Source organism: Neoarius graeffei, chromosome 26 (genome assembly GCF_027579695.1).
Source record: "Neoarius graeffei isolate fNeoGra1 chromosome 26, fNeoGra1.pri, whole genome shotgun sequence".
In the NCBI taxonomy this organism is placed as follows: Eukaryota; Metazoa; Chordata; class Actinopteri; order Siluriformes; family Ariidae; genus Neoarius; species Neoarius graeffei.
In genome coordinates, this window is record NC_083594.1 from 54,249,978 (window position 1) to 54,353,621 (window position 103,644).

General features: G+C 43.7%; 5 protein-coding genes across 9 annotated transcripts in view; 2 read left to right on the forward strand and 3 right to left on the reverse strand.

Moving 5' to 3' along the window:
- Positions 1–8,222, reverse strand: part of cacna1da (calcium channel, voltage-dependent, L type, alpha 1D subunit, a) — a 137,723-nt gene extending 129,501 nt beyond the window's left edge. Inside the window, exons 1-2 of the mRNA XM_060910246.1 lie at positions 7,987–8,222; positions 3,920–4,025 (exon numbers count right to left, since the gene is read on the reverse strand). Coding sequence (XP_060766229.1) covers positions 3,920–4,025; positions 7,987–8,222 — 342 coding nt within the window. The remainder of the gene's footprint in view (positions 1–3,919; positions 4,026–7,986) is intronic.
- Positions 8,223–40,276: 32,054 nt separating this feature from the next.
- LOC132874683 (ninjurin-1-like) lies at positions 40,277–49,634 on the reverse strand. Its single transcript, XM_060911047.1, has 4 exons — positions 49,548–49,634; positions 49,100–49,304; positions 48,784–48,951; positions 40,277–40,665 (listed from the first exon to the last, which is right to left on the reverse strand). The coding sequence occupies exons 1-3, from the start codon at positions 49,611–49,613 to the stop codon at positions 48,809–48,811; spliced, it is 414 nt and encodes a 137-aa protein (XP_060767030.1). The 5' UTR covers positions 49,614–49,634; the 3' UTR covers positions 40,277–40,665; positions 48,784–48,808.
- An 8,657-nt stretch (positions 49,635–58,291) lies between these two features.
- bicd2 (bicaudal D homolog 2 (Drosophila)) lies at positions 58,292–70,367 on the forward strand. 2 transcript variants are annotated; one of them, XM_060910119.1, is made up of 9 exons: positions 58,292–58,765; positions 63,491–63,703; positions 64,257–64,409; positions 64,718–65,137; positions 65,218–65,508; positions 65,620–66,273; positions 66,495–66,646; positions 67,113–67,341; positions 68,922–70,367. In XM_060910119.1, exons 1-9 carry the CDS (start codon positions 58,556–58,558, stop codon positions 68,922–68,924), a joined length of 2,325 nt encoding a protein of 774 aa, XP_060766102.1. In that variant the 5' UTR covers positions 58,292–58,555; the 3' UTR covers positions 68,925–70,367. The 2 variants fall into 2 exon arrangements, with proteins under 2 accessions (XP_060766102.1, XP_060766103.1); XM_060910120.1 differs by lacking the exons at positions 64,718–65,137; positions 65,218–65,508; positions 65,620–66,273; ... (1 more) ...; positions 67,113–67,341; positions 68,922–70,367 and adding an exon at positions 64,487–64,555.
- A 1,535-nt stretch (positions 70,368–71,902) lies between these two features.
- card19 (caspase recruitment domain family, member 19) lies at positions 71,903–78,774 on the forward strand. 3 transcript variants are annotated; one of them, XM_060910123.1, is made up of 6 exons: positions 71,903–71,952; positions 73,446–73,585; positions 73,713–73,872; positions 76,210–76,275; positions 76,363–76,428; positions 76,560–78,774. In XM_060910123.1, exons 1-6 carry the CDS (start codon positions 71,946–71,948, stop codon positions 76,670–76,672), a joined length of 552 nt encoding a protein of 183 aa, XP_060766106.1. In that variant the 5' UTR covers positions 71,903–71,945; the 3' UTR covers positions 76,673–78,774. The 3 variants fall into 3 exon arrangements, with proteins under 3 accessions (XP_060766106.1, XP_060766107.1, XP_060766105.1); XM_060910124.1 differs by lacking the exon at positions 71,903–71,952 and having other exon boundaries at positions 73,439–73,585; XM_060910122.1 differs by lacking the exon at positions 71,903–71,952 and having other exon boundaries at positions 73,439–73,585; positions 76,210–76,428.
- ninj1 (ninjurin 1) lies at positions 78,773–103,267 on the reverse strand. 2 transcript variants are annotated; one of them, XM_060910127.1, is made up of 4 exons: positions 102,817–103,267; positions 83,418–83,658; positions 83,124–83,291; positions 78,773–79,056 (listed from the first exon to the last, which is right to left on the reverse strand). In XM_060910127.1, the coding sequence occupies exons 1-3, from the start codon at positions 102,874–102,876 to the stop codon at positions 83,149–83,151; spliced, it is 444 nt and encodes a 147-aa protein (XP_060766110.1). In that variant the 5' UTR covers positions 102,877–103,267; the 3' UTR covers positions 78,773–79,056; positions 83,124–83,148. The 2 variants fall into 2 exon arrangements, with proteins under 2 accessions (XP_060766110.1, XP_060766108.1); XM_060910125.1 differs by having other exon boundaries at positions 78,773–82,235.
- Positions 103,268–103,644: the final 377 nt, after the last annotated feature.

Here is a 103,644-nt window from a genome sequence, read left to right on the forward strand (position 1 = left end):
TTCATTCACTAGAAACATTACGAACATGGAGTAAGTTCTCATTGAAAACGGAGCAAAGAGCAGCCCTGGAGGTATTTATTGAAAGGAAGGACGTTTTCGCCTTGCTCCCGACCGGCTTCGGTAAGAGTTTAATCTACCAGTTAGCCCCGTCGCGTTGCATACGTCAGAGGAAAGAGTGATGTGATTGGTTTAAGCTTCGTCACAGCCTTTTCTGGCTTCGACCAGTAGCAAACTGAGGCATTTCAGGGAGGCGGGTCAACCACGGGCTCTGGGAAACGGTTTGGCTTAATAGCTTGGCCAGACCAAATGCTCGGAGAGCTTTGAAGTCGCGTTAGCCAGGCTAATTATCTTTCACATTTTTATCTGATTTATTATCTGCTCCAAATCTATCTTTATTTCATATATATATATATATATATATATATATATATTTTATTGGAAGTCTTGGAAGCGTATGCTGACTCGAGAGCTTTTCACTCTCCGAGCTCAGGCTCTGTCCTAATGGGAGACTGAACAGCTGCCTCGTCTCGCCTCGTATTCAGAGAGACACGCAACACGTCACCACTGACTCACAAATTACTCACACACACACACACACACGTGCGCGCGCGTGCGCCGCTTCCCTAAATACGCCACTGCGGAGCCACACAATCACAGTTATTCAACACAACAAGTGCAGGAGGTCGTAAAGAAGGAGATGAGATGTGCTCGTAAAGGGACAGACGTTCTCAGGAGCAACACAACATCTGACGTAGATCGGAACGCTACACACACCGCCATTCTGACACGACAAGGACAGAACATCTTCGAGCCAGAGCGCATCAATTACCGCCATATTTAACACCACACTTCAAGATACTTCCTGCCTTCAGTCTGGGACGTGGCCGTCTTCCCGAGCGACGTCTCTGAGCTTCAGAGATTAAATCCGTCCCATTCAGAAGGACGGCGTGAGGACAACTGTGCTCTGTGGTTCTACACACAAATCGGCATCTTGTGTCAAGTCTTTAAGAAGGAAATCTCAAGACTCTATTCATAGAGAGATGGAAGTTTAAAAAAAAAAGACAGAACTGAGAAATACTTTCAGAAATGTAAACAATATAATAAACATCACAGTCATTTTGTAAACAGTGATTAAAAGTGAGGCAGCGATCGTACGCATAAAATATTTAATATCAGTTCGTACCTGACGCTTGGCTAGTCTGAGTAACGCACAGAGCTGCTTCACACCATTGTGCCAATTATTAGTACGTTAGCATGCTAACAATTACTCCAATAACAAATAGCGCTGAGGTTATGAGAGGAAACGGAATGATCTGGCGAATACGAGTCCCAATTCAGAGCAACACTGACTTCATTATTTATCAAGACAGATCGAGATTTAAAGGTGCAGGCTCTAATGCTCTAAACAGCGTTTCAAGTCTGATAATTATCTCCAGCCGAACTGGACCAGAGCTCTTCAGCTCCGCCCCTTTCTCCTGAGAAGGAAATCCACAAGGAACATGTCGTTGCAACAAAAGGCTGGTTAGCGTGTTTACTGCAGTTATGATTCACTTCTCAGGCAGCAGAATCACTATAAAATACTGATTTAACATGAGAAACTGATGATTTAAATATTACAAACTTCTGCTTTAAACATTGCAAATGCCAGCTTTAAACATGACAAACTGCAGCTTTCAACACTACAAACCCTAGCTTGAAACACTGCAAACCACTGCTCTAAAAAAATGACAAACTTCTGCTTTAAACATTGCAAATCCCAGCTTTAAACATTACAAACTGCTGCTCTAAAAATCATTACAAACTGTCGCTTTAAACATTACAAACCACCGCTTTAAACATGACAAACTGCTGCTTTAAACATGACAAACCGCCCCTTTAAACATTACAAACTGCCACTTTAAACATTACAAACCACTGCTTTAAACATTACAAACCACCGCTTGAAACATGACAAACTGCCGCTTTAAACATTACAAACTGCCACTTTAAACATTACAAACCACCGCTTTAAACATGACAAACTGCCACTTTAAACATTACAAACCGCCGCTTGAAACATGACAAACTGCCGCTTTAAACATTACAAATCCCAGCTTTAAACATTGCAAACCGCTGCTCGAAAAAACATTACAAACTGTCACTTTATTCATTTCCTAACCACTGCATTAAACATGACAAACCACTGCTTTAAAGATTGCAAATCCCAACTTTAAACATTACAAACTGCTGCTCTAAAAATCATTACAAACTGTCGCTTTAAACTTTACAAACTGCTGCTCTAAAAATCATTACAAACTGTCGCTTTAAACGTTATAAACTGCTGCACTAAACACTGCAAACCGCTGCTCTAAAAAAATTACAAACTGCCGCTTTAAACCTTACAAACTGCCGCTTTAAACATGACAAACTGCCGCTTTAAACATGACAAACCGCCGCTTTAAACATGACAAACTGCTGCTTTAAACATGACAAACTGCCCCTTTAAACATGACAAACTGCCCCTTTAAACATTACAAACCACTACTTTAAACATTACAAACTGCCACTTTAAACATTACAAACTGCTACTTTAAACATTACAAACCACTACTTTAAACATTACAAACTGCCCCTTTAAACATTACAAACTGCCCCTTTAAACATTACAAACCACTACTTTAAACATTACAAACTGCCCCTTTTAACATTACAAACTGCCCCTTTAAACATTACAAACTGCCACTTTAAACATTAAAAACCGCTACTTTAAACATTACAAACCACCGCTTGAAACATGACAAACTGCTGCTTTAAACATGACAAACTGCCACTTTAAACATTACAAACCACCGCTTGAAACATTACAAACCGCCGCTTGAAACATGACAAACTGCCCCTTTAAACATTACAAACTGCCACTTCAAACATTACAAACCACCGCTTGAAACATGACAAACTGCCGCTTTAAACATTACAAACTGCCCCTTTAAACATTACAAACTGCCACTTCAAACATTACAAACCACCGCTTGAAACATGACAAACCGCCGCTTTAAACATGACAAACTGCCACTTTAAACATTACAAACCACCGCTTGAAACATGACAAACTGCCCCTTTAAACATTACAAACTGCCACTTCAAACATTACAAACCACCGCTTGAAACATGACAAACCGCCGCTTTAAACATGACAAACTGCCACTTTAAACATTACAAACCGCTACTTTAAACATTACAAACCACCGCTTTAAACATTACAAACTGCCCCTTTAAACATTACAAACTGCCACTTCAAACATTACAAACCACCGCTTGAAACATGACAAACCGCCGCTTTAAACATGACAAACTGCCACTTTAAACATTACAAACCGCCGCTTGAAACATGACAAACTGCCCCTTTAAACATTACAAACTGCCACTTCAAACATTACAAACCACCGCTTGAAACATGACAAACTGCCGCTTTAAACATTACAAACTGCCACTTTAAACATTACAAACCGCTACTTTAAACATTACAAACCGCCGCTTTAAACATGACAAACTGCCACTTTAAACATTGCAGATCCCGGCTTTAAACATTACAACCTGCTGCTCTAAACAGTGCAAACCTCCGCTTTGGTGCAAATTTGCTTCTTTCACTGTGCAGCGTGTACTGATTCTGATATTAATTTATTCACACCTCGAACACACCACCAGAGTAAATCCAGACCGAGTCATTCTGTGTCCTTCACAATTCCCCAGCCAGTAAACTGCAGTGAAAATGACAGCGCTTCTCAGTCCTGCCCAAATGAAGACAAATTAAAATTAACCAACAATCCCCGGTCTCCTTGGTGAGGCCCTTTAACTTCTTAGCTTCATTAGGGGCGAGGTCATAAAATGCAAAGAGATCAAAAGGTCAGAAAAATGATCGTGCTTGTGATCGTTTACTCACCAGGTCGTGATTGGTCGAGTTGGAGTCGTCTTCAGGAAACGGGATGTAGACGGCTAAGGCCATGCAGTTGGCAAAAATAGCAATTAGTATAAAGATATCAAATGGCCTGCGAGCGCTACAGTTAAGGAAAGTAATATCTGTTTAATGCAAGAAGCCAAACGGGAACAACGTTGACTCTCAAAGATGAAAGCAAGATATTACACAAAACAGCATATTACTCAGAGAAACCTTTAACAGAGCCAGATCTAATAAAGCAAATTCATTTTGGGAATGCTTGAGCTGAATTTAATATCCACCGCTGTCCATTTCAGACACTTTCATTATTGCAGCATCAAAATCTGGAGTCCATAAACCACTTAACAACAGAGATTTGGCAGTTTCAGCTTAGCAGACAAATCTATTTCAACGCCTCTAAATTGGATATGTGTTTAAAAGCAGGTTATCGTCTACTTATCAATGTTGAAGCGGAATAACTGTGAAAATCGGACGGAACGTATTCGATCAACTCACAGACATCAAAACTTGCATCCTATTCTGGAGCGGCCTAATTGCCTGCTTGTGATCAGAATTTAGCGGGAGATAATGTCAAAAGATCTCTCCAGTAATCCACACACTGAGCTACAATCTGATTTGGGCGCTTCCCAAAACTCTAGTCCTTGCCTCATTGATTTCTCGATCCGTCCTCAGTCAGTCCGTGACCCAGAAATCGAACAGAAGTACCAAATCTTTAACAAAGTACCGATTCTTAACTTGCACTCAAGGACATTCCGTCTGGTTTTTCCTACATGGAGAAAGTGTTAGTTTCAGAACATGATGTATAGTAATGCACCCTTTAGTATAAATGCTCCTCCTCTTCCAAAAAAAACCTAATAATAATAATATAAATACACAATCATCAATACTAACCATCTAGAAATAAAATCCTTGCATGAAAGTGAGGCAAGGTGATGAGTAGAATCCTCACGGTCAGCATTTAAAGCTGTACTGCCTTTCAGATTTTTCAGGTTTAGGTCATAAAAAGAATTTTCCCGACACCCAATTATTTTTGTTTAATGACTGAAAGCTACTGAATTCGAATCACAGACTTCCAATTTTATCACATTTTTAAAAATAGAACAATGAATCAATTTATCGCCACGTGTCCCTAAATTCTCTGCTATTTTTTCCTGCTTCACCATGACCCAATTCAAGATACTACGTCATGCATCACGTGGTGGGCTTTCCCCATTCACGCAAGACATTGCGGAATACAAATTTGAAACAGGAGAGAAAAATGGAGGACGTGAGTGTGCGAATGAAACGTGAAAGAGCGACTACAGTAACGGAAAGAAAGCGAGAAGAAAAGACGTTATGTTCTATACGAAGGAAAGGAAACGCAGGACCAAACTAATAAATATGGGCGCTCAGCGAGCACCTCGGTGTGATCAGCTGTTCGTTTAGCGACAGAATGATGGAACTGTCAGTGCACGCTCAAAGGGAAACCTGTAGATGGCAGTAATGCAACACTGTGGATGCCAGCTGCCGTAAAACCCAAAAGAAGAAGAAGAAGAAGGTAAACCTGCGCATGCGCACACGGACTTCCTCTGTCTGCTTGACTGCACAAAGCGATTCATGCACATTATTTGCTTTAATCCCCTCAAATTAAATAACTTCCCAGCCACAGAATGGCCTGATATTTTGTGAGATATTACAGAAATAAACAGATATCACAATCACCACATTTCAGACGGAACTAAATTTCACTGATTTTCTGAAATCGAAAAGCCGTCTCGCTTTAAGTGTGTGATAGAGCCACACAGCAGAATGTTTTACTCATTTAATGTAGACGAAGATCAGTTATAGAGATAATAGAGCTGGATGACACGTAATCAATAAGTGAATTCATTAAAGTCGCTTCAGTGAGTGAGAACGTCTCGTGTGGTAAACACGCTTGCTCTCGATTCTCGCACCCTTTCGCTGCCTCCTCTGAAACAGGAGCGAGACCGAGAACCAACGAGACACGATTAAAGAGACAAAAAGCAAACAATCATCTGTAGCTGATCGTACTCTCGCGGTGTCATGTGACTGCAATGCATTCTGGGTGATACCTATTCAGTTAAACGCCACGTCTGTGTAAGAACTAAACATGAACCCGAGCAAATTAATTTCCACCAATTTAATTTCCAGCATCACCCACTCATTCTTCCCAGCATGTGGCTGAAACACGAGGGCTGATTTCTCTTACTGAGGCGCTGTACAGTTCCTGCACTCTCTCGCTGAGTCACAGCTCGCTGTCGCTCCTTTCACTGCAGTTCCTTTAGCCTTCTTGCTAAACCACAGAGAGCTGCACAGCCTAAAACTAGGCCAAACACACACACACACACACACACACACACACACACCTATCCCTGTGTGAGATTAATGTGCTCGCTGCTCAGGGCTGAAACGCTCACACAGATGGAATGTGCTCTCAGGCTCGACCTTCTCAGTGCAGCGTGCTGATCTGGGATCAGTTCTTACCTTTCACATGCTAATACTAGTGTATATTCACTAATTAGCTGATCGCTAATCACGCATCACAAATCACCACTGCGCTTACACCAGGAATGTTGCGCAATTTCATTTATTTCATTTCTCCATCTGGCTAGTTTTTTCTGATTAATTCTGATTCGGATTCTATGATGATCCATGAGAGGATAAATACTGGATACTCCCTATCAGACAGAACTGAAGATGCCTTTAGGATGAGAGGCGAAACGTTTTCAAGAATCTTCAAGCAAGTCCAGTTGCTCTCTTCAACCAACTACAGATTACTATGTACAGTACCTGGATGACTGAGATTCATCACAGATATGTTTCTACGCACTTTGGGATGAGATCCCTTGGACTGGTGCGGGAGTATGAGAGGACTTCCAGAAAACTGGCAGACATCTGAGCCAGAGAGGATCGTTCATTTTTGTCAACCTGGAACGACCATCATTGAACAGAGGTGGGTGTCTAAGACAGCTTTTATCAGCCACCTACAATGCAGCCATCAGCATTCTGATTCGGATTCTATGATGATCCATGAGAGGATAAATGCTGGATACTCCCTATTAGTCAGACAGAACTGAGGAAGCCTTTAAGATGAGAGGCGAAACGTTTTCGAGAATCTTCAAGCAAGTCCAGTTGCTCTCTTCAACCAACCACAGATTCCATCTGGCTAGCAGACTCGACTCCTCCTCTTCTTTGCTTGTTCGCTGTACGAGATCCACAGCAGTGCAAAGCGATAAGGATTACTTTGGCTGATGTACTAATTTAATTTACTTAAATCAAAGAGTCACATCATCTCACATCTGGATTAGTCTTTGTAATCATGGTTATACACACAGTTTACTTTCCCTTCGAATCAGATATCGGCATCACGTCGGATTTGACGCTTGTTCGCCTCAGCAGCTCGTTATCGACTCCGTCAGGTGTGTTAGAAGGAAGAAGACACGAAATAGGTGCAGTCTGTTTCCTGCAGAGTTAAACACTTTTTATCTTCTTTTTCGTATGTAAAAGTACAGAATCTGTGATCATTTTTGTTCCAGCAGCTCCCACGTGGTAATTTAGTCGCACTCACTACAATTCTAACCCTTAAAGTCCTGTCGTCTTCCGAGTGGAAATGATCGTAATGCGTTATGAGGTATTGTGACAGAGGAGTTTACGCATCTTTGCGGTTTCTTAGTCACATGACAAGCTGACAAGTGATTTTTTTTTTTGGTCTCATTAACCTCATCGAAAGAACAAAAAAGAGGCCGATGAAGGAGTGACTGTTTGTGCAAGTGAGAACAGGAACTGTTATTTCATGGATGTTCCAAAACAGGAAAAGTAGCTATAAATGGATAAAATGTACCATTCTTCTGTCAATAAAACTGTAATGGCTGGATAATCACTGTGGTATAAGAGGAATAAAGCACTTCAGGACATGTTGTTATCAGAAAACAACCAACTTTGGTGTGGTAACAGTGACTCCGCTTCATCACACCATTAATCTGTTGCTGATTATTTTCCTATAACAGCACAACACAGCAATAACTCTCTCTCTCTCTCACACACACGCACACAGTAAAGGATATTTCCACTCCACGATGCTGATGCAGGCCCGGCGCAACGGGTTGTTCAGGTTCAGGCAGAACAGCGCTCTCTGTGGCCGTGTGTTGGCCGAGGTGCTCTTACTCTTGGCGTACTGCAGCCTCTTCTTCGCCGCCAGTGAGCCCACCGGTGCCACCGCCGTCGTGGGCAGAGCCTCTGCGGTGGCGGCGAGTGGGTCAGGTGGCGGAACCGGGCCGTTGACACTCATGGTGCAGGCTTGGGCCGGACCGGGGCATCCACCAGCACGAACCTCCCAGGGGAGAGGGAAGAGGGGCGTGGGAGAGGGCGGAGACTGGGGTGCAGGGGCGGGGCTTTCTCACCAACACGCCGGCACGTCACCAGGAACAGGGACACTGGTGCTGCTGGCATAATTTGCCTCTGGAGGAAAAGAAGGGAAGGGATTAGTGTGTGTGTGTGTGTGTGTGTGTGTGTGTGTGTGTGTGTGTGTGTGTGTGTGTGTGTGTGTGTTGCCCCTTTTCCACCAAAGCAGTTCCAGGGCTGGTTCGGGGCCAGTGCTTAGTTTGGAACCGGGTTTTCTGTTTCCACTGACAAAGAACTGGCTCTGGGGCCAGAAAAACCGGTTCCAGGCTAGCACCAACTCTGCTGGGCCAGAGGAAAGAACCGCTTACGTCAGCGGGGGGCGGAGTTGTTAAGACCAACAACAATAACAAGACCGCGAAAGATCACCATTTTTAAGCGACAAGAAGCAGCAGCAAACGCGAAGTCAGCCATTATTATTATTGTTGTTGTTGCCGCTGCTGCTTCTTCCATGTTGTTTTTGCTTTGATATTCGCGCCAAGGTTTATGCAAACGTAGCGACCTAACTGACGTATACAGCGACGTAATGACGTATACAGCGACATAATGACGTGACTCTGCTCAACACCGCGAGCTATGGAAAAGCAAACTGGTTCTCAGCTGGCTCGCAAGTTGAACGAGTTGTGAACCAGCAGCAGCACCGGCCCCGAACCAGCCCTGGAACTGATTTGGTGGAAAAGGGGTAAGTGTGAAGAAAAGTCGAAACCAAGATTGAAACAGATATATGGAAGGAGAAAGAGATTGAAAGTGTGTGTGTGTGTGTGTGTGTGTGTAGTTTGTGGGAGGCTGTGTGATGATTTCCTTATCTATCCCACTGCATTATGCAATATCGTGGGTGTTAAGTCAAAAAAACTGACACGCTGAGTGTTGGGGTCTAAAGGCTCCCGGGACCAGCATGTATTACACCACACACACACACACACACACACACACACACACACACACACTCTCCAAACTAAACATGCACATGAAGCGTATGACTACAACACTGAGAGCTGAGATGTCAAAATCTCTCTCTATATCGATATCAGTTTTATTGATTTGTGGTGCATCAAATCAGTCGTCTCTGTGTATTTCTATTTCACGTTTAAAAGATCCACTCCATCAGTGCCACTAAGAAGTGTCATCTTCATCATTTCAACGTACAAGATGAAAAAATATGCTCCTGTCTGTCATTTTAAAATAGTAAATATCGCTAAATTGTTATTAAAGCAGCTTAAACACTGTTCAATCAACCTAATTTCAACATTAACATAACAAATGTTCAAAATAGAAATCAGCTCCTGAATAATGTCAAGCATCACCCCTTCCCAAGCATTCCGAAACATCACTGTTAGGCAGCGTTTGTACTCCGGGGATAAAGTCAGCAGAATGAGAGGTCAGGCGGGGAAAAAAAGCCATTCATAGAAATTAAACGTAAGTTTTAAAAATGCAGTTATGACACAATGTTACTTTTTACACTACTATAAAGACTAACATTCATTTATAAACACTAATCATTATTTTTATTTCAATTATGAGAAATGATATGATGTATCTAGTCTTTATAATTGTACAATGATATGAGAATAACTCTGTAAACAGTGGTATAATTATAATCTCTTCATGATTGGGTCAAAATAATTTGTGTGAATTTCATTTGCTCGTCCAGTACGCCATAACACACACTGATGTACATTTCCATGTATTAAAGCCGCACACACACACACACACACTACACTTTACAACTGACACCACTGGAACAGATATGGAACAGGACGAACATCTCACTTCTAACATAACGGGCGTGGACAAAGCCTCATCCGGTGCAAATATATAAAGAGGCACAATGCAAAGCAGCGTACTCTCCGTGTCTGTGGGGTTGTGTTCATTTTTTTATCCACATACTATATATCAAGGGTACTTGCGTTAGCACCAGGTCCAACAGTTTTCAGCTCTGTGACTGGCTGTTGCGTGGATCAGAGACTAAAGAACATGTCCAGGATTCACTGGTCCACTGATGAGACAAAGCAGGCCATAAAATCGGAAAAACTTCACGGTTCGAAACTGCAGCGACGATAGTGGAAGACTGAACGCTTGGCTTGAACCTCAAGAATGGACAACCTTTAATTCATCACCTTATTTCCACTTGGAAAACCTCATAAACTTTAGCCTTTGTTTAAGTGTCTGTGAAAAGGAATGAAAACAAACTCCTGTGAGATCTATAATCGTAATTTTGGGTTCCAAAACATGTCCTCCTGTCACTTTTCCATCCAGTGTGGAAAGCATATGCATGGAGTCCACCATGGGCTGAGCAGCATGAGAGCAAGTAGGCATGCAGGGGTGAGGAAATGGAGACGGAGACGTCCAGTGACATCCTTACTGCCGAAGTGAAGATGACGGTAATGATAGATAATTCGCAAAAACAGTTCACGAACAACTTCACTGTCTTCAATGTGGTTCTTCCAGTTTTCATCCATTTAATATGAGTATTTTTACTCCAAAGCTCTTTAAAGCCCATTACTGTGACCTCACTGCATTGTTTTTTTTTCTTTAACCACCGTAAATTAAGACACTTTGGGTTACGATCATTCAAAATGCACAAAAACGAAGCAGTCGAATGTCATTCTTAGAGAACTTCATTGACGAGTTATCAAATGATCGTTCTGGCATTCCGCATGCTCACTACCACAGTGAATAGTGTGCAGTATGCAGTGTGGAATTTTGCACACTTTTGCTGCGACAGTAGTTAACAGTGTTACCCAGCATTCACACTCACAAACAACAGCTACAGATGATTGATTTTCTACGTACGGGCGCAACACAGATTTCAGTGACTGCCTCAAGTGACAAAGCGTCAGTGTTTCTTCAGTTCTTCAGCAGAGAACTTCATAAGAAACAAACTTGAGGAATGCGAGTGCTTCCCTGGTATCGGATTGCTGCTCTGTTTATTATGTATGTCATCACTAAACACATCCCGGATCAGCTTTCCTCCTCCGAGATCGTATGCGAGTGCCGGTCTGCAGCTCAATTAACCTTTAATGAAAAATATAGCAGCCTGTGGCTTGTATAGCAAATAGCCTTTATACGTCGAAATGCCACACAAAGCGTCTGTTACAGGTGGCTCACTGTCACACCGTTACACTGATCTGGAAACAGTCTGAGATGGCTGTTCCTGCATCAGTGTAAAAGAGTAAAATAAATATGATCACGCCGGCATTCGGTGGGAAAGACGGATTGGGATGTGCCATGGAGTTCAGAAAATAGGACGGCGTCATGGCGAGGAAAGATGAAGAACTAAGGCGGTGGTTTCACTTGGCTCAGCTTATAATAAGCTTTTTATTTAATGCTTAAATGGTTACCTGGATCACATTTTATCACATATTTATTTCAAATTTGCTCACAAATACATCAAAATTGAATATTTTTTTAAAGAAATTCTCATTTCTGTTTCACTAAAATTTGTCTCAATGTTGTATTATGATGTATACGATCTCAGCAATTATATATATATATATATATATATATATATATATATATATATATATATATATATATATATATATATATATTTATATATATATACACACACACACACACACACACACACACATACAACAGTGGATTTCCCTCTAAATTTGTTCAAAATCAGAAACCTCAGACACAAACGGTGCACAAATGTGACCACAAAAAGAAATTCTGCCCCTAAGAGCACCAGGAGATGGAGAATATCTTGACGTGCTCAATATTACACATGTTGAGCATGACTGATTACCGGGACATACCGAGTGTCAGAAAAGTTTAATTTTAGAGCGAGTTTGAAAATGAGAATCAGTCAGACAAAATGAGTCCGTATTTGATCCGTCTGTGTCTCTTGAGACGATAGCGAATAAATGATCTGATTAAAATCCCACCGCGGGTGACCCACTGAAGGACGACGTTAAACCGAAAGCCCTACCCAGAAAATGGCTGCTGTTTCCACACAGCGTGAGCAAAACTGTTCAAAACAACATACAGTACAGGATAACGAATAGAAAACACAAGTAGAACAGTGTTAAGTCCTTGACCTGTTAGGCTTCATGGGAACAGTGTGTGTGTGTGGGGTTGAGGGTCATGTCCCCACTCTTATCCTGGACTGTCTTAGCGACGGTGTTCAATCGGCTTTGATTACAGTGACTCGAGAAAACAGTGAGATTATGGCTGAAAGCCTCGGCTTATTATCTGTATTGTTTGGCTGAATCCCAAATGCTCCCAAAAAGGACGTAAATTAGGGTTTGTCATTAGACCTCAATAATTCCCTCAGTAGGAAGTCGGGAGTAGTTTGGAATTCAGCCCTTGTTTTCTGATGGACTCATGATATATCAGTTCTAAAATGTTTATTAACATATTTACAATAACATTTAAGCATGAACAGGATATTTTGCCAACACGAGGCTACGTGTGTATTGTTTTTGCGTCTCTTTTCTTTCATACTGAACAATTTACTCCCCATTTCCTACTGAGAACATGAAACAATAACAAACAAACAAAATGAGTCGTTGTAGATGTTCGACTCGTTCAATATCATGCTTGCTGAATGGAATATATCTATCATGAAAAAAATCCCAGCCAATATTATTATTATACATTCCTTTTGGGTGTTCAATGCATCTTTCTCGTTCAAAATTCTCTCAAAATATTCCGTATTTAACGAAGCAAACCTGGCGGTCATGTTTGTTTACAAACTGTCACAGTCGCTCGCTCGCTAGCATGGAAGTTTTACGTCTCCGCTGTGTAACGTCATGTTGTCTTGACAACCATGCAATATCATAAGCCATATTCAACGCTCATTTTCCATTGAGTAGAGTGACATAATACACGTACGATAAGCGATATGCGAACAATATTGCATGCTATTGAACCAAACGAATGAAACCTGCTAGAAGGGAACAGAACACATGCTTTTATTCCATCGAAAAAGCGTGCTGTTTGTATAATAATACGCTTTATATTATTTTTAAGTTGTGCTCGATGTGACCCTGAAATCCTCTCAGAGACTAAGGGTCGAGTCCTAGTGAGTTAGTGAGTTCGGCTTGGTCATCCCTGGCAGTAGGGAATGAAGGAGGGCTGAGTAGTTCGGGACTCAGCCCTTGGGTTCGGGGTTATAGAGCCGCTATAACGAGCTGTTAGAAGTTTTAAGTGTTTCATAACAACATGTTTAACATTGTGATTAAGCCAGTATCTCACTGGGCTGCGACAGCCTGCGACTAGTTGGAGACACAACAATTGCGATAAAATTATGTGAATTAGCGACAATTTTCACTTGGAATCACACTGAATTGATATTCGCATATTTTACTGCAGCTGTTGTGTCTCTAACTAGTCGCAGGCAGGGAAGTAGAGGAAGCCTCACGGAAACTGACTTGAGAAGGGTTCGCGATGGCTTTGCGACACCAGCGATGCATTTGCGGCTATTCTGAGAGAAATTTTGTCGCACGAAGTTTTTGAACATGTTCAAAATTTCAGCGACGAAGGAGCGACACTTTGCGACTCATGCGAGGAAGCATAACGAGAAGCCCTGCGAATGTTTCAAGACACTTCTGAAACTCTGTGGCAGCCCAGTGAGACCCTGGCCGAAGGGTCGAGTCCGAGTGAGTCTGGCAGTAGGAATGAAGGAGGGCTGAGTGGTTCGGGACTCAGCCCTTGGGTTCAGGGTTACAGAGCCGCTGTTAGAAGTTTTAAGTGTTTCATAACAACATCGTGTTTCTTTAAACGCGGTGTGAATGGACGGGAAGAGAATATTTCATTTCCCGCAGGACACTTCGATCACACACACCGTTTAAAATGTAGGTTATGTCATGAAACTGGAATAGAAGCGTCTCTGTGGACCCGGAAGCGGTGTGAGACTGCGTGCTGGGTTTGAGCTCCATGGCGATCAGGTGATGCTCGCGCGAGCTCGCACTAACAGCTGCTTGGTTACCACAGCGCGAGACGTTACCATAGGTTACCACACCGCTGGTTACCGGGATGCGATCCAACTCAGCCGCCGACATTTTGTTTCCTTTTCTTTTTTAATGATTATTTTTATTGATTTCATTTAAAATGCCCCCAGCCAGGAGACATCAGAATCGGATATGACGAACAGTGACGGCGTCACCGGGCTCACGGGACCCAAACACCAATCAAGGACAAAGGGTATTTGTTTATTTGTTTTAACACCAGTGTCGTTTAGATCCCGTCCCCCAAGCTATGATTAGATAGGTTTAACACACACACACACACATATATATATATATACACACCCAGGCTGTAAACAAACAGACCCGCTCGTGACCGCGAGCTGCTGAAAGTCGTCGGTGAATGTCGTTACCTTGTCGGAGGGCTGATCGCAGGTCCGGCGCGCCGCTCAGATCCGACCAAACCCGCTCAGCTCCGGCCTGCGACTGCGTCTTAAAGTCATGAGCTCGAGACGCGGGAGACACACGGGCGCACGCGCGCGCTCTGAGAACCGTTATTATAGCGCTCCATGTTTTTGGCTGGAAGCGCGAGCCGCGTCGGACACCAGCGCGCGCGAGAGCATCCTCGTCAGAGCCGTGTGCGCGGACCTATGCGCGCGCGCGCGTGCGTGCGTGCGTGGAAACGCTCTCTCACGCGCACACGCTCTCTCACGCGCACACGCTCGCTGCGGGCCCGGTGTGTTTTTTTTTTTTTTTTTTTTTTATAGCGTCGCTGAAAACGAATGAGCGCGCGAGCCCTGGTCAAATCCTGCTCGTGCGTGCGCGCGAGGCGCTTTTATTTAATACTCGAGCAACACGGGCGCACGTGAAGCACCTTCATTACTCATCATTAAATAAACACACACACACACACACACACACACACACACACACACACACACACGCATTATTGTATGTATGTATGTATGTATGTATGTATCGTCCACATCCGGGTCTTTCTGAAACATAATCCGGCGTTCATACGGGCATTATAACTGACAGTCCGTACAGAAGAGAATGATGTGTTGCTATAGTAACGGCGCCAAACAGCCCACGTATAATGACAGGCGAACTCCGAGGCAGGAAAGGTAAAGGGTTGTTTTACAATCAGGGTACGCAAGCTAAAAATCACATTTAACACTTATTATCTTCAATATCAAAAGGCTTGACTAAATAAACTCGGTTGTTTATTGTAGCCCTGTGATCGCTCTATTTACCATGCAAAAAAAAAAATTGTTGATAACGTTATTTTTGGTGAATGTATGGCAATATGTGTCATATTTAGCAAAATTACTCGTGTCATTTAGAAAAAGTGCTTTTTTGACCACAGGTAGCTCCAAAAGGGATGCACTTACATCATTCTTTATACCATAAAACACATATTTGGCTCCATATCATTGGAAACATAGTTAAGTTTTAATGTTGAATGCCAGTAAGTTTTCAGACTATTTTGATCAAATTAGTCTGTAATTGTGTCAAAAAAATGTCCTCTCCGAGACAGCTAATTTTTCAATATAAAATAACATATATCTAAAATGATTATTTTCATCCTAAAATGTGGTCAAGATATTGGGACATAAATATTAGAGACAACTAACACAAAGCTTACAGCCTTGTATTTAAAAGCACTATGGAAGTAGTGGATTCTGAATTGTCAAAAAAAAAAAGTCGTCTCCGAGAATCACTTCATTTGTTTCTCCCAGCCCTGCTTAAAGCTGCACTTAATCTTGTTATAATACAAACTATTACACACGCCTATGTTCATATGTGTATTAATTTCCAAAAGTGCAGGTTTGATAGTTTTGTTTTTTTTAAACCAGTTTGAATCAATTTGAATTTTGGACCCCTGTGACACAAACTTTGTACCCTGATTGTAAAACAACCCTAAACAAAACCTTTCATCTCTCTCTCTCTCTCTCTCTCTCTCTCTCTCTCTCTCTCTCAAAATTTATAGACATGACCATATAAGGGCATAGCATAATGGAAACCCAGACCCCCTGAAAGTCCAACCCTGCACTCTTTCCTTCAGTATTGTGTCTTTTCTGTACATTAAACAGCTTGAGATCCCGGTGACATTTTCATCACGCCTCCTCCCTGCACCCGTCACCACATCCTCAATTCTGATTGGTCACGAGGTGTTGATTAATTTTCCAGAACAGCAACACTGACTATAAATCACAGGTTTATATTAAAGCGCTCGTTCTAACAGGTTGCTCACAGGGTCTTGTACAGCGGACACGTCACCAGAACAGACTGAAAACCTTTATTAACGTTTATTTAACATTTCTGGAAGGAGTCTCCAGTGTCAGCGCTTTGCAACAGTCAGAGGTAAAGCTGGAACTTGCTGCGGTTCCTCGGTGGCATGACAATTTTGTAGGGGTTTTTCTTCTTATTCAGTTAAAAAAATGAGGGAATGACTTTATAGTTGCGACAGACAGTTCACAACCTTAAATGTAACTGTAAACGGATAAAAATACAGATAAAGCATTGTAATTGTTGGCAAATTGCTGTAGTATAAGTGGAATAAAACACTCAGGGATGTGCTGTTAGTGGAAAATGATCAACTTTGTGGTGGTAACAGGAACTCATTTTCATCACACCACCCCCGCTGTTGATTATTTTATTTTAACAGAACAACACCAAGTGCTTTATTCTTCATTTCATCCAGTCAGCTTGAATACAAATGTTTTTTGTTTGAGAGAGAAAGAGAGATGAAGAGAGAGATTGACAGAAAGCCCACTCTGATCAGGCTGAAGAGGAAATAAATGTGACATAAAAAGCAAAGCAGGCGAATTGTAAATAATCTGCACCGAGATGAGGATGGACAACCGCAGGCAATAGAGGGGGCGGGTGGCTCTGTGTGTGTGTGTGTGTGTGTGTGTGTGTGTGTGTGTGTGTGTGTGTGTGTGTGTGTGTGTGTGTGTGTGTGTGTGTGAGAACAGAAATCAGCACTTCTGCAACATGCAACACTAGAACTGGGCTTGGGTTGGTCAAGCAGAAAGAAACAATTCCACACTCGCAAAGTAAAAATCGCTCACGGTCTGAGGGGAGCTCCAGAGTCGAGGTACGAGCACAGAAAGGCCTCAGTCACCAAGTCTCCAGATATTCAATGGAGGGAAAGTGAGAAAGATGGAGGAGGAACATCTAAGCTTCAAAAAGCCTGGAAGAAGTAAGGTGATGAGAAATAATTTTGATTTTGGTGTTCCAGTGTAATATCGAGTTTAAGGCCTGACTTGTGAGCCATCGTGAAGCTTGTGGACGGATTCAGCAGGAGAATACGAGAGAGGTTAGAGTCACACGTCATGACCAGAAAGTCATAACCTGAGCACCAAGAAAAGACTTGGGGGGGGGCAGAAATAACCTCACAGGAATGATTTCAGTCTCAAGAGCTTAAGAGTGTTGAGCTTGAAAAAAATAATAATCATCATCATCATCACGCCTCAATTCTCAGAAAGGATTAAAAGTGGATTATGAGTAGAGGTCATGCTGTAATTGATCATTATCATGAATCAAATCAGTTTGCGTATTCTCCACGGATCCCGATTGTGCTCAATTCCCTCAGCTTTGTTCTCGCCAAATTAACAATTCGATAAAAAAAACAACAACAACAACAAGATGTTCACTGACAGTGAATCAAAATCATGTTTTTAATTGCTTTGTCCCGCAGGAGAAACAACCCAGTTAATTGTCCTGAATTTGCCTTGCTGTTGGGGGCGGAGGGTGGAGTTTTCATCAAATTATCAACCAGCTCACCACTTTAACCTTTTTAATGACCTTTTCATTCGCTTCACTCAATTCTGTCAGAAAAAAAATCATAAATGACGACATGTTCAAGTGTTTGTTGTCTGGTGTCTTTCACATTAAAGTAGCCATAAGCAACCCACAGCTAGCGGCATTTGTTAACCTCAGCTTCCGAGTTAACTATCGGTCAACTGTGTAGTTATCATATAACAAGACATCAAACAAAGCTACTGCGAGATAAAAAGATATCAAACTAATATCAGAGCCCACAGCAGGACAGTTCTCGGAAACAGTATTGATGTATATCAGGAAGTCTGCTCACTAGCTAAGGAGATGCGCACTCACTTTACTGAGCTAAACATTATCTCCAGGGTTAGCTAGTTTAACATCAGGGCCGTTTCTTGCGGCAAGTGGTTTACATGGTCACTTAGGGCCCTTAGACCACCAGGAGGCATCATTCATTTATATTTAAAATAAATATGCAAAAATGCCCACTTTACGATCATTTGGCGAAAAGGTTTTCTGATCAGGCAGTCACAGGGCGCCCTCTTGTGGCATGAGAAGAACAGAAACATACAGTTACATGATCACAAAAAAACGCTCAACATGAAGTGCTCACATCTATCTGGGATGGAAAAAAAAGAAATGAATGCTATAAATGAAGCTAATTAATTGGATGAATCGTTTGTCTGCTTCTGCTTATCAGTGTAATCGAAATGGAAAAAGTTAGTGGCGAATGAACAAGCTAGCAAAATTATCTCCTAACAGCAGTAGGCCGTTGACTTTAAAGATGAACCCTACTCAGGTGGTCAAAACGTCAACCACCTGCAGGTCTTTTCAGAACTCAAGCAACTCCAGTGAAGAAATGATATTCCTGAGTTCGAAAATGTCCCCACGCTAAGCAGCCTAATAGTCGAATGGCCATTTTTCAGGTGCTCTAAGGAAACATTTTGGTGTTTCGTCAGTGTTAGAACTAACTGAAAGTGATGAAGGTCCATTTTTATCATAATATGCCTGGAGTGGTTGAGGAACCCCTGAGTAGTTTATCGATTCTGGCTCCAAAATGTTCAGAAATGGTCCCGATCAACGGTGATGGCTTTCTCAAACGTCCATTTGGCGTTTTCGCCTCAGTCACCACATCAGCACGTCCCTCTTAAGGCTCTCTGGAGGTGAGTCAACCTGCCGGCTAGCTTTAACGCTTGAATGGCTCCCAGTTTTGGGCCAGCTACTGTACGGAAAGCCAACACTCTCCACCTGATCCACTTTCACACTCGAGCCGTCTCTCAGCTTACAGCTGTCTCCAGAATATTCTCTCATCATCACCTCTGTGAGCTCGGCCCTCTCGAGAGAAACGTTATCGGTAAAGGTTTTGATAAAAGCCCAGGAAGGACCTGAAGAGATGGGATGTCCATCCTAATTATCTCAACATATTAAAAAAACAACAACAACATACATTTCTGCACATATGAATCATTTCATTTAAAATATCTTTGGTCAAAGAATCCTGGTCTGTGCCTTGGATATTTTTTCCGTTGTATGAGAAAGTATACTTTATAATATATACAGTATGTCCATTGTAGCCTATTATTATACTGTAGATAAGATAATTGTACTGTAAAATTATTTACTGTAATACATACTGTGAGAGAAATCAGGTGGGTTAGTAACAGGTGACTCGAAAGTTTCGTCCATAAATAAAAACACACGAGTTCATCAAGATTATCACGTGGAGAGATCTTACCCGACGTCAACTGATAAAGACTCGTCCATGTTTTTCCTCTTGCTTTAGGTCTCGCTATGACTGCCAGGTGAAGAAAGAAAGAGTTAGCACGATGGGCAGCGGGATACCTTTACAGCTGGTGTCCACTTACCTTTCTGGCCAGGTGTGGCAGCTCCTCCCAGAATGCACCTGAATTATTGAGCAGCTCCGAGCCAATCAGAGCGAGCGTGACTCCACGATGAGGGTGCAGATATTAAAATTTCATGTCATGATAATTGCTTAACCTTTTATCAAGGTTTAGGATATTATCATCATCATCATCATCCCTCGTCATAGTGATAGATTTTGTTTAATTCTGCCATGTTTTTCCACTGAATTTTCATCCTAGTCAACAGAATTTGAGGTTTCAAAGATAAAATGATCGAGAGCACAACCACCGTCAGATTATGTCGTAAAAACCTTCCCTTTTAAACCACTGGAAGTTAGAGTAAGTCTGTGAGATGGACGCTCTGTCCTCAGGTCTGTTTGAGACACGAACGTTCGCCCGACAACCTCGCCAACAACAACAACTCAGTTCAGTCTGAAAATTCCTTGTCTGCTGCGATCATGTCTGTCTCTCTTTCGTTCTCGTCTTTGTGACCCAAATTCCCTCCTTTAACTTTCCCGCCGTGTTAACTTTCCATCAAGACTTTAATCTCAGAACACTATATATATTTATAGTCAAACAGTGAACTGATGTGCAGTCGGTGTCGGCCATGAAAACCGTCGAATCACATCTTCTGCTCCTGACATTAACCCTCTACTACATTAATTATTTCCTGTACATTAAAAACAATTATTTGCACGTTGTTGCCATATGGGAACAATCACATTTTATTACCATGTTACAAATGACTCATTACACCTAAACTTGTTTTAATGATAACAATTAAATATTTACTAATCACAGATAGTATTTTTATTTTTTGTCTAAATGCTGAACTTCAATTTTTTACAGCCCTTTGGTCATGACCTTGATGACCTCAAGCATCTGCTGAAAAGGGAAGTGCTCCCAGCATTTTTTGGTCACGTAACCTCACAATTACGTTTCATAGCAAAGAAATGTCCCCCTTTTTCACAAATAAATAGTAAAACACAGGTTTTCTGGTGCTGACTATTAGAAAAATTAGATAAATTAATTGTTGCCATATGGCAACACCATGCAGTCGAGAGTCAACGTGTTTACGAATGACGCCAAGAATTCCCAAAAAGAGGCAGTTTGGATTACAAACTAATACAATAATGAGAAAACCGACACTCAGCACACAAACAGAGGAAACAGTCTTGTCCATGTAGATCTCAATACCTTCGTGCATTTGTGTTGCATTCACATCATGTCTCAGCTCAGCTCATCAGCGACCTCGGTTGGACAGCCATCACAAAATTTTCTCCATAATTCACGATCTTCCATCACTTTTGGTAGCTGATCTTTGTTCAGTCTCGTATCCTCTGTTAGCTGGTCGATGTACGTTCGGGCCGGGCATCCATGACTCCGTTTTCCATGAGGTGGATCTCATCGTATCACTTTGTGAATATCCTCCTGCTTGCAACACCAACAGTGACTGGAGAACTGCAACCTTCTTTCCACAATGGTGGCTGTTATTTTTGGCAGATCACCACAGAGGTTTGCATTGGTGAGGTGTTGCTGCCATTTGATGTTCTGTGGTACTCTGAGTATTTTTGTGTATTCACCATCTAACTTCTTACTGAGGGCAACAGTGAGAGTCCATGAACTTGATCCATACAGTAAAACTGACTCGACAGCGACTCAAAATAATTCAACTTTTATGTTCCTTTGCAGTGATGACTTCCACACACTGTCCATTTTTGCAATGTCTCTCTCACTCGAACTTATCGAGGCTCCAAGAGACAGAAAGTCATCAACCTTCTTCAGTTGTCCGCCAGCCAGTGTCCTTCAGACACCCTCTTCCTGGGTGATACAGTGGGGCAAAAAAGTATTTAGTCAGCCACCAATTGTGCAAGTTCTCCCACTTAAAAAGATGAGAGAAGCCTGTAATTTTCATCATAGGTACACTTCAACTATGAGAGACAGAATGGGGGGAAAGAATCCAGGAAATCACATTGTAGGATTTTTAATGAATTAATTGGTAAATTCCTCGGTAAAATAAGTATTTGGTCACCTACAAACAAGCAAGATTTCTGGCTCTCATAGACCTGTAACAACTTCTTTAAGAGGCTCCTCTGTCCTCCACTCGTTACCTGTATTAATGGCACCTGTTTGAACTCGTTATCAGTATAAAAGACACCTGTCCGCAACCTCAAACAGTCACACTCCAAACTCCACTATGGCCAAGACCAAAGAGCTGTCAAAGGACACCAGAAACAAAATTGTAAACCTGCACCAGGCTGGGAAGACTGAATCTGCAATAGGTAAGCAGCTTGGTGTGAAGAAATCAACTGTGGGAGCAATTATTAGAAAATGGAAGGCATACAAGACCACTGATAATCTCCCTCGATCTGGGGCTCCACGCAAGATCTCACCCCGTGGGGTCAAAATGATCACAAGAACGGTGAGCAAAAATCCCAGAACCACACAGGGGGACCTAGTGAATGACCTGCAGAGAGCTGGGACCAAAGTAACAAAGGCTACCATCAGTAACACACTACGCCGCCAGGGACTCAAATCCTGCAGTGCCAGACGTGTCCCCCTGCTTAAGCCAGTACATGTCCAGGCCCGTCTGAAGTTTGCTAGAGAGCATTTGGATGATCCAGAAGAGGATTGGGAGAATGTCATATGGTCGGATGAAACCAAAATAGAACTTTTTGGTAAAAACTCAACTTGTCATGTTTGGAGGAGAAAGAATGCTGAGTTGCATCCAAAGAACACCATACCTACTGTGAAGCATGGGGGTGGAAACATCATGCTTTGGGGCTGTTTTTCTGCAAAGGGACCAGGACGACTGATCCGTGTAAAGGAAAGAATGAATGGGGCCATGTATCGTGAGATTTTGAGTGAAAACCTCCTTCCATCAGCAAGGGCATTGAAGATGAAACGTGGCTGGGTCTTTCAGCATGACAATGATCCCAAACACACCGCCCGGGCAACGAAGGAGTGGCTTCGTAAGAAGCATTTCAAGGTCCTGGAATGGCCTAGCCAGTCTCCAGATCTCAACCCCATAGAAAATCTTTGGAGGGAGTTGAAAGTCCGTGTTGCCCAGAGACAGCCCCAAAACATCACTGCTCTAGAGGAGATCTGCATGGAGGAATGGGCCAAAATACCAGCAACAGTGTGTGAAAACCTTGTGAAGACTTACAGAAAATGTTTGACCTCTGTCATTGCCAACAAAGGGTATATAACAAAGTACTGAGATGAACTTTTGTTATTGACCAAATACTTATTTTCCACCATAATTTGCAAATAAATTCTTTAAAACTCAGACAATGTGATTTTCTGGATTTTTTTTTCTCATTTTGTCTCTCATAGTTGAGGTATACCTATGATGAAAATTACAGGCCTCTCTCATCTTTTTAAGTGGGAGAACTTGCACAATTGGTGACTGACTAAATACTTTTTTGCCCCACTGTATGTTGGGGGGGTTCCTTCCTCCTGACCAGAACATTCCATTCAAGGTGGAATTTTGGGAGCCGATTTCTCCAACCAAGTCTGAAACTGATGCAACTGCAGATATACACACAGTAAACAATCCATGTGTCAGATATGGAGAAATATGGAGCATGGGGCGGTCAGAAAACTCCGATTTATGCTTTATTTTCTGAATTTCCCCATTGGGAGGTATAGTAGCTGTGATGATTGACAGGTGCAGATGATTGACAGGAGGCCACTGTTCCATTGGGGTTAAGCTCCATGTCATGATAATGCAATGAATTCTGGGTAATGGAGTGAGGATCAGAGCTTCCTCGAGGAGCACGTGGATTAAGACGACCGGATTAAGAGACACAAACCCAAATCCCCAGCACTAGCTGCGTAACAGGCCGCTCTGTCAGGACGGAGACGTAGCTGTAGGAGCTAAAATAGAAATGCTTAGAGTGAACGTCGCTTCAGAGAAGTTAGCAAGGCACAAGCCACCCTGATTGGACGCGAGGCGCTATGCGAGAGTGTGCTCCAAGGCCGGGATTGGGTCGCACGTTTCAGAGCAGTTTGAAGAGAAGCATTTCTGACAGGGTGAGAAAGCCCAGGGGAGAGAGAACGAGAGAGCGAGATATAGATGACTGCACCACAGCACTAATGCTGACTCCAACATCGCAATAAAGCCTTTTTTTTAAGTTACACATCTTACAAATATCTTGCTCTCGCTGCATGCTGTGCTATGTTTAGCTCTTATTAAATATTGGAGCATTGTATATCGAGTCCTCTGAGATCCCACACCACCCTGAGAGCCGGGAGCCAAACCCAAGCTCAGATCCACTTTCCTGCTGTCCCAGATTGTGTGTATATACTTATGTACTTATAAACCGGACATATTTGACGATACAGAGCTATCTAGAGTCTCTGAGCACTCACTGAGAAATTCAAACATACAGCACATTGTCTGGGACTTTTTAGGATATTTAGTGTTAGTGATATTTTAAATCCTGGAGAAATGACACAGAAACAAACAAAACAAGACTAAAACTTGTCCCAGTTGCAGACGATGTAGTGTATAAATGACGAGCAGCTTGCACTAACCTGTCCCACAATGCACCACAGAATAAAAGGGGTGGAGCCTGTATCATAAACATGTTTAGCGATGATACCCCGACTGTTAAAAAAAAAACCCTCATACGTACTGTATATGTACAGATATGTCAAACACATACACACGCACGCCACTTCCCCTCCCCAGGTGATGAACTTTTATTCCTCTAATACAACAACAACTTGCCAACAATATTTTAAAATTTAATAAAGAATGACACGTCATACTTTTTATCCATTTATGGTTACATCTAATATTATGGAGCGTCCATGAAATACGTGAGCTCCTGTTGTCAGTGATGTTATCGCAGCTATAAACACTCGTTCTCTCCAGCCTTGTTTTTTCTCTCTTCCTGTCAGTAAGACACAGAGTTTGTTCTGCATGTTACCGAGAAACCGTAAAGAAGCGTAAACTCCTGAAGATGTCTGGAAACATAAAGTTCCAGCTTCACCTCTGATTATTCCAAAGCACTGACACTGGAGACTCCTTCCAAAGATGTTCAATAAAATACATATCAATAATTAACACCCAATTGATGATTAGACACGTTTTTAAAATGCGTTTCCACACAGCGTCTTTTGTAGGAGTCCCTGTGAATGAGCTGTTACTATAGAAACGATAATGCACGATCATTAGAACGGACACATTCATGTGAACATGTGATGTGCAGCTGCACTGCTGTCAGAGCTGCTGTGATGGAAAATTAATCAACACCTTCTGACCAATCAGAGTCCAGAACTCTGTGGCGCTGTGGTGTAATGAAGGATAACGGCAGTAAAGAACTGAGCCCCAACCCCAGTCAGGGTGTGTGTGTGTGTGTGTGTGTGTGTACTCTGGAGCCAGTGTGTACAGAACACCCAGGATGCACTTTGATGTGTGAAGGTGAACAGGTTGCGTGTGATGATACTGAAAACGATTGGTGATGGTGGACGGCGGCTCGGATCTCCTGATTCTCTGATTTAATGGGAAGGTGATTCAGGTGCAAACTAACTGCAATCATCTAACATTCTTCTGTCTCAGCATGAGTTCATTCTCCGATTCCTGCAGGAGCGTGGAGGAGATTTCAAGGTTCTTCAGCACTGCGCCGTTCTCTTGCCTGCCGCTAGCTCGGCTCCAAAGCTGCCTGTGTCCGTCATGACATCATCATCCTGTCCTTCTGCCAGAACGGGACGAGCATGACATCAGAGCAGCCTGAGAGACACGGACATGGACATGACTGAGAGAGAGAGAGAGAGAGAGAGACAGAGACAGACAGACAGAAACACAAATACAGACAGACAGACAGACAGAGACACAAATACAGAGAGAGAGAGAGAGAGAGTGACAGACAGACAGACAGAAACACAAATACAGACAGACAGAGACACAAATACAGAGAGAGAGAGAGAGAGTGACAGACAGACAGACAGACAGACAGAGACACAGAGAGAGACAGACAGACAGAGACACAAATACAGAGAGAGACAGACAGAGACACAAATACAGAGAGAGACAGACAGACAGAGACACAAATACAGAGAGAGAGAGTGACAGACAGACAGAGACACAGAGAGAGAGAGAGACAGACAGACAGACAGAGAGACACACAAATACAGAGAGAGAGAGAGACAGACAGACAGACACAAATACAAAAAGAGAGAGAGAGAGAGAGAGAGAGAGAATGAATTTAACTTCGGCCTTAAATGGTGGTGGAAGATAAATGAATGAATGAATCTCTCCATTTGAAAAAGAAGAATGAAAATGAATAGTATTTGACTCATCAGGTTGCCAGTGATTTGTAATAAAAGGTTTCTGGATTAAACAGCAATCATCAGTCTCATTCACCTGAAAGTGAAAAACACTGACCTTTGACTGCCTCAGTCTCTGGACCTGAGCCTCCGTCTGACAGAACTGTCCAGTCCCACCTTTTATCATCTTTTATCTGAATTCAGCCTGAACTCCAAGTGAACTGTATCGATTACACAAGTCATTTTACACGTTTCACATGAAATGCTGTGTTGATCATTTTTGCACAACCGTGTCCATTACCACTGCGTTACTCATTCTGCATCGTCCATTTGTCCAGTTTGACTTCCACTGGTTGATGTTTGTCATGTCCTTTATGTTGCACCACAGGTCTGAGAGAAACATTCTGTCAACTTTCCTGTAAACCTGTACATGGACAAGCTGTCAAACATCTCGTTAATCTTGAATCTCTTGATTTTTGATGAGAGACAGACTGGAAAACAATTCCTTATTACCGTTTAATTTTACTGATCAGACTAAATAAATAAATGAATGAATGAATGAATGAATGAATGAATAAATAAATAAATAAATAAATAAATAAATAAAAGCACAAATCAAATCAATCTGGCAACCCGGCGTTCTTCTCGGCACTCATTTTTATGTGCATTCCTGCCATCTGGTGGCGAGAGGATGGAATAGCAGTCCAAGGTCACACGCTTAATTTGTCTTTCCACCTTCTCGCTCTCTCTCACACACACACACACACACACGAGCAATAAGTGCAACTGAGCTCAAGGCACCGATGAGTGTGCTGACATAAAACATGTGCATAACAAGTGTGTGTGTGTGTGTGTTTGTGTGTGTGTGTGTGTGTTTTGAACAAATGTGTCAGGCCTTGCCTTTTGAGAATGCATGTGGAAGGATGTATGTTTCTCTTCCACTTCCCACCCACACATTATGGTTTCTAAAAATTCCCTTTCTCCCTCCCAAAGACGCAGAAGGACAAATCCCACCCCCTCCACCCCTCTGCAGCGGAAACACTGGATCAGTCCAGATCGTACCAACTTAGAAACAACTGTAATATGTGTGTGTGTGTGTGTGTGTGTGTGTGTGTCAGCCTTGAGCCTGACTCTCACTCACACACACACACACACTTACACAGACATTAGTGTACTGGTAATACAATCTGCAGTTGTTCCAGTGGCGCAGTGGCATCACAAAGACAAGCACTCAGTACTCAGTCGTCACATCATCCGAAATGGTGCATCATATTCCATTACATTCCCTTTTATTTGCTTATCACTTTTTTCAACAACACACATTGCCACCAGACTCAAAAGGAAATTCGCCCCCTTCTGCATGACACCTGGACAGTGGGATTATCACAGTTCTTTGTCTCTTAATCCCGGGTCTAATCTTATTAAATTCCTAATCCGGTGCACTAATTTAATATAATAATCTGCGTTCTAAATGACTGAGCCTTTATTTGTCACATCCCAGCTTGTTTGGAAGCTGTGGTCAGAGCACAGGGGCAGCTACGATACGGCTCCCTGGAGCAGCGAGGGTTCAGGGCCTTGCTCAAGGGTCCAAATTCCATGAACGCCATGTGTTCAGATTTTTAACTCACTGAGCCTGCCCCGTTTGCACCCATGGACACAAAGCTCCGCCTTGAAAACTTATGGTGATTCACCTTAGTGACACTGAGACGAGGCGTATTGAACACGGTGTTGTGTTCATAAGTGTCACAAACATGTCAGCTGAGAAGGCCATGCTGAGGGTTCCTTTTCAAATAATTTTCCGAGCCTGATGAAACAGGTTTAAATACATGCTTAAGAATTTAAAATACGCTCAATGTCACAGTCACTGGTCTTACCGTCCAGAAAAGCACAGATGATCCAAATGGAGTGAAGGGGGATGTGGTGGGTCGGATCCAGTCTGTGCACTACCTTTTTAATACACTGGGGTTTATACACACACACACACACACACACACACACACACACACACACACACACACACACACATCACTGGTGATTGGCTAACACATCTGACATGCCCACCAAACGAGAGAAAACATACCTAAAAGCGCATTGCACAATGTTTCACACCATTTTGAGGAAACACATCATTCAACCTGGAAACCGGAGCAAAACAGTGCACACTGGTTTCAGACTGAACGTACCCTTAGAGTTGCCATTAGCAAGGTTGTGACTGTAAATACGCTACTACAGTGACTGTCATGACTTCACTTTCACATGGGCAGAAATATTTCAGTGTTTGAAAGCAGAGTGACAACTCGACAAACCTCTATTCAAAATCATTTCAGAGGACGTGAAGGGGCGTTGGGGGCGTGTCTACAAAAATAGAATGCCTTTATTTTCATTGCACAATGAAATTTAGTTCATCATAGAAGAGCAAAGCCACTGCGTACGTGCACACTGCCACTCTGGGGCACTTCAGCCCAAGGCCATCCTATGTTAACCTAGCCTGCATGTCTCTGGACTGTGGAGGAAACCCACACAGACACGGGGAGAACATGCAAACTCCACACAGAAAGGACCCCATCAGCCACTGGGCTCAAACCCAGAACCTTCTTGCTGTGAAGCAACAGTGCTAACCACTACACCACCCTGGCAGGAGGCCAATCCAAAGCCACACAAAAACATTCCGGAAACAAAGGCAGGTTTTCAGCAGCTTTATCACATACTTATTCTGAGACAATGGTCGAAACGATTTATTTAATAATTTCTACATTGTCACATTATTTGTAGGAGTCAGAAATGGGGGGGGGGGGGAATTGCCTATCACGCCTTTAAAGGATGTCAAAGGAGCTCATCAAAACTGGAAAATCAGCGACTGCAGGTTGAAATAAAATGAGAAAATTTTATTACCTCGCCTGCGACGGAGTAAGCAGAGCGAGGTATTGTTTTCAGTCGGGTTTCTTTGTTAACGATATTACGGGAAAACGTCTGGATCAATCTTCATGAAACTTTCAGGATAGATGGGCATTGGTCTCAAATAGAACCTCCAACATTTTGAGAGTCATCGGGTCAAGGTCACCAAAAAGGTCAAAATCGTTTTTGTTGTGTCTACTGCCTTATATAGTAGAGACGCGAGCCACTACGTCATCGTGCTGTAAGACTCTAATGCCGCTTTTCCACTACCAACACGGCTGAGTCGGGCTGAGCCGTGCGGTGCTGAGTTGGGCTGAGTCGAGCCGAGCGGGGCTGTTGGAGTTGCATTTCGACTACAACCGCGCTGAACCGTGCTAGCTGGAAGTGGGTGGACACACTGGGTGGAGTTAGCGAAAGTGGGTGGACGTCACGTGATGTCGTTAGGCGGTGCAAACAGTGACATCAGTGACCTTTTAAGCGGTAGTCTCACGACCCGGATAGTAAACAATAAACATGGAGGACATGGAGTCGTTAGTGTTGCTGGTCTTGGTGCTGTGGCTTGTTGTCACCGACAACGCCAACAGATACTGGCAAGAGCGTATAGATGAGGCGAGGCGCATAAGGCTTCAGAAATTCTCGTAATTCGTAATTCTTCTTCTTCCGGGTTTACGGTGTTTACAGATCCCAGCGTGCTCGCGGGGCGTGTGTGGGCATGTGAGGACACTCCTCCTCACCAATCAGTGCACAGGGGAGTGTCTGCTCACGCCCCTAGCCCCACTTGGCTCGGTTTGGCTCGCTTCAGCCCCACTCCAAAACGGTGCGAGTTTTGGGTGCTGAGTAAGGCTGAAGCGAGCTGAGTCATGCTGCTCTGAGGCAGTCGAAACGCGAGCCGTGTCGGGCTGAAGTGAGCTGACGTGAGCTGAAGTGGGCTGAAAAAGGGTAGTGGAAAAGGGCCATAAGAGTGTAACAGTCACGCACTGCGCATACACGTACATGTGTTCTGATTAAAATGGCTGGTGAGTGTATACAATTCGGTTCACCGTTTGAAATAAATGGACTAAAGAAATGGCTTTCAGACATGTTTGTGCTTATTACAGAGGGAAAGTGCGTTCCACTGAGCTCTAGCGCCGGGCTGTTTCTGGGAAACAAGAGTTTGGGTCATGGTGACAGCGTGTGTATGTCAGCCTCGGCTCGGAGGTTTCAGTTTTGAAAACTGTAAGAAGTAGAATAATATAAAGTACAGACACTTGGTATATTTTACTTCTGTGATTTTTAAATTGTTCATTTTTGGATAACGCGTCATTTTTGTGGTGACTGTCTCATAGAGTAAATATGCTGTAGTTACTGTATGGACATGGGATCAGAAAACTATTTTATTTATAAGCAGGAGCCACATGGACCCGTAGGGGACTGATTTTTTCGCAATATCTTCCTTCATATTCATCCTAAGTACTAACTGGTGAGGTTTGTTTTGCCTGGCAACACTTGTTTATTTATTTTTGACAGAGACCAAAAGGGGGAAGTCCATGAAAGACTGACTTGAAAAGAAGAAAAAAAAGCAAATCAAATATAGACCCGGAAGTAATAGGAAGGCTTCAGAATCAAGTGAGAAGCAAAAACAAGGCTTAGAGAGAGAGAGAGAGAGAGAGAGAGGAAGAAAGGAAGGAAGGAGGATGTCAAGGTCCATGAGCAGATTGATAACACGTGTCGATGAGAACGACAGTGACCTTGACCTCATGATTCACACATGGGGGCGTTTAAAGTGGGCGTGGCTTATAATGGGGCGTTCTTACAGACTAACAAACTTTTTCTCAAATACAAGGAGAGTAAAAGTCTCATCTCATCTCATTATCTGTAGCCGCTTTATCCTGTTCTACAGGGTCGCAGGCAAGCTGGATCCTATCCCAGCTGACTACGGGTGAAAGGCGGGGTTCACCCTGGACAAGTCGCCAGGTCATCACAGGGCTGACACATAGACACAGACAACCATTCACACTCACATTCACACCTACGCTCAATTTAGTCTCACCAGTTAACCTAACCTGCATGTCTTTGGACTGTGGGGGAAACCGGAGCACCCGGAGGAAACCCACGCGGACACGGGGAGAACATGCAAACTCCGCACAGAAAGGCCCTCGCCGGCCACGGGGCTCGAACCCGGACCTTCTTGCTGTGAGGCGACAGCGCTAACCACTACACCACCGTGACGCCCAGAGTAAAAGTCATAAACATAATAATCTTTATTTGTGCAGCACTTTGGATTCTGGGTTCAGAGACGTGAAGAAAACATACAGAAAGAAAGAAAGAAAGTCCAGGGGCTGAAAAAGAGCATCCGGGGGGAAACATGGAGAAAGCAGGGTCTTCCTGGGAACATGTTCAGATCCCCCGACACGTGGCTGATGACAGCACGCGGACACGACACCGGATGCTCTGTGTGACCTTTACTTGACCTTTCCTCCATCAGCCCTCCTGTGCTGTGTCTGATGGATGCCCCACCCCTTACCTGCAGCATGTCGGGAGACTGACAGCTGTCCGTCACGTGCACGCACTCAGAGCCCGGATGGAAGTGAAGCTGCACGTGCTGTTGCTGATAAATACTGCAGTGAGGTCACACACAAGCGCGCGCCTACCTGTCCTCTCCATTGCGCATGTGTAAGCCACCATCTTGAACCTGTACACTGTCCCCACCAGGGGGCAGCACATACACGCACGAACACACCTTTCTTCCTCATCTCATCTCATCTCATCTCATTATCTGTAGCCGCTTTATCCTGTTCTACAGGGTCGCAGTTGAGCTGGAGCCTATCCCAGCTGACTACGGGCGAAAGGCGGGGTCATGGGCGCCGCCAGGGGGGGAAAGGTTAGAACAATTCTAGGGGCCCAGCACTGCCATGGGGCCCTTTAAGGGGCTGATAATATGCTTTTAATGATTTTAATAAGACTTTTGAAATAACAACAATGCCATGGGCGTCGCCACCATTGAATGTGAAGGGGACATGTCCCCCTCACATTTCATAATTCTTCGTTTGGACCCCCCCACATTTAACATAAAATATGAGTTCACCCAGCGCCGTTTCTATTGCTTCGTGAAAGAATCCATTCCACTTGATCGATAAGAGAAAACACAGAGCACTGAACAGCCACTCTGGGTTTCCGGGCGTTCCCTACAACAGCTCACCACGCGCGAGTGAAGTGAATCTCAGCGCGAGCACAGAAATGTTGGTGCAGCTGCTGGAAAGTGGAGGAGGTGACGTCAGCCCCATTGCAACCTCACAATGGCTAGCTTTTGCTAAAACCTTATTCTTTTGTTATCTGCCCTCAAAATTAACCCTAGGACACGTTAAATTAATATTCAACTAAACAGTGAAATAAGCTGAGCCTAATGGGGTATTCTTGGTTGATGATGAATTGTTTGCAGTATTTGCTCCTCCCCAGACACAATGGACATAAGGACATTCTTTACAAAGAAGCGGAAAGTCAGTCAGAATTTCCCCACAGGACAGGGTTTCTTTTGTCCCAATGGAAATGTTAGTGCAGTTAGCTGGCTAGTCAATGTTAGGAGATGTATCAGCTAGCTTAACGTTAGCTATCATTTAATTCAAACCCAGTAGGCCTGCCTTACTGTAATGCCAAGAATGAGGTCAAGTCTGCTCTGATGATATTTATTGATTCCTTGTTTTGTCTGGTCTTTGGCAGTTTTCTGGAAAGTAAGATGGGAAATCAGTGTATGGGGAAGGAATAGTAGAAAGGAAAGTGATGGAGAGAGATGGATGTTATTCCAGGTGGATTGTGAAGGAAAGGGGGATAAAAGTTATGAAGTGGTAGAAATTGTGGTGGCACCAATATAAGAAGGAGTTCTATCTATAAATCTATTTGTTATACTAATCTGTAAATGCTACTGTAGTACCACCATTGCATGTAGGTTGACAAAACTGCACTTGTTCATTGTGTGAAGTTCTCTTTTATGTGTCATTGCTTGACCCAGTGTAATTTTGTGTTATGAAGACTGCATGATGCCATGCCATTTTTGTTATGAGTATCGCTAAATCGGAAAAAAGTAAAATGCACCCACTAAAGTCACTGTTGGTGGTGAACAAAATTGCACCTGTTCATTGTGTGAAGTTATTTTTTATGTGTCACCGTTGCTTGACACAGTGTGATTTTGTGTTATGAAGTTTGCATGATGCCATGTCATGCCTGTTCATTGTGTGAGATTATGAATATTCTTATTTTTAAACATACAGTTGAGTGTCACTATTGCTTGGCCCAGTGGCATGTTGTGTTACATCTAAAACTAAATAGAAAACACAAAATAAAAAGTAAAATGCACCCATAAAGTCATTGTTGGTGATAAATTGTGTCACATTCATCTCATTATCTTAGGCGTAGCGGTGGGTTTAAAAACAGGCTGATGAATATATGGACTAGTTGAATGAGGACTTATTGTTGAGTCTCTAAAATAGTCATTGAATTAAGTGACTTTTGTAGGTAAAATTAGGTGTTTAACAACCTGTTAAAAAATACACCAGAATGCAGGAAATGGCATCTACTGTAATTAATTAAAAATTTTCTGGCGGAGGACCCCCCGCCAGTGTGTCCCCCCCACATTAAAAATGCTTCTGACGCCCCTGAACAATGCAATATTCCATCTGGTAAAATGAGCTAATTGAACAAGGTTGTCTATTTCTTGAGTTCTTCAACATATTGTCATTTAACCCTCCCCCTTTTGCGAAATGGTACGGTCCAGTTCTGGTAGAAGCGCGATGCGTTAAATCTGTGTGCTGATCAGTGCAACGCTACTTGCTGCTGTGTCGCGGTGCAGCAGCCAGCCAGCCAGCAGTGGAGTGCGTACAGTCTATGATCGCTAAATATGAAGAGTGGCTGTCAAAAACGTAGAGAAAGGCAGCTGAAAGCTGAGAGGGACCGGAGAGGCAGGCAACTGGTCACTCAGTTTTTCCCAAAGAAAGGTAGCTATCGCTCACATGTGTGTTCAAAATATTAGCGAATGTTAAATGAACAGTATGAACGTGGTTGGATTAGCCTATCAAGAGAACACTTTTACAGTTTGTACAGTGGCATTTTTTTCATTTTAATAACTGAACTGACTTGTGTGATAAACAAGATGAAATATTACGTTATGCTGGCGCTAATAACTAGTGCTAATAACCAGTTTCATAACTAATGGGGTGCCCTAAATATGCACAGATTCAGCCTCAGGGCGACCCCCGCCCTACCAAACCACTGAACCCCCCTTTGGAGAAGGAGGTAAGCAGCAATACAACCCATAAATGCTTTAGGATTGAAGTTTTTAATGAGCGAGTGCCATATACAGTTTGCTAGATTAAAGTGTTGCTAATAACGGTCCATGGAGGGGCAACCAATAGTCTAACTCTGCTTACGCTCAAATTTCTGTCTAGACACACTTTGCTTTGAACATATTCCCTTTTTGCAGAACAGTACACACAGCTTTCTACCTAACACACAACAATCCATGGGATTTCCATAGGTATTTTGATGCTGGGTAGAAAACTTTTTCTATGATTTATTAGCAGTCACATCACACATTTCACTACCAATTGTCCTAGCACAAGAAGGCATGTGGCAAAATCTTGAATTTTCATTTGTGATTGTAAATGCACCAGAATTAGTCACTGACCAGTTTTCATCTAGTCCCTGGTAGGTTAATACATAAAATGTAATAACAAAGTCACAAACTCAAGGTCCATGGGCTATCAAAAGTCAAATAATGACAATAGTGCAATTGTGACGAGGGTGGGAAAAGTTGGGGGGCCCAAAATTCTAATCTTTCATGGGGACCAAAATTTCTGGCGGCGCCCCTGGGCGGGGTACACCCTAGACAAGTCGCCAGGTCATCACAGGGCTGACACATAGACACAGACAACCATTCACACTCACACTCACACCTACGCTCAATTTAGAGTCACCAGTTAACCTAACCTGCATGTCTTTGGACTGTGGGGGAAACCGGAGCACCCGGAGGAAACCCACGCGGACACGGGGAGAACATGCAAACTCCACACAGAAAGGCCCTCGCCGGCCCCGGGGCTCGAACCCGGACCTTCTTGCTGTGAGGTGACAGCGCTAACCACTACACCACCATGCCGCCCTAAAATTGTTTTTATTGGTAAATCCGAAAAGGTTTTGATAATTATGGACACTCGATAATTGTAGCTGCTGCTCTAATTAATATTATTCCAAGATACTAATTTGTTTTTAAAAATCTCATTTTGAGCTGAATGAACGCTACTGGAGGCGTGAGATTTAAATTATTACATTCACTTATTTTTGTGAACAGACTTTCACAGACTTAAAAAATAAATTTCTTATATATATCAATGACATAAAAGTCATGAAACTTTGACTTGGTTTTGTGCAGAAAAGCATCATTATAATCCACAGAGACCAACCTGAGCTGTCAGCCGTCAATTTTTTATTTATTTATTTTTTAAATCAGATTTAAGATTACTAGAGATATTCACTCACATTTATTTATATTCCGGCCAACGGGATATAATTTGCATCATGGCCTAAACACTGATTCATTTTCACTCATGAACTAATAAATAAATAATTTCTCTTCATCTATTTTCACTCATCACGCGCCCTCTGGTGGCCTGACGCAGAACTGTCAAGTCAAGTCAAGTTTATTTGTATAGCGCTTTTAACAGTAAACATTGACGCAAAGCAGCTTTACAGAATTTGAACGACTTAAAACATGAGCTAATTTTATCCCTAATCTATCCCCAATGAGCAAGCCTGTGGCGACGGTGGCAAGGAAAAACTCCCTCAGACGACATGAGGAAGAAACCTCGAGAGGGACCAGACTCAAAAGGGAACCCATCCTCATTTGGGCAACAACAGACAGCATGACTATAACATTAACAGCTTTAACGAGAAGTCAGTTTTGTTGATGTTATAAACTCTTCATTGATGGAAACTTGAGTGAAAACTGTTCATGACAACTGCAGTCCTAAAGTTAGCAAGTCAACTGTAGTCGTCAGCCATAAAAGCATTACTGTAAGAGTCCAGAGCGTCTTCTAGGTGTGACTTTCAACTGTCCACATGGGGCCGTCCTCCACAGGAGCGATGTGATGAGACTCCAACCAGACACAGGGCATCAGGATGGATCAGGCAGGTCCGAGGAGCAGAAGAGGTTCAGCATCTCGATCCCAGGATTGACCTGTAACTCAGAGGGACAGATTTGGGGGGGGGGGGGGGGGGGGGGGGTTACATCTTTATCTCATAAACACTATTAACACAAGGCTTGACTAAACAGATATGTTTTCAGCCGAGACTGTATCTTGTTGGAGATTCTGACTTTCTCTGCATGAAGCTGACATTTCTATTTTCTGTTTATAGATTGATGTATTTCCTGTACCAGCATTCCCTGGAGTGTTTTATCCCTCTTATACTGCAGCAACCACAATTTTTTATTTACTAATGAATGACACATGATACTTTTTATCTGTTTATCGTTGCATTGAATGCATGATGAATTAGAACTCTATAAAGTAGTGAAACTGCACACAGCTGCTCGACTGTTTTTTGAGAATCAGACTGAAACAGTGTCACTGACTGGAAACGAGCAGATTTACCGTGAGGAGTGGATATAACACACTCTCACTGTCACATCTGCGAGTTGGCTCTTTAATCAGCACCAGGAATCTATCAGTTCTCAGAGAGCACTTCCTCTTGGTGACCCCACCTGTGATTACGACACCGAGCTGGTGGATAAGATCATTTGCGTCATCGCGTTGCAGTTGTGAACTGGAACTGTTTGGCCTGGTCATGATGACTGAGTGTTAGCCGTTAGGGGGTTATTTTTTCCTCTTAGTTGTACTTTGTCAGCTCATTTGTATGGTTGGCTTCTTCAAATCAGAAGAATGCTCAGGTATCCTCTCAGACATCCTGCACTGACACTCTGTTCAACAAAACACTTAAAGACCACATCAGGGTGATTTTTCTTCACGTTGCTTCAAGCACTACACTTCCCTCAGGACACAGAGAACAGTGTGAGAGTTTCTTTAAGACAAAGGCGCGAAGAAGCTCATGATGCTTGAGAATGAAGTGCTGCTCTGGACTGAGCATGAGCTGATAATCAGCTGTAAAAATATCACAGAGTTTTTATTGTGGACGCTTTAACTCATCGTCACTAACGCTAACACTCGCTGGCTGTTTCAGTCTGAGCTACACTACGAGATGGAACCCAGCTGCAGCTGGAACCCTGCATTTGTTTGTGGTCCAAGGACTCATTCGTTAGATTTTTTTTTTAAATAAGGGCCTGAGATGGCGGCACGGTGGTGTAGTAGTTAGTGCTGTCGCCTCACAGCAAGAAGGTCCGGGTTCGAGCCCCGTGGCCGGCGAGGGCCTTTCTGTGCGGAGTTTGCATGTTCTCCCCGTGTCCGCGTGGGTTTCCTCCGGGTGCTCCGGTTTCCCCCACAGTCCAAAGACATGCAGGTTAGGTTAACTGGTGACTCTAAATTGAGCGTAGGTGTGAATGTGAGTGTGAATGGTTGTCTGTGTCTATGTGTCAGCCCTGTGATGACCTGGCGACTTGTCCAGGGTGTACCCCGCCTTTCGCCCGTAGTCAGCTGGGATAGGCTCCAGCTTGCCTGCGACCCTGTAGAACAGGATAAAGCGGCTACAGATAATGAGATGAGATGAGAAGGGCCTGAGACTGAAAATAATTGCAAATTATGCAGTCGGCACACGTTTATCTCAGACAGCATGATTAAAGTATAAAGAGTGTGAAGTGGAAGTGTTGTTGAGGCTGAATTTATTATACCAGGACACAGAAGCCAGGAATTAACAAGTTCATGCTCATAACCTCCTGTTTATTCCTGTTCCTCATTAACAGGGTAAAAAACATGGCGACTGCTGTCATGGAAACTCTCTAACTCTCCAAGCAAAAAATGATTCAAAGTCCAAGGGGTTGCAGAAAGGTTTAGACTTTATTAAATCAAATAATAAAAGCCAGGTTCGGTCTGCAGAGTGAACCGACTCAAAATAACAAAGTTCTCGTTTTATACTGTCTCAAAAGAAAACACAGAGTATACAAATAATTGCATTGATTATCATGTCACGCCGTACCACTTCAGCTTTTTCTATTGGGCAGTACATCTCACGCTTCTCAGATTTTGTAACACCTGAGATGAATTTTCCAGTATGAATGGTCAATTCAGAAAGAGTCAAAGCATATGATAAGAAGGGTATGCTATAAACAACGCCATTCAGAGCGTACAATACAGGATTCAAAATGGCTGGGGTCAAATCAAGTTAAGGCTAATACAGGCTGCAGGTGCGAGTAAACAAACCACTCATGGCCTCAGCCAGACTGCTACTCCATATAATCTGAAAGAAAAAAAAAAGAAAATGCACACTGCAGCTTCTAACACGACCCAATCAGAATAGCTTGATAAAATGTACTACGTCGGCATGAAAAACACTCCAGGATGAACAGTTGGTTAATTCAACATGGTCTTGGCTCACTCATTACAACATATGATAACACTGCAGGTGCTGGAGTCAGAATAATTTACTCTTTGAAGAGGCCTGTGATTTAGCAGAAAACAACCTTCAGTATAAACAATGTCTCATCTCATCTCATCTCATCTCATCTCATTATCTGTAGCCGCTTTATCCTGTTCTACAGGGTCGCAGGCAAGCTGGAGCCTATCCCAGCTGACTACGGGCGAAAGGCGGGGTACACCCTGGACAAGTCGCCAGGTCATCACAGGGCTGACACATAGACACAGACAACCATTCACACTCACATTCACACCTACGCTCAATTTAGAGTCACCAGTTAACCTAACCTGCATGTCTTTGGACTGTGGGGGAAACCGGAGCACCCGGAGGAAACCCACGCGGACACGGGGAGAACATGCAAACTCCGCACAGAAAGGCCCTCACCGGCCACGGGGCTCGAACCCGGACCTTCTTGCTGTGAGGCGACAGCGCTAACCACTACACCACCGTGCCACCCCCTATAAACAATGTCTTTGCTGTATTTTACTGTAATTATGATCATTCATAAACCAATTTATTATTACTTTTAATAGAATTAACTTTATTTATTCTTTACTGAAAATCAACATGCTCGGCTTTGAATTAGCATATAATCGGCATAAAAAGAAATCAGTGTATGTGTGGTTATATGAATCAGAATACATTTTTGATTACTTAAAGGAGAACTGAAATCATTTTTAAACTTGCTTTATTTCTTAATTAACATGTTATTCAATTATGTTTTCAATTAACCTTATATCGTGACTCATATTGGCAACTAATTGCAATTAAATATTATACTTATTGGCCTATTTGGTGTTTAGCCGTGTTGAATTTAGTTCATTTGGTCCACGGCAGGCGTCGCTTATCTGCGTGATCTTCACGAGACTTGTGTGAGACTTCAAAACATGAAGTGTCAGCCAGGTGTCAGTGCCGCCATTTTGAAAACTGTTTTCCAAATGAAATATTGTACAAAAACGAGTTAAAATAATGATTACTGCCTACTTTTTTCAAACTTTCCTGATTGCTATCAAAACAAACAAAACTTCCGGCTTGATTACGTCAGCATTCGAAAGAGGGCGCGCGCATCTTCTGACGACGTTGGCAGATGTTGGTCACTTTGATTTCCGCTGTACGTTTTACTTCCGTCCTACGATGTCTCGCACAGGTCTCAACGAATCTCGTTTATGGCCATCGCTTTGACATATGGACTGATATATTACAGAGCATATTTCAAACACTCAGAACTTGCTATAGCAGTGACAAAATAGCGATCAAAAATGCATTCCGATATTTAATAAAATGAGATAATAGAATTTTGATAATAAAAAATTGCCTTCGGTTCTCTTTTAAGGTGTGTGTGTTTGTTCATGACTACATATGTGCAGATAAAATCACTACAGTGCGAGGCTATAACACGTACAGCAGGGTGATGAGACATTTATGAGATCTGAGGTTTTACAGAAACACTGATACTTTTTTTGAATGTTTGTTCAAACTCGAATGCATTTCAATTCACTGGCGTGCCTGAGCTTGTTTTTGTACCAACTAAAAAAAACCCAAACACTGGTGTTTTATCATCTTTATTGTTCTTCGATGTTTTTGTCTTTTAATAAGAGAACATACTTTAAAAGAAGATACAATGCTAAAACAATTATATTAAAGTTAGATAGTATCCTGATTTTCTTTCTTTATAATGATATTTCTCACACACACACACACACACACACACACACACACACACACACACACACACACACACACACACAGACGATACACACTCTGGCTTGAATAAACAGACAGGAATAATACAGCAGGAATAAAATTAATTATTACAAGAATAATCCAGACTGTTCCAGAGAGGCTGATTGAATTGGTGATGGCTCTGTATGAAGGCACCAAATCAAGAGTAAGAGTGGCAGGTTGGACATCAACAGACTTGGAGTTGGCGTTCATCAGGGTTCGGTTCTTGGTCCACTTTTATTCATTATAGTTATGGAGGAAGCAACAAAAGAGTGCAGAAAAGGAGATCCATGGGAATTGTTGTACGCAGATGATCTGGTTTTGACAGCTGAAAGAAAAGAAGAAATGAGAAACATGTTGAGAAACTGGAAGGTAAACATTGGGAAAACAAAGCTGATGATACTGTAACTGGGAAGAAAAATGATGCAATACAGTCTGGAAAGCTCCCATGTGGAGTGTGTGGAAGAGGTGTGAGGGGTTAATTCAGTTCTTTGTAATTCTTGTGGAAAGTGGTGTCATAAGAGGTGTTCTGGATTGAGAAATCTGCAAGGAGGAACCGGCTTCTGTTGTCCATCATGTATCAGAAGTAGAGATGATATAGTTGAAGAAATGGAGAGTCTAGAGGTGGATGTGAAGTAATAGAGGAAGTAAAGCAGTTTTGTTATCTCAGAGACATGATGGAAAGAGAAGGAGGAGCAGAAAGAGCAATGAGAACAAGAGTGTCAGCAACTTAGAAGAAATGGAGCGAGAGAGATAGCAGGATTGCTTATGAATAAGGGCATGCCACTGAAAATAAGAGGAATGAGTGCTGCTGGTGTCGGGGAGCTGCATTTCATTGATGGCATCATGAATTCACAGATGTATTGCTCTATACTGAAAGACAAGATGCCACTGTACTAGGACTCCGTGCCCTTGGTCGTTGTGCACTTTTCCAACATGACACATCTAAGGCCACTGTTGGATTTCTGAAGAAGAACAGGGTGAAAGTGATTCAGTGGCCAAGTATGTCTCCTGATCTGAACCCAATCGAACACCTATGGGGAATTCTGAAGAGACAAGTTGAGCATCACTCTCCATCCAGCATCCAGTCACTAAAAGAGGTCGTTGATGAAGAATGGAAAAAGATTGATGCTGCAAAATGTCTCCAACTTGTTCATTCCATGCCTAGAAGACTTGGTGCTGTCATTAAAAATCATGGAGGCCATACAAAGTACTAGATAGTTTTTGTTGTGGGGTGTACTCATTTTTGCACCACCCTAATTTGAGTAAAACTGAAAATGTGTAATCTAAGTTATATTATTAACCTTACTTTCCCGTTATAAGTTAAACAGATGTTATATTAAACTTTGTCTTTTCAACATTTTGGAAATTGTTTGTGTTCATTGAGATATTGTTTAAAATGTTACTTTTCAAAGGGGGTGCACTCATTTACGCTCAGCACTGTATATACCTGTACATACACACATACAGTGGTGCTTGAAAGTTTGTGAACCCTTTAGAATTTTCTATATTTCTGCATAAATATGACCTAAAACATCATCAGATTTTCACACAAGTCCTAAAAGTAGATAAAGAGAACCCAGTTTAACAAATGAGACAAAAATATTATACTTGGTCATTTATTTATTGAGGAAAATGATCCAATATTACATATCTGTGAGTGGCAAAAGTATGTGAACCTTTGCTTTCAGTACCTGGTGTGACCCCCTTGTGCAGCAATAACTGCAACTAAACGTTTGCGGTAACTGTTGATCAGTCCTGCACACCGGCTTGGAGGAATTTTAGCCCGTTCCTCCGTACAGAACAGCTTCAACTCTGGGATGTTGGTGGGTTTCCTCACATGAACTGCTCGCTTCAGGTCCTTCCACAACATTTCCACTGGATTAAGGTCAGGACTTTGACTTGGCCATTCCAAAACATTCACTTTATTCTTCTTTAACCATTCTTTGGTAGAACGACTTGTGTGCTTAGGGTCGTTGTCTTGCTGCATGACCCACCTTCTCTTGAGATTCAGTTCATGGACAGATGTCCTGACATTTTCCTTTAGAATTCACTGATATAATTCAGAATTCATTGTTCCATCAATGATGGCAAGCCGTCCTGGCCCTGATGCAGCAAAACAGGCCCAAACCATGATACTACCACCACCATGTTTCACAGATGGGATAAGGTTCTTATGCTGGAATACAGTGTTTTCCTTTCTCCAAACATAACCCTTCTCATTTAAACCAAAAAGTTCTATTTTGGTCTCATCTGTCCACAAAACATTTTTCCAATCGCCTTCTGGCTTGTCCACGTGATCTTTAGCAAACTGCAGATGAGCAGCAATGTTCTTTTTGGAGAGCAGTGGCTTTCTCCTTGCAACCCTGCCATGCACACCATTGTTGTTCAGTGTTCTCCTGATGGTGGACTCATGAACATTAACATTAGCCAATGTGAGAGAGGCCTTCAGTTGCTTAGAAGTTACCCTGGGATCCTTTGTGACCTTGCCAACTATTCCACGCCTTGCTCTTGGAGTGATCTTTGTTGGTCGACCACTCCTGGGGAGGGTAATGATGGTCTTGAATTTCCTCCATTTGTACACAATCTGTCTGATTGTGGATTGGTGGAGTCCAAACTCTTTAGAGATGTTTTTGTAACCTTTTCCAGCCTGATGAGCATCAACAACGCTTTTTCTGCGGTCCTCAGAAATCTCCTTTGTTCATGCCATGATACACTACCACAAACATGTGTTGTGAAGATCAGACTTTGCTAGATCCCTGTTCTTTAAATAAAACAGGGTGCCCACTCACACCTGATTGTCATCCCATTGATTGAAAACACCTGACTCTAATTTCACCTTCAAATTAACTGCTAATCCTAGAGGTTCACATACTTTTGCCACTCACATATATGTAATATTGGATCATTTTCCTCAATAAATAAATGACCAAGTATAATATTTTTGTCTCATTTGTTTAACTGGGTTCTCTTTATCTACTTTTAGGACTTGTTTGAAAATCTGATGATGTTTTAGGTCATATTTATGCAGAAATATAGAACATTCTAAAGGGTTCACAAACTTTCAAGCACCACTGTACATACATATCTACATACATATACACATATACATCCCTATATACACACACCTCCCCATACATACATACATACATACATACATACATACATACATACATACCGTACATACATACATATACCCATATAAATTATAAGCATACACCTTCACATACAGTACGCACGCACAACCCACGCACACAGACACGAAAAGCAACAGAAAAGTGTTCTCATAACACTTAGTGCTACCCATCACCTCCCTCATTCCTGTATCTCTTGAAAATAGTGTCTTTAAACCTCATTTTAAACTGTTTCATGTTTGGACGCTGCTTCAACTCCACGGTGAACCTGTTCCATAGTCTCACCCCGCTAACTGAAACACAAAAACTTTTCCTGTTTGTACGAAATAAAGTTAAATTAAAGTTAATTTTTCCCCTTAAATTATAACTCCCTTCGTGGATACTGAATAATTTCTGTATATTTATTGGTAATAGATTATTGATAATCCACGATGTCTGTAAATTTTAGTAATTTGGACTGTAGAAATAATGAGTTTGTGTTCCTGATAGCCAACGTTGTGAATGATCCATATTGCTCTTTTTTGAATGATGGTTAGTGGCCGTAGTGATGTTTTGTAATTGTTGCCCCAAACCTCAGCGCAGTATTGAAAGCATGGTGAGACGAGGGAACAGTAAAGAGTGTGGAGTGATTTCTGATCCAAAACCTTTTTTGCCTTGTTTATTATCGCAATGCTTCTTGAGACTTTAGTTTGTACATGTTTGATATGTGATTTCTAATTGATTCTGTCATCTATGGTTACCCCAAAAAATTTAATTTCATGAACTCTCTCTATTTCAACTCCATCTATTTTTATTAGTGCCTGTGTATTCAGTGTACAATTACCAAATAATATTATTTTTGTCTTACTCAGATTTAGTGATAACCTGTTTCCGTCAAACCATTTTTTTAGTTTGTTCATTTCTATAGTGATGTCCTTCTGTAATTTTTGTAAGTTATCTCCAGAATAGAAAATATTTGTGTCATCAGCAAACAATACAAAATGTAATACCTTAGTGACTTTACATATAGGGCGGCACGGTGGTGTAGTGGTTAGCGCTGTCGCCTCACAGCAAGAAGGTCCGGGTTCGAGCCCCGTGGCCGGCGAGGGCCTTTCTGTGCGGAGTTTGCATGTTCTCCCCGTGTCCGCGTGGGTTTCCTCCGGGTGCTCCGGTTTCCCCCACAGTCCAAAGACATGCAGGTTAGGTTAACTGGTGACTCTAAATTGAGCGTAGGTGTGAATGTGAGTGTGGATGGTTGTCTGTGTCTATGTGTCAGCCCTGTGATGACCTGGCGACTTGTCCAGGGTGTACCCCGCCTTTCGCCCGTAGTCAGCTGGGATAGGCTCCAGCTTGCCTGCGACCCTGTAGAACAGGATAAAGCGGCTAGAGATAATGAGATGAGATGAGACTTTACATATATCATTAATGTCTCGTCTCGTCTCGTCTCGTCTCATCTTCTTCCGCTTATCCAGGACCGGGTCGCGGAGGCAGCAGTCTAAGCATGGAAGCCCAAACTTCCCTTTCCCCAGACACCTTGGCCAGCTCCTCGGGAAGAACACTGAGGCGTTCCCAGGCCAGCCGAGAGACATAGTCCCTCCAGCGTGTCCTGGGTCTTCCCCGGGGCCTCCTCCCGGGGGGACATGCCTGGAACACCTCCCCAGGGAGGCGTCCAGGAGGCATCCGAAAAAGATGCCCGAGCCACCTCAGCTGGTTCCTCTCGATGTGGAGGAGCAGCGGCTCTACTCCGAGCTCCTCCCGAGTGACTGTGCTTCTCACCCTATCTCTAAGGGAGCGCCCAGCCACCCTGCGAAGGAAACTCATTTCAGCCGCTTGTATCCGCGATCTTGTTCTTTCTGTCATTACCCAAAGCTCATGACCATAGGTGAGAGTCGGAACGTAGATCGACCGGTAAATTGAGAGCTTCGCCTTTTGGCTCAGCTCCCTCTTCACCACGACGGACCGGTAAAGCGACCGCATCACTGCGGAGGCTGCACCGATCCGCCTGTCGATCTCACGCTCCATCCTTCCCTCACTCGTGAACAAGATCCCGAGATACTTAAACTCCTCCACTTGAGGCAGGACTTCTCCACCAACCTGGAGAGGGCAAGCCACCCTTTTCCGGTCGAGAACCATGGCCTCGGACTTGGAGGTGCTGATTCTCATCCCAGCCGCTTCACACTCGACTGCAAACCGCCCCAGTGCATGCTGAAGGTCCTGGTTTGAAGAAGCCAACAGGACAACATCATCCGCAAAAAGCAGAGATGAAATCCTGTGGTTCCCAAACAGGATTCCTTCCGGCCCCTGGCTGCGCCTAGAAATTCTGTCCATAAAAATTATGAACAGAACCGGTGACAAAGGGCAGCCCTGACGGAGTCCAACATGCACTGGGAACAGGTCTGACTTACTGCCGGCAATGCGAACCAGACTCCTGCTCCGTTCATACAGGGACCGGACAGCCCTTAGCAAAGAGCCCCGAACCCCATACTCCCGAAGCACCCCCCACAGAATACCACGGGGGACACGGTCGAATGCCTTCTCCAGATCCACAAAGCACATGTGGACTGGTTGGGCAAACTCCCATGAACCCTCGAGCACCCTATGAAGGGTATAGAGCTGGTCCAGTGTTCCGCGACCAGGACGAAAACCGCATTGTTCCTCCTGGATCCGAGGTTCGACTATTGGTCGAATTCTCCTCTCCAGTACCCTGGAGTAAACTTTCCCTGGGAGGCTGAGAAGTGTGATTCCCCTATAATTGGAGCACACTCTCCGGTCCCCTTTCTTAAAAAGAGGGACCACCACCCCAGTCTGCCACTCCAGAGGCACTGTCCCCGACTGCCACGCGATGTTGCAGAGGCGTGTCAACCAAGACAGCCCCACAACATCCAGAGACTTGAGATACTCAGGGCGGATCTCATCCACCCCCGGTGCCTTGCCACCGAGGAGCTTGCAAACCACCTCAGTGACTTCGGCTTGGGTAATGGACGAGTCCACCTCTGAGTCATCAGCCTCAGTCTCCTCAGTGGAAGACATGACGGTGGGATTGAGGAGATCCTCAAAGTATTCCTTCCACCGCCCGACAATGTCCCCAGTCGAGGTCAACAGCTCCCCACCCGCACTGTAAACAGTGTTGGCAGAGTACTGCTTCCCCCTCCTGAGGCGCCGGACGGTTTGCCAGAATTTCTTCGAGGCCGACCGATAGTCCTTCTCCATGGCCTCCCCGAACTCCTCCCAGTTCCGAGTTTTTGCCTCCGCAACTGCCCGAGCTGCAGCACGCCTGGCCTGCCGATACCCGTCGGCTGCCTCAGGAGTCCCGGAGGTCAACATGGCCCGATAGGACTCCTTCTTCAGCTTGACGGCATCCCTTACTTCCGGTGTCCACCACCGGGTTCGGGGATTGCCGCCACGACAGGCACCGGAGACCTTGCGGCCACAGCTCCGAACAGCTGCGTCCACAATGGAGGTAGAGAACATGGTCCACTCAGACTCAATGTCCCCCGCCTCCCTCGGAAGCTGGGAAAAGCTCTCCCGGAGGTGGGAGTTAAAGACCTCCCCAACAGAGTGCTCGGCCAGACGTTCCCAGCAGACCCTCACCATACGTTTGGGCCTGCCAGGTCTGTCCAGCTTCCTCCTCCGCCAGCGGATCCAACTCACCACCAGGTGGTGATCAGTTGACAACTCAGCCCCTCTCTTCACCCGAGTGTCCAAGACATAGGGTCGGAGATCAGATGACATGACTACAAAGTCGATCATCGACCTCCGACCTAAGGTGTCCTGGTGCCACGTGCACTTATGGACACCCCTATGCTCGAACATGGTGTTCGTTATGGACAAACTGTGACTAGCACAGAAGTCCAATAACAAAACACCACTCGGGTTCAGATCGGAGAGGCCGTTCCTCCCAACCACGCCCCTCCAGGTGTCACTGTCATCGCCCATATGAGCATTGAAGTCCCCCAGTAGCACAATGGAGTCCCCAGTCTGAGCACCCCTCAGTACCTCTCCCAGGGACTCCAAGAAGGCTGGATACTCTATACTGCTATTTGGCCCGTAGGCACAAACAACAGCAAGAACCCTCTCCCCAATCCGAAGGCGCAGAGAGGCGACCCTCTCGTTCACTGGGGTAAACTCCAACACATGGCGGCTGAGCTGGGGAGCTATAAGGAAGCCCACACCAGCCCACCGCTGCTCACCACAGGCGACTCCAGAGAAGTGGAAAGTCCAGCCCCTCTCGAGGAGCTGGGTTCCAGAGCCCAAGCTGTGCGTGGAGGTGAGCCCAACTATCTCTAGCCGGTACCTCTCAACCTCCCGCACAAGCTCAGGCTCCTTCCCCCCCAGCGAAGTGACATTCCATGTCCCAACAGCCAGCCGCTGTGTCCGGGGATCAGGTCGTCGAGGCCCCTGCCTTCGACTGCCACCCAATCCACACTGCACCAAACCCCTACTGCTACCTCTGTGGGTGGTGAACCCACAGGAGGTCGGGCCCACGTCACCTCTTCGGGCTGAGCCCGGCCGGGCCCCATGGGCAAAGGCCCGGCCACCAAGCGCTCGCATACGAGCCCCAACCCCGGGCCTGGCTCCAGGGTGGGGCCCCGGCTGCGTCCTACCGGGCGACGTCACAGTCCTGGATTTTTTCTCCATAGGGGTTTTTTGGTGAACTGCTCTTGGTCTGGCCTGTCACCTAGGACCTGTCTGCCTTGGGAAACCCTAACAGGGGCATAATGCCCCCGACAACATAGCTCCTAGGATCATTCAAGCACACAAACCCCTCCACCACAATAAGGTGGCAGTTCTAGGAGGGGTATCATTAATGTACAAAATGAAAAACTTAGGGCCCAACACAGACCCCTGGGGGACCCCACAAGCAATGCCCAAACATGAAGAAACACAGTCACCCAATTTCACAAACTGCTGTCTTCCACTTAAATAACTTTTCACCCAATCCAGCACTATTCCCCTGATACCATATCTTTCCAGTTTCTTGATTAATATTTCATGGTTGATTGTGTCAAAAGCTTTTTTTTAAATCAATAAATACTCCAATAGCATATTGCTTGCGATCCATAGCATTTGTGATTTCTTCTACTGCCTCTATTATTGCCAGTGATGTTGATCTGCTTGACCTAAACCCATACTGATTCTCTGCAAGAATTTTGTGTTTTTCTAAAAATGTGTCCAATCTGTTGTTGAAGAGTTTTTCCAGTATTTTTGCGAATTGTGGGAGCAAGGAGACAGGTCTATAGTTTGTGAAATGATGTTTGTTTCCAGCCTGGAACAGAGGTATGGCTTTAGCTATTTTATAGAGGTAACACTTTAGCTAGTGTTCGTGTGTGTACCTGATGCGTGCAATCTCCAGGTGGATCAGATGCTTCTTCTGGGTCTCTGCACACCGAACGCCGTGATTAAGACATTCACGATGACGATGATTAAGACGCAGACTGTGGACATGTTTGTCAGTTTTTTCATCTGGTCTTGTTGCCATTCGCTTCGCAGAGTGCATTTCACTAAACAACAATGACCAAAGACACGGTGCAGAATTAATCAACGATAACAGTAATAAGAATAATAATGATGATAATAATGACAATGATTCTAAGTTGAAATGGTTGTGGGCTTTCGTTCTTTGAACTGATATAAAATTGTGTGTCTCACCGACAAAGACGAGCAAAATTCCGACGACGACCTGCAGGATGAGTGAGATGCTGATAAGTGTGATGAGTGGTATGTAGAAGCTGAAGGACGAGTCCTCCTCCAACACGGCCTTCAGCTGAGACGCATTCGCCATCAACAACGCTACGTCCAGCATGCTCATCGCTGCGCTCTTCTTCTGAGCGAAGCTGTTCACGTCTTCAGGCGTCTTCAGATCAACACACACACACACACGTGTTCAAACATGGAGAGAAATTTGTTTTTGAAGGTGAACTCTGGAGATAATCCTCTTTTTGTCCCACACGTATTTCTTCAGACCACTGACCAGAAAGTAAATACAGTTTAGCCGCTAAAATACAACATTATTTCAGAGGAGTGTTACTCACAGAGTTCAACATTCAACATTAACCAGAATAGAGTGGCTCCATTGTGAACTGAAACAGTGACTAACCTGGGTTTGTCCACCTCCCGTGAGTCTGTTGGCATCTGCGTTCGCCACCGGTGTTGCAGAAGCCATGACTGCTGTGTGTGTGTTGAAAGTGACTGAATGTTGGGCTGAAGTGAGCAGTAAAGGCAGTGGGTTGGGTTAAAACCACTTCACCATCAAACTCACACACTCCTCCTCTCTCCTCCTACACAACATGAGAAAGGGAGAAAGAGAGAGAGAGAGAGTAAAGGGCAGGAAGGTGTCTCACAGATGTCATGTGTGTCACGAATCTGAATCTGGTATGTTTTGTACACACACCATAAAAATAATTGGGTGCCTGGAGTTCATGATCCACTGTTCACACAATGGCAGTTGACCTTCCTCCAGACTAACCTGTAATATATCTAGCAAGTCCTGCCCCGACACTGACCAAAAAGCCTGACAGAACTCAACTGGGAGTCGTCGATGCCAGGTATCCACCCGTTGTCCATGCCGCTGAGTGCAGCCTCTCGCTCATCAAGGGTCAGATCTCTCTCAAGCTCATCTGCTGACTCCTTGACTATTTTAGGTCGCTCTTGGAGAAAGCCTTTTTCCACCTCTTGCACAGCTGTGAGCTCGCTTTTATGAAGCTTTGAGTAAAAGCTGACTGTCTGCTTGCGAATTTCAGTAGGTTCTGATTGGAGATCCCCTGATTCTGCTCACACAGCATGTATAAGTCGGCATATCAGGTGAAAATTCAAATTTAATTCAAATTGCTCGAAACTGATCTCACTGAATTCAGAACTGAATGCAGAACAGCATACTTTTACAGAATTAAAATATGTTTATCCGTTCTTCAGATAGGACAAATCAAAGATTGAAAAAAAATGGTGGTGTAGTGGTTAGCACTGTCGCCTCACAGCAAGAAGGTCCGGGTTCGAGCCCCGTGGCCGGCGAGGGCCTTTCTGTGCGGAGTTTGCATGTTCTCCCCGTGTCCGCGTGGGTTTCCTCCGGGTGCTCCGGTTTCCCCCACAGTCCAAAGACATGCAGGTTAGGTTAACTGGTGACTCTAAATTGAGCGTAGGTGTGAATGTGAGTGTGAATGGTTGTCTGTGTCTATGTGTCAGCCCTGTGATGACCTGGCGACTTGTCCAGGGTGTACCCCGCCTTTCACCTGTAGTCAGCTGGGATAGGCTCCAGCTTGCCTGCGACCCTGTAGAACAGGATAAAGCGGCTACAGATAATGAGATGAGACTTTAATTTGTATTAATTATGCTAATTAGGTAAAATCATTAAACTAGGCCCTTGCATGGAAGGGACTTTGACTTTTGGACTAGCGTCCCTGCACTGTCATACCCAGCAGGTCAGCCAATGCAGTTTTTTTTTTCTTTTTGAGACCCTCAATGTTGCCTCGACTTCCTCACAGACTCCACCAACTCTTGGAGCTTCTCTACTCCAATCTCCAGAGCTTTAAAAGATCTGTTAATGACCTTGGTCACATTGTGAGTTTACTGTTGACAGAAAAGCATAGTTTGCACTTTTGCTACATCCCACCATCGCTATAAAGCAGAAAAAGATGGTTTTTGAAGTCTAAAAGCATCCTGGAAAAATATAAAACTCTCTCTAAAATTGACGTCGTCCAAGAGCGCGGTATTAAAATGCCAGTATACACCGAGTGGTTTTGCATTGCTTTTCTTTAAAGTCGGTCACAGTGTTTATTTCCACCTCTCTTCTTGTTAAGAGCAAGAGATTCCTTGATCACTTGACTGAAGATGGCGAATGGGTTTCAGAAGGACTTTGGCTTCTCCTGCCACCTTCTGGTGGTGAAGAATAAGGACGTGTCAAGTGAAATCAGAGAAAAGATTTGAGTCTTCATTCTGCACTTTTACACGTACAGTACTGATCTAGGACACATGTATCTGTAACCTACAAAAGTGAGAAGATGCCTGAGGAGTGGAGAAGAAGAATATATCTCCTAAATCTGGTTTTCTGTTCATCACCATCAACAACACTCATCCACAATCATCATCATCATCATCTTCTTTTTCTTCTTTACATAAAATTTTATTTCATTTTTAAAATGTTCGATCCAAAATCTTTGTGTATTACATTTTTAAAAAGTGCATAATTTTATTCTAAATAGTTTATTAAAGTCCTTGAAAATAAATGAACTATGCAGAGTGAATAAGGCGAGTCCAGTGGATCAGTCAGTCCCTGTAGAAGAGGCGTGGCCTCAGTTCCAGGTTGTTCCGGTGAAAGACTGACCTCTTTGTCCATTAGTCTGTGTGAAGTCGGCTTAGTCTTCGTTCCTGTGATTCCTTGTGAGGAAATAAAACAGAAGTTGACAGTGCAGCTTGTCACAGGAGAGCTTTCACTGCCAGTGAACCAACCAAGACGATCAGGCCAATGAGAAACTTCTGGGAGAACCAAGACGCAGCAGGGGGTCTGTTCAGGACTGGAACTCAGATCAGACTGTCTTGGAGTTCAAGTTGATTTGAAGGTAGAGATGGAGCTGAGATGAGGGATGGTCTGTAAAACTCCACACAGCTCAGAGATGTTTAACCATGCAGCACTTCCCACAGAGCGCTGTACCTCCGCTTGGCTCCTCGGACGGCGAACACAGTGATGCCACTGCCGTAGGAGAGAGTGTAGACTGCAGAGCGAGAAGAGACGATCAGTTAGAGTTCAGAGAGCATCTTCAGATTCTCATCAGGCAAAGATTTATTCAGCAGATCCTCTTACATTCCTTTCACAATGCCCTGAGACTGACTTTCTCTCTCTCTCTCTCTCTCTCTCTCTCTCTCTCACGTCCTGCATTTCTGATCTGAGAGATTTGTCCTGCTCTGACTGAAGTCTGCACTTGTACAAGACAGAATTAGACTCAACTCTTCCAGGTGAGGAATCATCACAGGCTCTCCAACTCTTTGTTTTCTTGCACCTTTGGCTGTCTGCACTTTTTGTGAGATGATTTTTATAACAGCATAAAAAACTCACTATACGTGAAAATGCTTTTAATACTGACTACATCTGGGCACACCTAATTATAACATCTGTATAACTATAATACACTTTAGCACTTTAACAAAATATACCTGGGCACACACAGCTGGACACATCCTTACACATCACAATACACATGTGGAACCATGTACACATCGCAATACACATCTGGACACATCACTGTACACACATTTACATATCACAATACACATCTGGACATTCATGTACATATCACAATGCACATCACAATATACATCTGGACATATCACAGTACACACCTGTACACATCACAATGCACTTCTGGACACATCCGGACACACCTGTACACATCACAGTACACATCTGGACACATCACAATACACACCTGTATACCCACATACACATCACAATATGCACACGGACACACTTGTAGACATCACAGTCCACACCTGGACACACCACAACACACACCTGGCCACATGTACACATCATAATACACACCAGAAACACCTGGATGCACCTGGAATTAAAATTTCAAGAAGGTATTTGTGAACGTATGTAAAGTGCTGACAAAAAGAGATGGATCCACACCGTGGTAAGACTGGAGATGTAGGACAGCCACGACCAGAGCAACAACGAATCCTAAGAGTACATCTGGTGAGAACGAGGAAAGAAGGATGAAAGGGATGTTTTTTCATTGTCTCGGGTAAATTTTTGGTTTGAAACGTGTTCCACTTACCTTTCCAGTGGTAAGGTGGACCTTTGCATTGTTTAGTGTGTGGAGGCAAACCTGGAACACACACACACACACACACCTAACTACACATCTGGGCTCATCTGTATGCACATTAATATGCTTTAACTCACCTGAACACATCTGGATGCACATAAATACACCTTAGTATACATCTATACACATCTCAATGTGCACATGGTCACACCAGAATGTAGCTAAGCAGACCGGAGTACCTCAGACTACACCTGAACATCTACACACACCCAAGCACACCTGAACCCCCACGAATACACACTCAGACACACATCTACACACCGGAATGCACCTGAGTATGCCTGGACCTACCTGCACACCCTCAGACACACCTCACACTCCTAAACACACCTGGATTCCTCTAATGCTCCTGAATACCCCGAAATTCACATCTAAAGATATCTCTGCACACCTAAAATCACCTGAATTATGAAGGACATTGCTGTAAATGATTGTGAAGGATCTCACCAACGCAGCAGCCCACAGCCTCGAAAACAAACATGAAGAACACAGTGAGGATGAGCGGCATCATCAGAGCTGTAAAGACAAGAGAACATGATTGCACAAATTTAACATCAGCATCTCATCTCATCTCATCTCATCTCATTATCTGTAGCCGCTTATCCTGTTCTACAGGGTCGCAGGCGAGCTGGAGCCTATCCCAGCTGACTACGGGCGAAAGGCGGGGTACACCCTGGACAAGTCGCCAGGTCATCACAGGGCTGACACATAGACACAGACAACCATTCACACCTACGGTCAATTTTAGAGTCGCCAGCTAACATCAGCGTCGTCCTTCTAATAACAAAGAGAAGCTGAATTAGCTGGCACGGAGTCAGAGTTTGTTGGGGGTGTGGTGTCGACAGACAGCCGTGTCACTTTATGAGAACAGACTCCGAAGGATGTATTTCTAGATCAGACGTTTATCACTAAACACATTTATATGAAGTGCTTTCCAAGTCAAAAGGAATTTTGATTGAGAAATTTTATATTCTGGATATTGACATTTATTTTACTTTCATTTTTAATGAGGATCACTGGAACAGCCATCAAATGATTCAGGTATTTTCCAGTTTAAAAATGAAAGTAAAGTAAATGCGACTGACTGGTTTTAAGAGATTTCTGAATGACCAATCGGACTGGAGCTTTGTACGACTCTGTGATGTGAAAAACAGGATGCAGCAACATACCAAAGAGAAACAAAAGGCACAAATAATGACGCATAAATGTGTTGACATAAGAACGGTATTTCAATGTAAAATTAATGACTATAAAGAAAACATCTTTAAAAAGAAGCTTTACAGCACAATGTTTAACATAAATATGGAAAGATAATATTAGCAACAAAAAAAATTCATTTTCAGACATATTAATTCTCTATTTTCTTTTTCTTTGCCGACAGAAAAATTGAGTTAATATAATATTACTGCCTCATTAGATAGCTTGACAAACATTAGGAGAGGTGCATTGTTGCATGCATTTTTATATCCTGTTGTACATAAAACAGGACGTAGCCTACGCACATTGATATAAATTAAGTTTCACTTTCATGGTTGAAGTATGCATGTGTGTGTTCATCCTAGGCAAGAGCCCCAATGCTTTATTGTTAGCTAGTTTAATTTAGCCTGTTTTGCTTAATTTGTAGCCTTCCTGTTGTACATAAAACAGGAAGTAAAGTTGGATGAATCATCGCTGAAAATTAAACTATAAATCGACCGAAATCCGTAGTTGAATAAAGGGTGAAAGGGGGTCTATTCTCTGTCGGCCACCATCCACTTTTCAACGTCGTTTCAACGCAAACTCGTATGAGCAAAGCGGTGTTGAATCAACGCCGGTGATCCACGATGATTCGACGGCGCATGGTCGAAGAACATGCCGACGATTCCCCGTCGAATCAACGCCCTTTTGCTATCTGGGAATTGTTTGAACTGATCTTGGAATTTGCAGTTGTTTAGAAATGACATTCCAGAGTTGTGTATATCTGCGATCCTCTTTCTCAGATCTGCACTGAGCTCCTTGGACTTTCCCATTTTACTGTGTGTTGGTCAATCCAATGAGTGCTGTAAACAAACCCTTTTTTATGAAGGCACAGAGAAGCTATCAGCTGTAGTCAATCATGATCACTAACAGGAAATTAAGAGACTTTGGTCTTGGCAAGATAAGAGACATTTTGGAAGTTTCAGCACCTCTGAATTAATAATCTACCGTAAGTGAGCATATGTAAATTTTTGACCCTGCATGTATAATTTTGACCCTGTGTTGATTTCAAAAACCCAAAGAAAATTAAAACTTGTGCACCAAATTCTAGTGTTTTTTTTTTTAATTATTAAAGCTGTGTGCTGTGCAATCATTCTGCCACAGAAAAAGAACAGTTCAAAGAAATTACTGAAAGCTCAAATATTGCCATGACATTCATATCCAAGATGACATTCATGTCACTGTATGTAAACTTCTAACCACAACTGTACCTCCAGTCATGTGTTTTTTTTTTTTAATCTAGGTTAGGAATGGATAGATTTAATTTCTCTTCCATGACAGGATGTTTTATTCTCTGAATATGAGACAATAGGAGACATGAGTTTTCAGGAATCACTCACGGTAATACGGCCTGTAGCTACACAGGCCACAGCCCAGGCCGAAGCAGACGGAGAAGAAATGATAAAACTTATCTGGAATAAAACACACAAACAAACAAACAAACAAACAAACTGATTGACTCCATTGGCATGATTGACAACTGGTGGTTTCTCTTTCACTTCTTCAGCATTTATAGAAATATTAAAGAACACTTACAGTGCTTGTAAAAGTCCAGCATGTTGTCTGTGGCTATGTGAAATGATCTGAAAGCTCTGTCTGTAGTTTCAGGTGGAATTTTTAGGTGTGGTATTCACTGCTGGTACTTTTGTGTTCATATCACGGAGATGCCAGTGTCAGCTTGGAGGAGTCATTAAACTGGCTGGTTGACAACGGTGACTTCAAAAGGTCAACAATGGAAATCCCCAGAGAGTGATTTCACTTTCAAATGGTCAATGTTTCTGTTTACGGTTTACATATGTAGTGACATATTTCAAGAATGTGAGTTGATTTTCCTGAAAAAAATAACAACACACCATTCAGTATAAAGTAACTGAACGTAATATCAAGTAGGCTTTTTTTTTCTTTTCTTTCTTTTTTTTAAAATAAAATTAGACAATTAAAGTACACACGTATAAAACATCTCACACTGTCTAGCTTTCTCAGGTCACCTTCACTCCCAGATAAACCTTATCCCCTCTTCCAGGAAATGATGTCACTTCGTTTGAAGAAGTCATGTTACTGAAAATTAAATCCAGCTTGTGCATTGGGGGAATTTTTCACTCCAGGGTTTGAAATAAAATTAAAAGTTTGAATATTTCCATGCAATACAAATGTAATGACAGATTTAGAAACATTTACAGTTCAGCATCTTAAGAAACACTTTATTTATCCTCATGTGGAAATTTAAAGGTACATTCTGCACAATTAGTCTAAATTGGAGCTCTAGTGGTGAAGTCGGTGAAGTACAACAACACTTGAACATTTTTTTTTTCAATTCAAAACACTTTATTTGTCCCCTAGGGGCAATTTAAAAGACACACAAAGAAGTACCATTAAACACATAAATAAAAAACAAAACAAACATGAAACATAAAAATTGACAGTGCATAAGGTGGATAAATAACTGTACAGTGGTACAATAGATATAAATATCCACCCATCCATCCATTATCTCTAGCCGCTTTATCCTGTTCTACAGGGTCGCAGGCAAGCTGGAGCCTATCCCAGCTGACTACGGGCGAAAGGCGGGGTACACCCTGGACAAGTCGCCAGGTCATCACAGGGCTGACACATAGACACAGACAACCATTCACACTCACATTCACACCTACGCTCAATTTAGAGTCACCAGTTAACCTAACCTGCATGTCTTTGGACTGTGGGGGAAACCGGAGCACCCGGAGGAAACCCACGCGGACACGGGGAGAACATGCAAACTCCACACAGAAAGGCCCTCGCCGGCCACGGGGCTCGAACCCAGAACCTTCTTGCTGTGAGGCGACAGCGCTAACCACTACACCACCGTGCTGCCCAGGTATAAATATGATAATTAAAAAAAAAAAACTTAAATTAAAAAATTTCCACTCCTTGAATGCACCTCCCATTCCCCAAACCCCGCCTCCAGAATCTACAGAGTGATGGTGTGAGCGTTTTTGCCTGACCTGTGGTTTGGTTTGTCTATTCAGCTGCTTGATCAGGAATATAAACACATGACATTCTGGCTGGTGCTGTAAGAACGGTTGAGAGTGCTTCTGGTGTTCTTTGTAATGAGTTCCCTTCAGTTTTTCCTGCTAAATAATTCACATCATGAGCTGCACCGTTATCTCACATTGCATACATTTCTGTGCAGGTGGTTCATCGATCTAAATCAGCACCATACCCAGCTATTGAAGTGATAAAAATGGATTTAATTGACTTGTTTTGTAAAGCTGGCCATTTAAACTGTTTAACCTCTGATACAGATCGCGTTCACAGACACGCCCAGGAGGATCGATACGAATTCTGTGTCTGGCTTCATCTCTATCACCTGGAATACATTTCTTGATACTTGAAACGATCAACTAAAAAATGAATGAATAAAACAGGTCTTCAAACATGGAGTTGAAATTTCAAAACATTAAAACTCTGTGGCTCTAAAAGATAGCTGAGATATTTTTGAATAACAGGTCTTCAAAATAAATCTGTCTCTGTGGAATCTATATTCTAATTCAAAAAGAGAGAAAAAAAGAGTTGAAGCTGATACTGAAAAGTTTCAGAGTAGTGATGTGGCCTTCATGGGTTTGGACCCTGAAACCTTCTGGATGATAAAAATGGAAGGAAACCTGCAAAGGAAACGCCTTCGTACGGCGAGCCGCAAAGCATGCCGGGTAATGTATTGCAGGTGGGAGTCACTCGGAACCAGTGGACAGCAGACAGGACTACAAGTCCCAGCGCTGAGGAGACACAGAGACAAAGAATCCCGTCTTTCTTCCTCTCAGGAGGATGAGCTCAGAGTCGGGTCCCCCCTCCTCCTCCTCCCCCGTGACACCGAGGAGACAGAAGGGAGGACAGAAATCAGAATAATCATTAAATCCTCAGAATAATCATCATGGATGTGCTTACACAGAGCGGAAGTGTATCCTGGAGAACAAAGCTGTGTTGTGTACTTTGTTAGGGGTGTGTGTGTGTTGGATGTTTAATGAGTGTGTAACGGGCCGGGTCGGGTCGGGTCGGTTCGGTTCGGTTGGGGATGGAGCAGGAGGCCGGTCCCGGGGTGGAGAGTCTCCGGGCTGAGCTCGAGCGCGTGTCCCGGGAGCTGAGCGAGACGAGCCGGGATCAGATCCGGGCTGCGGAGTACGGGCTGGCGGTGCTGGAGGAGAAACAGCAGCTGCAGCAGCGCCATGAGGAGCTGGAGAGTGAATATGAAGCTCTGAGACACGAACTGGATCAACTCAAAGAGGTGAGAGGCACAGCGGGCACTCAGCACCGCGAGGGTCGGGGTTCAGAGCCCAGGAGGGGGACACAATCAGAAACAGTCTGATACAGTCTGATACAATCACATACCGGTACAGTCTGATTAACCCAGAAGCAGTCTGATACAATCCGATTCAATCAGACACAGTCCGATACAGATACAGTCTGATTCAGTCACAGTCTGATTACAATCTGATACAATTAGATACAGTCTCAAAGTCCGATACAATCAGATTAAATCAGAAACATTCCAATATAATCACATACAGGGTGGCACGGTGGTGTAGTGGTTAGCGCTGTCGCCTCACAGCAAGAAGGTCCTGGGTTCGAGCCCCGGGGCCGGCGAGGGCCTTTCTGTGCGGAGTTTGCATGTTCTCCCCGTGTCCGCGTGGGTTTCCTCCGGGTGCTCCGGTTTCCCCCACAGTCCAAAGACATGCAGGTTAGGGTAACATACCGTAGGACGGCCTTGGGCTGAGGTGCCCAAGAGTGGCGGCGCGTACGTACGGTATGCAGCAGCTTTGCTCTCCTGTGATGAACTAAATTTCGTTGTACATTTGTGCAGTGACAATAAAGGCATTCCTCTTCTTCTTAAGCCAGAAGCAGTCTGATAGAATCTCATACAGATACAATCCAATTCAATCAGACACAGTCCGATACAGATACAATCTGTTTCAGAGACAGTCCGATTACAGTCTGATTACCGGTACAGTCAAATGCAACCTGATAAAGTCCGATACAATCAGATGCAGTCTGATATAGTCTGATTAAATCAGAAGCAGTCTGATACAATCTAATTAAATCAGATATAATCCCATTAAATCTGATACAGTCTGATACAATCAGATTAAATCAGAAACATTCCAATACAATCAGATATAATCACATACAGTCTGATTAAACCAGAAGCAGTCTGATACAATCCGATTCAATCAGACACAGTCCGATACAGATTGATTCAGTCACAGTCTGATTACAATCTGATACATTCTGATACAAGCAGATTCGATCAGATACAGATATAATCCAATTAAGTCTGATACAATCAGACACAGTCTGATACAGATACAATCTGATTTAGATACAGTCTGATTACAATCTGATACAATTAGATACAGTCTGATAAAGTCCGATACAATCAGATTAAATCAGAAACATTCCAATACAATCTGATATAATCACATACAGTCTGATACAATCAGATACAGTCTGATTAAACCAGAAGCAGTCTGATACAATCTCATACAGATACAAGCCGATTCAATCATATACAGTCTGATACAGATACAATCTGATTCAGACACAGTCCGATACAGTCTGATTACAATCTGATACAGTCTCATAAAGTCCCATACAATCAGATTAAATCAGAAACATTCCAATACAATCTGATACAATCAGATACAGTCTGATTAAACCAGAAGCAGTCTGATAGAATCTCATACAGATACAATCAGATACAGTCCAATACAGATACAATCTGTTTCACAGACAGCCCGATACAGTCTAATTACAGTCAAATACAATCTGATACAGTCTGATAAAGTCCGATACAATCAGATTAAATCAGAAACATTCCAATACAATCAGATACAGTCTGATATAGTCTGATTAAATCAGAAGCAGTCTGATACAATCTAATTAAATCAGATATAATCCCACTAAATCTGATACAGTCTGATTAAATCAGAAACAGTCCGATACAAGTTGATACAATCTGATTAAATCAGATATAATCCAGTACAATCCGATAGTCTGATTAAGTCCGATACAAGTCGACACAATTCAATTAAATCCAGTACAATCTGATACAAGGCGATACAATTTGATTAAATCCGATACATTGATACAATCCAGTTAAATCTGATACATGGTGATATATGTTTGATGTTATTTACTTTTGTTTTTTATTATTTATTTATTTATTACTATTTATTTAAGCTGCTTATTGCTGAAGAGTTGCGAAACAGATTTTCCGTTGTTCTCTGCACAATGACAGTCAAGATCTAATCGAATACAATCCGATTAATTAGATATGATCCAATCCAATTTATTTAACATTATACAGATTTGTCCACGAGGAAGCAACGAGACAGAAGATTCCAGAAGAGTCCGATACAAGACTGTGAGCAACATGTTCTCAATTATTTTTAAGAGTAATCTGGAAGAGGGACTCGGGATCGAGATAAGATTTGCTGCAGTTACAAACAAAATGAGAAAATGAATTTAAAAAAACCCGCTTCTCTGTGTAAAACCCGACAACAGGATATTTCTCTATCAAACTGAACCTTTTTTTTGAAAATGAAGCGTAAATTTTTCAATAAACCTTGAAAGGGCCTCAGAGTGAACAGCATGTGGAAATGAGTGAAAAGTCCAGGAGAGAAATTATTCAGCCTTTTTTTCTCTCTTTTTCAAAACCCTAACTTTGATTAAAAATTAGAAGCGTGAAGAATGAGGGATAAATAAATCGGTCAAATGTGAGCTGGAAGTGACCCGGGATATTCAAAAAAATCCCTCTTGTGATTTTTGTAAATTGAAGCTGAAAATGATTTTCCGTCTGAACTTCCTGTAGAACTGAAGAAACGATAGAGTTGTTCTTCCGCTGCAGGGACACTGAGACATGGGAATGAGGTCACGATGAGCCACTGAGTTCAGTTCCCTTTTATTACACGTCTCCTTGTGTGTCACAAAACACTGACGCACGCTCACACACACACACACACACTCAATCTTGGGTATACATGCTTATTACACTGTAAGTAAAGGAGTGTACGAGTGGAAATGCTGCTGGTCACAAAGACAAAACTCTGCTTATGACATTGGACACAATCTGGATTACAATCTGAAATATTCGAGTGACGTGGGCCGCGTGCACTCATGTGGGAAGCCAGACACCAAAAAAAAAGATGGCTGATTGTGGAAAATTCAAAATGATCTCTCTTTCTCCCTCTCTTTCTCTCATACACACACACACGTTTAAAAATGTGGTTGACACAAACACAGGCCTCGTTCTTGAAGACAAACCAGAACTCATGGCGGTTCGTGGAGGAATCAGACGGTGTCTCTGCAGCTTCCCCGTCACAACAAGCTTAAAAAGATCAGGTCACATGACTTCCTTCCTGTGTCTTTATGAGAAAAAGCTGGCTGTTCGCATTCCCGTCTAGCGGAGCAGGAGTGAAATGTGAGCTTCAGGACTGTCTGGCTGTCGAACCGAGTTTCACACACCAATACTGCAGAGTTCACAAATATTACACGCCCGCAGCAACTGTATGTTGTTTTTTTATAAACATTTGAAGAACATACGTATGAAGAAGTTGAACATGAATTATAACACGATTAACGTCTCTTTTCTCTCCTTTTTGTTGTCGAATCACTCCTTCAATTTGTCTGATTTCTGTATTTCTGCCTGTCTCTGTCCCTCCCTCTCTGTTTTGACTGCGTCTTCAGTTCTCTCTCATCAGAGCCGAACTGGATCTGAATCAAAGGAGGAACCTCTGAAGGCTGTAAGAGGATCTGTGGTGAAATGAGGTTATAAAAAGCTCTCGTGCCAGAGCTGCACTCGCTGATTACCAGCGCGCTGGGCCTCGAACACATCCACCAGAGATGACAGTATGATTGCAGTGTGTGAACTGAACACGTTGACATTTATTCCTTTGGCATGTGGTTTTTATCCCAAAAGGACAAATCCAGTCCAAGCTGAGAGCAGCCTGAGGACTCGGTGAACTTTTTAACCTTCTGGCTCAAACCTGAACCTAATTGAGCTACTTAACACACTTCATAACCTGCAGAGCATGTTGTTTTGCTATCAAGAGAATCAGAGAACGTGATCACCAATTGAAGAAGTTTCTAAGAATATGACGTCCAGCCGTGGTTCCATCTCCAAGAGCATTACTCTACAGTCCAAAAAAAAAAAATTGTCTGATTTCCTGATGTGTGAACTCAGAAGTCTGACTGTGCTCGTTATTTCCAAACCATTTCAGAAGATAGTCTGGATGGATTTATTTCGAACCTCTTAGGACCTCAGACCTCGGCTTTCGAAACATCATTTAAACTGCACACACGTTCACTTCATCAGAAAGAGTGAAAATAAAAGCAGTTCAAGTGGTCCAGGATACGAGTTTCACCAATGAGAAGCGCTCTAGAAAACGAACTCCATAGATAAACAGGGTCCAGAAAAAGAAAATCCTGAGTCTGTTTAAAGAAAGAGGACAGATGTTGGAGGGCTTTTTTTTTTTTTCACAATTCAAACACCGATACTTGAGAGAATATTTTAAGCTCACTGAAGTTCACAGAACTTCAGATTTTCAGCAACTGAGTGACCTTTGGTTCCATGGCTGGAGGACCACAGAAATACAGATGTGCATTTCTGGCTTAAAAGCCACAATTTTCCTTTTAGAATGTTCTCCAAGTGACGTCATGTTTGCAGAATTCCGGTCACATTTACATACAGGCGTTTCAGATGGTTTTTATTTCTTTTTCTGGTGCATGAAACAAAATCATGCTGTGATCAGTGATTGGGAACAGTGGTGATCAGCGATCGGTCTTTTCCTTATATCTAATATCAAACACCACTTCCTGGTCATGTGTCTATGCACGTGACGAAACGTGAAAATTGAGACCGGTGCATTTTCAGCTTCCCGGATCTTTTCAGGAGTCACTCCGTGTCCTCTCCTGTAAACTCGAGCTCACGGTCTCTCTGTGGTCCTGCGTGCAGGCGTACGGTCAGGCCCACTCTGCCCAGAGGAAGGTCGCGGAGGACGGCGAGAGTCGTGAGGAGTCCCTCATCATGGAGTCGGCATCTAAGGAGGCGTATTACGAGCAGAGGGTTCAGGAGCTGCAGGCCGAGCTGAGGCAGGCCAAAACCGCGCTCACCAGCACGCAGAGCGAGAACGGGCGCCTGAGTGGCCTTGCACTGGAGATGAGAGAGGTGAGTGAGAAATAAAACGCATGGTCATAAAGAAACCTGTCTCACACATGATCTCATCTCATCTCATTATCTGTAGCCGCTTTATCCTGTTCTACAGGGTCGCAGGCGAGCTGGAGCCTATCCCAGCTGACTACGGGCGAAAGGCGGGGTTCACCCTGGACAAGTCGCCAGGTCATCACAGGGCTGACACATAGACACAGACAACCATTCACACTCACATTCACACCTACGCTCAATTTAGAGTCACCAGTTAACCTAACCTGCATGTCTTTGGACTGTGGGGGAAACCGGAGCACCCGGAGGAAACCCACGCGGACAACATGCAAACTCCGCACAGAAAGGCCCTCGCCGGCCACGGGGCTCGAACCCAGGACCTTCTTGCTGTGAGGCGACAGCGCTAACCACTACACCACCGTGCCGCCCGTCTCACACATTATGCTGACCATAAACCTAACATCTAAAGTCATTCATTCGTCCTGTCATGTGATCATACTGTTATACCTTCCGTAACCTCAGCCTTTTTTTTAAATTTCCTTTACTCTCTCGCTCTCAGAATGCTGAGCTGCTGGAGCTGCAGCGCGCTCGTCTGCGTGACGACATCAGAGAGTATAAAGTCAGAGAGTCTCGACTGCTGCAGGACTACAGCGAGCTGGAGGAGGAGAACATCAGCCTGCAGAAACAAGTGTCCACACTCAAACAGGGCCAGGTGAGACGGGACCGAGGGGACCGGCACATTTTCTCACTGAAGTACAAACATTTTGCATGACTGTTAATATCCACCAGAAATAAGATTGGACCTCATTCAGACCCTGGTGGAACTCCCGTAACAGTAAGCACAAAAAAACCTGATGACAAAAGCGTGTGCTGGAAATGAGGCTGTACGCCGTGTCCTACGCATGTCCTGAATTAAAAGAGAAGGTTAAGAAGCATTCACGTTTACAGCTTTTTTTTATGTTGTTAATGGTTTTCCCTGCCACTTTGTACCTCCGTGCCTGTTTCCTGCTGTGACTGCAGGTGGAGTTCGAGGGTCTAAAGCACGAGATCAGGAGGCTGGAGGAGGAGGCGCAGTACCTGAACAGCCAGCTGGAGGAAGCCGTGCGGCTGCGTGAGATCGGCGAGCGTCAGCTGAGCGAGGCTCTGGAGACAGTGAAGAGTGAACGGGAGCAGAAAGCGGCACTGCGCAAAGAGCTAACGCATCACATGACCCTGGGGGACTCCCTCCTCGGCGGCTCGCTCGACGGACTCGGGCTGAGTGAACCGAACGAGCCCAACAATGACGAGGCCATGCGCGCCTTTGAGAACGGGCTTGCAAAGATGGCTGACGACAATGATGACGATAACGTGTCGTCCATGCCGAAGAAGAGCCTGGTGGAAGATCTGCTGAGCGAACTGAACATCTGCGAGATCCAGAAGCTCAAACAGCAGCTGCACCAGGTGGGTTCACTCACACGGGAAACACTTCACACTTGAGCCTCTTTTCCGTCACTGTGACTGTACGTCTCTCTGTGTCTCAGGTGGAGCGAGAGAAGGTGGCGCTTGTGTCCTCCCTCCAGGAGTCTCAGAAGCAATTAGCACAGACACGTGGAGCACTCGCGCGCCTGAGCGACGATTTTGGAGCCACGAGACGCGTCCAGGTCACAAAGGACAAAGAGAAAGAGAAGGAAAGTGGTGAGGATGGAGACGTGGACTATTACGAGCTGGACATTCACGGCCCGGAGATCCTGCGCTGCAAATACGAGGCGTCGGTGGCTGAGGCAGGAGAGCTGAGGGAGGAGCTTAAGTTGTTAAAGGCGGAGCTTGAGGAGGTGAGACGGAATTGACGTTGGTGATGGTGTGATGTAAATAAATGATACAATATGTGATCTTTGTGATTGTCGTCATGATGACAAGTGTGGCGCTTTTTTATTTTGAATCAGGTTAGAGCGATGCATGAGGAGGTGCGGGCACGGTTGGAGAGCCAGGTGCGTGATCTCTCATCTCAGGTGTCTTCGCTGGAGAGTGACAGCCGAGCGGAGCGGGCACAGCTGGCACGGCTGCAGAGGGAGTTGGATGAGACGAACACAGCTGCGGGCGAGACCCGGAGGACGCTCGGGGTGGCACAGGATGAGCTGGCGTCGTTCAGCGAGGAGCTGGCGAACCTCTACCATCACGTTTGTGTGTGCAACAACGAAACGCCCAGCCGAGTCACACTCGACTTCTACAGAGAGGGGAAAGACAGCAAAGAGGACAAAGATAGGAAAGACGGAAAAGAAGAGAAAACAGATGGCACCGGCTCGACCAAAGAAACCCCCGCAAGCCCTGGTTCGGCCTCGGTGAGAGACTCGAGGAAAGAGCCGATGGGCGTGTGTGTCCTGGCGGCGATGATTCGGGAGCAGATGCGGCACCTGCAGCAGGCCGTGGAGCGAGGCACACAGCTGGCGAGGCAGAGGCTGGCACCACTGGAGCTCGCGGCCGTGCCTGATAAAGAGCAGGCAGCCTGCATGGAGGAGATCTTCAAACTCAGGTCACTGCTGAGCACCAAACGGGAACAAATTGCCACGCTCAGGGCCGTGCTCAAGGCCAACAAACAGGTGAAACGTCATGACAAGTCAAGTCAGGGACATGCTGAAGTTTTTTTCAGTATTAAAATAACGTTCTGTGAATATTACATCATAAACACTGTGTGTTCTTCACAAACTTACCGTGAGAAACTACAGCAGTCACGAAAGCCAGCAGATTCATTTTACTCTTCTTCATATCATCATTGTTTATATGAGTTCTACAGGATCTGTACCTCTTTTATATTTTGCAGACGGCTGAGGTCGCCCTCGCCAACCTGAAGAGCAAGTACGAGAATGAGAAGACCATCGTGACGGAGACCATGCTGAAGCTCAGGAATGAGCTGAAGGCTCTGAAAGAGGACGCAGCCACGTTCTCCTCCCTCAGAGCTATGTTCGCTACCAGGTACGTACCAAAACACATTTGGATTTTACACACACACACACACACGAAACCGTTAGATGAGACTAACACACAGAAAGGAGAGATTTGGACAAAAAAAAATCCAAATCCAAATGGACACAATATTCATTAATTTTACCTCAGAGACCAGTTTAATGTCTGAAATTAATATTTCAGCATCTTTAATTTTGCGCTGGAGCTCTGTAGCTAACGAAGCTAACAAACGTTTGAAGGTTTTGGCTATCAGTGGCTCAGTAACTCCATTTGCACACAAGGAAGTTCGTCAAATAACAAAAAAAAATTGTTTTAATCATATTTGAATCAACTGTGAGTAAAATCATCGTCTGAATGACTTGACGCTTTCCAGATTTAGGCCCCGCCTCCTGTCTGAGGCGATGTGCTAGGGAAGAAAGTGATGGAGCTCTGACTGATTTTAATGAACTCTCTCTCTCTCTGTCTCTCTGTGTAGATGTGATGAGTACGTGACTCAGCTGGACGACATGCAGAGGCAGCTGGTGGCCGCTGAGGATGAGAAGAAGACGCTGAACTCGTTGTTGCGCATGGCCATCCAGCAGAAACTCGCACTCACGCAGCGCCTCGAGGACCTCGAGTTCCACAATGAGCAGGAACGCAGGGGAAGTGCTGCAGCCGCCTCGGCCCGCGCCAAAGGGCCCTTCTCCAAGAGCAAGAACCTGCACGTAAGTCCCACCGCGTCCTGTATCGGCCCTCCTCTTCCCCACAGCATCATGGGTCGTCCTGTGCTGTCCTGCACCTGACCCACTTCATTGCTGACCCTCCTTTCATCCCTGACACCAACTAACCTTCATCTTCATCATCGCTGCTTCATCATCATGCTGTCTTTCGCATCGACTCTCTCGCTCACACTCACACTAACATTAACACTGCTGTGGCTCGCTGAGCGTTTAACACTGTGATGAACTTCACATCTCTAGACAGCCAAGGTTGAGTTCCCAAGGACTCCTGCATTGTTTCACTCACTGTTTTTAATCCTTACCGGCGTTCACAGTTTAGCTTTAACGTCGCTTTTAAAGTCGGATTTGTAATAAGTGATGATTTTGATGCTGATCTGAGACCAGTGTTGGTGTTTCTCTTATAACACTGTTTGTTTCAAAGGAGCCAATCAGGTTCACGTTACTGCAAAAATAATTAAATTGCTCATGAATATTTTATTATTTGTGATGATATTATATTTTTATATATTATTATTTTTAGTCGTAGTATTGTTATGTACTGCAGCTGAATATATAATTTATAACTGTATATTGTATTAATTCACTGAGTTGTCGGTTTATTCGGTATTTGTGGAATTAGTTCCACAAACCAGATTTCTTGCGTCTCTCAAGTCTCTGGAATGTCGAGAATCCACATTTATAGAATCTTGTGCTGGAAAGTTACTTCGTTTCACTGAAAGTGGTGATTTGAGTGACATGGCAGACGGCCAGTCACAGTGTTTTTCTGCACCCAATCAACAAACAAACCCGCGTGATTATCAGCTTCACCACGAACAGCTTCAGACTTTTAAACATGGGATTCTGTCAGCGTTCTTTTGACACAGTGACTGTTTTGCTCCAAAAAGCTCATCGATCAAAGGTTTTCCTGCTGGAAACCAGAACATGGTGGGAGTCCGTAGGTGTGGAGAGCCAATCAGATCGCAACCAGCAAGATCCTGAAGCTTGTAGCCAGAAAAGTGCACAAAACATATCAGACACGACATTGTGACGTTTGTGCTTCATCGAAACACAGTCACAGGGCGTTTTTAGAGTAGTTTTTCATTCCATATATCGAACTGTGAAGTTGGAATTTACATCAGCAACCAATCGCAGCTCTGTAAGACAAGGGGCGGTCCTTCACATTGCAGCACAGAGAATTCAAAATGGAAGACTAAAAGCGAATTTTAATTTTAGCAGTGAGCAGGACTCAGATTTGACACGTTACATGTCGAGCTCCTCCCCTTCTCCTGCACAAGGGTGACGTTGTTCTCGCCCAGGCAGTATGCGTGCATGTGTGTGTGTGGGGCTTTTTGGGGGCGTGGCTTTGGAGGGAGTGCTGTCCTCATTTGAATGTTGTGATTTAAAACAGCGAGCTTCAGCTAACCTGTGCCGAAGTGAACTCGTGTGCATGCTGTTGACAGAACGTTCTCCATGTGTGTGTTTTCCTCGTGAAATGTTGATGTTGGTGAATGAATCGAGTGTGAATGTGATGTGTTGATGTGAATTTGATGATTCTAATGATGATGTGTTGTTAATGTGTTTCACAGTAACTGTAGTTGCCAAGGAGAATTAACCTCAAAGTGGCTTAATCCCTGACTGCAGACGTCTCGCCTTGCGCACGCACGCACACACACACACACACGCGCGCGCGCCCCTCGACGCTTGACTGCAGGCTTCACAATAATCTGATCATCCACACGTCTGGTTTATGTCTCTGATATTTTTAAAAATGTTTCTGTTTAATTTAATTACACACTTTTGACACGTAACACATTTCAGTGTTTTTTGGGGTTTTTTTTTTGTATTTGATGTCATGTGACACCTTATTTAACAGCTGAAAGTCAAACAAAAACATGTCTGTACAAAATGCCACATATTTCAGGTCAGCAAAAGTCAGCTTATAATTCAGGAACATCGTTTTATGGTTGTTTTGCCTTTGAGTCTTAATTTATTTTGAATAAGTTGAATATGCAGAATGTCCTGCAGTGGGAGGGTTAAATCCATGGGATACGTTGGAAAGACTGACGGTTTTCCATGGGAGATGAGATTTTGTTTGTTTGTTTTTAACCTTTTTTTTTCAGTAGGATGTGATGTCACACCACAGGACTTGTTAATGGAAGGATTTTAAAAATGGTGACTTTGTTTATTTTTTCTTAATTTAAAACTAATAGCTGACGATGCTAGTTCCAAAAATCATTTGAATATCAACAAATTATTTTTAAAAATATACTTTTGTTTTTGTCAGCTACCTCTTCATCACTTCTTTAATTGGATGTATTTAACGTCAATGATAATATAAGACTCTTTTTGTTTTCTTTTTAAATATGACTGTTTTGCTGGAGATGTTCAGAAGCAATCCAGGGAAAAGAATGGAGACATTGTGTGGATGTCTTTTTGTTTTGTTTTAAGGAAACGATGAATCGTGCATCGTGTACCAGCATTGTAGAAAACAAAACCTTACACAGGAGGGTCACAAAAAGCATCGGCTTTAACACATGCAAAACCAAACCAGACTGACTCACATCTCCACTCCTCGCTGTGGCAGTTGCTTGTTTTCATGCTGTTTTGGAGATCCCCATGTCGACTTCCCCTCGTCTCATCTCCCACTGATCAAATCCCTGGGACTAAGAAAATCAAGTTATAAATCAGATTTTATTTGAAGCTAATCATAGCTGTTTACATGGAAGCATTTAAAGTAGTTACTGACTGTAGACATCAATCAAAAAGAAAGGTTCACATCTCTGACTTGGCCCTCGGTGGTCAGTACACGACACGACACACTCCTGCTGATGTTTGGGAGGTGATGCACACTTGAAACTCATGAAGGGAAGTCGACGAGGATGTGTCTGAAGCCGTATTAAAACATGGCGCTTGGTCAAAGATACAGGAGATGGAAAAGTGTTTTCACATGTGCCTTTTTTATCAGCAACAGCAGAGCAACATTTTATCTCTGTTTTATTTCTAACTTACTATTAAAGCCTTTCAGTGTTCAATACTGCACACAGAGCTGTGCTGCGTGACGTGTGTTTATTGCTTACATGGCGTCTCAGTTGTTGCAAACAGAACTTGAACGTTTTTCAGAGGCACTTTTTTCAGTACAAACTTTGTGAAAGATTTTTATGACGTTACAGGTGTTTAATAGTCGCTCTTATTCAGAGTGACGGAGAACATACCCAGAGCAGCCTGGGAAGTAGATACTTTGCTCCAGGGCACTTCAGCCATTCCTGCTGGTCCAGGGAATCAAACCAGCACCCTTTTAGTCCCGAAGCTGCTTCTCTAACCATTAGACCATGGCTTCCACCATTTGTTTTCTCTTTTTATTTTCTGACTTCTCCAGTATGGAGTCAATCCGTAATCATTTTTGATATATTTTCAGTCCAGAAGAACTGAGGCTGCTTCTGTCAGATCAGATGCTCAAACTCACAACTCATTACCGTATAAAACTGAACACATTGGACCTGAGGCTAGTTTTTAAAGCAAAGGGTCATCACACTAAATACTGACTTCGTTTCATTTCTTACTGTTTACTGCTTTTAATCGTACTGAATGTAAAAACAGAAACATTCCAGTTTTTTTGAAGGGATCTTGACTCTACACCATTTCTTTGCACGGGCCTTTTCCACACTGCTGTAGTTGATGTTCATTGTCTGCTATTTATTCACTTCCAACAGTTTTAAAGGAAGCCTGTGACCACTTTAAACACACACCAAGTGACTTCATGTTTATTTATAACCCCTGAGTTCAGCCTGCTGCTGGATGTGTCTGTGTGAAGCTCAGGGTTTTTTTTTCTTAAATTCTTATTTCAGTATAAAACACTTTTACTGGCAGAAAAGAAAAACTGTGTGAATTTTCTTGTACAAATCAAGGGACATTTTCCAGAGCACGTGTTTGGACACACAGGAGTCTCATATCTGATAGAATAAATTTGCGTTCTTTGAACAGTTTTTGTTCTTTAGCATCTCAAAAAACTTAAAAAACTAACTCATTAATTAAGGAAACAACACTCTCCTTATATGCCACCAAGTATCACTGATGTTTTGGCGGAACTTCCATTATGTGACGTCTGTTTCACACGACTTCCGGTATGTGAAGGCTCTTCGGAACTACTTCCGGTATATTAAGTCATCATTTACATCCCTAAATATCTCTTTATCCAATGCATAACAATTAAAAAATATTAATTGCAAAATTATAAACTTTACATATAAATCATAAACTAACTGCATACGTTTAACTTGCAAATTTCCTCCATATACATAACATTCGCAAGTGTTTTTAAAAATTCTCTGGCTAACGGCTAACCCGGAAGTAGCGTCCGTACGCATGGATTTTAAAGCAATAAAAAAAAAAAAGTCTTGTGGTTGTAATCGTTTTGAAACTAAAGTTTTTAGGAGACATTCTTAATACGCTAGCGGCACTGCTCCTTGCTGCTGCGTTTTTTTTTTTTAAATCGTCGAGGTTACCACTTCCGGTTTATGAAGCAGGCTTTTCCTGCGGTATGTCACTGACTCCGCCCCTTCTTTGGAAAGTCATGGGAGTGCCAAAACAAAGGGCAGGACAAGGGAACCAAAATGGGAGGTTAGTGTCAAAATGAGCACTTTTAGCTCAAATTATTACACTTTATCTTCTTGTGAGTGATTATTAGAGTATTCAATATTTTTCCGTGATAGTTATATGTTAAAAAAAATCTCATTTTGAGCTGAATGAACACTAATGTAAGCTGGAGATTTACAGTAAATTATTACATTCACTCGTTTTTGCTAACAGACTTTTACAGACTTCTCAATTTCTCAAATTTACAAATTTCTCAATTTTTTTAAATCAGTGACAAAAAAAGTCATGAAACTTTGACTTGGTTTTGTGCAGAAAAGCATCAGTATAATCCACGTAGACAAACCTGAGCTGCCAGCTGTCAAATTTTTATTTATTTTTTTTTATTTAAATCAGATTTAAGGTTAATAGAGAGATTTACTCACATTTACTTATATTTCAGCCAACGGGATATAATTTGCATCATGGCTTAAACACTGATTCATTTTCACTTATAAACTAATAAATCATAAATAATTTCCCTTCATCTATTTTCACTCATCGTGCTCCCTCTGGTGGCCGGACGCAGAACTGCACCTTGTTGGAGATTCTGACTTTCTCTGCATGAAGCTGACATTTCTATTTTCTGTTTATAGATTGATGTATTTCCTGTACCAGCATTCCCTGGAGTGTTTTATCCCTCTTATACTACAGCAACTACAATTTTTTATTTACTAATGAATGACACATGATGGGCGGCACGGTGGTGTAGTGGTTAGCGCTGTCGCCTCACAGCAAGAGGGTCCGGGTTCGAGCCCCGTGGCCGGCGAGGGTCTTTCTGTGCGGAGTTTGCATGTTCTCCCCGTGTCCGCGTGGGTTTCCTCCGGGTGCTCCGGTTTCCCCCACAGTCCAAAGACATGCAGGTTAGGTTAACTGGTGACTCTAAATTGAGCGTAGGTGTGAATGTGAGTGTGAATGGTTGTCTGTGTCTATGTGTCAGCCCTGTGATGACCTGGCGACTTGTCCAGGGTGTACCCCGCCTTTCGCCCGTAGTCAGCTGGGATAGGCTCCAGCTCACCTGCGACCCTGTAGAACAGGATAAAGCAGCTAGAGATAATGAGATGAGATGACACATGATACTCTTTATCTGTTTATCGTTGCATTGAATGCATGATGAATTAGAACTTTATAAAGTAGTGAAACTGCACACAGCTGCTCGACTGTTTTTTTTTTTTAAAGAATCAGACTGAAACAGTGTCACTGACTGGAAACAAGCAGATTTACCGACACTAATCAGTTTATTGAGTGAGTTAGACTTTGTGATTACTGGAGTGGAAGTGAACACACTCTCACTGATCTGTGAGTTGGCTCTTTAATCAGCACCAGGAATCTATCAGTACTCACTGTGAGATTTAAACATGACCTTACGGTCACAAGGTGCAGCTCCTTAATCACTGAGATTCTGGTCAGCGTTTGTGGTGCAGATGTTGAAGCCACTTCCTTTCAGCTAATTGGATTTTTTCCCCCTCTTTAAATGTCAGACAGCTTCCACGAGCAGTTAAAGACAGACAGCTGGTTCCTGAAGTCGGACCGGCGCCTGGACACCGAGCTGGTGGATAAAATCATTCTGCAGTTGAACAGAATCTACCCTCAGATTCTCACCGACAAGGAGGCCACCAAGGTGAGACTGAGTCAGGAAACGTCCTGAAACACCAGACAAACGTGTGTCCTACTTACACAGCACAAAGGGGAAAAGAATGCCTGCTGAGGGCATGTCCCTGAATCTACTGTGTGTGTGTGTTGTACAGTTCCGTGATCTGGATGTGCCCACATGTGTGCGACTGTCTGAGTTGCTCACACACCTTCAGGAGAAAGGGGAGGAAGCGTGCCGAGAGTTTTACCGCGCGCTTCACCTGCACGTGGAGGAGGTGTATTTCAGCCTCCCAACACGCCTCCGCCGCCGTCGGGGTCAGAGAACCGCACACACGCACGCACACACACACACACACACACACACACTCAACCGTCTGCTCAGGTATCCTCTCAGACATCCTGTTCTTACACTCTGTTCAACAAAACACTTAAAGACCACATCAGGGAGATTTTTCTTCACGTTGCCTAACACCCTCCCTCCCCCCCTCCCCCCTCAGGACACACAGAACAGTGTGAGAGTTCGGAGAACGTTTTCCAACCAGAACAGATACAGAAACCTTCACTGATCTCACGAACTCGCCACTGGAACTGATTTCGATCAGTGACACTCATCTGGTTAAGAGTCCTCCGAGACTTCGATACCTTTCTCCAAACGTAATTATTTTTACATTTTAACACACAACAGTTTTATCCATTCCGTTCCATAGCATCAGTTCTTTCTACATCCGGATGAGAAACAAATAAAAATAAAGGACAGATGTTTCCCCTCTCCCTCACTCCCACTGGCGGCCTTCAAGCTTTACAGAACATTAAACTCTGCTGAACTTCATGACATCACCTGGCCCCACCCACTTTGATTTTTTTCCATGTCCTTTCACTGTAACTGGCAGGGCTTGAAATCCAACATTAGCAGGTGACAACTTGCTTCTGACGCTGTTGCCGTTGTTGCTTGTGGGCGTGGCCTGTCCAGCACCCCCTCCCCTTTTTTTTTTTGAACAGCTTCTAAAGCGAAAGTGAATTAAACACAAATGAAATAATGTGCAGATCCGAGGCACCAATCGCTGACAACTGTTAATACATTTAAAAGAGCAGTGAAAATTTCCTTTATAGTAAATAATTAGGGGCTGCACGGTGGTGTAGTGGTTAGCGCTGTCGCCTCACAGCAAGAAGGTCCGGGTTCGAGCCCCGTGGCCGGCGAGGGCCTTTCTGTGCGGAGTTTGCATGTTCTCCCCGTGTCCGCGTGGGTTTCCTCCGGGTGCTCCGGTTTCCCCCACAGTCCAAAGACATGCAGGTTAGGTTAACTGGTGACTCTAAGGTGGTGTTTACATTAGACCGTATCCGTCTCGTTTTCGTCGCGGATGCACTGTCCGTTCACATTAAAACGCCGGGAAACGACTCCACAGGCGGAACAATTTGAATCCGCCAGGGCCCACGTATTCAACCCAGTTCGTATCTGATCCGGTGCTGTGTAAACATTGAGGAACGAGGAAACGCTGTGCTGAGCTCTAGCTGACGTCGTCATTGGACGACGTCACCGTGACATCCACCTTCCTGATTCGCTGGCGCTGGGATCACACACACAGCGGCTCAGTCCCGAATCACTGCTCGTGCGCTTCACTCGCGCGCTCTGTGAGCTGCGCAGGGCCGGAGTGCGCACCCTCCAGAGGGCACTCGCTGTTCAGGGCGGAGTGATTTGGAGCGCAGGAGGAAGCGCTGAGCCGCACTGAGGTTTATTTACACATTTCAACTTATTTACCTCCTTCAGGCGCTTAAACTCAGTGAGAACATGAACATCACAGCCAGGTGTGTTTATCTGCTGGAGAAGGTGTTCGCTTGCCATCCTTCCACTTGCAAGTGGTGAGTGACTTGCGCATGCCCGATATGCACTGGGATCATGTGACGTGCCGTCTAATTAGTCATGTGATTTGCGTATCCGTGTATTGGCGTTGCTGTGTGCACGCGAATCGTTTTAAAAACGTTAATCTGATGATCCGCTGATACGGTCTAATGTAAACACCACCTAAATTGAGCGTAGGTGTGAATGTGAGTGTGAATGGTTGTCTGTGTCTATGTGTCAGCCCTGTGATGACCTGGCGACTTGTCCAGGGTGAACCCCGCCTTTCGCCCGTAGTCAGCTGGGATAGGATCCAGCTCGCCTGCGACCCTGTAGAACAGGATAAAGCGGCTACAGATAATGAGATGATATATATAAAAATAACAACCTCACCAACGATCTCGACTCCGTCTGATCAAGTGAGAGGCCGGTTGAGATCACATGAAACCACGGTGTTCAGCTTTTCTTACGTTTGTGTGTCAAACAGTAAAAGGGATGTAATTTCAGTGAGGAGGGAAAGCTGTGAATGAGGAACTGAAGAAACATCAGACCACATACACATTTTCACACACTTTGACACACACGCTCCATGATATCTCCATCAGAGGAATCATTCGAGCTGGCTGTTTGGATTTGTGGCTTTTACAGCGTTCTATATCTGTAGGAAACGAGCTGTCGCTTTCTCTCCGGATCGTGTGGACGCTGGGTCGCGGTTCCACAAATAAACATGACATGAGAGGATCGTAATCAGTCCGATAACCGCTGGAACAGACAGACACTGTGTTCGACATTAACTCTGAATCATGTGATTTCTGTAGAATCTGTGGATCCGACGCTGAGGCCGAACATCAGACCCACTGAGAGATACGTCTTAAACGAACAGGGTAATCTCCCATCACCTTCTGTTGGACAACAGGCATGTTCTCGTCAGGGCTCTGACCTGCGATTCCCATCTCTCTTTCTCTCTGCAGGGCCGCTGTTCTTCCTCAGCTGTTTCAGCGCGGTTGTCGGAGCAGCGTTGCTGTATTATTACGGCGGTAAGAGCACGAACAGAGTTGCTGTGAATCTGTACCGCCCCACGCCATTTATCATTTCAATGACATTTAGACTAAAACACAAATTAATCATCGTCATTCATCTTTAATATAAATCCCTCGTGTGTGTTTAGATGTGAAGGCAGCATCAGGTTCGAGCAGCGCTCTGGGCTTCGCCGCTCTCAGGATTGGGAGAAAGGTCCGAGAGGTTCTGATCTGGTACACAGAAGACGGGCTGGGCCGATAACCTCACACACTGCTCCGGTTTTTAACAGTTTTACACTCACGCGATGCTCTGTTCACCTGAAAGATTCCTGCGGGTTTAAAGTGCCTTCCAAAGTTTTTTTTTTTTTGTAAGGATTGTGTCCATCCTGTGCATGATATAACAGGACACGCCCAAAGCTGTTCCAGACTTCTGTCTCATTTCAGTTCATTTTTCCCCACAAGAAAACTCAATCTCTGTAGATCTCGTCTGGCGTTACTGTGAATGATAGTAATGCTCATTTTATATATATATTTTTAACAAAGCAAAAGAAACAGTTGTGAACCCGAGGCGTGTTCATGGTGTGGGTTTGTAAATGCGTCCCTGAACGTGTTAGAGCTGAAGGAACCTGAGGTCGGACGCTGTCGAACCGGACCAATCGGAAAAGGAACAGGGATCTGGTTTTTGTTTTGTTTTTTAAATTGTTTCACCTGATTTACATGCGTGTGTTTTCACAGAAACTTCCATATGCACTAATCTTTGCAGAATCTGTACATTTCTTCAAGGTAAAGACACTCAGAAGGTCACAATGCTCTCGAATGAGGTGCTGCTCTGGACCGGGCGTGTGCCCATAATCAGCTGTAAAAATATCAGAGTTTTTTATTGTGGACGCTTTAAATCATCGTCACTAACGCTAACACGAGTTACACTACACCATGGAACCCAGTTGCATCCGGAACCCTGCGTCAGTTCGTGGCCCGAGGAGTCATTCGAGTGAGTCGTTTAGTTGTCACTGAATTTAGACAGAAATTAGAATCCTAATGTCGAATTTGTCACAGAGTCAGTGGTTTAAAAAAACGACTGCGTGTCTGTCACTCGTCAAATAATACACAGTGATACCAACGTTCTGATTAACGACAGCGGCATGGAACCCAGGATAAAGAGACAGCAGCTTAGTGACGCTTCGCTTGTTCCAGGATCCGTCTGAGGAAATATCCAGTGACTACAAGTAAACAAGCGTCATCTAATGCCGAGATCAGACGACACGATATTTTTCCTTCCCGATGGTCACAGCGTCAGATCAGACGATCGTAGTGCCATAAATTCTTGCCATGTTTTGGTCGCGAGACTGGAAACACTACAAGTTCGGCACGGATCAATCATCGAGCAGGAGGGTCAAGAAACTGTCCATCAGAGCGATCAAGGAAACGCATCGGAGGATCTGTGCGAGCAAACAGAAAAAATTCTGACATGCTGGATTGTTGCTTCAGGAGTCCTGGACGCCACGCCGCCGTTCTGTGATTATCATCTCACGACAAGGTCTGTTTGTCATCCCGATGTTCGGATTCACTGGAAATTTGTCCGCTGTGTCAAAATCAGGCTGAATTTATGGAGTTTGATTTCGGCATAAACGTCTCCAAGTGAACCCGCAGTCGTACACTAAAGCAGTGTCCCCACAGGGGGCGCCAGAGAGAGGATATGGAGTTGTAAATCACCTGGGTCGCCAACAAACTCACACTGGCATCACAGATCAAACAGAACGCTGTGCACGAGAGACTGGCATCATTCAGACAGAATAAGATACAGATAATTCTTTACTGATGCTCAAAGGGGAAATCACATTCCAAATCTTTATAAAACCGGCTGGGGTTCATTCTGTGCTTTTCGCAGTTTTGTTATACATTTTGTTTGACATGGACCATTGAGAAGAAATCTGTGCCTTTACAAGCTTTTGTAATTTGAGGTGTTTTTTTTTTAATGAGGGCCTGAGACTGAAAATAATTGCGAGTCATGCAGTCGGCACACGTTTATCTCAGACAGCATGATGAAAGTCGAAAGAGTGTGAAGTGGAAGTGTTGTTGAGGCTGAAGTCATCGTACCAGGACACAGAAGCCAGGAATTAACGGGTTCATGCTCATAACTTCCTCTTTATTCCTGTTCCTCATTAACAGGGTAAAAGCCATGGTGACTGCGAGGCTAGAACACGTACGGCAGGGTGATGGGGTGTTTGAGATCTGAGGTTTTACAGAAACACTGATAATTTTTATGAAAGTTTGTTCAAACTCGAATGCGTTTCAATTCACTGGCGTGCCTGATCTTGTTTTTGTACCCATTTTCAATCAATCAATAAATAAATCCAAACACTAGTGCTTCATCATCTTTATTCTTCTCTGTTTTTGTCTTGTTTTAATAAAAAAGAGCATTCCTTAAAAGAAGATACAGTGCTAACATCTCACACACACATGATCGATTTATTTATTTTTAAAAAAAATAAAAATCATTGATCACCCAGGCATTGCTGTATAGAGCTGAAATGAAGGCAGCAGATATATTTTGGTGTGTTGGTGATGTGATGGAGCTCCTGAGCACAATCCGACTCTCCAGCTTCAGTCTCCGTTCAGCCGAGCAACACGATCACGTCGCTATCTCTAAACAGGAAGCAGTTTAGGAAACTGATGGCATCAGTGACAAACAATTTGTAAATAAAGCCATACGGTCATCCAGCGTGCTCACGTGTTGATTGGACGAGGCATGTTTGGTGTCTGATGTTGATTTGTTTATTGCACGGTGTTTCTGCAGATCGGATCGGTCCCACACTGATCGGGGCACTTCAGTAAAAAATAAGAAAAAAAAAATGCACAAAACAAAGAAGTAGTACAAACAAACATCGGACACCAGACACGCCCTGAAAGTGTGGATTAGATTCGGTACGGTTTTATAAATTAGATTTTTTTTGTTCAAATTATGTTAATACTGAAAGGGTTTTGGACTCTTGAACTCAGTTTAGCTTTGATTTTGAAAAGCAAAGTCATGAAGAAACCACCTACGAGTACACAGGGTCTCTTCAGTCAAACACACACACACTGGATTGGATAAACAGACAGGAACAAAACTTATTATTACAAAATGAATAGAGCAGAAATGTGGTTATGTGTGTGACGGCCTGCGAAAACCTTCACATGGTGAAAAAGTCAACAACAATCCCCAGTACAGTGGCAGGATTTTAAAGTGGGGTTCGCTCCACAAGTGAAAAGGGAGAAAATAACTTTTCCAGATTTCACCCTGACTCCAGCGCACTCCGTCAGTTTGTGATTACAATCTGAATTCATTCGGCTTGTGTGTGTTTTGCTCCAACACGTAACGTTCCAGCAACTGGATTAAAGTAATCGAGGTTTTAGACGTCTTTAAAATCAAACAAAACCCAAAAAGTAAACTCCTTTATACTGACAGATAAAATCCATACAGGACATGGTCGAGTGTTCGCTTGTTCATATTTGTACCTGTATACAGATTGTTGTTCTTTTCAAATAAAATGTCCCTGGGCGCTGATATCTTACTCACGCTGAGGTTCAAAACTCACATTCGGAGTACAAACTGCACGAGAAAATCCGAGATTGTGGCATCACTTCAACACCACGTGGCTGACTGAGGCTGAGATCTAGTGGATACATCGCTTCTAAATTGTTGTAAACAACCATAAAGATGCCGAGTGTCAAACACTGGCGGCTTTAAAATAATCCTGATCACTGAAGTAGTGAAATTTCTCTCTGTCTCTCTCTCTGTCTCTCTCTCACACACACACACATGTAAACAGTGAGCAGACACACACCCAGCCTTTGGGAGCCTTTTGCTGCCTATAAATGCTCCAAATTTTTCCTTGTATTTTTATGAGATATGGTTTTGTTTGTTTGTTTGTTTTTATTCATTGAGAAAAGTGATCTTTTTAGGCAGCAAGCATCACGTTGCTATGACAACGGTCATCGTTTCCAAGTATCTGTGTCAGTACCGCATAAGCGTTATCTTGCCGAGAGAGATTTAAACTTGCAAAGATAAAAGTGAAGTTGGTTGATTCGCGGATTTTGTTGCTAGTAAAAATCACACCGTTACAGAAAACTGCTGATTAGATTTTTAGAATTCGAAGCTTTTATTTGTCACATAGACATTACAGCACAGGGACATTTTTTATATTTAAAGCCTAGGTCACAACCGGCCGTACGTGCTCCTACGGCTGGTCTACATGCAAAAAACACAAGAAACACACGGAGGGCGCACGTGAAACGAACGGAGGGCGCGCGTGTGACATGCTGATTTTTGAGCCGTAGACTGGCCGCAGACCGGCCGCAGAGGTTCTTTGTCATGTCAAACAAACTCTACGGGCGCTTACGTTTTTTTCAGGTTACAAGACAAACTTACGGCCAACGTGCGTCTTTCTCCACGAACAAAAAAAACGCAGCGATTTGGGAAACGCCAAAAATCGCACGGCCAAAAAAATCGTACGTCCAGTTGTGACCTAGGCTTAACCCCTCTGAAGCAATAAGCTCACACACACACATATACACACACACAGACAGAGAGAGAGAGAGCGTAGTGGCGCCTGGGGATTTTTTTTTAAATCAGAAGCCTTTATTTGACAGCTCTGTGTAATGAAGGTAAACGGCGTTCTCGTGAGCCGGTAACATCACAAGTGGAAATCCGGTTTCAGTGTAGATGACTCCATCCAGATCAACCTATTTTTTTAACAATATCATAACTTTTAAAATGGAAAAATTGCTGTTCTAAAGTTTTATTTTTAAATTAAAGTGTGGAATGGCACATCAGGGCACATGATCTGCAAACGGCGTTTATTTTTTGGGTTTTGTTTGACTTCAAGCAAACTCACTGAATTTACAACTGCGTGTGACACAGATTCGAAAGTTAATCGAAACATTTCCATGTTGTTCAGATGAATTTATGGGTTCTTAAAGTTGAAGTGTCAGAATATTTTTGAGGAGGAAAAAAAATTCGATTCTGAACAAACCCTGACCTGCTGGTGAGAATTCAGCGACAGTGACATCACTGAACATGTTGTACATTCGTACGAAAGTCTCGTCAGGTGAACAGAATTATGGGACTGGGTTCTCTGAGGAGGAACCACATCTTCATTGAAGCGTTTAGTTTGAATGAAATAAGGATTCATTATTTTGATTCGTCAATTGTTCAGGATGGAAACGTCACTGGCTTCATTTTTTCATCCTGTAAATCTGAGATACTCCACTTATAATTTCTAAAACAAATAAAATGTGAGCGGTAAATACAGTTCACTTCGCCACCTTCAGGTGAGAAAACAGCTGCTTTCAAACACAAGCCGCTTGAACACAGCTGTATTACAGCTTCACTGACAGTTCCTTCACTTTCATCGACTTCTGTCTTCAGCGCTTCATCAGACTGATGAACGCTTTCCTCTTACTGGCTCCCTGACGCAACACATGATAAACCCACGGTGTGATGCATGTAAAATAGAAATACTATGTGCAGTGAAATTGTATTACATTTTCTTCTCATGCAAAATCAGGCTGAAGAGCAATCTGCGACTGACTGTTTTTCCTTGAGAGATCCACCGATGTAACAGCAAGGCAGTGAAGGTTTCGCTTTTCCGTGTGGCGTGTTGTCCTCATGCAACAAATATGCAAAAGATCCCGTGTGTTTGTCTCTTGCAGCCGGAGCTGGTCCACTCACACTCACTCGTACAGTCAGTCGTGGAGAAGGTCAGCAGGTCTGGTGATGGTGAAAACCTCCTCCATCATTCCCAGGACTCCAGTCATGCTCAAGTTTTCTCACAGCCTCAGACCTGAGAGGGATTTTCATGCTGGAATCAATCTCAGATGATCTTGAAATACGTCACCAAGTTTAGTTTTGAAACATTCACATTACTGACGGTCACCAATCCTGTTCCTGAAGATCAACCTTCTTTCTACCTTGGTTTCATCTCCAAAATCATCCAGAGCTAACACACCTTTTTAGTTGATCAAGAATGTGAGGTGGGCACGATGATGGTTGGAGCTAAAGTCTTCAAGGAGGAGATCTCCAGGAACAGGGTTGGTCACCACTCATCCACACCGTGGGCCAGATCTCCTGAACCTGGAGACCTACAGTTAAATTCTGTTCAGGTCTGATTCCTCGCTTAATAGAAAATAAACCTGTCTTTTGGTCACCTTAGCTCCGCCCACTCACATTTCAGCTTATCTGCATAACATGCAAATTACTCAGGAGAGTCTCAACCTCAACAATCATCTAAAACATGTAAAACACATTCAGCACAGGTTAAGCCTTTCTCCCTGATCCAGTCAAAGTTTGATATGCTGCATCACTGTGGTTTTCTAAATCACATGCTCACAGAGAGCCAATCAGATTTCAGCAGCCATTTGACAGCCTGAGCATTGTTCAGCCAGCTTGTGAAGTAATGCTTGGACCCCGATGATCGCTGCTTGTGGCGTTATTCTTTACTCATTTTGATTTTTGCCTGCTAAGTTTTGGGTTTAGCATTTTATATTTTTTTATAACTGTTATCTCACAGTTCATCTGTTCACCAATTAATAATAATAATTAAGTAATTAATGAATAACGTGGGTGTTTGAAGACTTGATGATGTTTGTTAAGATGTAGATCAGATCCAAACACCATCTGTGTGGTTACTCGATCAGTGAAGTGAAGTGGATGAGTGTGTTCGTGTGTGTACCTGATGCGTGCGATCTCCCCGTGGATCACGCGCCGGTTTTGGGTCTCTGCACACCGAACGCCGTGATGAAGACATTCACAACAACGATGATGAAGACGAGGGCTGTGGAGATGTTTTCCAGAGTGTTCAGCTGGTAGTGTTTACTCTCGTCGTTCAGATTCCATTTCACTAAACAACAATGACCGAAGACACAGTGCAGAATTAACAAACAAGAAAAATAATACGAATAATAACGATCATGAGTTGGAATGTTTGCAGGTTTTCTTTGAACGGATATAAAATCGCGTGTCTCACCGATGAAGATGAGCAAAATTCCGACGATGATCTGCAGGATGAGTGAGATGCTGATGAGTGCGATGAGAGGTGTGTAGAAGCTGAAGGATGGGCCCTCCTCCAACACGGCCTTCAGCTGAGATGCGTTCGCCAGCAGCAGCGCTACGTCCAGCATGCTCTCCGCCGCGCTCTTCTTATTCGCGTAGTTGTTCATGTTGAGAGGGGATGACGTCCTCCTTCTGTAGTATCCCGGTCTCAAAACCTAAAGACACACACACACACACACACACACACATCCTGTCATTACAGCGTCCTGAGTCCAGGTAATGAACAGTCATTACACTGGGATAAACAGAGCCTACAGGTGGATTGGGGCGGCGTCAGCAGTAACGCGGGTGTTGTACCGGACCGTTGTGGTGAAGAGGGAGCTGAGCCGGAAGGCAAAGCTTTCGATTTACCAGTCAGTCAATCTACGTTCCAACCCTCACTGATGGTCATGAGCTTTGGGTAGCGACTGAAAGGATGAGATCACGGATCCAGGCGGCTGAAATGAGCTTTCTCCGTAGGGTGGCTGGGTTCAGCCTTAGAGATGAGGAGGGTGAGGAGCTCAGACATCCGGAGGGATCGCGGAGTTGAGCCACTGCTCCTTCATGTCAAAATGAGTCAGCCGAGGTGGTTCGGGCATCTGATTAGGATGCCTCCTGGGCGCCTTCCTTTGGAGGTTTTCTGGGCATGTCCAACTGGGAGGAGACCTCGGGGTAGAGCCAGAACACACTGGAGAAATTATATATCTCATCTGGCCTGGGAGCGCCTTGGGATCCCCCAGGAGGAACTGGAAAGTGTTGCTGGGGAGAGGGACGCCTGGAATACCCTGCTTAGCCTGCTGCCACCGTGACCCAACTTCGGATAAGCGGAAGAAAATGGATGGATGGATGGATGGATGGATGGATGGATAAACAGAGCATCACTGAGGAAAGGATGCAAAAGAAACAAACTGGTGTTTTAAAAACTAAGAGGCCTCCTGTGACACAACACTGAACATCTGGAGAGCTGAAACCCTGAGTTCTGCATGTTCATCTCACAGTTTTAACAGTTTCTTTAACCGTTTCAGGAGGAACGTTTCTTCACCTGGTGATTTTTTTTTTTTACAAATAAAATGTCATCGGGCGGCACGGTGGTGTAGTGGTTAGCGCTGTCGCCTCACAGCAAGAAGGTCCGGGTTCGAGCCCCGTGGCCGGCGAGGGCCTTTCTGTGTGGAGTTTGCATGTTCTCCCCGTGTCCGTGTGGGTTTCCTCCGGGTGCTCCGGTTTCCCCCACAGTCCAAAGACATGCAGGTTAGGTTAGCTGGTGACTCTAAATTGAGCGTAGGTGTGAATGTGAGTGTGAATGGTTGTCTGTGTCTATGTGTCAGCCCTGTGATGACCTGGCGACTTGTCCAGGGTGAACCCCGCCTTTCGCCCGTAGTCAGCTGGGATAGGCTCCAGCTTGCCTGCGACCCTGTAGAACAGGATAAAGCAGCTACAGATAATGAGATGAGATGATAAAATGTCATCATTGGCAAACTGCTGCAGTGTAAGAGGAATAAAATATTTTGGAGTGTGCTGTTCTCAGACAGTCATCAGCTTGGGAAGAGTCACTCCATTTCATCACGCTGATTACTTTCCGACAACACCATGCCCCCGAATGTTTTATTCCTCACTAATTCCACTCCTTGTTAGATCTTGCCTCTTGTCTATGTGGAGTTTTCCGAATGTTCCCAAGTTTCAAGTTAACTCTGCTCCTCGGAGGATTCCTGTTCTGGATGCCACATGTTTTTCCCACAAAGAAAGTGAAAGTAACTTGAGGGTTTACTGCAGGATAATCAGAAGTGAGGAAGCAGAAGGATACCATGATACATTTCCTTCCTCATGCTCCGAGGAGCAGAGTTAACTTGAAACTCGGGAGCATTCGGATAATTGTGGTGGACGTGACACTGCATATGGGGTGATGGTGGCTCAGTGGTGATGCCCGAGCAGAAGGTTAGGAGGTCAAGCCCCAGCACCACCAAGCTGACACTGTTGGGCTCTTGAGCAAAGCCCTTGACCCTCTCTACCCCAGAGGTGCTGGATCGCAGCTGACCCTGAGCTCTGACCCCAACTTCCTAACAAATCTGAGATAGGTGGAAAAAAAATTCACTCGATTGTAAAGTCAAAGTCCTTCCTATGCCAGAACCTGGTCTTCCCAGGCAGTCTCCTGTCCTAGTACTAACCAGGCCATTAAGGCACACTGGGTGGCGCCGATGTCTGCTTCTATAGTCCTCAGCCTCTCGCCTATTGAGGTATTTCACCTGACGTCACAGGGTCACGTGACGCCCTGGTGTCCGCCATTTTGAACGTCAAGCTAGCTAATGTCAACAACAGTAGCTGGTATGTTACTGTAGCAATGTTTACGTTCAGTCATTTGGATGACTGTTAAAACCTTTCAGTCTCAAGTTTTTCCTTTACTGTATTTACTAGTTTACTGAGCTAGCGCGCGCAGGCCGCCGGGGAGCTAGCACGCGCTAGCTCCCAGCTTGCCCGAGCGCGCTAGCTCAGTAAACTAGTAAATCCAGTAAAGGAAAAACTTGAGACTGAAAGGTTTTAACAGTCATCCAAATGACTGAACGTAAACATTGCTACAGTAACATACCAGCTACTGTTGTTGACATTAGCTAGTGCTAACAGCTAGCTTCTAGTGCACTGCTACAACTACACCGACCCTAATAATACAGTTCTTGGTCATTGCCTGGTAACAGCAAATTTATAACGGGCCATGTCTCAACAGACTAAGAAGTTATTTCAATGACATTTAATAACATTTTGTTTATCCTGAGGACCAAAAGTAAATGAAAATGTGAACAAACCTTAGCTGTAATAAGATGGCGACCACCGGCTCCAGGGACGACCCGCTGATGTAGGCATGTTACCCAGCCTGACACAAAATATTTGTAGGTATCCAAACTCGTACGCTTTCAGATCAATACCTGTGTATGGCGATGGGTTTTTAATGACATAGGTATACAGATCATGTGGGCCGAAGTCAGGTAAAGACGAGGGCTTCGTGTACTTCCGTACGTCAGTGAACAATCCTGGTGGAAGCAGGTAAACGTCGTTCTCTAAGCCTGCTAACCTCAATTTTTGCAAATACCTCTCCCTCTGCTCGCCCTGTAAATGCCCTACGTCGCTGGATAGTGAAGGTGTTTTCTGCATCTCGCTCCTTTTTCTTTTATGTTTTTCGTTTGTCGCCTTCCTCGCATTCAAACTGATTCGAGCCGTGACGTCCAAAATGGCAGCATCACATGACTTGGTCACGTGGGTGAAATACCTCAATACAGCTAGGGTTACGGTGAGGGGCGCGTAACTGTGAGAGTTTGACTCCCCACTCACATCTGTACTGCAGTGTAACTTGCCAGACAAGAGTAGGTACAATTTTTATGATGGTCTTTGGTATGAGCCCACCGCGAGTAAAACTCGCAAACTCCCGATCGAGAGGCGGACACGCTAACCACTAGGCCAGCTCGTGGTGTCTATCGTAAAGTATGTGTGATAAATAAAACCTTCTTCTTCTTCTGTTTAGACACTCTTCTGGAAAAAATCATGTTCAACACGACTCTTGACTTCAGACTAGTCCTGATCCATCTGAAGTGTTTTTGTAAAATGCTCACATCCCTCTATTTTGGGGGAACAAAAAGTAAAAAACATTGCTCTATTTTGCAATTTCGGCACAAATGTCTGTCCAATTTTGTATAAGTTCATTGCTCAATCAACAGCTTCCTGCTTCCACCCAAGCCGTTGTCATGTCAATGATATCAACAACTCTATTTGTCAAGTACTGAAGTATTTCTGCAGCCTCCATGCAGTCAAAGTGTCCAAGGGAACTGAAAAAAAAGCATTTTATCCAAAAATAGATACTGGAATACGACAAGATGTGCTTAAACAGTGTTGATGTGTTTCAACATGCTCTCATCCGTACTGAACGAGAATCAAGTCCTTTTTGTGATTTAAAAAAAAACCCACACACGACTCACTTTGCCAGGAAAAGCAATCGCACACACAGAGCTTGTGTTTCACTTAAATACAGGTCACTGTGAACATTTTTTACTCCAGGAATTGTTGTGCATCATTCTTATTGCCTTTTTTGGGTTGATTTCCTGTTTGGAATGGCGTGAAGGAAGTGCGGATATTCAGTTACAAGTGTGATGATGAAGCTTGGGGCCAGAAAAGTGTACACGAGAACGTCTGTGGGTAAAAGTCGAGACTCTGCTCTTTTTACTCTGCGAACCTGATAAAGTGAGCCTGTGAGACAGGAATGAAAACGAGTCAGAGGTCAGTTTTATTCTGTTCACTGTCCTGCTGTTCGCCTTTTATGTACAAAGTGTAGGTTTTCACCAAACCCTTCATTTCAGTTCATTACACTGTCATGACAAGGATTATGTAATTACTACATTCCTACATGTCTAAAAAAAAAAAACGTTCCGTTGGAGCCGAGAGTTTATTTTTAACTTTCATGGAACACTTGATGGGATTATGGGATTTTCCAAAGGATATGTGGGAGTCTTCATCAAACTGGTTTAAAATAAAAAAAGACAAGTCTTTATTCCAAGGAGCCCAAACAGTGCCCTGAAACGCAGGCGATAAAACTGTGATCGGCGTGTTGAATTGGCCTGTACCCAGCGAAGCATGGCGTTGGCCTCATGCCCCAAACACCACCATGATCATGTGACACACTGGAATTTCTGGGAAAACAGGAAACCGTTTCAGATGTCAAATGGTCACCGTTCATAATTCTACAGAGTGCTCTGTCTGATTATTCCCTTACTTATGAACAATACAAAATCAGGAAATGAGTCATTAAGATTATAAAAGGGAAACCACAATATAACAAAACGTGAGAGTGCACCAGTGGAGTGGAATAAAAGACAAACCTGTTCCAAGAGTCATGTTCTCAGGATGACATTATCACATTAAATACCTTCATCTAAACACAGCTGGACAGCTGTGTTACGTTTGTTAATATGATGGTTGGAATTTAGTGGAACGGCCTCATTGTGTTTATGAAGCTTCAGCAAACCAAAACTTCATTTCCCGAGCGTGCCAGTGCTTTCGGGTGGAGCCGAGTCTCTGCTCAACAGACGAGCCCTTGTGTGAAACAGCAGGAAAAGACTGAGAGACTCAACGCAACTTCCACACACACACACACACACACACACACACTGTCTCCAGGCTGCCCGGACAGAGCCACTTATCTGAATGGTTCTGTCTGTGTGATCTCTTTCCTTATCCCCCTCCTCACACCAGTATATCCTCCTACACTGGATCTGTCCATCTCTCTCTCTCTCTCTTTTTTTACTTCAAAATGTCAAGTGTCACTCAGATCTCTGGAACATTCGATATGTCATATGGTCACGGTTCACAATTCTACAGAAAGAAAGTTCCCTTTCTTGTGAACAATGCAAATTCAGGAAATGCACGTGTCATCATATTTTCGTGAAAAGTGGAACTACTGAGATTTTTGTGCAAGATGTAGCATACTTCATGTTTTTCACAATATCCTGTTCATCTTCCTGACATCCTGCAAGTGTATAATAAAGCAACATTATACACATTCAGGCTGAACGATATATTGTTGAGGAGTTATTGCGATATCAGACAGAGACACTCATCAGGACATCTGTGTGTCTGGTTGACCAATAAATTACCTTCGTTATTTTTATTTCCCACGTCCTCTGGTTTGCGTGGCAGGGTAAAATAGTGACAATGTGGCTCCCAAGTGGCGCCACAACAACAAAAAAAGGCATTGCTGTATCCATTGCAAGATTGAAACCATATGATGCCACAGCCATCCACGGCCACAGGTCCAAGAGATCCAACCCGGCCGAGCTCTCTCTCTCTCTCGCTCTCTCTGGGTAGAAGGCATGCTCTCTTGCTCCTGTCAACCCCAGCGACGCTCGACAATCACCTGTGAGCTCAAGCATGCAAAAGAGGGCGAACAGCTCTTTCCTGCAAGTGTGTTTAGCTGCCCTGTGAACCTCGGAGGATGCACAGGAGAGCCTTCACCCTCCCTGGTTCACAGCTGTCAGATGATTGGGGGAAACCTGACTGGGGGGTCGGAACTGGGAAAACATCTTGAGGAAAAATAAAAAGATTCAAGGAAATTTTAATTTGGAAAAGCGCTGAAAATGTTTCACTCAAGAATGCATTCAAAATCATGTTATTGAAATAATATTGTCTGGCTTTTTTTCATGGTATATCAGATTTATTCCATTCAGCTAGTATGATACTGAACAGGTCGAAGGCGAGTAGCTGAATGGAATATATCTGATAGACCAGGAAAAAAGCCATTATTATTATTATTATTATTATTATTATTATTATTATTACTACACATACACATTCCTTTCCGGTGTTCAGCGCATCTTTCTCTTTCAAAATTCTCTCAAAATCTTCTGTATTTTTTGTAACGAAGCAAACCTGGCGGCCATGTTTGTTTACAAACTGTCCCAGTCGCTCGCTAGCGCAGAAGTTTTACGTCTCCGATGTGTGACACCATGTTGTCTTGACAACCATGCAATATCGTAAACCATATTCAACGCTCATTCTCCATTGGGTAGAGTGATGTAATACACGTAGGATAAGTGATATGGTAACAATATTGCATGCTATCAAACCAAATGAACGAAACCTGCTAGAAGGGAATAGAACACATTTTTATTCCATCGAAAAAGTGTCCTGTATGGATAATAATTTATTATACTTTATTACCGTGGACACTTTCATTCACATATTTTGTCACGACACCTAAATTTAATGCACACTTTCCACATGGAGAACATTTCTGAGCAGAGACAGAAAATTATAGAATTATAGCATGAGCTCTGTAATCTTCCAAAGTCTAGAAGCAAATTAACAGAGAACCATCTTTTCTAATTCTGTTCACCAAACAAGAACTCAGTGAACCTTGAACAATTTTAGAAAGAGAAGTGACAATTTAACTCTTGGTTTATCATCTATTGGGCATCATAAGGGACTGATGTTTCTCAGTGCTTCTTGGATGGATGTTGAAAAAAAAAAAACCTGGTGTGATGCTTCATCTCATTAAAGGAGTACGCCACCCCCAAGTGAAACTGAGTCAGTCCCTGCAGTCCCTAGAGTTGGATGAGTGAGCCAAAGCATTTTGTAGCCGACCCAGCCATTGTCCTGATCTGGAAACGTCCCGGTTAGCTTTAGCTTAGCGTAGTCGCTGTAATCCGGCGTGTCCAGATAGCATTGTCGTTGCAAAAGTGAACCAAATAACTCAAGATTTTTTATAATTATTTCTCATGACCTGTACATTGACATCGAGTACACATATCAATGCAAATTAACACGAAGGGATTTACTAGACCAATTTATATCTGGAACTATTTTCGGCCACAGCCCAGGCAAAGCACCGCTGCAGGCGCAAAGACACCACGCAGCACCTGAAAACCCTGGTTTCCCTGGTAACACTGGTGTATTGACGGAAGTTGTGGTGCTGCGTGGTGTCTTTGCGCCTGCAGCGGTGCTTTGCCTGGGCTGTGGCCGAAAATAGTTCCAGATATAAATTGGTCTAGTAAATCCCTTCGTGTTAATTTGCATTGATATGTGTACTCGATGTCAATGTACAGGTCATGAGAAATAATTATAAAAAATCTTGAGTTATTTGGTTCACTTTTGCAACGACAATGCTATCTGGACACGCCGGATTACAGCGACTACGCTAAGCTAAGCTAACCAGGACGTTTCCTGATCAGGACAATGGCTGGGTCGGCTACAAAACGCTTTGGCTCACTCATCCAACTCTAGGGACTGCAGGGACTGACTCAATTTCACTTGGGGGTGGCGTACTCCTTTAAGAAGTTTCAGAATGAATACTTTCATGTGACCTCGAACTCCGCCAAGAGGGGCATGGGATCCTGTCAGATGTTCCACAGTTTCATCACTGCAGGTCAGAGTGAAACTGAACCTCCTGCTGATCAGAAGTGAAAGTTGAGGGATTTCTATTATTTTAACATGAACAAGTTCATCTCGGAGTCAGTCAACAGCCATGTTCCTCCTTTCCTGTGCCTTGCAGTTTTCATGGTTAACATGAACAAACAGTCTGTTAAATCATTTGCAGATGTCCTGAGTAGAGTCTGTAGTTGAGAGGAACCTTGGGCAGATGGACACCAAAAGCAGACCCAAAGCTGAGATTTAATCCCTAAGCTTCCTTTAGACCTTCTCTGAAGCTCATTCCTGTTACAGCACAGAAGACAGGCTGATGTGTGCAGATGTGCTGATTGTACATTTTCATGTTTCTCCAGGAACAACAGACTAAGAACAACTTAACTATGAATTTTAACCTGCCTTTTTGTTTTCAGGGTAAGATTAGGTAGTAAGTGCTAAAAACTGCAAAGTATTGAACAACATTCACTTCATCAGTGGAACAAAATTCTTTTAAAGCTGTCGAAGCACACTGCAAAATCCGATAAGGTCACTGAGCTCAAACATTTTCTTGAAACCGATTACGTAAAAATTTTTGAGGTAAGTAATTTTAATTTTTTAAGGTAAGATTTCTTAAAAATTACAATTAAGTGTAACTATAGTGTAATTAAGAAATCTTACCTTAAAAAATTTAAGTTACTTACCTCAAAAATTTTTACATAATTGGTTTCAATAAAATTTTTGAGCTCAGTGACCTTATCGGGTTTTGCAGTGCACTGAAGCACATGATCCAGCTTCTGAACTGCTGGACTGATACTGCTGACCAAGGGCTTTGACCCTGCGCTCTCCCTTTCTCTGAAAACTTTGTGTATCATGCTTTAATTCATGTTAACACTCCATCGCGGAAAGCTTGGGGATGGGATTTCTCAAATCCAGTACTCAGGACAGACCTTCTAAGTGACCCACACCTGGTGGGACAGACCCGCAAAATGAGATCCAAACCAGCTGACCTGCCAAGACATGAAAAAACCCGCACCAGAAGAATCTAAAGAGTAATGTCAATCATCTGTCAGGGTTTATCGAAAATTAAACTTGCCGACGAGTGTTCTTGGGATGACTGACGGCTTATTAAACAAGTACACGTGTATATAGACCCATGTATAGGGCCTGTAGGTCTTCTGGTACGTTTGGGGTTAGCTGATTGGGCCCCACTGCTGGTCATGCTGACAAGTGACGATGAAATCTGGTCTTTTCATTCACAGCACTCTGACAACTCGACTGTATTTTGGGATTTGACATGCCGAGATTTTCCGATTGCTTTGACAGACCGGAGAGTTTACGAACCTACAGACATGTGGCAGCTCCTGTCATTACATGCATATAAGTTTATCTTTATGATTATTGATCTTGACCGTCTGTAATTTATATCTTGCACGCATGCGATCGGTCATTTGTGTCATCATGTCAGATTATGATGGACCAAGGGAGGAGATATTATTTTTAATAACTTATTTATAATATCTAGGCCTTGTGCTTAAATTTCCCTTTATATTCCTGGTGTGTAAAGAGATCCATGTGTTGGAAATATCCTGGTGATTTAGTGTCTCTAAAATCTAAATCTGTATCTGATAGACTCGAGTGTCGGCCTGTAACAGCCCAATGTCTGTCATGATCTAAGACTAATGCATGATTTATAAAATATCAAGGTCGTTGCCCCATCAAAATAAACATAGCTCGGTGCTGTGAGACACTAAACATGTGTGTTCTAAACCGTCAGCAGATCCACCGTCCACTGGCAAGTTTTGGTACCAATATAAATGTCATAAAAATAAGCTGAAATGCATGGAAATTGGGTATTTCAATGACATTAAAAAAAATAATAAAAAAGTGTGTGTGTGTGTGGGGGGGGGGGGGGGGACCACATACTCCCCCCACCTCCCATGGATGGGGTGATACCCCCTCCCATACGGTACCTTCCCCCTTGGTGGCTCCTTCAGCATCACTTCAGAAATGGGAACTTGGGCCCTATGCAGGATCTGTTGCTGTGCCTGGTCACATCACTGATGGTGATGATTCAAAGTACCACCAGAAGGTTCAACAACTTCATCTCCTTTGAACTCAAACATACAGAGATGCGCACAGACTTGGAGTGAGCACCATCACACTGGTTAAATTTCTCTGAACCACGATCACACAGGATCTTTAGTTAGATTCTAGTTCGCTGTACTTTATATGGTTGGTTTGTTTCCTTGGCTGTTTGAGTATTGATACTTCAACAGAATATTTCACCTGGTATTGCTGTCACTTGTCCAGTTGACACTAGAACTTTGTCAAGAAGTTCAGCACTTCTTGTACCAGACTTTTGCACTCGTTGTACCGTACGTCGCTCTGGATAAGAGTGTCTGCTAAATGCCATGTCATGTAATGGAATGGAATCTCAAATGGGAGAGCCATCATCACGTCATCCATCAACAAGAATGTTCAGCAAAGAATGTATTTCTATGGCAGTTGGAGAAGTTCCATCTACCCCCAAGATAAACTGGTGCAATTCGATACTACCACTTACGGTATAGAAAGCATCCTTATGTCTGCCATCACTATCTGGTTTGGTGCAGCTGCCTCCAGAGAGAAGAGAAAGAGAAGCTTAGGTGCACAATCAATAGCGCAGAGAAAGCCATTGGCTGCAGTCTGTCATCAATTGAAGACGTGTACATTGCCAGGACAAACAGGCGAGCGGGAAAAATCATCCTCCTACCCTGCTAGTCACCTCTTCCAAAATCAGATTCTAAAAACGATGTATGTCTTGGAAACAGTTTCTTTGCATGAGCAGGTTCCATTATTCATCAGGCTGGTAAGGCGGAATTCAGTCATCACGACCATCCTGACCTGCCAGTAACAAGCAGTCTGACATGACATTTGAGGATAAATAACTGTATTTCTGGTTCCTGCATGAGATTCTTGAACACAATGATTATTAGTAGTAGTAGTAGTAGTAGTAGTAGTAGTAGTCATAGCCCCGCTCCCTCTAGGTTAAGCATGAGTTGCTGCCCCAAGTGAAGGAGTTCAAGTATCTTGGGGTCTTGTTCACGACTGATGGTAAAATAAAGTGTGAGATAGACAGGCGGATTGGGGCGGTGTCAGCAGTAATGCGGGCATTGTACTGGACCGTCGTGGTGAAGAGGGAACTGAGCCGGAAAGCAAAGCTTTCAATTTACCAGTCAATCTACGTTCCAACCCTCACCTATGGTCATGAGCTTTGGGTAGTGACTGAAAGGATGAGATCACGGATCCAGGCGGCTGAAATGAGCTTTCTCCGTAGGGTGGCTGGGCTCAGCCTTAGAGACAGGGTGAGGAGCTCAGACATCCGGAGGGATCTCGGCGTCGAGCCGCTGCTCCTTCATGTCAAAACGAGTCAGCTTTGAGATGGTTCGGGCATCTGATTAGGATGCCTCCTGGGTGCCTTCCTTCGGAGGTTTTCTGGAACATGCTGGAGAGATTATGTAACTCATCTGGCCTGGGAGTGCCTTGGGATCCCCCAGGAGGAACTGGAACACGTTGCTGGGGAGAGAGACACCTGGAATACCCTGCTTAGTCTGCTGCCACCGTGACCCGACTTTGGATAAGTGGAAGAAAATGGATGGATGGTAGTCATAGTAGAAGTAGTGGTAGTAGATATTGCAATTTAGAAGAAGAAGAAGCCTTTGTCACATGCACACTCAAGCACAGTGAAATTCATCCTCTGCATTTAACCCATCTGAAGCAGTGAACACATGCATGCACACACACAAGTGAGCAATGAGCACACACTCAGAGCAGTGGGCAGCCACGCTACAGTGGGGAGCAGTTGGGGGTTAGGTGTCTTGCTCAAGGGCACTTCAGCCCATGGCTGCCTCATGTTATCCTAACCTGCCTATACTTGGACTGTGGGGGAAACTGGAGCACCTGGAGGAAACCCACACAGACACGGGGAGAACATGCAAACTCCACACAGAAAGGCCCCTGCCGGCCACTGGACTCGAACCCAGAACCTTCTTGCTGTGAGGCCACAGTGCGAACCACTACACCACCGTGCCATATTTATTACTATTTATTAAATATATTATCATTTATTCAATATTGCCATTTCTACATATATAACCAAGCTATTATTATTTATTAAATCTCACAATCATTTTGAAACACAAAACAACACACCAGCACAGAAGACCACTCCTCCCCCGGATGATCAGGCAGTATGTCTGGCTCCAGCAAGCGTGAAAAAGACCCTCTCCAGGATCAACCCACATAAGGCAGCTGGACCAGGCAACATACCTGGTCGTGCTCTGAAGGACTGTGCCATGGAGCTCAGGGATGTCCTTGCTGACATCTTTAACATCTCCCTGAACTAAGTTGTTGTCCCCACGTGTTTCAAAGCTACAACCATAATACCAGTGCCAAAGAAGCCTTTCCCATCTAGCTATAATGACTATCAGCCTGTAGCATTGACTTCCATCATCATGAAGTGCTTTGAGCAACTGGTCATGCAGAACATCAAGTCCATTCTCCCTCCCTCTCATGACCCGTTCCAGTTTGCATATAGGTCAAACAGGTCCATATCTCCGCTGCTCTCCACCCAGCCCTCACTCACCTGGACTCAAAGAACACCTATGTGCAAATACTGTTCTTGGATTACAGTTCGGTATTCAACACAACCCAAAAGCTAATACAAAAACTCGGACATTTGGGACTCAACACCTCTCTTTGTAACTGGGTGCTGGACTTTCTTACAGGGAGGCCACAGAACGTTCGGGTCGGCAGTAACACCTCCAGGACCATCATGCTGAGCACAGGGGCCCCACAAGGGTGTGTGCTCAGCCCGCTGCTCTTCACCCTGCTGACCCATGACTGCGTACCAATCTACAGCACCAACCACATCGTCAGGTTTGCAGATGACACGACTATGGTGGGCCTCATCACTAACAACGATGAAGCCAACTACAGGAATGAGGTGAGCCAACTGGTCGAGTGGAGTAAAGACAACAATCTCTTCCTGAATAAGGAGAAGACCAAAGAGATTGTGGTCGAGTTCAGGAGAGGTCACTCACAGCATCCCCCTCTGACCATCGATGGTGCTGCAGTGGAGAGGGTGAGCAGCACCAAATTCCTAGTTGCTGAGGACCTCTCCTGGTCCAACAATACCGTATCACTAGCCAAGGAGGCTCAAACTCGACTCTACTTCCTCCGCAAACTGAGGAGTGCACGAGTCCCACCCCCCATCATGTGCTCATTCTACAGGGGCACCATGGAGAGTGTCCTCACTGGCTGCATCACTGCGTGGTACGGAGGCTGCACTGCCTCCTGCCGGAAGAGTCTGCAACTCATAGTGAACACGGCCAGCAAGATCATCGGTACCCCGCAGCCCTCCCTTACAGACATCTATCACTCCCGTCTCACCCGCAGAGCCATCAGCATCGCTGGTGACACCTCCCACCCTTCACACTCACTCTTCAGCCTCCTGCCCCCAGGGAAAAGGTACCGGAGCCTCCGGGCCCGCTCCCAGGGGCGCCGCCAGAAATTTTGGGCCCCATGAAAGATTAGAATTTTGGGCCCCCCAACTTTGCCCACCCTCGTCACAATTGCACTATTGTCATTATTTGACTTTTTATAGCCCATGGACCTTGAGTTTGTGACTTTGTTATTACATTTTATGTATTAACCTACCAGGGACTAGATGAAAACTGGTCAGTGACTAATTCTGGTGCATTTACAATCACAAATGAAAATTCAAGATTTTGCCACATGCCTTCTTGTGCTAGGACAATTGGTAGTGAAATGTGTGATGTGACTGCTAATAAATCATAGAAAAAGTTTTCTACCCAGCATCAAAATACCTATGGAAATCCCATGGATTGTTGTGTGTTAGGTAGAAAGCTGTGTGTACTGTTCTGCAAAAAGGGAATATGTTCAAAACAAAGTGTGTCTAGACAGAAATTTGAGCGTAAGCAGAGTTAGACTATTGGTTGCCCGTCCATGGACCGTTATTAGCAACACTTTAATCTAGCAAACTGTATATGGCACTCGCTCATTAAAAACTTCAATCCTAAAGCATTTATGGGTTGTATTGCTGCTTACCTCCTTCTCCAAAGGGGGGTTCAGTGGTTTGGTAGGGCGGAGGTCCCCCTGAGGCTGAATCTGTGCATATTTAGGGCACCCCATTAGTTATGAAACTGGTTATTAGCACTAGTTATTAGCACCAGCATAATGTAATATTTCATCTTGTTTATCACACAAGTCAGTTCAGTTATTAAAATGGAAAAAATGCCACTGTACAAACTGTAAAAGTGTTCTCTTGATAGGCTAATCCAACCACGTTCATACTGTTCATTTACCATTTGCTAATATTTTGAACACATGTGAGCGATAGCTACCTTTCTTTGGGAAAAACTGAGTGACCAGTTGCCTGCCTCTCCGGTCCCTCTCAGCTTTCAGCTGCCTTTCTTTACGTTTTTGACAGCCACTCTTCATATTTAGCGATCATAGACTGTACGCACTCCACTGCTGGCTGGCTGGCTGCTGCACCGCAACACAGCAGCAAGTAGCGTTGCACTGATCAGCACACAGATTTAACGCATCGCGCTTCTACCAGAACTGGACCGTACCATTTCGCAAAAGGGGGAGGGTTAAATGACAATATGTTGAAGAACTCAAGAAATAGACAACCTTGTTCAATTAGCTCCTTTTACCAGATGGAATATTGCATTGTTCAGGGGCGTCAGAAGCATTTTTAATGTGGGGGGGACACACTGGCGGGGGGTCCTCCGCCAGAAAATTTTTAATTAATTAGATGCCATTTCACCCCGCCTTTCGCCCGTAGTCAGCTGGGATAGGCTCCAGCTTGCCTGCTATCCTGTAGAACAGGATAAAGCGGCTAGAGATAATGAGATGAGATGAGATGAGATGAGATGAGATAGATGCCATTTCCTGCATTCTGGTGTATTTTTAACAGGTTGTTAAACACCTAATTTTACCTACAAAAGTCACTTAATTCAATGACTATTTTAGACACTCAACAATAAGTCCTCATTCAACTAGTCCATATATTCATCAGCCTGTTTTTAAACCCACCGCTACGCCTAAGATAATGAGATGAATGTGACACAATTTATCACCAACAATGACTTTATGGGTGCATTTTACTTTTTATTTTGTTTTCTATTTAGTTTTAGATGTAACACAACATGCCACTGGGCCAAGCAATAGTGACACTCAACTGTATGTTTAAAAATAAGAATATTCATAATCTCACACAATGAACAGGCATGACATGGCATCATGCAAACTTCATAACACAAAATCACACTGTGTCAAGCAACGGTGACACATAAAAAATAACTTCACACAATGAACAGGTGCAATTTTGTTCACCACCAACAGTGACTTTAGTGGGTGCATTTAACTTTTTTCCGATTTAGCGATACTCATAACAAAAATGGCATGGCATCATGCAGTCTTCATAACACAAAATTACACTGGGTCACGCAACGACACATAAAAGAGAACTTCACACAATGAACAAGTGCAGTTTTGTCAACCTACATGCAATGGTGGTGCTACAGTAACATTTACAGATTAGTATAACAAATAGATTTATAGATAGAACTCCTTCTTATATTGGTGCCATCACAATTTCTACCACTTCATAACTTTTATCCCCCTTTCCTTCACAATCCACCTGGAATAACATCCATCTCTCTCCATCGCTTTCCTTTCTACTATTCCTTCCCCATACACTGATTTCCCATCTTACTTTCCAGAAAACTGCCAAAGACCAGACAAAACAAGGAATCAATAAATATCATCAGAGCAGACTTGACCTCATTCTTGGCATTACAGTAAGGCAGGCCTACTGGGTTTGAATTAAATGATAGCTAACGTTAAGCTAGCTGATACATCTAACATTGACTAGCCAGCTAACTGCACTAACATTTCCATTGGGACAAAAGAAACCCTGTCCTGTGGGGAAATTCTGACTGACTTTCCGCTTCTTTGTAAAGAATGTCCTTATGTCCATTGTGTCTGGGGAGGAGCAAATACTGCAAACAATTCATCAACCAAGAATACCCCATTAGGCTAAGCTTATTTCATTATTTAGTTGAATATTAATTTAACGTGTCCTAGGGTTAATTTTGAGGGCACATACCAGCAAACAAAAACGTTTATAAAACGAAAAAATTGTCCACAAATTTTCGTTTTATAAACGTTATTTTGTAACATTTCTGAAACGTTAGCCAAACGTTTATACAACGTTATATAAACGTTTTTGTGTTTGCTGGGATAACAAAAGAATAAGGTTTTAGCAAAAGCTAGCCATTGTGAGGTTGCAATGGGGCTGACGTCACCTCCTCCACTTTCCAGCAGCTGCACCAACATTTCTGTGCTCGCGCTGAGATTCACTTCACTCGCGCGTGGTGAGCTGTTGTAGGGAACGCCCGGAAACCCAGAGTGGCTGTTCAGTGGTCTGTGTATTCTCTTATCGATCAAGTGGAATGGATTCTTTCACGAAGCAACAGAAATGGCGCTGGGTGAACTCATATTTATGTTAAATGTGGGGGGGTCCAAACGAAGAATTATGAAATGTGAGGGGGACACGTCCCCTTCACATTCAATGGTGGCGACGCCCATGGCATTGTTGTTATTTCAAAAGTCTTATTAAAATCATTAAAAGCATATTATCGGGGGCGTCGTGGCTCAGGTGGTTAAGGCGCCATACCATGAATGCGGGCGACCCGGGTTCGATTCCGGCCCGAGGTCATTTCCCGATCCCTTCCCGTCTCTCTCTCTCCCGCTCATTTCCTGTCTCTGCACTGTCCTATCCAATAAAGGTGCAAAAAGCCCAAAAATATATCTTTAAAAAAAAAAAAAAGCATATTATCAGCCCCTTAAAGGGCCCCATGGCAGTGCTGGGCCCCTAGAATTGTTCTAACCTTTCCCCCCCTGGCGGCGCCCATGCCCGCTCCACAAGACTGCTGAACAGCTTCATCCACCAGGCTGTCAGGATGCTGAACTCCGTCCACTACCTACCCCCTACCCCGGTCTGTAACACACTCATTCACACAAGAAACTCTCTCTCATCCGTTTGCACATCACACCACAATCATTAGCATTACTGTTGTATCTGCTGTTATTGCTCATTTGCACTACTGTCATATTCACCTCATAAGCTGCTCTTCTAGCACCTTCTCTGTTAGATATTGTACTGTATTTGCACGACTGCTATTTTGTACATTGATTTTAGAGTGCATTTTTTATTTATCTCATCTCATCTCATCATCTCTAGCCGCTTTATCCTGTTCTACAGGGTCGCAGGCGAGCTGGAGCCTATCCCAGCTGACTACGGGCGAAAGGCGGGGTACACCCTGGACAAGTCGCCAGGTCATCACAGGGCTGACACAGAGACACAGACAACCATTCACACTCACATTCACACCTACGCTCAATTTAGAGTCACCAGTTAACCTAACCTGCATGTCTTTGGACTGTGGGGGAAACCGGAGCACCCGGAGGAAACCCACGCGGACACGGGGAGAACATGCAAACTCCACACAGAAAGGCCCTCGCCGGCCACGGGGCTCGAACCCAGGACCTTCTTGCTGTGAGGCGACAGCGCTAACCACTACACCACCGTGCCGCCCATTTTTTATTTATGTTATCTATATTTATATATATGTATATATATTGGGTTTTTTGTGATCTTTATCTGTTTTTTTTACAAGTAAGGTGAGAGAGAAATGGCATTTCGATTCTCCTATACGGTATGTCCTGGATATATAGTGAAATCGACAATAAAGAATCTTTGAATCCCATTTCTTCCTTCACTGCAAGGTCTATATGTCACGTTTTGTTCCATCTGCTAACAGCTGGGAAACTGATAAAACTTACTCACCAAAACATTTTTCACCAGGCCACTGAACTGCATAAGATTTGATACCATTAAAAACAATGTAATTACTAATGACTCATCGACGGACCTTTTTAAAGGGAACGATCATGATAAACATTTCAGATGTTGTTGTCAGGAGACTCATCTCTAGCGATGATGGACAGTGAAGGTCGGTCAGAGAACTGTGAATGCAGTGAATCAACTTATGTATTGTGCTGATGAACGTCTGGAGTGAAGTAGGCGTATTTCACTGACACACCAACCCACCAGTGGCAGGTGCAAGTTTGGGGGGGGGGGGGGGGGGGGGGTGTTTAAACTGTGTTGAATGAGTTGTGTCGTGAACAAACACCAAGAAATATTCCTAACACTTGTAAATGTATGTGTTGAATAAAATGATTCTGATCTCTACCTGTAAAGCCACGTTCACATTACAAACGTCATTGTTCAATTCTGATTTTTTGCTCAGATCTTGACGGTTCACATTCAGAATTAAAAGTGATCATCTGTCGTCCAAAGCAGCACGCATGCGGACATAGCAAAGTTTTTGCACGGGTCATCTGCATCACAAACAACAACAACAAAAACGTATTTGTGAGAAAGCTCATGGATTGAACTGACTAAACGGACACACAAGTAGATAATAATACACATGCGCTATGCGTCACATTTTACTCTGAAGAACAAAGAGCTCCTCAGCTACACAGGATCAGGCCAAGAATGTGGAAAAAACCCAGACGGCTTGCTTTAGATGTTTTCACAGCTATCGTGTCTCTCCTCCATGGTTGTTTTGTCTGCTGATGAACACAGTGCTCAGTGCAGGTGTATTATTCAAAGAGCCACATGAAATCCGATCTGAGCGTTCTCAATCATGTCACACAGCCAGCAATCGGATACGTATCGGATCTAGGAGCACATAATATGAGCGTGACTCAAATGTGGTTGGGAAAGATCGCGATGTCTGTGCCCTCACAGCCCTGAAAACATCAGATCTGTGTCACATTAGGGCAAGAAATCAGATTTGAGTCGCCTCAGCCTGGTAATGTGAACGTAGCTGAAGTACCCTGGAGTTACTCCTCATATCTAAAGCCGGTTCCATGAGAATGTGAATGGAGGAGGAATGGAAAGGAAAAGTTCGGAGCAAAACGTTTCTCTGCTGTGTGTATTTGTTCTGAGTTTAAGCTTAGTTTAGTTATTAATTATTAATTGTTCCACTAAGAGTGCTGTTTGGTTACTGTAACCATAGCAACACACACACACACACACACACACACACAGGAGAGAGAGCACAGAGAGAGAGAGAGAGAGAGAGCACAGAGAGAGAGAGAGAGAGAGAGAGAGAGAGAGCACAGAGAGAGAGAGAGAGAGAGAGAGAGAGAAAGGAGAAATATGAACTTGAAGCTAAACTCTGGAGATAATCCTGTTCTGACAGTCTCGCGCGTTTGTTCAGACCTCTGACCGGAAGTACACACGGTTGAGACGCTAAAATACAACATTGACCGGAAGAGAATGAATGGCTGCTCTGTGAGCTGAAACAGGAACTAACCTCTCCGTCTCCTGTGTGTCTGTCGGCAGCTCCGTTCATCTCCATCGCTTCAGAAGCCATGACCGCTGTCTGTGTGTGTGTGTGTCTGTCTGTCTGTGTGTGTGTGTCTCTGTGTGTGCTGAGAGTGAATGAAGGTTGAGCAGCAGTGGGTTGGGTTAAAACCACTTAACCACACACACTCCTATACACCGTGCAGGGAGAGAGAGAGAGAGAGAGCAGAGGCAGAACAGAGAGAGAGCAGAGCAGAGAGAGAGAACAGAGAGACAGAACAGAGAGAGAGAGAGAGAGAGAGAGACAGAACAGAGAGAGCAGAGAGAGGCAGAACAGAGAGAGAGAGAGAGCAGAGGCAGAACAGAGAGAGCAGAGAGAGAGAACAGAGAGACAGAACAGAGAGAAAACAGAGAGAGAGAGAGAGACAGAACAGAGAGAGAGAGATTTCCGAGTCGTCAACAATCAGTCCTGCATGCAACACCTTTCACTTCTCACATGACGTCAGAGCTGAAGGTGAAACAGGTTCCTTTTCTCCCTCTGGGGGGCAAGATGGCGTCGTCGTGGATGTGATTTCACGCTCGTCAATATTTTCAAGTGAATTGGACTGGCAACTAGTTTAACCACTTTTTTTTAAGTGACAAAGTGTGTAATGTCTCATCTCATCTCATCTCATTATCTGTAGCCGCTTTATCCTGTTCTACAGGGTCGCAGGCGAGCTGGAGCCTATCCCAGCTGACTACGGGCGAAAGGCGGGGTACACCCTGGACAAGTCGCCAGGTCATCACAGGGCTGACACATAGACACAGACAACCATTCACACTCACATTCACACCTACG

Excerpts from the sequence above, each read along its gene's own strand:
- LOC132874683 (XM_060911047.1), bottom strand. The coding sequence starts at position 49,613 with ATGGCTTCTGCAACACCGGTGGCGAACGCAGATGCCAACAGACTCACG. Across the intron at positions 49,305-49,547 it reads CGGGAGGTGGACAAACCCAG|ACGCCTGAAGACGTGAACAG; the intron begins GTTAGTCACTGT and ends GTTGATCTGAAG. Across the intron at positions 48,952-49,099 it reads AATTTTGCTCGTCTTTGTCG|TGAAATGCACTCTGCGAAGC; the intron begins GTGAGACACACA and ends ATTGTTGTTTAG.
- bicd2 (XM_060910119.1), top strand. The coding sequence starts at position 58,556 with ATGGAGCAGGAGGCCGGTCCCGGGGTGGAGAGTCTCCGGGCTGAGCTC. Across the intron at positions 63,704-64,256 it reads TTGCACTGGAGATGAGAGAG|AATGCTGAGCTGCTGGAGCT; the intron begins GTGAGTGAGAAA and ends TCTCGCTCTCAG. Across the intron at positions 66,274-66,494 it reads TGCTCAAGGCCAACAAACAG|ACGGCTGAGGTCGCCCTCGC; the intron begins GTGAAACGTCAT and ends TATATTTTGCAG.
- card19 (XM_060910122.1), top strand. The coding sequence starts at position 73,439 with ATGTCAGACAGCTTCCACGAGCAGTTAAAGACAGACAGCTGGTTCCTG. Across the intron at positions 73,586-73,712 it reads CCGACAAGGAGGCCACCAAG|TTCCGTGATCTGGATGTGCC; the intron begins GTGAGACTGAGT and ends TGTGTTGTACAG. Across the intron at positions 73,873-76,209 it reads ACGCCTCCGCCGCCGTCGGG|AATCTGTGGATCCGACGCTG; the intron begins GTCAGAGAACCG and ends TGATTTCTGTAG.
- ninj1 (XM_060910127.1), bottom strand. The coding sequence starts at position 102,876 with ATGGCTTCTGAAGCGATGGAGATGAACGGAGCTGCCGACAGACACACA. Across the intron at positions 83,659-102,816 it reads GACACACAGGAGACGGAGAG|GTTTTGAGACCGGGATACTA; the intron begins GTTAGTTCCTGT and ends GTGTGTCTTTAG. Across the intron at positions 83,292-83,417 it reads AATTTTGCTCATCTTCATCG|TGAAATGGAATCTGAACGAC; the intron begins GTGAGACACGCG and ends ATTGTTGTTTAG.